This window comes from Nilaparvata lugens, chromosome 4 (genome assembly GCF_014356525.2).
Source record: "Nilaparvata lugens isolate BPH chromosome 4, ASM1435652v1, whole genome shotgun sequence".
Classification (NCBI taxonomy): Eukaryota; Metazoa; Arthropoda; class Insecta; order Hemiptera; family Delphacidae; genus Nilaparvata; species Nilaparvata lugens.
This window is the reverse complement of record NC_052507.1, coordinates 28,871,817-28,975,397: the sequence shown is the minus strand read 5'-3', so window position 1 is coordinate 28,975,397 and position 103,581 is coordinate 28,871,817. Positions and strand designations below refer to the sequence as shown.

Below are 103,581 nucleotides of genomic sequence, written 5' to 3'. Positions count from 1 at the left end.
CATGTTATAATGGCAGTGGAGAAAGATAGGAGAGCAGTGTTGCTGATTCTCTGTTTTGCCATTAGGTACCTTCTATAGTGGATAGAAGGTCTATCAGATAGGTCTACCAGTATATCTGATGTAATATTGTTGATTAAAATAATCACATTTATTTTATTCGTCAATGAAATATATTTTTCAATTATTAAATATTTGTGTTTTATAATATGAGACCCTATCCACTAGACCAAGAATCACTCCGTGGAATGATTCACTTTTTCAGATTCAATTTTATTTTTATCGGCTATATGATCCAGTGGCACCGATTTTGGGCACAATATGCCACCGTCAGAGGGGTGATGGTGGTCACCCTTATTCAGACTCAGTCAAGGGGTAACCTCTAGTCACCGATTAGGTGATCAGCCACAAGGCCCTGAGCATACCACCGATTTTACCAGTGACCAACTCAGTTGGTTAAGAATCTAACATACGTGTTTCCTATCTTTTAGTATTATACTGCTGGTAACTTTCTGGAAGGCGATTATAGTCCTAGAAATGAATCGTATTGTATTTTTGGCCGAGTTGACTGCAATAAATAATCAAGAACCTAATTATCACGTCCCGATATAATTAAAACCCTCCAAAAGATAGCCTTTTTTTTTTTTAAGATTACGTCCTAAAGACTCCAGTCATGGAGTATGAGACAAGTCATGTTATTACATAATAATTCTAACACTAAGTAGTTCAACCTAGTTTAGGTTTGAAAGGAATTCTTGTACACTATAGAAAGCTTTATCAACTAAATATTTTTTTATTTGTTTTTTGAAAATCTTCAAATCATCCTTACTTTTCAAGATTTGAGGTAGCTTGTTATAAAATTTCCTACCAATATAATCTGGTTTTTGTTCAAATAACCTACTATTGTGACCCATTATATGATAATCTGCTCTGTTTCGCGTATTATACTCATGAACATCTGAATTCTGGATCACACCACTCGTTTTCACATGCATTACAACTTCATATACATACAAAGATGGCACAGTTAATAGACCAAGCTTTTTAAATAAAGGCCTACAAGAGTCTAACCTATTCACTTTCTCTATACATCTGAGTGCCTTCTTTTGAATCTTAAACACTCTGTCCATATTTTGTTGAGATGAATTACCCCATACTAAAATAGCATACCTAATATGAGATAGTATAAGTCCATGGTAAGCAGTTAACAGTAGTTTTTTATCATTCAGCCTAGCAAGCTGCCGAAGGACAAATACCCCAGATGATATCTTATTACATATCCTCTCAATGTAAGGATGCCATGTTAATTTCCTGTCCAATAAAATTCCCAAGAATGCTACTTTCTCTTCTTGGTCTAATTCATTTTCCTCTACAAACACATTTATTTCTCTATCCTCTACTGAATTATATTTACTTTTGAATTGTAGGAATTGACATTTCTTACTATTTATTGTTAATTGCCTTTGCTTCAAGAATTGGACAATTGACTGTACTCCAGTAAAAGCATTTATTTCTAGACTACCGTATCTAATAAATAATTGTTAAAGATAAGCGATGTGTCATCAGCAAACAACAGAGCTCTGTGATCTTTTAACTCTTTTGGTAATTGGTTCACATACAACAGAAACAGGAAGGGACCCAGAATTGAGCCTTGAGGTACTCCAGCCTGGACCTCCAGTTTTTGAGATTTAATTTTTACTATTTCATTCCCATCCACCTTGGTAAGCTCAACACACTGGTTTCTGCCTATGAGATAATATGATTCAAACCATTTTAGTTCTATACCATTCACACCTACAGTTTTTAGTATTTCCAATAATATTCTATGGTTCACACAATCAAAAGCTTTGGATAAATCAAGAAATATTGCGGCTGCCTTCTCACCTGAATCTATTATATCTATTAGTCTTTCAACAAGGGATACTATTGCAGTCTTAGTAGATTTCCCTTTCTGGAACCCATGCTGTTCATCACATATGAAATTAATTTCTTCCAGGTGCATCATTAACCTATTTAAAACTACTCTTTCAGAAATTTTACTTATTACATTTAGAATACTAATGGGTCTATAATTTTCAACTCTTTCAGAATCACCGCTCTTGAAAATTGGCAAAATTTTTCCTTGTTTCAGATCATCAGGGAAAATACCCTGCTCTAGTGAAGTATTTAGGAGATGCAATAAAGGGTTCAGTAATTCATTTTCACATTCTTTTAAAATTTTGCTTGAGACCCCATCCAATCCTACTGTTTTTTTTGTTATTCAAATTTTTTATTATTCTTGACAACTCATCTCTTGATAATGGATGAAATTTAAATACCTTTTCAATTGGCTCAGAATTTAATGTTGTTGGAGCCAGCTCTAGTTTTCATTTTTCGTTTTTGAATTGGACGCGCGCTCCTTGTTCAGTTCGTATTTCTTTCACTTGAGTGCGTCGCGCTCACTAGCCGGTAGGCTGTTTCTTTCAGTTCAGTCTCGCTTTGTAATAGCTTGCCTCGAGTCGGGAATTGATATTATTCGTCGATCATTCCCAGAAGAAAATCGTTCTTCAAATTATTATTTTTTCGTTAATGTTAAATCGTACACCATAAACCTACGTTTGGAAGAGTGTTGCCAAACTCCCTTTAGTTGAAAGTTTTAAACTATTATTTTTCGATTGGAAAGTTCACCGATCTATAGTCTTTAAAGACATTGTAAATATCTCGTCAGAAATATATGTGCAACGTTATATGATGGAAGCCGAATTTACCAACAGTAGATGACAATTAAGCTTGCCTTTTCACCATCCTTGATTCATCTCCTACCTCGGGGACACCTGAATACCTTACCTGGGAGTTGTAAGCTCAATAATATAAATATTACATTAGGTACTCTGCAGATTTTCGGTGAGTTGTTCTTTTATATATTCATTGCATGTACTTGTTTCTGTAGAGATATCACTTGTTTCTTTTCTATTCAATACAGTCCACTTTACATCAAAATTATTGATTACCAATTTAAAATCAATATAAATTTCTTAAAGTTGAACCTTAGAGTTTACATTGGTCATCCAGGCCGAATTTTATTGGCTATTTTTTATTCAAATATTTGGCAAGCACTTATCCAATTTTATTGTAAATCGTTTGTGCATGCTAGGGTTCAAACCTGTTTGTACATTATGAATTGAGCCGATCAAGTTGGTTCACTCTTATCTCTATTGTCCGATCGGAACCGTTACTTTGCAATGCTGATAACGTTATCGCTTAGCTTGCTTCGTCTATTGAGCTTTCTCTGTTCAATTTGTACTAACATTATCATTTTGCTTGCTTGAATCATCAATGAAAATCGTTCATTGTTGCATTCGTAATTTTATTCGAAAATTAGTAAATGAAAATCATTAAGACCTTTCCAATATCCAATCATGAGTGAAAAGAAGTTAAAGCTCAAACGAGCTAAACTTGAGCAATATTTCTATCGTATTCAACGTACTTTCGATTTGTCGAAAAAGGCTTTAAAAGAAGAAGCTAGTGCTAAACAATTTCTAATTCTCTATAGTTCCACTCTTAAAACTGTTCAGGATTATGAAGCTGTTGAAATGGAAATACAGGAGCTTGAAATGGAAAAAGACCCGGAATTTGTACCCAAATTTAGTAGTTCACATATGGAAATGTTCGAACATATGGAAGCAATTGCTAGTGAATTGAAAAAACGCAGTCAGGTTGTACCTAGTGTTTCTACCCCGGCTCAACCTGTATCTTCCAATAAGGATTCGTCTAATATTTTACCGAAAATTGAAATTCCTGTGTTCGACGGAGATCAATCAAAATGGGCGGTATTCTACGAAATGTTTAAATGCATGATTCATGACAACAAATCGATTCCAAATCAACAAAAGGTCCAATATCTGGTGTCCAAACTATCTGGAGAAGCGGCTAATATTTCACGTCATCTACCACCTATTGCTAATAATTATGAAATTATTTGGGATGCATTAATTAAGCGGTTCAATGACCCCCGCTCACTCTCAAATGTGTACTTGAAACAAATTTTCGAATTCAATTGTCTAAAATCTGAGTCTCGTGCAGGTTTAGTTTCTATAGTCGATCAGTTCTGTGGTTCAATTACTGCTTTAAAACGCCTACGAGGTGAAGATGTATCTGATGCAATATTTCTGTTCCAAGCGTTGAAAATTTTAGATCCTGTTTCTCGAAAGGCATTTGAAGCTTCAGTTCATACTAAGGATGATCCCACATATACTGATTTTGTTTCATTCATCGAAAGGCAGATTAAATCGTTACCGCATGACGAATCGTCTAAACAATGCAAGCCAGTAGTGAAACCAATACCAAAATCCAAAGTGTTGGTTGTTCAATCGAATTCGCAAGTGACCAAATCACCGGTAAAAATATCAGAATGTCTGAAATGTTCGATGACAAATCATAAATTGATCAATTGTCGTCTTTTTCGTCAGTTATCACCTTGGGACCGTTTTCGTTTTGTTAAGGAGAAGGGTTGCTGTTTGAAATGTTTCTCGCCAGCCCATCGTAGTAAAGATTGTACTTCTTCCAACTGCGAGGAATGTAGTCAGAAGCATAATTCGCTTTTACATTTCGGAAATGCTTCAAATTCGTCATCAAATTCGGATGCGAAAAAGGTAGAAAATAATACTATTACCTGTTGTTCTATCGATTCGAAGTCGGCACCGTATAGTGTTCTACTATCAACTGCTCAAGTCGAGGTACCTGATAAGAGAGGTAGATTGCACAAAATAAGAGTTTTAGTTGATTCAGCTAGTCAAAGTCATTTCATTACTCGTAAACTTTGTCGTAAATTGCAACTATCGATTTCTCCTTTCCAATTAATTGTGAATGGTTTTGGCGGAAATTCGCAATCAGTTTTTGGTCGTACTTTTGTCACGCTTCAATCTCGACTCGATTCTAGTGTTAAATTTTCCATTGAACCATTAGTTGTCGAAAAAATCATGGAACAGCTTCCCACTAGTAAAATTGATAATTCTAAATTATCAAATTTGTTTGGTCTTCGACTTGCTGATGAAAGTTATCACATTCCCAGCGAAATTGACGCTATTATAGGAGCTGAATTAGTGCCCCATATTTTCCGAAATGGTCGTGTGGAAATTGATTCGAATTATTTGATGGCCTTGGAAAGTGTTTTCGGTTATATTTTGATGGGTAGAGCCCCTATTTTAACTCAATCTTCAGAAAATTCAACGTGTTTGATGACTTGTCTAACATCACCGTTGGATAAGTTAGTTCGAAAATTTTGGGAAGTGGAAAGCGTTCCAGATGTAGGAAAACAACTCACTGCTGATGAGTTGGAATGCGAGAAGAATTTTGCATCGTCCGTTCGTCGTGAAAATTCGGGTAGATTCGTTGTCTCATTATCGTTTTCAAAATCCCCTGATTGTCTTGGTGATTCTTATGCTATGTCAGAACGTCGACTCATCAGTTTGGAGAAACGACTGGCACGTGATCCAAACATGCGTTTAGTGTATCACGATGTCCTCTTGGATTATCTCAAACAAGGACACATGGAATTGATAAAAAATCAGAGTGATAAAAGTGGTTATTTTATACCTCATCATGCTGTAATCAAAACTCAGAGTCAATCAACGCCTTTGCGTATTGTCTTTGACGCAGGCGCGAAAACTACTACTGGAGTATCATTGAATGATATACTTCATATCGGCCCCAAGTTGCAAACGGATATTTTCGTTCTGTTAGTCAATTTTCGGTTATTTTCTATCGCTGTAACTGCTGATATAAAGCAGATGTATAGACAGATTCTTGTCGATGAATCGTGTCGCAAATTTCAGCGTTTGTTATGGAGATTTTCGTCCAATGATCCCATACAAATTTTTGAATTAAAAACTGTCGTATTTGGTCTGAGTGAGTCACCGTTTCTAGCTCTCAGAACTGTCCATCAACTTGTTCAAGAAGAAGGTGAAAATTTCCCTGATGCTAAAGCTCGTATTCCGAGTGACATGTTTATGGATGATTTGGTGACAAGTGTGTCTTCTTTAGGTGAAGCAAATCGTCTTTGTAGTCAGGCTAAAGAATTGTTCGAGAGAGGCGGATTCGAACTTACTAAATGGAGTTCCAATTCACCTGAATTGATGAATGATTTCTCGGAAGATGAAAAATCGGCCTTGTCTAAAGATTTCGAGATGGGAAATTTGTTGGCTGTCCTAGGTTTGAAATGGCAACCTGGTAGTGATTCGTTTTGTTTTTCAGTGAATCCTAATCAGTCTGTTCCTACCAAACGTCACATTTTATCGGTAGTAGCACGCATTTTCGATCCTTTGGGACTCTTGTCACCCCTAACTTTGTTTCTTAAATGTTTAATTAAACAATTATGGAATGCTGGTCTTGATTGGGACGATTCAGTACCTCCCTCTATTGCGCTTCAATGGGAGACATGTCAGAAGGAGTTCCCTTTATTGTCCAATCTCTTCATACCACGTCATTTAGGAGTGATGAATGATTCGAAAATTACTGTCATTGGTTTCTGTGATGCATCGACTTTAGGTTATGGTGGTGTGATCTACATAAAATCTCAAATGGATATGCAACCTGCAACTATCACATTGTTGTGCGCTAAATCAAAAGTCGCGCCATCTAAGACTTTATCCATACCTAGGCTTGAATTATGCGCGGCGCTCTTGCTCGCTGAATTAATACAGGTTGTTGTCTCTGTTTTGAGCCTTCGTTGTCACGTGACTCGCGTTGTTGCATTATCGGATTCAACTGTTGTCTTACATTGGATCAGGGGCTGTCCATCTAGATGGCAATCTTTCGTCGCTAATCGAGTTACGAAAATTCAAGACTGTCCTATCAACGACTGGTTACACGTGGCAGGAAATTCAAACCCAGCTGATCCCATTTCGAGAGGTTTATCCCCTTCTGAAATAATTAATCATGATTTGTGGTGGTCTGGCCCCTCTTGGCTAATGTTAGAAGAGAGTGATTGGCCCGTCAAGGTCGATCTGGAACCTATAGAGTGTCTACCTGAGGTCAAGGTTCACTCAATTGTCACTGTAGTACAGTCGGAAAATTCATCTATTAATTCGATTCATCTTTTAATTGCTCGTTGTTCCAACTACCAACGTCTATTGCGTATCATGGTGTTAATATTGAAAGTACTTCGTCTATTGCCTAAACCTCATGAATTAGATTTCGATTTGGCAGAAAAACATTTGTGTAAAGTCGTACAAAAAATTCATTTTTCGAAAGAATTACTGGAATTGAAAGCTGGGAAAGAATGTACTTCTCATCTTCAACAACTGTCACCCTTTCTTGATCATGATATTATTCGTGTGGGTGGACGTTTACAAAATTCTGAGTTGAATTATGACAGCTGTCATCCGATTATATTACCGAAAAATGATCCATTGGTCACGCTTTTGATTGATTATTTTCATGAAAAGCACTGTCACGCTGGACCTCATTTATTGGCGTCTATTTTGAGACAAAAATATTGGATTTTATCAGCCCGTGTCCTTATAAGGAGTCATGTACGAAAATGTAACAAGTGTTTTCACTATCGTCCCACTCTTACACCGCCGAAAATGGGCAATCTGCCAGCCTGTAGAACTCTGTCGTCTAAACCATTCGTCCAATGTGGAGTTGATTATGGTGGACCCATTCGAATCACCATGGCCAGGCGTCGGAATCCTTTCATATTTAAATCGTACATTTGTCTTTTTGTCTGTATGGCAACTAAAGCCGTTCACATTGAATTAGTTTCGGACTTATCGACCCAAATGTTCTTATCAGCTTTTCGCCGTTTCCTTGCTCGACGAGGTCCTTGTAAGGTCATGTATTCCGATAATGGTACCAACTTCGTCGGCGCCTATGATGAGCTAATAAAATTGTCACGGATGCTGAACTCCAAGGAATATCAAAACCTGCTCCAGAATGAACTTGCTGATCATAGCATTGAGTGGAATTTCATCCCGCCAGGTTCACCTCACTTCGGCGGTCTTTGGGAGGCGAATATAAAATCAGTAAAGTCACACCTGTTTCGAGTTATTGGTAACCAGTTGTTGACTTACGAAGAATTGAACACTGTCTTAGTTCAAATTGAGGCTGTACTTAACTCACGCCCGTTATGTCAAATGAGCGCGGATCCGAGTGAACCCCTCGCCCTCACACCGGCTCATTTTCTCACTTTGACACCTCTTAAGTACCTTCCTATGTTAAATGTGGAAGATCGTCCAATGAATCGATTGGATCGGTTTGAATTAGTCAATCAAATGGTTCAGTCTTTCTGGAGTCGTTGGCGCAAAGAATACTTACATGAATTACAAACCCGTGTGAAATGGTGTAAGGATTCCACCCCTCTCACGGTTGGTACAATCGTCCTAGTGGATCAACCAAATGTCGCACCGTTGAAATGGCCTCTGGGGGTGATTGAGGAAGTATTTCCCGGTGCTGACGGTGTCGTTCGAGTGGCTATGGTGCGGTGCGCCAATGGTCGCTTCAAAAGGCCGGCTACAAAGTTGTATCCGTTGCCTACTCAATAATTTTCCTTTTGCATTTTTTGTTTTATTCTCGTTTTGTTTTATTTTTATTTCTTTCGTCGTTTATTCATTGTTTTTTCGTTTCTTTGTTCTCTAGCCTTGTCTGAAAATAGCTTTTCAGCCGGGGGGGGATGTTGGAGCCAGCTCTAGTTTTCATTTTTCGTTTTTGAATTGGACGCGCGCTCCTCGTTCAGTTCGTATTTCTTTCACTTGAGTGCGTCGCGCTCACTAGCCGGTAGGCTGTTTCTTTCAGTTCAGTCTCGCTTTGTAATAGCTTGCCTCGAGTCGGGAATTGATATTATTCGTCGATCATTCCCAGAAGAAAATCGTTCTTCAAATTATTATTTTTTCGTTAATGTTAAATCGTACACCATAAACCTACGTTTGGAAGAGTGTTTGCCAAACTCCCTTTAGTTGAAAGTTTTAAACTATTATTTTTCGATTGGAAAGTTCACCGATCTATAGTCTTTAAAGACATTGTAAATATCTCGTCAGAAATATATGTGCAACGTTATATGATGGAAGCCGAATTTACCAACAGTAGATGACAATTAAGCTTACCTTTTCACCATCCTTGATTCATCTCCTACCTCGGGGACACCTGAATACCTTACCTGGGAGTTGTAAGCTCAATAATATAAATATTACATTAGGTACTCTGCAGATTTTCGGTGAGTTGTTCTTTTATATATTCATTGCATGTACTTGTTTCTGTAGAGATATCACTTGTTTCTTTTCTATTCAATACAGTCCACTTTACATCAAAATTATTGATTACCAATTTAAAATCAATATAAATTTCGTAAAGTTGAACCTTAGAGTTTACAAATGTAGTTGTATTATAAGTATTAGTGTTCAGTGACTTTTGGAGATTATATGCAACCTGTTGATAATATTTATTGAAAAAGTTACAAATGTCTATACTATCATCCATATAATTTCCATGTTCATCGATTATCCTAGGGACATTAGTAACTGTATCTTTTTGAGCTGCTCTCCTATTTCTATTACATTTGTGAAACGAGCGGTTGTAATTTCCAAAAGTGTATAGAGCAGCTCACAAAATTTTTGCCAGTATCCATTTGGTGACCTATAGATACCTAACACTGCTACCTCGAATCGATCATCAATTTTTAACCTTAGTCCTGTCACCTCTAAATCCATCTCAACAGAAAATCTCTTAACAAAATCCAGTTCATAAGTTTGGGTATGTTCAGCATTGCTAGTGAATATACATACACCACCACTTCTATGAGCTATTCTACAAAATTCTGATCTCAGTGAATAGCCTGGAATCCTAACTTGATTTATTTCCTTTATTTTTAAGCCATGCTCTGTGAAAATAACAATGTCAGGATCCTCCTGTTTAAGAAATACTTCTAATCTGTCAATTTTGTTGCGAAGATACTGAATATTTTGATGATAAATACTAAAAACCTTACCATCTTGTGCTACTCTATCTCTAGCATTTGTAGCTATTTCCCTTTCCCTGTTTTGAGCCAATTTACTAAAAAATCGTTATTTGTTTTTTGACTGTTTTTAAACCAGAGGATTGCAAACGGCTTTCAATCAGCTCTGCCAATCTATTACAAAAGATTACTTTGCCAGATCGATTTAGATGCAACCCATGATTAGTGAAGTTATGTCTTTTCAGCCTTTCATTTAGAAAACAAATCCCCAGTTGTTTAGAATTCTTATTTTTTAGGCTGTTGATTGTATTATGGATTGATTTGTTTGTCGAATTGATTGCTTCATTTAATTCTGGCCTATCAAACCTATTAGAAATAGTACTTATTATTAAGTTTGTTTTTTTGCTGAGTGGCACAATTTCCTTGATTTTTTCTGTTACTTGAGGAAGATGATTCAAGTTAGGTTCATTTATATTATTTGAGCCACCCAGTACAATTAGATAGTCATTTTCATCAAAGTCTTTAGTTTGTTCCCTAGCTGACTCTACAACTGCATTAATTGATGCACTTGGCTTGAAAAAACATTGGACATCAAATTTATTTTTTAATCTTTTATCAAGGAGATCACTGCAATCACGTCCATGACTGGACGTCAGTAGCAGAACTCTCCCTTTCCTATCTTTATTTCCCTCAGCTATATTTTTGGTTGCTGTCTTCAAAACCTCACTGTACGTTTTATTTCGACCATTTTCAGAGCATTTCCCATCATTTAGGTTAGATTCTATTTTTTTGCATTTGGACGGAGGTTCTATCATACATTTAGTATTATCAAATTTAGATTTTAGTTTCTTTATTTCCTCCGACATTAGACTACATTGATTTTTTAGATTTAGTATTTCTTTTTTATGGTCTTCATCTTGTAATTTTATAATCAGTTCCAAAGATTTAATTTCTTCTACCATCCCTAACCTTTCTTCCTCAGACGTTTTTAGAGTTACTTCTAATTGGTTTTTTAAATTAGTGTGGCTACTTTGTAGTTGAGCAACTTTTTCGGCTAAAGTAGTTTGAAGAACTGGGGTTTTTGGTTTTGGCGTTTTTGAATTTTGGTTTTGGGAACGCGTAAGTACTCCCGCTATGTTTACATTTCTATTATTAACCTTCGGTGTTCTACTTGAGCTCATCTTCCTATCTAAGAAATTATATTACTTGCAATAATAATAATTGATTTATAAATGATAGGATTTTAATTTGGTTATAATTTTATTCAAGTAAACTATCTATGTTTATTTTTAAATCTCAAAAACCTAACCTCAAACTAACCTCTAAATGGTGTTTGGCTTATTAAAATAGAATTAAGAATTAAAATCTAAAACAAAATGATAAAACGTGATCAAGAAACAATTAATAATGAAATAAACACAAAATTTGTACTTATCCGTGACTATTTATAACACAAAATCTTCCAAAACCCAGGAGCGAAATTATGTAGGACTTTCATTCACAACCTCTCAAGGTCAAATTTTGGATTCGGCCTTGGACAATGGGCGCTCCGAGAACAAATGCTTCGTTGTGAGCCCTGACCTCTCAAACGTTGTAAGAGAGCTCGTTGAAGTCATATTGTAAAAGTATATAGTACAGTTATACAGCGTTAAATATAAAATATCATAGAGTAGGTAATATCGTAAAAGGATTAAATGAAGCGCTGATTGAAAGAAACAGAACAGCCATTTGCTTCCCTCTCCACTAAAGCTATGAAAAAATTATTATAAGTTCAAATATTGGTATTTTTACAGGGTTTTCGGGATTTTTTATTATAACGATACGGTATATTAAATTTTAAAATAATATATTTTTTATTTGAAATGTGTTGTGGTCTTGATAGCTTTATTTTTATTCATATGTATTTTAAATTTTCATTTTGAGTGTAGAGTCATAAGTTTCATTTATAGTGCATTTTAAGAGAAAGAAAATGAATAAAAATTTAATTCAATCATGAAATTTTATTGATTCATCATAAAATGTATGTCTCCCGTAGATTGAATTCAATCAAGCAATTTTACGACTTACTTTCGGGAATCTGATCTATATATCATTCATTATTAAGAGTTTGAAACACATCATTTCAAAGTTCATATTCTTTAAATTTTCTAGAGTTGAATAAAATGTTATCTTATTTTGTAGTGTCTCTTGCATTTTAAGGTCTACAAGGAATACAATTCGCTCAGGCGGATTCATGTATGCACTATTCCATTCATTGTTCTATTAATATAAGTTTACATAATACAAAATTTAATTTAATTTAATTTCACAAATTGAATCTTATCTTTTGACAATACTGACCAAGTATAGCGCAAACAGCACTTGATTTGTAGGCTCTATTAATTCGCAGATATTTCAACTTTTGGACCAAAATTCCATTCTTTAATTATTTCACAGTTCATAGAAATGGAATACGCATTAATTGAACCACATATTTTTATCAAAAGAAGCCATACAATTTTTGATAAATTCTTGTTTTGAAACCAGGATAGATTTATACATTGTTTAATACGCAGCTAAAACTATACTGCGTTATAATTATGATACCTACAATAATATTATTATTCCCCATATTTTACCCATCAGTTGAATATCAAATAATATTGTATAAATAATTATACAGGGTGATTCATAATTATGGTAAAATAATTTAATACGTGATAGTAGAGGTAAAAATAAGAAGAAAAGTTCTTATAAACATATATCCATAAACACTCTTCATTAGCGAGCTATACAGAGTGAAAGATTTCGCCCGGAATTCAGTTCCTCTGGTGAAATACACCGATGCTGAATTGTTTGGGACTAGTTTTTGAAAAACTTATGCTGGAAATGTATGGAAAAATATCTGAAAAATTGAATAAAACTAGTCTGGAAGCTGTAGTGTGAGTAGTTTTTGAGAAAAAAGTTGAAATATGCAAAAAATCTAAGTAGAAAAACACAGACTTCTACGTTTGATGCCCAATAACTTTCTTTAATGACCAGTAAACAAATCATTTTTCGCAATAAAAATTGTAGAGAATTTAATTCTGAAAAGAATGATGCAAGCTGTGTAAAATAAATTTAAATAAAAGTTGAATAAAATGTATTCTTATGTAGTACATTACACCACAAAAATTTGCTGTTTTATAAGGAGAGAACTAATAACTCATAGGTTGTAACTGATTGCAAATGAAACATGGATTTTAATAACAGCTGTTCCAAAACAGCTGATTTATTTTGTTTTAAATAAGAAAATATTTAAAAGAAATTATCAGCTGAAAATTTTTTTCAGAAATATTTTAGCTCACTGTTGAACAAAAAAACAAACTGTAAGTTAGGCCTACTGTAGCTGCGCTGTGTTTTTTGTTTAATCTATTAACCAGTTATTTGTAACCATTTCACTTTGCTTTTGTGTTAAGTGTTAACTTTACAAAAAATGGCAGGTAATTTTAGACATTATTCATACTCTGAATTAGCTGACATGCATTTAATGTATGGAATGGGACACTACTGTAATAGTACTGAAGCAAGACGTTTGTATCAAGAGAACTTTCCTAACCGAGTATGTCCAAGTTCAAGGTTTTTTGCCACTATTCATCAACGTCTGTCTGAAACAGATCCTTTGATATCCAAAGAGCACATTTATGCAGGCAGACCCCGATCTACTATGATTGTTGGGTTAGAAGAACAAGTTCTTAATGAAATTTATGAACATCCAGAGAAGAGCACAAGAGAATTGTCAGTGCAGTTTAATGTCAATTAATCTATTATTTGGAGGATACTAGAAGAGCAACAATTACATCCATACCACCTCCAGAAAGTGAAAGTTCATACTCTATTGCCACAAGACTGTATTCCCCGTGCTGGTATTTGCCGATGGTTTTTAGTAAAACTTGTTTACCCAAACTTTTTAACAACCGTTTTATTTACCGACGAGGCACACTTGACAAGAACAGCAATCGTTAACGTCCACAACTAACATATTTGGGCAGCTGAGAATCCTCATGCCATCAATCCTAATGCTTCCACAACATCAGTTTTCAGTAAACATTTGGGCAGGAATCATAGGATATCATCTACTTCTGTTCGAGCTTCCTCCCAGGCTTAATGGCATAATCTACTAGTCTTTTGGTATAAGTTTAATGTCATTTAGATATGCTACTTTCATATAAAAAAAAACTTTTCATAAAAAACCGAATATTTTATTTGCAATCAGCTACAACTTATGAGTTATTAGTTCTCTCCTCACAAAACAGCAAATTTTTGTGGTGTAATGTACTACATAAGAATACATTTTATTCAACTTTTATTTAAATTTATTTTACACAGCTTACATCATTCTTTTCAGAATTAAATTCTCTACAATTTTTATTGCGAAAAATGATTTGTTTACTGGTCATTAAAGAAAGTTATTGGGCATCAAACATAGAAGTCTGTGTTTTTCTATTTAGATTTTTTGCATATTTCAACTTTTTTCTCAAAAACTACTCACACTACAGCTTCCAGACTAGTTTTATTCAATTTTTCAGATATTTTTACATACATTTCCAGCATAAGTTTTTCAAAAATTAGTCCCCAAACAATTCAGCATCGGTGTATTTCACGAGAGGAACTGAATTCCGGGCAAAATATTTCATCCTGTATAGCTCGCTAATGAAGCATTTATGGATATATGTTTATAAGAACTTTTTTTCTTATTTTTACCTCTACTATCACGTATTGAATTATTTTACCATAATTATGAATCACCCTGTATAGTTATGACTACTGAGGGCAAGAGGGTGGACACTGGAGACCTTGTAATTCAAAGCTAATACCTATCCTACCTGTATATAAGTTGTTTAGGTTTAGCCTACACCTACTACCGTATATACATAAGAATGTTCGATTTTACTACACTATATGTGTACTATGTACTAAATATGTACGTACTACGGTATATACTAGACTGTATTTATGAATACTTAGTTTATAAGTTTATACTTATAGCATGGTACCTATAACATATTTTGCAAAGAATATTGGTCTACGGTACAGTATAGTGACACCAAAAAAGATGGTGGCTCATCCATTCTGATTAGAAACTCAATCAATTTGAAAGAATTATTGAAGTATATTATCAATGTTAGTATCAGAAAACGTTTTTGAATAAATCGGTCATAAAATATGTTTTAATTATTATTTAATGTGTTATTTATTAAATGAATGACTATTGAACAACTTTGGTTACGGTAACTACTTTTTAAATATAAAGACTAAGAAATTTTCAAAAATTACAGATTTTATTGATAGTAAGAAAAACAGGTTTCGGTTGTTACACCATATTGTCAATCTCTGATAAACTATCAACACTAATGTAACAACCGAAACCGGTCTTTCTAACTATTAATAAAATCTGTGGTTTTTGACAATTTTTTAGTCTTTTTATATTTAATATGAATAATTACCACAATATCAACCTCTCAACTACACAAAAAAATAACTACCTACTTTTTCTTATAATCGTCTACTTTGGTCATTCTTCAGAGCTCTATTTTACTTTTTCATGTTATTGCTCTTATTCATTAACTTTCTCTGATTTATTTAGCAAAAACATCAGTTGTATGTGCTGGAGCAATTATAAGTGAACAGTTTGTTCTCACAGTAGCCCACTGCATACCTTAGGCTATGTACACATGGTAGCGTCGCACGCGGTGCGACGCGCGTCCAAAATTCTGCAGTTGTACACATGCAAGCGTTTTATACGCGGCGTCCACCTCCAGTTTAGCAATGGAAGTTGAAGAGGTAACATGTATGTGGCTTGTGTATCGTAGATATAAAGCGAGAGAACGAAGGCAAAGAAACTTTTGCGTTCACCGTATTTTTACCAATAGATTAACGCATGGTGCTTTTGTGACACTTTACCCTAACTTGAGGAAATACAAACCCAAATTTTTCAACTATTTGCGAATGTCGATTTCATCTTTTGACGAGTTGTTGGAGATCGTAAAAGACGACTTGGCATCAAGTTCTTGCTCTGTTCTTGTAATCAGGACTCGCCATATCCCATATGACACGTCGACTTTTTACTTCTTCTATAAACAATTCTGTGTCGAAATTGTTCATTTCCATGGCTGCACACTGAACAGAGTTGCTGTAAAGTCACTACACAAAACAAGTGAACTAGATCAAAACTTGCGTCCGACTGCTCTCATGTGTACAGTCCAACTGACTGTAGTGTACTGGGAACTGCGCTGTCGCCGCGCGGTTCAGGTTGAAAGTCTGGGCGGCGCAGTGCGCGGCGCGTCCAGATTTGAGTGAGCTGTGCATGTGGACGCTGCCATTAGCTCCATTGTATATCGCACCGCGCGGTCGGACGCGCGTCTCAAACCGCGCGGTGCGACGCTACCGTGTGTACATAGCCTTACCTTCAGGACCCATGTAAGTTGAATATTTTCATTGTTTCGTCGTTTAATATTTTCAATAAATTATAAGTTACTTCTCCAACGGCCACAATAATATTATACAAATCATGTTGTGTGTGAAGGGGTGAGTTGAAATACACTAGTGCGGTTCAAATTAAATTCAATACAAGCTGAGGTGTGGTTTAGAGTCTAGCTCTAGATCCTTAACCATACCTCTTTGCTCTAGATATATGTAGGTATGGTACCTAGCCGACAAAATTTCAGGGGGGGGGGGGTAAAACGTTGAAAGAACCGTAAGAAATTCAAGGAAGGACTTGGGATATATTTGACACAAAAATGTCACTTTTGATCTGAACACTTCTAGTTTTGTTATTTCTCAGTTGAGAAAACAGTGGTGTACAGACAGTTAATATCTGTTCTTGTGCGTGATGCATGCAATGTGAGTGTAATCAATAGATATTTTGGTTCTTGATTAAACAGACCAACTCAAGTTTGATTTCATATTTCAATCCCCAAAAATATATTACTGCCCCTAGAAAATATTATTATTGAGGTACTGTGTAGTATCCTCAAGAATAAATATATATAGCCTACTATCCAAAGTATAGGATGAGAATAAACCTTAGAATAAATATGTTATGCATTATATATTTCATACCTGGATATTATACAAGTTGCTTCATTACCATAATTTATTCTATTAAATTATATTAGTTCACTATTGATATAATCCTTATTCGCTCGAATTCTTCTTGTTTAGAATTGCATTCTATTCATTTTATTGTCAAAATAAATAAAAAAATAACATTTCATCTTTATGATACAGTATGATAAAATATATATTCACACAAAATTAAACATATAATGCAAATATTTTTTCTTTAGGACTACTTTTTATTATAAAAATAAAATGGCATTGGTAGCCGAAACATGTCGTGATGAAATAATTTTAAAATGGTACGCAGATTTATATTTTTATTTATAATAAAAATCTTACATGATAACTTATATGAATATACAGTACATATAGGCTATACAATTAAAGACTCCAATAATAATATATATAGTATCCTAATTATCAAGGAATATAAATAAAAAATGGATGTATCTTTTTTTTTTAAATTTTACTCACATGTTGCAGCATTAATGTAATAATTTTCAAGTGAATCACCAAGGTACTTGAATTTTTTATTCCTTGATTATATTATTAAGAGTACCTAGCCCTAACCAAAAAGGTACCTAGCCTAATTATAATAATGTTGCATGCTTGCATCCATCAATGCCTTGAGCCTGATGTTCCTATTTTTCAGTTTTTAGTGTACCGTACAAGAAACGTGTAATTTAATTAAGGAATAGTAATGTGTTGATGGATGGTGTCTCAAGGAGATAAATTAGCCTTCAAGATTCAATATAAAAACGCAGTGCATTGCGATACTGGAACAGTAGACTACATTTCTTATTTCTTGACATTTTAGAAGTTACTATCATTCTCTTTAATATCTTCCATTTTTTTAGAATTTTGGCATGTGACTATACCTCCCCCAAAATATATATTGATATTTTTTATTCTAAAGATACTCTGCACAGATAGCATTATATTATTCCATTGGGAATTTCTATAAATTTTAATTTATTTTTTAGAAGTGGAAGAGTAGAGGCAGGGGATTATAATAAGCGTGCCACCAAAGACTGTAATTCTAACAATTTTTGCGCACCTCCAATCAAAAAATATGTTTGTGAGACATTCATTGTCCATCCAGAATATAAGAGTGGTGTCTCTGGCCGGGATATTGCTCTAGTCAAAATTAAAGATAAATTTCAATTCAGTGGTAAGTACCTACGGTATTCATTGCTGGGTTAAGATGTTATTTGTTATAATTATGCATTATCATTGACTGGACTAATACACGTATAAGCAGGTGAAAATTTGTATATGAGAAGGAATATACAGTAGCCTATCTGTATCATGCATCTAGTAAATTAAGGTGAAAGAAACAATTTATAGATTGGAAAATACGAGAAGAAACCTCACGATGCTTATATATTGTGTAGTACGAGTATGTATATACTGTATATATTCCGGTGGCTATGTCTTCTTCAGCCACCGCCCACCGCTATTTAAGACGTGTGTTTGCTGACAAAAAATAAACAGCCATCTAAATATATTCAAGCATTGTAATAAGGCTTTCATTAGGTACCTGGGATAGACTTTGTTGCTGCTTTTACAGATTCCGTTTCTTACAGACTTAATTTTTGCTCTTGCTTAAACACTAATTTCTTACAGATTTCATTGTTCCTGTTTGCCTTGAGTACAGTATGGATCCCTACTCTCAGAAGATCATACGGACGCTGCTGTTCTGCTCTAATGGCTGGCTGGGGAATCTACAAAGTTGGTATGATTACATGATAACTGGTTTTTTATTAAGTGTACTAAAAGGAACTTTTCGGTAGGCTACTCTTCAGTCGCATAAAAATTATGGTCCGCCATTCTGAATCAAACTTTATTTTTTAAATGGGAAGGTGGTCCTATGATCCAAGGAAACCAGGTGGAAGGAGGCCAGTGGGAAAAACCAAGGCTGAGATGGATGGATGGGGTCTCAAAGGATGCAAGAGATAGGCTATACTTCATGAGAGAAATTGGAGGGCGGAGGCAAGGGATCGAAATGGTTGGAGAGGCAGGATTGAGAAGGCCAGGGCTCGATTTGGGCTGTAGGGCCATCGAAGAAGAAGAAATCCTATGATACTTCATTTCGATACAGAATTTGAAGAAAAAATGAATGGCGAAAACCGCACATCGATATTATTTCATACAGTTTCAAACTTATTCACATTTTTGAAGATTCCATATTGAATCACACAAAAATGAAATAAATGAGTACATTGAAAATCTGACGAATTCAACTTTTCTGTACAAAGTGGGTAGATGTAACTGTAATTGTTATATCTAACACTTGGAAAAGTAAAATTTGATAGTTTGGATTTTTTTAGATTTTCTATATACTTGTCATTATTTTTCAATTTTGTACGATTACGGTTATCAGTATTGTCACGATAGTGACAGAACCGTGTCTCAAAAATAATTTAATTATAATTTTTTTTTAATAAAATACAGTACTTTCAATTATTTTAAATGTTATAAAATATAGTATAATTTAAACAAATTCATTTTCATCTTAAACTGCAGAGCAAGAGAGGAAAACGTTCTATTCAATAAAAATGTCTTAGCAAAGCTTCCACGCCATTGGCTAAGAACTTAATACAAACTCAGCAGTTGCGCTGACAAAATTTTCATTCCTAAAAAAGACCACTCTCGCTTCTCGTTCAACTGCGGTATCGACCACGAGTCCAGGTTTACCCAGGAGAGTCAGTTCCATATTTTCTGTAAGTTTCTTTTTCTTTAATTTTCTTTCAAAATTCATTGTCATCCTTTTAAACAGTAATATCTCAAATAATAAAAATAATAATAATAACAACAATAATAGAACGTTTTCCTCAACATATTTTTTTTAATAAATTTAAATTCTTAAATAAAATCAATTTCATTTTAGATAATTAAATATAAGCCAACGGTTTCATAAGAAAGGGCGTAATTGTTTAAAATAAGATTTGTTTGTTTAATCATCCGTATTACCGATTTTCAACCTTTTGTATCTTTTTAAATATTGTTCAAAATTGATAAGAACTTTGTGTCAATAAAAACTAATTACTTTTCCAATTCTTACTTCTTCTATTTTCATCCTATTTCAAAAATTCAAACACCTTGTGTGAGTCAAAATTTTTATTATCAAAATTTCCAAGTTTTTGTGTTTTTTTCTTTATATAAAAAAAAGACACTGGTGGAGGCGTTCCTGTTCCTGTGAGGTAATTGAATGAATTGATCGAAATCCATACGATTTGGAGGAATCTGGGGATTAATTCATTCAATTATCCACAAATTTAAAGATCCTATAATTTTTGGTAGCGTGCTTTACCAAACATCGAGTAGAGGCACTAACCACTAAGAAGAATACAATCGATCAGTAGGCCTACTAACGAATTGATTATTTGAATAAATCACATTAATGTGAAGAACATAAATAGATGATGAAATAACACATAACAAAACACTTATAGTCTTTTCGTTAGACTGGTCATTTCTCTTTATTCTTTTATTTGTTACATTTGGTGAAGGCGTCGATCGCCCATCATCCAATTTATTTGTTACAGTATTTTTAAATTTTAATAACTTATTTGAAACGGTTTGAGATATCTATGTGCGGTTTTCGCCATTTATTTTCTCTTGAAATCATGTATCATATGACCATCTTCCCATTTGAAAAAATGAACTTGGATTCAAAATGGCGCACCAAAATATGAAAGAAAATTATTATTTTTTTCATTCAAATAGGATCCTTAATCAGACATAGTCAAATTTCCATTGTATAAGAAATATTCAGCTGTTTCCATTCTTTTTACTAATCCTGTATAAGACCTAAATTTTGAATTTGGTCATGCATATATTTATGTTGCCATTAATAGAACTCATTCATGCAATAGCTAGAATGAAAAGGCGTACCCATTTCATTAGACATATTATCTCTCAGGCCTCAACTTGTAAATAACTAGCTACGGTACTTGTGCATTTTCATTGTTATTTTCTGACTCGGCAGCTACTCTATAAATAGGCCGACTTGCTTTTTCTAGCAAACTAACAAAGATCTTTCATTTGAAGCAAAGGTAAAAGTGATAATTATGACAGAACTAATATAAGAATCTTTATTCTGACGATTTATTTCAATTTTCACCCTTTCTACAGATCCAAAAACAAAGCAGAAAACGGCTCCTGCCGTGCTCCAGAAAATCACACTGAAAATACGTGATGAAGATACTTGCAAACATGATCTTTCAAAAGTCACAGGAACACCTATTGATAAGCATCCGATTGAAATATTCCTTTGTGCTGGAGGAGAACCTTATCTACGGTGATTCAGGTGCTTCTCTCGTTTTACTTGAATCAGTTGAAGGTGACATACCTAGGTAAGTAGCATGGCACTGAGTATGCAATATACCGTACGCCTAAACATACAATATAGTAATGGATGTTCATTGTTCAATAATTTTAAAGGTTTGAATAAATTTTTATAATAATTTTGGCTAATTGATTAAATAAATAAAATAATTTAATTATTATTATCTAAATAAGTAGTAGCATCTTAAAAATACTGCTTGGACGAATAACATAGTCGAGAGTAAATGTAAAAACTGCCTACACAATAGAGTGGAACAGTTATTTAAGTCACGTTGCCGGGAGGTGGCCGAGCATGTTTTTAAAATGAGCATGATATTTGAATTTCATGCAAGCCCTGCAAGAGACATTATTCACGGCCAAATACCGTACGATATTTTTCGCTATTCAATCAGCAAATAATATGTAGACAATAAAATTTAGGTACTGAATACGTAAATGCAGTAGCATAGTCCATATATTATTCAAAAGATCAAAAAGTTGAGAATAGAAACAGCTTATCAGACTTCTTTCCAATATTGCCAATGCCATCTTTAGGTAGCGCACGACGAGAAAACTGTTAGGACCTGGGTTTCTCTCTTCGTGCACGATTAATACTTCAATACACGGAAAATAGAAGTGATCGGAAATTGACCACTTTCGGGACGGGTATCGTGAATGACCTTGACTTTTCCGGACTCAAATTGAGATCTGCTGATTTACTTAAACTGTTCGTTGAACGGTTTCTTTCCAAAGTAAAACATGTCCGGCAGTTGTACGTTTTCTGTGCAGTGTAGAGAAAAATGTTTTTCCTTTCAACATTCTAAAAATTTATGATTGCTATGAAAATTTAATTTTATGGAATGCTCGGTTGTCAAATAATTCAATTGGATTATAAAAAATCATACACATATTTGGCATTGTCTGCTGATCCAAAATTAAAATTAATTCTGATTGAGAACGAAAATAGAAATTGTTAATTACTAACATACCTTTAATACCTTCAGCTTTATCCATTACCCAAACTTGTGAGATCATAATTATCATTACACTAGCCGTCAGGCTCGCTTTGCTCGCCATATCCGTCTAACATAACGTCATATCCGTCTAACATTTATATTGGTAGGAAATTTTATAACAAGCTACCTCAAATCTTGAAAAGTAATGATGATTTGAAGATTTTCAAAAAACAAATGAAAAAATATTTAGTTGATAAAGCTTTTTATAGTGTACAAGAATTCCTTTCAAACCTAAACTAGGTTGAACTACTTAGTGTTAGAATTATTATGTAATAACATGACTTGTCTTATACTCCATGACTGGAGTCTTTAGGACGTAATCTAAAAAAAAAAAAAAAAGCCAGGGGGCGGAGCCCCCTGGACCACCGACTGGTTCGTCCAAGAATGAAATCAGCAGGCTCGCTTCGCTCGCCTGCATTTTTCATTTGAGTATTTTTATCATATGTTAGGACGAACCAGTCGGGGGTCCAGACTAAACGGATATGGCGAGCAAAGCGAGCCTAACGGCTAGTAATATTATATTCCCAGGAGTAGCTCTGATTGAAGTAGCAGTGCCCAATCAATTTGTCCGCGATAAGTGCATTTCAATCTTCAACTTGGTGCCAACCTAACAAAGTCAACTCAACGTAATGCCAACCTGACAAAATTTTCAATTTAGTTACCAGTTAACAACTGTTTCGAAGAGGTACTCTCTCTAGATTATAGTTCTATATTAACATATGGTATGGCCTTTTTTCAATTATAATTAAGAGAATAAGAAGAATATACATGCTAAAAGACGAACTTTAAACCCTAAAAAACCACCCTTAGAGTTAAAATATTGCCAAAAGATTTCTTAGTGCGCCTCTAAAGGGGCAACTGAACATACCTACCAAATTTGAACGTTTTTGATTCGGTAGATTTTTAGTTCTGCGAGTGAGTGAGTGCCATTTCGCTTTTATATATATAGATATTTAAAACAGTACCAGGTTTCGTTGCTTAACCAACCACATCTTATGCTGTCTTATCATGGTATTGTTGTAAATATATAATACTGTAATAAAAAGTGGTTGATAATTTCAAATTGTGTTTTCATTATGGAAAAATACCACCTCACGACTAAAACCTAGAGCATAAGCGTTTCATTTAAATTATTTTTGGTTCAATTATTTAAATCATTTACAGGTATTTTACTGTGGGAATAGCCTCAGCATTCTATGCTCGTGAGCTTCCTAGAAAGTCACCTGTTTCAGATATCTATACACTAGTATCTATCTTCCTGGAATGGATCATGGACACCATTGCTGAGAAAAGTAGAATATAACTTTGTATAAAATATTATCGAATTTTTACCCCATTCACAATTATTGGAAAATTATCTTTAGCATCAGAAATGTTGTCAAATTATCAATTTTATATTGATGATAATATATTTGCTCATGTATAAGAATATAAAATCCTTATTTTTTTAACTTAATAAACAATAAAACTTATAATAACTTCCAAAATCTAGATTTTCAAACCTACTGAAACTCATCACTAAGATGTAAATTAGGATATACCGATAACTAGATACATTGATACTAATGAAGTACCTAGAATTCTATAATATTCAATGTATTCTAGGTACCTTGGATGATACTTAGCATTAATACAGAGCTGAGTAACTTATAGAATCACATGATCGGTTGCATAAAAGCATGTTGCATTTCATTTTAATCATGATTAACTGCTACGAGGACTAATCAGAAAAGCCTCATTAAATTGGCTCTCACTGCATTTAATCAAGATAAATATTGAATAGGCTTTTGTGCAACCGGGCCATTGTGTTTTTGCATACTCATGCAATATAAAAATGAATACCGTAGCTTCAGAAACGTTGCAATAGTACCTTCAAAATATGCATACTTTTAGTTGGGCCGCTGTCAGAAGTAGCAACAGCACGCAAGCGAGTTTTTATGGGCAGCAAACATACATATGATATTTTTGGTGTGTTGCTTCTGACAGCGTCCTGACTGTAGGTTTGAAGCCTGAATAGCGTACAAAAATCAAGACTTCTTTGGTAGCAGTTACAATGTGTAACATATTTATACATATTGAACAATACTTGAAAATGTCACAAACACGTGGGCTATTTATCAGAATGACAGAAATTAGGATTTAAGTTATCTGTCATTGATAAGAATATGTTCATTTACTGGAGATTAATATTTGTGACAAATCTAAGTTAGGGTATTCTTATTTTAATGAATTGGTGGCTGTGACATTTACAAGTTTATTTCTCGATTATTGTAATATTGAATTTATTAGGCCTATATTATAGTATATGAATTTTTGTAGATAAAGAATGTTTGATTTTAGGTAAGCTAAAATTTAGAAATGATAACTCGAATTGTTCCAAAAACATAAATTAATCAAAATGTTTAATAAATACACAGTCAAAATCATGGAAAATATGATTTTTAATGTTTATGCAATTTTCAAAAAATTATCAACTTAGAACTTTGGATTTTGCTGTGAAAGCCACATACCAAACCAGAATAGACAAAACTAAAGCCATGAATTCCGAGTTTACCCAGGGTCCTTGATAAGCTCCAGGATGGTTGAGAATGATAGTTACCAAAGGTTTGACAGTTGCAACGTCTTCACCATTTCGAATAGCTTTACGTAGCAGGCCATACCCTTCTTCATCGTAGAGATTGACTTTGTAATCACCACTCCTTGACTTCTTTATATCCTCAACCCAGCTAACCTGGTATTCATTGTCTACTGTAGGTCCACTAAATTTCTGTACCGCTGGAAGAGTTTTTCCATTAACTTCAGCATACAAAGGAATGTTCTTTGCATTGTTTTCACATTTCAGACTAAACTCAGCCACAAATGCTATTTTTGTCAAAACTGTAGCGTCTTGTGTAGTGTAGGAAATAGCACTTACTTCAGGTTTCGTACAAGAGCTGCTTACTACGGATGTAGCACAAAAAGCCAAAATTGATGTCACAAAAATAAGGAAGCCCATGATTATTAGTCAATAGCACAATTCACGATAGTTCAAAAAAAGTCACTTAACACGCTGCAACTCAGTAATTCAGACTTGGAAAGTCAGACTTAAAACACACAACACAAGAGACAAGAAAGTAATAAACGTCGACAAAATTAGAGGTTTCTTTTCGGCAACACGCATCAGCATTTACATTACAACCTACAGCAGACAAAATAGGACAGCTGTTGACGTTGTGACAACAAACTAATTTCAAGTTACGCGTGGCGTTTTCAGGATTACGAGTTCAGTGATTCCGGTAAATAACGACAGAATCAGCATTTTAAAATATGAATATAATCAAAAATAATTTGAATATCAAGTAATAAATATTTTTTTTATTGACAAATCATTTATAATAATTATGATTTTTTTTCAATTCACGTTGGTAGCGATGTTTAACGGAAACTTTGAACAACCCAGCCGGGTACCAATAGCCGTTCTCCTTTTTATAAAAAATAGCCGACATTATACCAAACTGCGCTGCGATTGGCTGACAACCAGCTGTTGGTCAATCGGAGGGAATTCTGGATTTGCTTGCCGTCTGCTTGATTGTTGTGTGTTGATGAGTGAAGAACTGGAGTTGGGTTGCTTTGCTGTACATTCTGTACTGTATCTCTGTAAAAGTAAATTGGAGGGAAAATGAAATGGATGGTATTATAGTGAATTATTATTGATGTTGTGAATGTTTTATTCAACTGAAAAAGAAATCTTCTTGTAAATTTCAAAGTAAGTTTGCTGTGGCAGTAGCTTTACAATTTTTTAATTTCCTATAAACTTAGTTTACGGTGTACGGTACATGTATTGATATAATATAACCTATAAGTACTTTTCAAAATTTAGCTTCAAAAAGTTTATTTGAAGCCAGTTAACTAAAAATATCAAATTAATTTATAGTAAAATTGTAATTTATAATCTTTGTATTAGTTTGATCTATATATATCTGGTAATAATAGTAAAAAACAAATAAAAATAGATACTGTTTAAGTTTTCTTCTAACAGATACCGTAACTTTGTTTAAGAATAAAATTTGATTTACTTAATGCTGCATGTGAAAATGAGACTATTATTTTAAAAATTGAGTTTCTCTTGTTTGCATTCAAGATTGATATTGCAGAGTCTTGTTAACTTTCTTATTTATAATTGGTTTACAGAAGACGCTTTTTGCTGCTCTCTATCAGTTCAATTGAAACATGCTTTGCATGTAATGTAGGGTAATGTAAATGTTAAGTAAATGTTACCCTGCCCAAGTAGCAGGGTAATGTAAATGTTGAAAGAATAGAAAATTTATTACTGGTAACATGACCGGTACGGTATTGACTATCTGACAGTTTTGGATCGTAAAATGTTTCTGTTTGTCTCTAGATTAACTCCTGATACATCTTGCGAGAACCTTGAAGAGTTTTTGTCCAAGCAGGATATAAACGATTCTTTAGTTGAAAAACTCTCATCTAAGCATCGAAGCTCATACTCATCTTTTAAAGTTGGGGTTCCTGCTAGTGTGTTTGAACGTGTTTATAAGCCGGAATTCTGCCCCTCCAATACATATGTTGCAAAATATTTCACAAGGAAGCAGGTTGTTAATGATCATTTAGACTCAAAGGCTTCTCTAAAAATTGCAAATACATAGTTGATAATGTGAATAGCTCTGCTTCTGATGTTCAATCTAGTTTGGTGGTTGTTCATTGGAATACACAGGGGTTGCTTAATAAATTGGATGAACTTGTTAATCTAAACTCTAGTCTTGATCAAGATATACTTTGCATCTGTGAACATTGGCTGGGATCACTTGAACTCGGGGAGATTACAGTCTTTGGATATCAATGCTTCAATGCTTGCACCGAGGGCAGTCATGTGCTGAGGGCTGATCGTCATGTGCACGCTACAAGGAGGAGACTTGACATTGACATACCGCGCTGCAGAACCAACAAGAGAAAAGACTCCTTCCCAATATTTGCACTGCGCCTATACAATGACCTGCCTGTTGGTGTGAAGAACCTGCAGGGTATTGCTTTTAAAAACCGAGTTGAGATCTGGCTGAAGAGGAACTCTACTCAGTCAATGAGTATTTTAATGCTCACAAGGACAATATAGTTTGACCTGTCATCTTACCATTCGACGCCATCCATCCAGTTCCCTGGTCATGGATGTAGAAGGAGGAATTAAGGAATATACTTGTGACAGCGCTTATTGTAGAGCTCAAGGTAAAAGAGGTGGGTCTGCTATATTTTTGAAAAATGATCTGACTGGATTCGAAGTTGATTATTTAATTGAACTGTCAGTACAGCGTGTCTGCGAGATCTCAGCAGTTCAAATAGATGAGCTTAATGCCATCTGTATCGAGGTGTACAGAGTACCTGATGATAGTAATTTTGATAATTTCTTTGAAATTATGTTTAACTTGCTTAATAGGCTTAATAATAGGAATAAATCAAATGCTTCAGTAATCATTTGCGGTGATTTTAATATTGATATTATGACCAATTCTACCTTTAAGATGGTGTTTCAAAATTTGTTACTTAGTTTTAATCTCAAATTATTAATTAATGAAGTTACCAGACCAGCCTCCACCTTGTTTGGTTCAGGCTCATGTATCGACAATGTTCCCACTTCTATTCATGTAGATAGAATAGTTTCAACAGCAGTCAAACCTATGTTAGTGTCTGACCATTTTGCCATAATTTTTAAGTGTTCATTAGATTTTAGCTCCCATAAGACTGTTGTTTCTGCTGATCATAAACCCAATAGAGTTATTCGTCATATATGTAATACTACTGTTATCCATTTTGAATCTTTACTGGCTGTAGTAAATTGGCTGTTTATTTTTACATTTGTTTCCATTGATGATAAATTTGCTCATTTCCATGAGTTTCGTTGGTATTGTGGACTGTTTTTCCATTGAAGAATGTTTCCAGAAGAACTTTTTCACATAAGTTAAAATGGTATAACAACGAATTAAGACAAATGAAAGAATTCTGTTTAATGTTGTATGAATTGTATAGAAGCACTGGTTTGCTCAATTATAGAATACGTTTCAATAACTGTAAAAAACTTTTTAGAAAAATGGTGAAAGAAGCCAAACGTAATTACAATAATAATCGTATCCTTCAGGCTACTGTAAAACCCAAGATATTGTGGTCTATAGTAAGAGAGAATATGAACAAGAATGATGTATCGAAGTGTATTGACAGTGATGGTCACACTCCAGATGGTTTTAATAATTTCTTTTTAGACAATGTTAATCGTATTGTCCAGAGTGTTCCTCCTGCGCATTACAGTGTAGCACAATATCTTGATAAGTTTAAAAATTCTGTACCTGATGCTGTTAATAGTTCTTTTGTTTTCCGCCATACTAGTGTTGAACAGGTTCATAACACCATTTCATCTTTAAAAAATAGCTCCTGTCTTGATGTTTTTAATCTTAATTCTTTTATTGTTAAACTTGCTTCTCCTTTTATTTGTGTAATTTTGTGTTGCTTATTTAATGATTGCATTGATGAGGGGATATTTCCTAAATGTCTCAAATACTCTAAGGTAATTCCCTTGTTTAAAAAGGGCTCTACTTCTGATTATAATAATTTCAGACCCATTTCTATAATTCCTATTTTCTCCAAAATTTTTGAGAATATTTTATATGTACTTTGAGAAAAATAATCTTTTCAGTGATAGTCAATATGGGTTTAGACCTTTTAGAGGAACTGGAATGGCTATCTCTGAATTTATGAAGCACTGCATGTATTCTATTGATGAGAGAAATAGGGTTAAGGGCAGTCTCTTTGATATGTCTAAGGCGTTTGATACTATAAAGCATGATATCTTATTGCAGAAACTGAGGTTTTATGGCTTTGATAATAATGCAGTCAATCTGATTTCCTCTTACTTGAATGATAGATTTCAGGCAGTCTTTTATAACAACTGCTTCTCAAAATTTTGTGAAGTGGGATTTGGTGTCCTTCAAGGTTCTACACTGGGCCCACTTCTTTTTATCATTTATTTTAATGATCTTCCAGCTGCCATAAGCAATGATTTTGTTAAGTCATTCATGTTTGCTGATGACTTGGCTATTCAGATTAAATGTAATAATTTGTTAAATTACTCTCAAAATTGTGTTAATTTAATTGTTGAAGACTGGTCTGCTGCAAATTCATTCTGTCGTGACAATACAAAATTTTTGGGCATCACATTGCAGAATAATCTTAAGTGGGAGACTCATGTAAACTTATTATTTAAGAGAGTATCTAAAGGTTTATTTTTATTGAACCGTTTGAAATTCTTTGTTAACCCAGTTGTACTAATTACTGTCTTTATGCATATGTTCTTAGCCATTTGTCTTATGGTATTGTTGCCTGGGGGAATGACACTAACGTTAAGAGACTGTTTGTTTTGCAGAAGCGTGCAATAAGAGTGATTGCTCATGTCCATGGTCGAACACATTGTAAACCTCTATTCCAACAAATAAAAATATTAACTGTCTCTGCTATCTATCTATGCTTTTGAGTGTTTAATGTATAAAGAAGAATCTGGCATTTATTCCTTTGAATAATACTGTTCATAATCATTTTACTAGGAATGCGTCTGCTCTTAGAGTGAATCAATGTAATTATTCATACACACTAAATGGTTTTATTGAGTATGGCATCAGACTGTTTAATAATTTACCTGATAACATTAAATGTCTAGAGACTAAATGTTTTAAGAATAGAATAAAAACTTTCCTTGTTGAAAAATGTCCATACAATAAAAATGAACTGTTAGATAATATGTGATACATAATCTGTGATCTTATGACTGTTTTAACTTATCTGTTTTATATATGTTTTGACTTTGTTATGCATTTTGAAAAAATGTTACAGCAATAAAATAATTTGATTTGATTTGCTGATCAAATAAGATTCTTCATAGTTTTTGATATATTGCAAAATAGAAGATTGAAAAGTTGTAGGATGTTCTAGCCATCACTTGTTAAGTTTTTAGTCAGTATTGCACTATGACACAGTATAAATTACATAAATTAGTCATTTCCAAACCGCCACCTTTTATCGCACTCCATCTAATATTTTTCAAACAAGTTACTGTAGTATGCAGTTTCTCACAGTCCGAGGAGAAAATACCCTAATTCAAAAGACTATTTTTGAATATTACAGTAACTAAAGCATGTTCCCAAAGCGGAATTCCGTGTATTATGTAGCTATGGAATTAATATAAATTAATTCAGTGTACTTTAGTGTAAAAATATATTTATTTTTGCTAAGGAGCAGTTGGATACCATTGATTTTTATACATGGCTGGTGTCATTGATGTGCTTTTTCCCATTTCAACTTGTAATCAAACCATAACTCCATTATCTCCATTGTCTTAACTTATTGGCGTTATTTCCATCTTAATTTTTCAGATCAATATTTGAGATTTTTCCTCATTAACTTTCAACATAGGAACATGAAATTTTTACATTTCTTTGCCTCCTGGATATGTGATTTATTTTTTTCCTCCACATGATCACTTTACATTACTGTTGCCCGCAAACAGTATGTAGCCTAGTGACGCAAACAGCAAGAGACTCAGGACAGCAGGAGACACCTTACTTGTTACTTGTATTTGTCCTCCTAACAGTTTAATGGCTGGGGAGTCGTCATTATTTTTTTTCACAGCGGGTGATTTCCTCCATGAGCATGTCGTATATGTTGAAATGTATGCTCTTCAACATACTATGATACTGCATAGTAGGGTCGGGCCAATAAGTATGACTTATCAGGCCTCTGGCAAATGCTGCCTCGTCATCCATGTCACCTGTGGTACTCCTTGTGCTCAATGTCTTTAATCTTTAATTTTTTTATTGATACTAGATTATTTAACTCAAGGCATCTTATTTTAGCCACGTCAGAAAAATTAAATTGATTATCAATCCAATGCTATCAATAGAATTGATCGAGTAACTTATGTAATGCTTTATGTTTTAATGAAATTCGAAATACATTCACGTCTGTCTCAAGCCCACTAGTGCGCTCTCATTACAGTTTTTAAAAAGACTGCTAAATATTCATTTCATCCTCCATTTGTTCAATGTTTGAGCTTGATTCATTATTGTAATTTTTCAGATGGCAGAAAATAAAAAGCATAGCGATTGCATCGCTTTACTTTTAGAAAAAGGTGACCTTCCACCATATGCTAAAAATCTGCTAACTGAGAAGGTAATACAAATTTATTTAGTACATTTTTTAAATTAATATTTTGCCAAAATTCCAATGAACGATTTATATGTTCAATTTTTACGAGGATTGTTTCAGAATAAGTTACACTATCTTTTATAATCTTGTACATGGGAGGAAAATGCTGAAATTTCATGGAACTGAAATTTGGGGCACGTGGCGTGGATGGACGGCCGCTTCGTTGTTTGCTGTTATGCTTTCTTAAACAGAGAATTGGCCCAGAAGTAGCAATTGACCTTGACGTAACGTCATCTCTATACACACAACTCGCAGTGAATTTCAGTTGCACTTTATTCTCTCCCGTTTAAAAAGCTAATGACACCATGTATTTTACAATCGGCTGTAGGAGTGAGTGGTAGCTCCCTCCATATTGGATTGCTCCTAACTGACGAATAAATCATGGTAGCCTCATCAAAATTTTACAGCACTGCTACTAAATCTGTAAATTTCAGCAGCCTTTTCCTCCCATGTACAAGATTATAAAAAAATAGTGTAACTTATTCTGAGACAATCCTCGTAAAAACTGAACATAGTTCCCTAAGTTTTATTAGAGTGATTTAATGCTCCGTATGATCTAAGCTGTAGCTTTGTGTTTTGAACGGTAATATTCAATACATTCCTGGAAAATGGTAATTTGCTCAATAATGTATGATAAAATAAATTAAAATATTTATTGTACGCCCAATATATTAAAAATCTATATATCGATTGATTATATTTGTTTTGTTGTTGTTGATGTCACTAAAGATATTTTGTATTATTATTAAATCAATTCAATAAAGTGAGGTCTTAATATTGTGAGGAATTATATAAATATACTACAGTGAGGAATTAAATATCCATCCTTAACAGCGATAGCCAATGTCATTACTTCTAAGTAATCTAAGTTGAGTTGTACTACAGAAATTATGTTATGAAAATAGATCTTTATAATGAAAAATGTGACGTTCATTTCGTTTTTCGTAGGATTCATTGTTATCTTACTGAATGCATATCGTCTTGTTATAACTCTTCTACTCGTTATACAATTTTAATTGATTGATACTGAATATTCTTGTGCTCCAACTAGAATGATTTGTATAAAATTTGTTTATTGTTTCAGAAAGAACAACTGGGAGAGAATGTCAGAGTCAACGACCTATCATTTGAAGTTGATGAAATTTCAAAACTATCATCCTCCATTTACCCCTTGCTGAAAAGTCTCCTGGTGAAAGTTCAGGAGGATGAAGAAGCAACTAGAAAAATCTCTCTAATTCATTTAGATGCGATTATTTCACTAATTGACCTATTGATGATGAAGGTACCCGAAGAGTCAATGCCTCCTGAAACCCTCATGAATAATGTGGGCTTCCTCAATAAATTACTGAGCATGGATCTAAACATCAAGGTAATAAATCAATTGTTTTCAATAATATTATAATATGCATTTTTCTGAAAACGTATATATTCAGCGCTACTTGATTTCTTATTTGTAAAATAACACCATAGAAGCCTTTTTGAGAACTTAATAGCCTATAGTAGCTTGTGTTCTTAATTTGTGTTTTTCAATTTGTAATTATATTAAAAAGTTCTCAAAAAGGGTGCGGTGCGGTACTATGGAGTTATTTTATAAATAAAAAATTGAATTTTTAAGAGAAATAAAGCAAATTTGATAGTTTATAGTTATAAAATATAAGTTTATATGTTTCTGTATTTTTTCTCCATTAAAAAACTATACAATCCTGAATTAAAACCAAGAAATTCATTTGCTAATGATTTAATATTTCTTGTTTGTTCTTCGAATTATTTTGTCTGATCGTATTGCCTAAAATATTACTTTTTAATCACAATAGAAATAAAAAGAACATAAATAAATTATGTAAACTATGTTAGACCGGGGCTACAGAAAAATTAAAAATGTAGAAAAATGCATGATTTTAAAAATGTACTGTTCACGATAATAACGAAAACGTGAAGTTGGAAAAAGAAAATAATCTATTAATAATGCAAAAAGCATTATAATAAGTTAGTAAGTAGCTTCACTGCATGAAATTGCTATCACACTATCACAATAGGGTACATAACAGTCTAGCAAAATTTTAAAATAGCCAAAAATATTAGAAAATAATTAATAATTATTTGTTTTTACAGATCAAGAACAAAATCTCTAGAATATGCGAACTGTGCTGCTACAAGAGATGTCGCCTAAGCACCGATTTCGTTAAGGATACTCTGACGTTTCTTCTGAAATATGCACTTGATACCACTCGACAAGTTCCAGTAAGAATTTATCCATTTATACGGCATCATTCAAAGCCTATTTTTCTATTGAATTCTTGAATGGATGAATTAAACATATAATCCTTTCAGTTTTATTAGTATATGAATGTCTACTTTAGGGTCAGTAGTGCTATTCATTTTCTTCAATTTATGTGTTTGCAGGTTCAAGACGTAAAACGATTGTGGAAAATCCATGAGTCTATAAAAAGTGTGAATTATAAAAGTCCGGATTTTATAAAGCTTCTTTTGCTAACCGTGAGATCGAATGATTTTATCTCATATAAAGAAGGGCAACAGTTCATTGCATTTCTGTTCAACCTGGACTCTGATATGATAAAGGTACGGCTGCAACTTGTTACAAGCAATAATTATGATTATCAGTCTGCAAATAGTATATTTTTGCTTAAAGCTTTAAATAACGGCTTATTCCACATAATCCAATTGTTTTAATTCATGAATATTTAGAAGTAGATGAAAGCGACAAAGTAATTCTCTGTCTAGGTAATTGCCTGAAAATTCAAATTGAGAAAACAAATCTTCTGTCCTACCTTATTTCTTCTATCCTAGCATTGAGGGTCCAGCTGTGAAAGTGGGGCCAGCTGTGCCCTAACTTTGTCCTGTCATGAAAAATGACAACTTTTTAAAAGAATTCCTCTATTTACTTTGCACAATAGCGAGAGCTGTGGTCAATGCTTAGAAATGTACTTATCGCATAAATTATTGCATGTTATAAGTAAATATGCTAGTGTGCCACTATATAACTACCAATATTCATTCTAATATTAGGATGGCCTAACTCACTCTCATTAATTACTTATTAGAGAAAAAATACTGCAGAAAAGTAATTTTTAATGCTCAGTTGAATGATTATTTTTGTTATTAATGTTTATTTTTGTCGAGAATAAAATATATTTTATTAAAGTGAATGATATCAGTTAGTTAATGCAAATGGAAATCTGATTTTCATTAATGATATAGGCTAGGTCATGCAATTGGCTTTGTTTTATATTTATTACTTCACGTTTTCACTTTCTACCTTCTAACAAGTTACCGTTTCTAAGACAGATTAACCAGTGTAGCTATTCATTAGATTTATACCTGCAGGTATACATTTTAAGATTGAGAATGTACTGATTTTCAATAATTTCAGTCAGTGCATGAAGCCATCAAAGAGTACCTTCCATTCGTGAAGAAAACGCAAGCAGCGTCCTTCGGTAAAATATATCACCTCGCTTGGACAAATTCTGAAGATGAACGACAGGTTAGTATCAATTATTAGTGTATTATGATGTATCTAGGTTTGTCAAACTGATAACAGAAGTTTTAGATCAGTTTCAACTTGGGAACTTGAATGTAGATTATTGACACTTTCAGCCGGCCAGGTTGGTCTAGTGGTCGGGGACGTTGCAACCTTCATTTTGCTAGCACCGTCTGGTTGTGGGTTCGAATCCCGCCGGTGGTATGGACGTTTGATTATTTCATCAATCAACCACGCAATTTCGATCACCCACAGGCAAAACGATAATGTGAGCAATAGAAAAAACTCCCTTTTTTGAGAATGAAACATGTATTTACCAATTCCTTATTATCTTCAGGATTTATAAATAGAGTGAGTTTTATGTACAGCTATTTTTCTTTTTAATTTATATTCTACTTGGTCAAGACTTTTTAATTCAGTGTTTTAATTATACTTGTTAGAACTTGTAATCTTTTACATTGTGATATCCTTTTTTATTTATTTTGATCTCCTTTAAATATAGAAAACTGTAATTCCAATGGATTTTTCAATTATTAATAATTATTATGAAAAGCAAATAATAGTAAATGCACTTCCTACACAAGATGAAGTAAATTTAAAAATTACATAATGTTTGTTTTGATTTATTATGTACTGCGATTTGGGCATTTTGCAACCTAATTATTTGGTCATTTTACTATTATGACAATAATATTATGTATAAACAATAATATCACCCAAGAAAGTATTAATTTAGTTTAAATTGTTTAATGTTTATTTCAATGTACTTTGAATTGAACTACTACCTTCAGGCAGTGTATCAATTAAGTGAACGATAAATACTGAACATTGGATCCGTTAGTTGTCAAATGGAAGTAATATTAATAATAGATACTCGATACATAGTATTGAATGTTCCTTTAATTATACGATGAGAAATTAACTCAGTAAGTTACTGAAAATAATAATTATCCAGTGCTTGAAAAATCATTATACTTTTAATTTTTCAATGTACTTTCATTGTATAAGGACATCTAGGCTCTCATTTAAATATCCAAAAGTCTAATTCAAATTTTAAAATGTATTTCCATCTATAGAAAATTACAGTAAAAAGTTATTGTCATGTATGGAAAAGTTACATTCCGCAAAGAAAATGCGAATGCGGGATGTAAGCATACATATTTCAATTTTAATTGGCTTTTCAATTGAGCATTTAGTGTACTTTAATTTAATTATACTCTTCTCTTTATTTCAGTTTTTTGAAAAGTATTGTATTCAAGATTTGATGTCTCGGATATTTGAATTGAATCGTGCCACTAGTTTCATGGAAATGTCAATTCTTGGTAAAAATGTACTAGCCATACTATCGGTTTTGCATTCCAGTAGAAAACTAGTTCATCTTAGCAAAATAATCACTGATCTCTACAAGCCTCTAATCTGGAGACATTTGAGGGTAAGTGAACTTTCATATTTCTCTACTCACTTTACACTTTAAGTAAATGATAGTGACGTTTCAGATGTGTTCCAAGCACCACGTTTATTGCGTTATTCTTATTATAATGGAATATTTTTTGTTAATAGAACGTCTAATGTTAAGTTTTATCAAGCTCGGTCAAGAGATTTGAACATTTTCAAACCGGGCACGCTTTACATGTGTGCACTGGATTTTTATTTGTAGATAGAAGCTGTCGCCATAGAAATCATAGTTATGTTCCAGTGAACTCGTTTAAATCGTAGGCAATTTGACCATGTTCAAATGTCTTGACCGAGTTTGGTGAAATTGGGCATTAGGGATCATTGTCGTACTGATCTCAGAAATTCTCACGTTTTTACTTTTCATCCAGCGCCAAACTTGTTTTCAGATCAGTTTAGCCTAGTTCTTTGCACTGTCGTTTCTATTATGTTCTCTGTCCTTCTTGTACGGCCACCTTCTAATTGGATTGTAGAATAAATTGTCATTGTTGTTATTTTGCAGAGTGGCAACAACATAATCAGATGCAACGCAACTGAAGTGTTCTTGGATGTGTATCCTCTGGAGATGCCGGGTGCATCGAGGTCTGAGCAGAAGGCATTCCTGGAGCGGCAGCACGATGAAATGGCCGATTTGCTCGTTGACAACTGTCACGTTGTGCGCATTCTTGCTGTAAAGGTACAGTACAGTCACCAACTTACAATCAGTAACATTTTCAAAAAAGTTTATTGAATCTTTCAAAATTCATAAAAAAATGTTCTTTTTGCACTTTATGGTCTTTCAATAGAAAAATAACTGTGGTATCATTTTTTATCATCTCAAATTATTCCATTTCCTGGCAGTCATTAGTTTCTTTCTTGATTTAAATTGTTATCATTATTATTTCGAATAAAAAAATAATTTCATTTCCTTTTCTCCATTTCTGTTGATTGTCTATTGGAAATCATAATCAATTATCTATTCATGTAATAATATAAAAATAATGGAAATGATTGGAAAATGAACAACATGCACATCGCAAATTCTTTTCCTTTCCCGAATTGGTGTATGTACGTAAGCTATTATCTATTGATAAAATGATTTAGAATTTTTTAATCCACCCAATAGAAAGTTTACTACTGATGTGAATGGTAGCCTGTCAGTCAAACAAGGTTTCAGGGTTTTCTCAATGTTATTTGAATGAGCAGATTTACATAAACTGACCCTGGAAAGACCCTGCATGCAGACATGAACAAACATAGCAGACAGATGGACGTCTGAAAAAATAGATTCCGTTGTATTTTTATATATTTCCAATCATTTATCCACGCAATCATTGCAAGGATTGGTAAAGGAACTGGTTCATCCAAAAACTTTTCATGTACAGAAAACTTGAATATAATAACACTGTCCAAATAACGTTATTTTTTCCTTTTGGCAGGGTATCTGTAACAGCTTGAGAAATTTCTGGGCAACGTTCGGCGATGAGAGCATACGGAAAATCATGACCATAATAGTGAATGATTTGATCAATGACGGCTCGACTCCAGAAGTGCGCAAAGCTGTCTACAAAGGATTCACCAGAATGCTGACCAATCCGCCCGAGAAAGGCGAGCCCTTTCCTAGTGCCGAATACCTTGCCAAAGTGCTTCCTCGCCTCAAAGCTTACATCCACGATGAGAGTGAAAAAGTGCGCAAAGCGTTTGTTGAAATGCTAATACAAGTCAAAAAGATTGATTTGCCTTCTCTCAAGTACTGGGAAATTGCAACTGCTGAACATCTTTTGGCCAGATTGGAGGTAAACGATTCATTATCTTTGATTGTATTTTATCAGAGATTGACAATCATTCCAATCTCCTTCGGTAATAATGAACTTAGAAGGGCATGAATCATTACCGGCACTTCATCATAGCTTTTAATTATTGTTCTTCCTACGATATTTACTATTCTTTCTCAAGGTGGTGATATGCACCGCTCTTACCGCTGATATCCTATTTTATTTTTTGTTATATTGAATTTAAATATATTCCCCAACATGCTAAATTCGCTACTACGCAACACGTAGTTCATATTTAGTTCAGTTCAAAACACTGAAATTTTCACATTTCACTTTCGAATTTGATCGTGATTGCATAGATAGTTGATTCTAAGTATTAATTTCTTTGGAGAGCTGGACATTAAATGACAATTTCGTGTGCGAAGCTGAGATTAGACCAGAACGAAAGGTCGATTGGATAAAAGCTAGCAGTTGCTGATTTTAAGTCATTTACAAGCAAGTGAGCTTTGCAATTTCGATAAGCTATGTATCTCTCATAATTGAAAACTTGAAATATGGTATTCTTTCTTCATTTTAAATAATTTAATGGTTTGTTGATGAGTTTAAAATTGTTTGGTTGGAGTGTTATCATCCATCACATTCTGTTGTATAATTTGAACTTCATCTTCAAGAGAATCAGCAGAATCATTTTCATCCATTAATAGTCTAATTATTCTTACTGTTTTTTTTTCAATAATGTTGGCACTAATTGATTCTGCTTTAATAATCATGCTCCATTTTGCAGTTGGAGAAGGAAGATGTCAGTAAACCTCTGGTCCATTTGATAATGAGTGAATTCTTTACCAACGACAAACCAATGACTTCAGTTCTGAAGAGAATCTGTAAAATAATTACAATGAATAAATTGGCTGCGAGAAAATTATTCCTGTATTCGAAGAAATATATGGAATTCGATTTGGCAGTGGAACTTATCCTCAGCATCCTCACTGTTTTGAGAAATCGTCTCAAAGAAATAGAAGAGAATCACGCTAAAACTATTGCTTTGAATAAGGAGAGGAAGAAGAGAAGAAGGGTTGGATCAGTTTTAACAGAAAAGAACTCGAATGGTGAGCATAAAACAATATTATTCATCAAATACTGGATACATTAGTTCTTATGTTTGCCATTATTATTATTATTATCTTGAAGGGACGGATTCAAGTATCCAAAGGTTCAAAGAACCCCACACGTCAACCGAACCTTATTGTGTTCTCAGTAGCATGTTAGTTAGGCATACCAATACCTGTGCCCTTTACAAGAACCAGGAGTTTTTCCCTATACTAACATCCTATTCATCACCTGGTTGATGTCGCAATCCAGTGTGATATGCTTGGCAGTCTCTTCAGACTGATTGGTCCTCGTGTCCTACGTGAGTTCCACTCCTGGATTTCTTTGAAGGTCCTTCCGCTGAGGAAGGGGTCGCCAAGTTGCCTCTAGGGCGCCTGGTTACCCTTGACTCAGCCTCTTGACCCACAATTGTGCCTGGAATTTCACCCATCTCTGGTCTCTTGGGTTTTTGTTTGCCATAATCATATTTACCAAAGTCATTAGCGATCTAAAAAAGTAAATAGTTGTTATTTACAAAGTAAAGTTTTCAAAGAAAACAATAGTATTAACTTTTGTAGGAATCCTTTCTGTTTCATATCATTATAATTTGAGATCAACGTCATTATTATTCTGTATTTTGGAGTGAACGGAGTAGGTGATTTTGCGGTGGAAGTGGACTATATTAGTTTTTGTCAAAAACACATTTACAGCCTTTAGGTGAGTGCAGTATATGAGCTACTATCACTGAATTGGAATTGGAAATTTATTTAAAAAACAACTAATTACCTAAAAAGTTCAATTGGTTGACATCATTTCTAATAGAAGCCCACATACTGCACTCTATGGAGGTGCAGTATATTGGGTTTTGTGTTGAACAGTTTATATTCCATACCTAGCTCTTCCAAACGACACCTAATTGGCAGAAGCCTATATAGTGCAGCACAGCCGATTTTTTTCATTTTTTTTCAATACTATAGCCATCTGAAGACTAATTAGCTATTTTTCTTCTATCCTAACATACTACATGGAAAATCAAACAGTAAATCTCTCATTAGAAACTTCTGCTCTGATTTAATAATTAATATGTACATTCTTATTGACTGCACTATAGAAGCTAAATTCACTCAATGACTGCTCTGCTCTTTCACTGGACTCTACTTGAACAAGCACTACACTAGTTCAAACGGTTTCATCCTTTTGGGCCACTGTGCCAATCCTCCAATTTATTTGCAGCTCAAATTATAGTAACTGTAATTATCTTGGTGATTGACATCTTAATTTTTTACTATGTCGTGTGTGAATGAATATGAAAGATTGATTATGGTGTAACTAATGACACTTATGTTGTAATAATTGTGGTAATAATAATATCGAGTGACCTGGCTGGCTCAGGTCTGGTGTCAGAGTTTTCAGGTCGCAACTGATCAATTTCAGGGCCTCTGACATGACCTAACGAATGCTTTTTAGGCAGGCGGGACCGACAGTATACCGTGTCCATCCGAAACACGAGAGTGGCCCGAGATAAATATCTTGCCCGGGCCTCTGAATCATAAACAAAAGCCAGCAGCCAGCATCTGATCCACTCGACTACGACCACAATATTGTGGTGATTGAAGGTCTGAATGAAATGTACAGTATACCGTATATGAAAGTACTTCTATTCAATTTAGCTACCTATTTATATATTTTATATAAGTTATTAGCAAGATACAGGATATGAGAGATCTCTGATACTGTTTATGGGTTAGCTAATTTCATTTTTGCAGACAATAATGCGAGCAGCAACGACTCAATGAGCAGCCTGAGCAGTAAGGACAGCAGTTGCAGCTCGGCAGAGCGCGAGTCAATGGCCCCGCCCCCTCAGCAGCAAACTCCCCACCACCTGGACAACGTGGAGGTAAGCCATGCCTTTATCGACATCGTCACCATCCTGTGGAGCTCCCACGGCGAGGAACTCTCGCAGCCGCAAAACGCCAAACATATGAGCAATATACAGGACATGACTGCTCTCTGTGTACCCCAGTTTATAAAACATTTCAAGGTAAACATTCTTTTATTGGTATAAATATTTAATCAGTTATGTAATGCATAATAGAAGTATAAGATATTATGGATATCATACTTTATGAATCAATTGAAATTGAAGTGTCTCTACTTATTGAATTGTGTTTTCACTTTCCTTGCCCTATTACCATAGGTAAGGAAAGTATTGCTTTCCGAAAAAAATTAAGGTACCCAATTTCTAAATTTTTATACGTTTCAAGGTCCCCTGAGTCCAAAAAAGTGTTTTTTTTTGGGTATTGGTCTGTGTGTGTGTGTGTATGTATGTGTGTCTACAGACACTGAGACACACATACACACACACACACACACACACACACACACACACACACCACACACACACACAATTTAATGCTCTACAATCTCGTAATTAGCACATTCTTTTTACTTTCCTTTCCCTATTACCATAGGTAAGGAAAGTATTGCTTTCCGAAAAAAATTAAGGTACCCCAATTCCCAAATTTCTATACGTTTCCAGGTCCCCTGAGTCCAAAAAAGTGTGTGTGTGTGTGTGTGTGTGTACGATATATCATCTCCCAATTAACGGAATGACTTGAAATTTGGAACTTAAGGTCCTTACAATATAAGGATCCGAAATGAACAATTTTGATCAAATGCAATTCAAGATGGCGGCTAAAATGGCAAAAATGTTGTCAAAAACAGGGTTTTTCGTGATTTTCTCGAAAACGGCTCCAACGATTTCGGTCAAATTTATACTTAAAATAGTCATTGATAAGTTCTATCAACTGCCACAAGTCCCATATCTGTAAAAATTTCAGGATTTCCACCTCATCTATGCAAAGTTTAATTTTAGATTCCAAATTATCAAACTTCAGATACGATTTAAACAAAAAATTCAAGTTGAAAAGATTGTGCATGAAAATCTCTACAATTAATGTTCAGTAACATTTTTACCTAAAATTGAAAATGAGCTCGAAATTCGAGAAAATGTGATAATTCAATTGCAAACTGTTTTAAACTGTTGTAATTGATTAAATTAAATCATTTACTATGAAGAGATAGCAGACCTCGTTCGTCTCCAGCGTTATTGTCCTGTCACCAGCTGGCTCAGATCTTTGAATAGTAGACTTAAGATGCGCGTGAACACTAGGGTCAGGTGATCAGTTTTCATAATGGCAAGGAAAGTTGTGTGAGTGCGCCACACCAGATTTTTAAATACATAATATCATTTTTAAGAGTGATGGATATCATACTTATAAATTATCAATTGGTATCAAGGAACTTATAAATTGGATATCATACATGAAATTAAAGTGCATCTATTGAAGAAGGAAAAAATAGATGAAAATAAATGAGATATTGCATTTAATCAATTGCTAATGTTTTAGCCCGGTCTCTATTCCCGGGATGGCAAATGATTATTGGAACTCTCATCGAATTTCCTTCTAGCTGTTCACCCTGTTGTCGATATCAATTAGCAGTATAGCAGAAGTCGTCGGCGTGGTTGACAGCATTTAATTTGGAATTCCGTTGAAGAATTAAAAAAAGAAATACCTACAGCTATTTTCAAATTATTGTACGAAATGTATGATTTCAATTCTTAAAAAAATAATTTTCGATGTAACATTTAAAGTTACAGTAGCCTATGCATTATTATTTTATTTTCAGTTTTTCTGACGATGATTCGAAACTTTGTGAGATAGGTCACTCACCCTTCACTTTTCTTTTGATAATATTATCAGAATAATATAATTTTTCATATTGGCATTTTTTAAAATTTGAGTTCATGTTAGCAACATACAGGAAATTGCAGTTCCCTGTGTCGGTAGCAAAGTTCCTAAAACTTCAAGGTTAATAAACCGACTTGAAAACGACTACAGTAGCTTCCTTACATAAAAACAATATTTTATTGTGCAAACTCTTTGCATAGGTTATATTCCACTTCAAAGAATATGAGTTAAATTTTTTGTCCAAAAAATATAATAAATTAGAAATTTTGAATTTATAAGGATAAGAAACTTGATGTAATTTGGTGGGTTTGCAGGGCACAGACTCATTCTACGCGACGATCCATCTGGCGAGCAATGTGCCACTGTCCAAGCTGACCGGAGTGACTACCATCTCAAGCATGTGCATGTCACAGCTGAAAAGCATGTCATCTGAGTCGAGGGATGCCGAGATGGAGGTCTACATCAATGCGCTGTGCGCCTGGAACCGAGGACCCGATCTGCTCGAACTGGTCACTGATTGGCTCGACCAGGCCTTCCGGCTGCAGTCGCTCAACCAATCAGCTGCTGTGGTCAGTCTTTCTACAGTGACTGTTTATTATATAGTAAATATAGTCTTTCCAGCATCATAGTTTTCACTATAATTTTGTCCAATGTTTCATAGCTATTGTGTATTCAAACAGGCAATGGATTGATGTGGACAAAGATTTTGTTTTTGTTGGTGAAATTATCAGATTAATAGTAATAATATCCGAAGAATATCTATGTGCTTATAATATCCAATAAATTATACATTATTAGAATAAACTTTGAATAGTTCATTTTTGGGAAAAACTTGAAAATGGCTTGTTAGCCGAAACTTGCTTTGTTTTATGTGTTTATATTAAACCGTTTTAAAAAGGGTACTATGGAATTATTTTTTTTAATTAGAATATTTGTATATTACATTGGTAACATATTATTGAACAATTTATAATTGAATTCCCAGTTCATCAAGCAAAAGACGTAAATGCTCAAGTAGAAAACCATGCTTGAAACACAGAAATTTTATTATTCTCTTACACCTTCCAGTATATATCTAAAATTATAATAATTAATAATTTGATATCTGATAAATTATATCATAATAAGCGTCAATTTCATCTCTACAGCATATTCTTGTTTAGTTTATAATTAAACACTACAAACTAGTGGTAGTTTATGCATCTTAGGGCCGGTTTCCGAGCTCGGGATCTACAAGTTCTGGACTTATTGAGTCCAGGACTAAAATGAGCACTCGGATCTAAACATAGCCATGGTCTATGGTCAAATTAGGCTATGGTCTAAATCACTATGGTTTAAAATCACTTTAGGCTATGGTCTAAATCAACTTTCTGAGTCACGATTTTATCTTCTAAACTCCGGAGTCTATTAAGTTCTCGACTTATTTGATTCCTGGACTTTAACGCAGTAGACATGAGGGAAATTCACAATATTTTGCTGTTGTATTGTTGGCATTATAGCAGAACGAAAACAGCTGATTGCAGCGGGATAGTTTAAATGAGCATGCTCTCCAAATTATTTTGTGAAAATACGTTTTGATTTCTTTGTAGGCCTATTCATAGTATAACCTAAGATGAATGGATAAACATTTCATTTTACGTTATGCTATTATTGATCATTGATCCTAACCAGTGATTTTGGAATTATTGTTATATTATTATTAATATGTTGAATATGACATTGATTAATAACATTCAGATTGAAATATAAATTCCAAGGCAATCCTTGTATTATTTTTCTTGAACATTTCTAGGTTATGTCACAGTTGTCGTAAAATAAGGTTAGTTTTTTACGCATAATTCTAATACAATTTTATTCCAAAATGAACTTGCAAACTATAAATTATGAATTTAGATGAACTAATCCAAATAATTTAGGTATTCCATAACATCTATTTGGCTTTTTATCTACTCCAAAACAACTGAATTGTGTTTGCTCAGTTAAGTCTAGAACTTGATTTAAACCCTACCCCAGTCGAGGGTTTTAAATCACGCTGTTTCAAGTCCTGAACTCAACTATTTTTGATAAATCCTTGACTCGGAAAGAGGCGAGAATCTAATTCAAGTCCTGGACTTATAAGCCCTTCAGTCAGAAAGCAAAATTATAAACTCCAGGGTCTAACGTGATCTCTAAACTCCAGAGTCTATTTAAGTCCTTGACTACGTTAGCGCTCTGACTCGGAAAGCCAATTTTCTGACTCCAGAGTTTAAAGCCAGTTAAAGTCTAGAACTTAGCTAAATCCTGAGCTCCAAAACCGGCCGTTAGTGTTGTAGGCGATAAAATTAAAATGTTTAAATAGGAAAACATACAGGGTGGGTGAAAAGTCCGAGAACGGCTTAATATCTCATACACAAAGGTTATTTGACGGTGGGTGTGATTGGCGATCCTACTCAAATTGAAAATACTACTTTACTATGACTTCAAAAAACTGGTCCGCCATATTGAATGCAACTTCATTTTTTTAAATAGGAAGCTGGTCATGCGATACATGATTTTGATAAGAAATTTCAAGAAAAAATGAATGGCGAAAATCGCATATTGATATCTCAAACCGTTCAGAAGATATTTACATTATTAATCAATATCATGCATTTCAGAAATGAAATACATAAGTGGTATTGATTAATAATGTTTAATATCTTCTGAACGGTTTAAGATATCGATGTGCGGTTTTCACCATTCAATTTTTCTTGAAATTTCGTATCGAAATCATGTATCGCATGACCAGCTTCCTATTTAAAAAAAATAAAGTTGCATTCAATATGGCAGATCCAAGATGGCGGACCAGATTTTTAAGTCATGGTAAATTAGTATTTTCAATTTGAGTAGGATCCCCAATCACACCCACCATCGAATTACCTTTGTGTATGAGATATTAATCCGTTCTCGGACTTTTCACCCACTCTGTATATTATTTTTATTATTAATAGGGCATATTTTTTTCAAATCAACTCTTTCCACGTATTTCCAGCAAGGTTTAGGTTTCATTATGCTAGGAGGTTTTATTATACAAGGGATAATGATCATGCATGTTTGTAGGTTTATAAAGAACTTGAAAAATCAACACCTGCCGTCTTATTCTTGAAAATTTTTGTAAACATTATCAACTCAATTTTTAATATTTGCAGAGGAGTAGTGCGAAGAGGAGGAAGGTGAAGTTTCAGAACGGTGATGCCAATCCACTGCAAGCTTTGAAAGTGCTGGATATGATCTTCTCGTCCCTCACTAACAGCACAAGGATCATGAAAAAGTATGCGGTCGTCCATGAACTGTACATATTCCTGGAAAGGATAAAGGTAAGATGACTGGGAATGTTAGGAGGTTTATTTCGAATTCAAAAAATTGATGTGAGCTATTCTATTCCCTATCCCACTTATTGCAATTTGAAAATTTTACTTATAAGTTAGTGTTCCCATTTGAAAGTAGATCAAAATTTATCCATTGTTCATAATTTACTTTGGATTCAAATTTTTCAATTAAGTTTCAAGATTAATTTTTCTTCACAAGCATTACTTGACATTGTTATGTTCACTCATAATTCTCTATTTACTTCGATCATCAGAATTGATTTGAATAACCACATTTATTGTATATAAAATTTCAGATAATTTTTTAATAGATACCAATGCTGAATTAAGTCGGGGGTCTATCAAAAACATAATAAAAATACAAGTTAGCTATTAAATCTACTGCTGTTTTTTAGCATTCTGTAAACTCCACTTAGCATACTTGGAATTCGCCAACAGGTGGAGGAAACAGAAAACGTTTCAAGTATATCTTCATTGGAAAAAGACTCAAGCAAATTTTTTCTGAAGCTAAATCCATTAAACTGTACGACTATGCTTCTCCAATTGCTGACCTCAGTCGATTCTTGTTAAATTTTACTTGGCTCATTGCTCTCTGAGCAGAACAACTTGTTATTGCTGATGAGACGAATGTAGTATAGACCTACTATACTAGTATTAGTATTCAGCTACAGTACAAAAGCTGTAAAAGTTATTTAGAAATCTGTTTAGTTTTTAAAGTCCTCTAGTGATCCACACATTCTTTATTCGCTCTGGGTCTGGGAAATCGTCTCTTACACGCTCACGTTCACACTTTGATTCAATTCTTGCCTTTCTTGTTCATGCTCATTTTTTATTGAATGGAATTGTATCCTTTTTTGACCAATCGGATCTTCAACTGGGACACTGAGATGAGCAACAGAATACTAAATTGTTATTGAAAGTGATGAGTTCTTCACTTACAATACTGCTGTCCCAGCTGTAGAACTCACAAAGTGACTAAACACTGTTTTTGTGTGCATTCAACTACACTGGCATGAGTAAAGAGACTTGCCATTGAAAGGGGGTGATTTGAAAACCTTTTTTCAAGTTGAAAATGTATTGAATCTTAAAACTTGAAATATACCTCAATTTCAAGTTTGTTTTCATATCAGGTTGGTTCATTCAACTCTAACTCATCAGAAAATTTATCTTTTCCCAGACTACTTTGGCATTGGTTCTGGAACATCATATTTCTTAGTTAATTCTTCTTCTTTCTTAAAAATTCTATTCTACCCTTTATCTTTCCTCAAATCAGCTATTTTACACTTCTAATTATAGCTTGCACACCTCCATAGTAAACCGTGTTCACATAATTCTGTAACAACAGAATTTTCTCGGATATTTAATTAACAATTAACATTAGTTGTGGACACTAAAAATTGTTTTATGTTACTCTATTGATTGTGTCAGGACTATCCTGTCATAACATCTTTCCCATCATCCTCAATATAAAAATCGTTAATGTTTGATAAAATTTATTCCATTGCAGACTTTGATTGAGAAGCGCATCGATCTTCAGAGTCCCTATCCTGACGAAGCCCTGACGGACAACTTCATGGAATTGTGCCTCTACCGATATGCAAAACTGATTCTCTTACTACACAAGGAGAGTCATCCGGACACAACCAGAGATACCGAGAACAGATTCAGCACCGCTAGCAGGGATGCTGATAATCGATTCAGCACCACCAACAGAGATTCCGAAACCGGCGCTAGCATCGAAAATAGACCCAGCACCGACAGTAGGCCTAGCACCGGAACTAGAGCCAGTACCGACATCAGATACAGCTCTCAGATGTCTCTCAATGATCACATCAATCAGGTGGAAGGACCTTGTGCTTTTATTGATCTCATCAAATGGGCAAACAGGTAGTTGAACGTTTCAATTCATTCGTCAGTTTCCAATACGTTTACTTCTAATATTCAGTCTACCGATGTAAATTACCGTACTGAGATATTGCAATTATTCAAATGCTAATGAATTAATAATTATTATTAAACGAAAATCCAAATTAAATGCTGTAAATCACCCCGAAGGCTTCTGCTACTGCAAATATTGATAACAGGGTAAACATTAATAATAATTAATTAATTTTAATATTCTTATACTTTTATTACATTCATTGACAAGTCACCTATCAAATGTGAATATTCTCAAACATTGATGTAATGTGAAGAGAAATTGGAAGAAGATGACAAATTGCTACCGGTGATCTGTAGCAGTCCGGTGGTAAAGTCTGTAAAAACGAAGTCTTTATAAGGTACTTCTAAGCCTACTTGAAACTCTCCATACACAATCCATTCATAGCACAGCGTGCTGTGTGATAAATAGTGAATATGTAAAGTGTAGGCAGCTTTAAGGTGCCTAGCACATTTTCATTCCTGTGTTTTATATTGTTTCCATGAACATTCTTTGTCAATTGCGTCGTCTGTTAATTAAATCCACTGTACGCTAGGATTTAGACAAATATTGAAGGTTATTCACTGGCAAATAAATCTTTAATTTTCATGATTATTATTATTAATTATTCATCTTTGCAATATTATTTTACAACTTTCCAAAGACTTGTTAACTTGAAAACTTTACTAGTTTCCCCTATAAAAATTTCTGTTATCCATTTCTTTTTTAATCTCTAAAACATCAATCTCATTATTTTCAGAGTACTCATCCCAGCAGTACAAGATGCAAATTGCAATGTCAGTCAATTGGCTGTGAAACTAGTGCAAGTCCTGTTGAAAACATGCAATGTTGCGGTGTCTATCAATTATGTAAATACAGATATGCTCCACACTCTCATCAATTTTGCTGACACTGTTCTCAATACAGGTAATTTTGATACGATAGAATTATTGAAGTTTTTGCTTGGAAAGAGGCTGGGAATAGCGTGAAAAATGTTCAACGTGCCTAACAACCAATAAATTTTATTATAGTGTTCAACTCCAAAATATTAAGAACTTAGAATTAATTTTTTCCATTTAATTTGATTCAAGCAAATTGATTAATTAGTTCTTATTGTTTTATAATAATTAATTATTATAGGTTAATAATTTACTGATTATAATATAGTGCTTATCTTGATAACTTTAATATTGTCTTTAACTTTAGCATTATTTAGTCTTTAATTATTATCAACTCAGAATTAATTGTTGTATTCAATTTCTATCAAGTCTAAAATTGAATTTACAGATCTGTTTCATTTATTTCAAAATTGGAATTGATTAATCGTCTCAGGTCTAACGACTATTCTTCTGCAAATTAATCCAATCGAATTATTTTAGTTCATTTTTAATTATTGAATAATTCAACGCTCATCTTGTCTGTCTTTCTTCCTACAATTACTTCACTCCTTTGTTTTGCCTATCAAAATAAGTTGAAAGTTCGTTTATTTCTCTAATAATTCGATACAGTACTTGATTTATCCTTATAATATAGTTATGGTACCCTACTAACGTTTTTTCTAATGATAGATACTTTTTTGTATTTCTATTTTAAAAATTATTTCCCTTTTCAGATCATAAAACAGCTTTCATAAAAATGACTCTGAAACTGTTTCAACTGATGAGCGAAAATTGTTTGGTTCACCGTGAGAAAGACGAGGAAAAGTTTCTTAGAGTATATCTGACAACTCTTTTCGATAAAATAGTGCTGACGATATCAGAGCGGCGGACAGGCGATGAGAACATCTTGGACCACATACCTGTAAGTTCTATCATGTTGTCATTCTATGTAGTTCTATTTGTATAAAACTGAAATTGTTCAGTCTTATAAAACTGGTTGAAGAAATTCTTGACTGCTTTGAAGATAAATCATCTGCCGCTGTCTCTTTCTGTGACCTCAGTCGTGCATTCGATTGTGTGTCACATGATATCCTCCTGGCGAAATTGAAACACCTTCATGTTGAGGGACCTGCTCTTGAGCTATTTTCCTCCTATTTGCGAGGCAGAGTGCAGTACGTCTCCGTGAATGGTGACAACTCTCGCGTTTTGCCTGTGGAGTGTGGTGTGCCTCAGGGGTTTGTATTGGCTCCAGTGCTTTTTCTGATCATGATTGATGATCTTAGCATAAATGTCCCAACAAAAATCTTCATGTATGCCGATGATACCACAGTTCTTAATAAGCATAAAAATGATGCTCAAGCTGTTGCACTGTCGGAGAGGAATCTGGAGTCGGTGCAAACTTGGTTGAATGCCAACGAACTGTTCCTCAACAAAGCCAAAACCACAACAGTAACTTTCAGGCTCAAAAAGGAATCAGCAACAAATGATACTGGTAAGGAGCAGAAATTCCTAGGAATAATTATTGACCCTACTCTAAGTTGGGCACAACACATTGCTGTTCTGAAAAGTAGGTTGAGCAGCGGTGTGTTTGCCCTTAAACGATTATGTGGGGAGCTGGACCAACATGGACTACGTCAGGCTTATTTTGGTATTTTTCATCCACACATTTCATATGGCATTATAGTCTGGGGCTGTTCTTCACAAGCACAAGACATTTTCATAATGCAGAAAAGGGCTGTCAGAGTCATCGCCAGGGCGCGGAATCGGGAACATTGTAGAGATATTTATAAATGTCTTCGAATTCTAACTCTATATTCATTATATATATTGCAATGCTTACTATTCCTGAAAGCAAATCCAGAGAAAATGGAGTTGAGAAATGCAATTCATTCTTATAATACAAGATCCAATCAGACGCTCAATGTAACACGAAGCAGACTACATAAAACTGATCAAAGTCCCTCGAATGTTGCAATTAAATTGATGAATAGGCTTCCTATTGAGGTGAGGCAACTTAATCACAGGAGGTTCAAAAAGATTTTAGAAATATTTCTCTTAAAAAACCCCTTTTACTCAGTTGAAGAGTTTATCGACATGAAAATGAATGTAGAAGATTTCAATATTTAGAATTTATTAATATTACTGTTATATGAATAGGATTAATATACCATATATGTTTTTATTGTAAATGTGACTTTGTATTGTTTTTTATTGACAGTATTTGTATTGACTGAGTGTTTTACTGTTATATTGACTGGCCTATATGTCAAATTGTGACATCCTGTTTTTTAGCTAATAAATTTATTATTATATTTATTAATTACAATTTGTAATGTACACAATTTCTTAAGAAGTTTATAACCATTGGATTTAATAATTAATAATTGAATGAAAATTAGAAAATCTTGTAAGAAAGTCTCTACAATTATCACTTTTAATTTTTTTTAGGATTTCACACATTTTGGATTCGTTTTGCATGGTAGTGATATGTGTTTTATTGAGTTTGTACCTAATAACGACTACAAATGAGATGATCTTCAATGTTTTTCCAATAAATAGTGTAGTTTATTTATTTACTTTATTTAGTACTTTATTTTTCGAAATTATAGTTGTAAAAGATAAAAGAGATGAGTTGAATTGGAAATTTGAAGTTCAAAAGTTGTCTTGAAGATAAACATTGTTCAGGAATTTGGTAGATATTTAATGAATAACTGAGGAGGTTTCAATTGCTTACAATGTTATCTTCAATCCTTCAGAAATGTTGCGGAAATATATTTGTATCTTAAACATAATTTTTTATAAAAACTTAAAATCTTATATGCTTGTGGATCGTTTCAGTCAATTTCCGAGCTGAGAAGATGCCTAATAAGTCTGCCACATTCGCTGATTCTATTGTTTGGTGCGAAATCGCCAACTCTCCAAAACGTTCTGAACTCTCTTATCATGTCAGCTATAGAGGCAATCTCCTATGAAATGGAACAGGTAACACTTCATTTGTTGACTTTCATATTTAAATATATTTATTTAGTTAAATATATTAAATATTTCATATTTAAACTTACCATAATAATATTCTTCTATAATCAATAGGTATATCTATAAATAAATTAATATCATTATTCTCTTTTAAGAGGTCAAGTTATTCATAGAAAGAAGCAATTAATCATTTTTTTTAGTGTGAGCTTCTATACTATCTTCTTATCAAAATATTATAAATTGATGTTATCAAATAAAATTAATCTACGTGAGTTATTTTTATGATTCATGGTTCAGAACTTCAGACATACTAAAGTGCATGAGATATTACTTTTAACATGAAGAGGAAAAACCCATTTCTTCTTCCACAGTTTGTAGCATAGACACAGATGGTCATCCTGCGCACAATTGGATGCACCGTGTCATTTCGCTTCACGCTCTTGTGATGAACACATCTCCGTTCACACAAACCAATATACCTGCTGATCAGTAAACAACTTTGGAACAATGCCAGGCAATAGCTAGCTGGAGGGGAGTGTTGACTTTACAAAACTCTCTCACACACACACACACACACACACACACACCACACACACACGCACATGCAATACTGACACAAAAGTAAGAAGAATGATGTTAGGTAGTGGGAGTGATTAGTGGAGGATAGAGCATCGGACCTCTCCGTCTTCGAGAAAGAGCCATGTTAAAAGTAATATCTCACAGACTTTAGTCTGCGTTATACAAAATTACTTTCGTGCTCTTGAACTATTTGATTATGAATAATTAGGTATGATGGATAATAATATAAAATTACCAATTTTTATCGACCTTTACTGTTCGTTCTAAACATTATTCTTATAAGTTTCTCAATTAACAATGAGTTTCTCGTATTGAAAGTATTCTACAAGAGAATATTCATAATTTTCATTATTCTTTCTGAATTTAATTAATTCAATTATAATTAATTGTTATGTTTATGTTTCTAATTTCCAGATGAACTCATTATGTCCTGTTGAAAAAATCAAGAGCCTGCCGGGAGTGTCATCGTATCTTGTTGATGTTTTGTTATGGAAAGAAAACTTGTTCGCCGTGGCGTTAAATAAACTGTCTCTTATGATCACTACCAAGTTCTATGATGTAAGTATTAGTTCATTACTCAAACATCCTAAACATTTGAAATTTATTGACATTTTTTAATAATTTGATTAATTTAACCAAGTAGAAACATTTACAAAATAAGGAGGATAGTAGTATTCTAGTTCTTCTTAATATTGCTGTCAATGAAAAGCACCTTCACCTTTTAAAATAATTATTCGATGGCATAGAAACTTCTGTTATTTATGTATTTTGTATTACTATTCATCAATAGGTTAACCCACTACTCATTGCAATTTATTAAAAAATAAATTTCAATAGTTGAAACTGAGTCGAAGATGAGTTGAATTATGAGTTGTGTTGCCATATTGCAAATCTGGAGTGCAGAAAAAAATGTTCCTGCACTAGAGCGGAAAGTGATTCTTTGCGTTCTGTAATCAGTGCAGGAATGGCCACTTTTCAAGGTAACTGTAGGAAAAATTAATAATCCATGCCACGTGTAGGCCTATTAGTCCAGTCAAGGAAAGGTTATAGAGGGAAAAGTTGGGAAGACAATTTTTGACCCCGCCGTTCTGTTTAGGGTAGTAAGGAGGTAAACATATCAAAAGTCCCCACCCCTACCCCCTGTGCTAAGGGGGTGGGGGTGGTTTAAAGGTACCAATTTTTGGTTTTTCGCATAAAACTCAAAAACTATGCACCCTAAGGACTTGACTGTCATATAACAAATTGAGCTTACATAATTTCCGACAATATTCATTTTAAAACTTTTTCTATATCGCCTCTTGTTTTCGAGATATCCGCTCTTGAAGGTGTGACATTTTTGAAAAAAAAACCACGTTTGCCACCAATTTTTTTCTATTTTTGCTCTCATAACTTTTTAAGAATCGATGGGAAAAATCCATGTTGATTATGAGCTTATAGAGCATAAATTCTCTTCAATTTGATGTATAATTTCACCCTTTAACGAATTCCCCTACACCTTCTGCAGCAGCTTTAGTGTTGAGTGTGAAATCTCTATTTTTGCAACAAAAGACCAATAGACAAAGGAATTTGGAGGGAATGTTTGAAACATTATTTTTGACTTTGCAGCTTTGTTGAGACTAGTCAGGAGGAGAACATATCAAAAGTCCCCATTCCTAACACATGTGCTAAGGGAATGAGGGTGGTTTAAAAGTTGCATTTTTCAGCGTTTTGCTTCCACGATCATATCTTGAGAACATTGCGTTCAACCGATAACTAACTATTCAAAAATGAAGCTTGATAAATTCTCTACACTTTTTGTTAGGTAAAATTTTGTGATATTTTCAACACTTCTCGAGATATTCGCTCTTGAAGGTGTGTAATTGTTAAAATAACAGGCTTTTATCCAATGTTTTGCTCTTTCAGGGCTTATAACTCTCTAAAAATGCATCATAAAAACTAATGCTTATCGTAGGTATGTAGAGCATTGGATTCTCTTTGAAATGATGTATTATTTCACTATTCCAAGTTTTCCTTTCATTGTTATAGCAGCTTCAATGTAGGGGGTGAAATTTTCATTGCTGCAACAATTGATCGTTTAATAATGACATTTGAAGGGGGTGTCTGTGACATAATATTTGACTTTGCAGCTTGATTTGGACTAGTTAGTAAGTGAACATAGCAAAAGTGCGCATCTTTTTCCCCTCTGTTGAAGGTGTGGAACCGCTGAGTTGACACTTGTTGCAGCAATGAAAATTTCACCCCCTTCATTGAAGCTGCTATAACAATGAAAGGAAATCTTGGAATTGTGAAATAATCCAATATCTCATTGTTTCAGGATTCAAATCATCTTCTGGCAGCAACCAGTCTTCTCTATACGTTGTCATTCATTAATAAACAAAAAATCAGGCAACTTCTCATAAGTCCGACGAAAAGTTGTTATCAGTGCATCAAAAAATTCAAAGCCGATGAGGAAGAGACTGATAAAAAAGAGGAAGCTCCTGTAGCAGAAGACACAATGAACACCTCCAAACTCATCATTTCACTGTAAGATTTTTATTCAATCAACCTACTGAAGCTTTTAAACTGTACGTAGAATCGCTCGTATTGGTACTCGATAATGTTGATCTCTTTGAGTTGACGATTTGATAATTTTATATTATTATTATTGATTGCACTTTTTACCTTTGCTTCTCGTATAATTAGATCGCAGGCTAAGAGATTCTTACAAGAACTCCTAATTCTTGTAAGAATCTCGTGGTACAATTCATGTTAACATAAGCACTTGAAGTTCCTTGCACAAGCGTCTCTATTAGTTACCAATTATTTAATTCTTATCTTTTATTAATTCATCATAAAAACTAATGCTTATCGTAGGTATGTAGAGCATTGGATTCTCTTCGAAATGATGTATTATTTCACTATTCCAAGTTTTCCTTTCATTGTTATAGCAGCTTCAATGTAGGGGGTGAAATTTTCATTGCTGCAACAATAATTGATCGTTTAATAATGACATTTGAAGGGGGTGTCTGTGACATAATATTTGACTTTGCAGCTTGATTTGGACTAGTTAGTAAGTGAACATAGCAAAAGTGCGCATCTTTTTCCCCTCTGTTGAAGCAATGAAAATTTCACCCCCTTCATTGAAGCTGCTATAACAATGAAAGGAAATCTTGGAATTGTGAAATAATCCAATATCTCATTGTTTCAGGATTCAAATCATCTTCTGGCAGCAACCAGTCTTCTCTATACGTTGTCATTCATTAATAAACAAAAAATCAGGCAACTTCTCATAAGTCCGACGAAAAGTTGTTATCAGTGCATCAAAAAATTCAAAGCCGATGAGGAAGAGACTGATAAAAAAGAGGAAGCTCCTGTAGCAGAAGACACAATGAACACCTCCAAACTCATCATTTCACTGTAAGATTTTTATTCAATCAACCTACTGAAGCTTTTAAACTGTACGTAGAATCGCTCGTATTGGTACTCGATAATGTTGATCTCTTTGAGTTGACGATTTGATAATTTTATATTATTATTATTGATTGCACTTTTTACCTTTGCTTCTCGTATAATTAGATCGCAGGCTAAGAGATTCTTACAAGAACTCCTAATTCTTGTAAGAATCTCGTGGTACAATTCATGTTAACATAAGCACTTGAAGTTCCTTGCACAAGCGTCTCTATTAGTTACCAATTATTTAATTCTTATCTTTTATTAATTCATCACTTTAAATAAAACTGTTATTAATGTTTGTGCAAGTGGTATTGTTCAGATTGATTTCTATGGTGATTTATCTATAGGGTATTGAGTAATATCTATTCATTGATTGTTTGTTCATGTATTCTCTTAATTTGAATCGTTTATTATTTTCAGTGATGTGCAAAAAGCCGGTGAATCGCTTCTTAAGGATATTTGCAAACGTCTAGAGTGCACCTTGGAATAGATTGACTATGTCGTCAGCTTCGTCAATGTTAGATCATTAAAAATGAAACTATTTTTAAATCAAGTTGATAGAGAATTCATGAATCATTACTGGAATGTCTATTAACGGGGCTTATTTGAAAGCTTTAACTAGATTCAAATAGATTTTTATTGAAGAACTGATGAACTTTTTCAACTCATTATACCCTGATATTGCATTATAATTATTATTTATGTTGCTTTTATAGTATGTATAAACGTTTTATAGATCTTGTCTATTTCTTGGACATTATACATTCATTTTATGTGTGTTCATGAAACATTTCTATGTAAAGTAAGCTATTTATAGTTCTATGAGACAGTTAAATTCAATTAAATATTATATTTATTTTTAAATTTGCGCTATACTTATTCCTTACATTCCTAATTTCTCCCAGGCCACGAATTTATACTTGCTCGAGATATAATCATTATCATTTTAGATAAATGAACCTGCAAAATAGAATATAATCATTTGTCAACTCTTGGAGTAAAACGGTTTGAAAATCTAACAATAATTTTATTATATCTAGTCTTGATTGGTCTTTAACCTTATACCCTGCTGAAAAGGGTGGAGAAACATTGAAAAAAATTAATTAAAAAAACGTGTAGGCCTAGTACTGATAATTCCTGTTATTGAACAAATTAAATTAATTTATAAAAATGACTGAAATTCTAAATAGTACAATATAGGTTATCTGTTTACTTCTTTACCATAATATACATTTCTATATCTATAAATAATAATCATCTAACAAATGACAATTTATTTTTTTATATTTATAAAGCTGCGTTTGCACCAAAGTTATTAACAAAATGTTAATAACTTAATCCTTTTAGATTCTATTAGATTGAACATAACTTATCATACACATGATGAACATATGTGTTTGTCAAGTTCCGTTCAATCTAATCGAATCTATAAGAAGTAAGTTATAAGCAAAATGTAAACCAGCTTAATACTGTTATTTATACAGTTGTGAATTCTTGTTTTCCCATCGAATATTTTTATTTGAATTCTTATTGCAAGATTCCAGTTGGAACTTGGAAGGCTTAATGGAAGTTAAATATTGTTCAATATTTACAACTTGAAGCAAGTAACCAGAACGAAGCTAATTTTTCAATTGGCGTCGAGGCGTGAACCAGACCTTAAGCTGCGTTTACACCAAAGTTATTATCAAAATGTTAATAACTTAATCCTTATAGATTCTATTAGATTAAACGGAGCATGACAAATACATACGTTCATCATGTGTATGATAAGTTATGTTCAATCGAATAGAATCTATAAGGATTACGTTATTAACATTTTGTTAATAACTTTGCTGTAAACGCAGCTTTACAATTGCTTCTACGGATCTTATTATGTTTTAATTCACTATAGCACATATATCTAAATTCATATAACACAGAAATCTAAAAGTAACAATATTTCAATGTATTCCCCGAGTCATATCTTTTGTATGTCAAGAATCCTCCCTACTTCCTAAATAATGTTCTCAATGTGTAAATACTGTGTTCATTGCTTTAGTAGTATCTTGATGGTTTTGTAATGAAATTGAATAGCTTAGATTCAAAGTCCATTATTTATTGCTAGGCGAAGCTAGGGCACAGCCGATACTGTCTTAGACATAATACTTCAATACAATACAAACTCACTAACTACATAAAAATCACCAAATAATACTAATTAAGAGAGAAACATTCAAGTTAAGCTCCGTGCAAAACAAGGAAGGATATTTGTAAAACTATGGTTATTTATAATTAAAAACTGGAAAACAATGAAAATATGAGGGAAAATCTATGACAAATAAGACTTGATAGAAATAATTTGGCGGAGGCTTTATGTCGTATAATTTAGCGATCGAGATATTCTGTATGCTGTAAGAATTGTTTATGCTTCGGAATAAGAAGGTTTCTTGACATAGAACGGAAGAGATCCAATTCTCTAATCATGAGATCATTTTTTGTTTTTCCCCCAACTGAATATCCTTTCTTTTGGTGTTTTGAATCTGAATAGTACTCAGCCTCAGCTTCATAGCGAGGTGAAACCACCCGTAAGAGTCTCCACTCTAATGAAAGAATGTTATGAATGTTATTGTTACTTATTTTTACCTTCTATTCAAAAAATTGAAAGTAGAAAGAATAATTTAAAATAAGTAAATGTATGACATTTTATTTTCTCCTTCAATTGGATTGATCTATAATGAAGGAAAGAATTGGCTTATACACGTACGGGATAGGAAATTCACGAATGACGCATCATACGTCTGAACTACTCAACTAAAAACCTTGCATATTGATTGGTAATTTACCGAGGACGGTTATAGCTTATAGGCCTATTTTAAATTCTTTCAGAAGGTCAAGTTTTTAATTAGACCCTTGCGGACTCGCGGAGCACGGATTACTTTCTAGTTAGAAATGAATTAGAATCACCCCGCCTCCTATAAGTTATTCAATGAGTCAAAAGTTTCCCTAACTTGGTTTAAATTTACGAATCTATTAGAATTCATGTTCTGGTAATTATAACTTACCATAAGGATAGTAGTAGTAATAGGGGACAGTTTTGAGTGAAGGATAACTTGTGTAGGAGCTGTAGCTGTAGGAGAGAGGGGCCGTGTATACAACTGGGGCGGCCAGCAGCCCTGGATTGGGGCCTGGCACAGGGGCGGGTGCTGGAGCTGGCGAAGCTAGGACAACTCCCATCATTGCTGCTACAATCACCAATGCCTATACAACAAAAAGCAATTCACTTATCAGGCAATACATGCTTTAAATGTAATAAGATTCTACAATTATGTCAAATTAATTTGTTAATAATGTTTATTATATAAGAGGTAACCACTTTGTAAGCATTCCCTTCAAACATAAAATTAGCCCTTTAAATTTGCTAAAAATTTGTTGAACAGTCTTCTGAATCAAATTTCCACGAATTCTACCATTCAAGAGTACCTATCTCCACTGCAGCTTTATTTGAATGTCATGAATATTTTAAACTTGATCGCTAAAATATTTGCAATCAAATTTTGGATGATAAAATATGTCAGCCTCGAGCCTATTGAATTTTATTTACATTTCCCATAACCATTCAACCAGAAATTAAAATTTTAACACACATTGCGTAAAAATTAGTCTATCTACGAACCAGGGGTGCCCAGCCCCCCCAAGGGCAATGGCGCATGCCCCCCCCCCCAATCCAAGTGTAATGCCCCCCCCCCCAAATCACCCCGATTTCCAACCCTTTAGTTTTCAACATTAGTCAGTGTATGACAATAAAATTCACATCTTACATTCTAATCTTCCAAAGGACATTATTTACCTTTGGTCTTGTGAGGAATTCTTTCTGTTTTCATAATATTGCAAAAATATATACCATCGTTTCTTATCTCTTTTAAAATAGAAATGAAGTATCTTTTTGATATTATTTTTGAGACTAGCAGTGCATCCGTTCTTGTTCGGGAGGACTAGAAAGTACTACATTACATCAGGAAAAACTACATGACAAATATTTTAATAGGATATTAAAAGATAAGTAAGGGAGGCTTCGCTTTTTAAATGTTAAGGTTACTTATAAAAAGTTGAATAATAATATCATTGATAATTCTTTATTGCAAAAGAATATTGCATAGCAATTTTGGTACCTAAACATTCATACAAATTTGGAACGATTTTATTCATACAATATATCATGTCGGCAAGTTTAGGTATTCTAAATCCTATACTATTAAACGAGCAATTTCTGTTTAGATGTTTAAATGTTTAGATGTTTCTCTTTCACCGGATCTCGAAAACGGCTCTAACGATTCTCACGAAATTCAGAACATAGTAGATTTATAATATAAAAATTCGATTGCACTAGGTCTCATCCCTGGGGAAACTCGCTGAAGGACATTGCATGTGTGTGAGACAAAATTATGACTCAGCTGTTGAATTTTTGTACCTAATTCAATCAGGTACTTAGTGGCAGTTGTACAAAAGCCGGTTAAATTTTTATCCTGATTAATTCTAGTAGAACCAATCAGATAAGCTATCTGTTTGAGATGGTCTTCTGTGATTTGGTTCACGTGAAATTAATCAGGTTTAAAATTTAACATGCTTTTGTGAGAGAATTTTTTGCATTCCTCTAGGAATTAATCTCAATCCACTGTGATTAGATAGAACCTTTCTGTATGAGCTATGAATATTTATTATAATTTCTTCTTCCGTAATAATTTTATATGCTTTTGTAGGTACTCCAGAGCGGAGCTCGGTGCCCCGATATTTATCATAAATTGGAACAGGTTGTCACTGATGTTGCGTTGTTGGTAGTATTTACTTTTTAACATTACAGAGTAAATAACACAAGTCGAACAAAATGTATCTTCAAATGGTTTGTTTTTTGGAATAAAGATATCATCTGAACAAGTACATTTTGTAAATTCTATCTATTAATACCAAATATCGGGGCACCGAGCTTTGCTCGTTATTTATTCATTGATAAACAGAACTCAATTCTTTAAAATGATTGGGGAAGGACTAACAGGCACAGCCCAAAACTGTTTCTTCCCCGAATTTTGATTTATGCACTATAAAATTTATAGTTGGAATATTTAATATTCCAAAAAGTAGATTATGTTTCATACACTTGAATTCAAGTGAAATTTTCAGTCCAAATATTTGAAAACATGAAACTTCTAATTTAGATTGTTTACATACCAAATTGAATGACAATATAACACTCACTAATCACTTAGAACTGTAAAATAATGATTAACTTTGAATATTATGATATATACCATCTCATGTCAACAAATCAGATTACTGTATTTTGATCGAGTCAATTAAAATTTCTAGATTTCTCGCGAGATACGGTAAGCTAATTGATTACACAGCTGATCTCCCACACAGGCACACGCATCTTCTGTTATCGACAGACGACGAAATCATCATCTGTTTTTCCAAGGATGAATTAATTATCCTTTTCATGTCCTTCAGGGAGTTTTCTCAGGGATGAGACCTAGTGCAATCGAATTTTGATATCATAAACCTACTATATTCCGAATTTCTTGAAAATCGTAAGAGCTGTTTCCGAGACCCGTTGAACATAAATAACCATTTAACAAGATAACCAGATAGCCAGATATAAAAATATAAACAGATATACAGAAATTGCTCGCTTAATATAATAGGATAACAACTTATAGTCCAGTCAATGGTCGTTTTTCAGGAAACAGCCCCGAAAGAATTTTTTTCGATGGTTCTATATGTATTTTGGGGCGCTGAATTCTAATCTGAAATCTGCTGACACGCCAGAGGGCGACTTCACCCCCAAAATTTTGGACTTTTTTTAAGTTTTCCATTTAATCTCGAGAACCTTGAATTTTTCGAGAAAAAGCATTCTCTATATAATATTAAAGATAATAAAATTTCCAATGAATTGAGTGGTCGCGCAGGACTACTTTTTGGATTTTTTATCTGAAGTGTTCCACAAGATACGCAACTTTGCATGTGCGAGAAATTTGTGATATTTCCCCCATTTTCACAGTCTCGCATATGCAACGTTGCGTATCTTGTGGAACACTTCAGATAAAAAATCCAAAAAGTAGTCGAGGTTGTGATGAATTTTCTCCTCTTTTCACTCCCATGAATTATACTCCTGTTTTCAATACCGTTCAAAAGTTACAGCCAATTGAATAATGATCTCCATTTCCTCATTTTTCTTGCGATTTTACTGTTATTAAAGAGTCTCTAAAATGAGTACAATACATGATAGAAACTTGCGATTGGTCTTAAATGAGAGAAAATTCATGCTCTATAAGCTGAGTTGCCTTAAATTGATCTTGCATTACTGTTTATATCGAAAAACTGTCGAGACTGTGAAAATGAAAAAAAATATCGCAAATTTCTTGATTTTTAGAAACAAACGTATCTTACTTCACGATTATATTTTTACAAAAATCATTCACCTCACATAAAAGAGGAGATTCTTTTCTTCAAATCAAGACCAAGTATCATTTTGAGTTACCGAGACACACAGTTTTGAATATAGAAATCGGTCATTTTTCTATGCATTGAAATATGGGCTGAAATACACTAAAGGAGAAATTTCCTATTTTTTAAACAAATTTTAGTGATATGATACATGATTTTCAACCGCCATGACGAGCTGATATGAACGAGCTGTAGTACGAGGAGATGTGATCATTCAGTCAAAAGTTATAAGTGATTAAAGTTTTGATCCTGGACGTATCCCTATGTGTGCCCCCCACTAGGAAATACTGAAATCTAACGAGAGATTCTCATATAATATAACCCTCGTAAGGTGATTTCAGCCGAAATGTTTCTTTTTTGTTAGGAAGGCCATGAAGAGGTATTATAATGAGAATTTGAATTTTGGCTGTAGGACATGAATTTCTATCATGACTAGAAAAAGATCCTAGTTGTATAGGCTAGAATTGGTAGGTTTGCATAATTTTGAAAACCCCTTAAAAAATACCCCTTTTTTGAAAACTCTTAGCTACGGAATCAAAAATCGTAGAGTCCTGCGCGACCACTCAATTTATTGGAAATTTTATTATCTTTAATATTTTAGGGAATGCTTTTTCTCGAAAAGTTAAAGGTTCTCAAGATTAAATGGAAAACTTGAAAAAAGTCCGAAATTTTGGGGTTTTTTGGGAGTTTTGGTGGTGAAGCCGCCTTCTGGCGTGTCAGCGAATTTCAGATTAGAATTCAGTGCCCCAAAATACATATAGAACCGTCGCGAAAAATTCTTTTGGGCTGTTTCCTGAAAAACGACAATTTGACTGTACTATTATACAAAACAGAAAAAAGTAATGAAGCATTACAATAATTACTTGATTACTGTGTGGTAAATAGGGTGTAAATTTGAAAGATTGAAATTGGCTTCATTTGATATTTTTCACAAATTTTTGACAAGAGAAGTTTTTTCTTCTGTCAAATTCACTAGAGTTTGCGATGTTGTTTATAATTGCATTCCCATTCCAGAGACATTAATATCATCATGAAACGCATTCGAAATTAAAATAATTATTAGATTAAAATGTCTTTACAATTTAACTTGTCATTGTGCTTTTAAGAAAATTAGGTTGCAACAGCAAGGAAACTCAAACACAGGACCATTAAAATTGAAATTAAGCAAAGGAAATCAGAATAATAGTGGATGATGAAGTTATAATTTATTTTTGTGAAAGATTTACCTTCAAACTCATAGGCTTAAAATTACTAAAATTCCTGCATACAAAATATTATCAATTGTATTTTTTATGCTTTATATTCCTTAGGAAAATATAACATTGTAAAGGTGGGAAAAAGTATTAAAATTAACTACATTAGGATATCTCTATTTAATACCTTGATTTTTTAGCCATGATTCAAAATGTTGACATAAAATATTAAAAAAATCTTGCCCCCCCCCAAAATTGATGGCGCAAATTGCGCCATGCCCCCTCCCTTGTGGGCACCCCTGCTACGAACAGATTGAATGGAAATTTTTAAATTGATAAAATTCAATGTGAATTAATCGTCTAATGCTTACCGTAGTTCTATTGCATTACACTGTAATCTACAATTTATTTTCAAATAAAAATCGTAATTCATCGGAGGTTGAATATAAATGTGAGTTATATATTCTCTGAAATCGTCTAATGCTTACCGTAGTTCTATTGCATTACACTGTAATCTGTAATGCATTTTATTTGCAAAAATATTATAATTTCATGCTCTTTTACTGTAGGGGTTTCAAGAAATGTATCAACAGTTTGAGTAATTTAGTTATGTACTTAATTACTATGGGATTGAATACTTTCAACAATATTTATCTTACCATAATAATCAAGAGAACTTTAATATAGCAGTTCAGGAAGCATTTGGTAAACAACTCAAGAGAAACCTTAACGTAGTAAATAATTACAAAAATTTGGAACCAATGTTCTAATGTGATACAAAATAAACTGATACTGTAATAATTGCAAATTACTAAAAACCAGCTTACTAAAAGAATAATCAAAATCAGGGTTGCTTTACAATACTCTATTATTATTATTATTATTATTATTCTTTTTTAATATATTGAAATTGTTTTATATAATGAAATAATATTTTATTAATGAATTATCTCATAATAATTTTTCCAGTAAGAAAACATATTTCCTCAAATAATTTGCATGAACTTATAGCAATACTCACGATCTGCATGACGGCAAGTAGTGTGCTATCTAGTGAAGACTGCGGCTGTCCACGAAATCACACTGTCGACTGTCGTCTGCCTCTGAGAATGTGCAAGGCTTTATAGCGCGCCGAATCGGCATACCTCCCCCCCCCCACTACTAACCCTTCCATCAGAACAGCAGTCAATCGGTCATCCTTCTGCTTTGCTGCAGTTTGAAAAGAGGATAAAAACAGCCGAGGAGTCAACAGGTGAGGAGTCAAAAGGAGACAATCCCAGCCGCCCGTACAAAATTAATCATGGGCTTGAAAGGAGCAGCCTATCTAGACTAATTACGCCACTGTATTACCGTGTATGCCTTCTAGGCATTCAACCTAGTAAGCTAGAATAAAAACAATCAATTAAAGTAAAGGATGATCTTATAGATTTATTCTGCCTATTGTTTAGTGATTACCGAATCTGGAAATTATTGATGTGTTATTCAAGTTGTATACCGTATCAGGCTTTTTATTATTTGTTTATTTTTAACCAATAAATAATAACTATTGACTTTCAATTCATTGCTTTCTTCAATGCTTAAAATATTTTATATAATTCATTTTATTTTCTAAACCAACCAATCAGTTTTGAGATTACTGCTTTTTGTAGATAGGTACAGGTTTTCCAAGATAACTTCATTCAATCTCAATCACAGAATGACAAAACATAATAAATTCAATTGAAATGTTCATTATTCTGGAGACAAATCAAACTGATAAGAATGCCGTAGATTGCGTTGAAATTGGTGGTGGGAGGGGGTGGAGGAGTTTCCAGGGGGATAAAGGTAATAAAACTATCTAGTACTCAACATGACTACAGACGACCAATGTTCATTTACCTCAACACATTGAGCTCTAGGGCTTACATACAAAAATATAAATTTATTGAAGGAATACTTTATGTAGACTATTGTAATTTTCTGAATCAATAAATTAACAATAGGCAAAGTACCTATTATACAAAGAAAGGGAGTATAATATGTTTCAACAGCTTCTAATAATATATAGTTTCTATACTACAGATTCTAAATAACAGGTTTTCTGGCTCAATTATATTTATTGGCCAATCATTAAGTACTGTTATCAACTAGAATATCGAAATCTTATAATTAATTAATAGTAATACTTCTACTATATATTTTTATCAATATTCGAATAGTAGTACTTGATGGATTTTTTTATTGATAGCAGGCAATAACGTGCATCGTATGCTCGGTCTGAATTGAAAGAGACACTTCCTCAGACAAGTGACCTTGCCTTTATTAGTCGTTTTGTTAAATACCCACCTACTGAATGGTAAGGTAAATCCCATTATCATTGTGAAGAGTGAATAAAGAACATCAATTTGTTACACTAGACACGAATTCTTCTTTTTCGTTAACTGGACATCCCTCTCTTTGCTTGGTAAATTCAAAAACTAGTCAAGGCTTATTTTTCGCATTAATACCGACAAAAAGTCTTCTATTTGAACGTTTTCTCATACTGTACGCATGTTGGCTCATCAATTCATACCATTGAAAATCACCAGATGAGTGATTCAGCGTCTGAAGAGCAAAAAGAAAAGATGGCCATGACAATTTTCAACTACTTCATTTTCAATCCTATTTATATATAATAATATATAAATATATACCGTATACTTCAAGTAGCCTAGTAACCCATTCTAAGGAAAAATCCAAACTGATTTATGTTTGAGCCATTTTCTAAATTTGAAATACAACACAAAAATTCAATCTACCTGTATTAAGTTGGAAAAATGAAGAATTTATTGCTAATTTGAATACTATATCGATGGAAATGGTCATAGAATGTTCAATACAAATAAATATCCAGTATCAGGTAGGTACCTGACTTCGACCTTTACTTCATCAAATTTTAGAACTTCATTAACTTAAATTAATTTCAAAAATCGTTGAATAAAAATTGAATGTGCCTTTATTGAATTGACTATCTTCTCCAAATTAATTATGATAAAAATTTATTGATGAATTGTAATAATTTATTGTGTATCAATTTCCCCAACTGAGATTCATCTTACATCGTGGAAAAAAGAGAAAATGAAACAATATTATAGAATTTAAAGATTAATCAAAGAATATTGACTCAAGAATAAATCAGTATTCACCAGAATAAAAATAATAATTTGAATATTATTATCTCAACACGATTCAGATTAGGCACTTTAAAAATTATGGAATTCCATATTCATACCCTCCCAAATATAATACATAACTTTATATTATCATGCTTCCTGTTCTTATCAATTAACTGTACACGTTCAGTGTACTCTAGTTTCTACTTGCAGAAATGTCTTTATTATCTTTCCGAGATATTTTGCTTTCAATTGTACAAATTTAAGAAAATATAATCGCTAATAGGCCTATATGTTAATTTTCAAAAATTATTGACTTCAGTAAGTCAAATAAAAATATGCAATTCGTCAACAATTCAATTCGTGTCAGCAAAAGAAGCTGATCTTGCTGATGGTAAGATGCAAGTCTATTATTACAATAGTAGGGGAGCTACCAAGGCCAATCTCACTTTTTCACAGAACCCACAACATGAGAGCGTTGGTTGTATGGTAATTGTATAGGAGGCTCATGCTTGATAGCAGAGCTACAAGAAGCAGATAGGCATCCTTTATAGTTTTCAATGTCTTGCAAAGAACTAGTGATGTGTATTTTTTTGAAACCAAAAAAAGTCCGTGGAATGATGGACAGTTTAATCCTAGTAGTTGAAGAAGCAGCTCCAACAAAAGATGCTCACTTAATGACTTTGGATGCGTTTTTATAGTTGCTGTTAGGATGAAGAGACCTTCTAGTGGGAAAAAGCCCTTGGGATGCTGCATCTTTCGAAGGCTGAGGAATGTTGTTTCTCAATAGTTCAAAATATGCTTTCGGGTGTCATTGAACCGGCCTTGAATGTTCCGGGTGTGTATGTTTAGATCGAGTGCATCATGCATAGTCATCTCCTGCCCTAATTATCGTTACCATTATTATCTGTTATCGTCTTCCTCTAGCGTTTTGAAGTGCCTCGTCTTGATCCGTTCTCTTCAATTCCGACAACTGCTTTTTCTGTAATACTGTTGTTTTTGTGTTAATCATAACGATTTTTCATGCATTGCCAGATCCTATTTTCAAAATTAGATGTAGGTAGGACTACATATTTATTCTCATAAATGTGAAGTCAGTGTGGTATGTTCGTACATATTGAATGAATTGCTCACCTATACTAGCTATTTCAAGATTAAAGCTTTTGTAATTCAGTCAAATAAGAGAAAGCTCTGCCTTGAAAAACCAAAATTATCATAGGAGGCTATTGTTGATTTCCTGTTAGAATTATTTTTAACCATTTCCTGATTATCAAGCAATAATTGCATGATTGTCGGCATGTACAGTTTATAATTATAGAAACCAGAAAAAACAGAGAAAATAATATTGGAAGAGGTTGTTTTTAGACTAGGCATAGGATTTTATTCATTTTTATAGCACACATGTGACATAATTCTTGTATAGCCTTAATATGCGACACCTAGTTCCGGTTAGATTTTAATCGTGATCAATTACAAGAGAACCATTCAGAGTAGGCTTTTCCTAAAAGAAGGCTTCTCTGATTGGTTTTCGTGAAATTAATCACGATTAAAATTTAACGGGCTTTTATGCAACCGGGCCTAGTGTATTATTAGTATTAATATAATCATACAAGAATTCAACAAATACTGTGTCAGAAAAACAACATGTATGCTATGCGGTATTGAAAATGAATAGATGGTTGTCACGAGAAACAGCTTGGCCCCCACAAGGCCACTGCAATTTCAAGCTTTTTCTCCTGACTCAACCAAACTTGTTTATTATTTCAAAGTCGACAAACTTGAGTAGTTTAGTACAGGTTTGTTGATTGTAGATTATGAAAAGAGTGTAATACAACATTTCACCAAAATAAATTGATAAGTCATACAAGTGATTTGAACTGTATCAACTATCAAAATTAGGGAAACAGTTTTGGGGCCATCCTGTTGATTCTCTCCCTATCAATGATTTGATCCTGTGTATTTGTAAATTGATAAAATAAGTGCTTTCACCAGCAATCGTTTTTCAATGCCAATATATTGAGAACAGTTCAATTATATGAATATTGGTTCCAAAATACAATGTTTATAAATGAATATCGTGGTTTTGACTATAATGTTTTTGTTACATTAAACTTACAGTTAAAAAATGTGTTTTTGTTACATTAAACTTACAGTTGAAAATGTGTTTTTGTTACATTAAACTTACAGTTAAAAAATGTGTCAACCGAAGTTTGAGTTCCTATTTCATTAGACATATAACTCATATCTGTAGGTTGAATGTAACAAATATTAAAAATGCCATTAATTTATAAACATTCTACTTATAAAAATAATAATTCCTGTTCATCTTTTAGAGTTTGTTCCATGGTCATGAAATGTAACCAGCACTCTAACAAGAAAATAATAATTTATTGCAATAATATTTTATGAAATTGGATGGGGTTTTTCTACTAGTAATATCCAACTCAAATTGCTGAAATTAATAATGGTCTTGAAACAACCCTTCAGAAATCAATTCAGAAAAAAGGTTTAGAAGTATTTTTGCTATTGAATAACTGTGTCATTATGGAATTGAAAGGAATAAAAAAGAAAGCCATGAGCGTAAATAGAACATATTTAATACAACAAAGTAGGCACTTTAACAAAACTTACAAAAAATATTGAAATACTTCAGAATATTTCTCGAGTTTTCATTTTTCAGTTATGTTATTAGATAAAAATATATTTTACATGGTTTTTTGAAGCAGGTGTTGTTCGACTTCTTGTGCATTTCCTCTGAGACCCTCCAACGATGTATCTGAAATCAAAATATCATACACAAATAGATTAAAACATTAATCCAAGCCTCACTGGTGTCACATGGAAATAAGCATTTTTCTACAAGAATAATAATTTGACAGTAGGTTTTATTGGGGATCCTATTTGAAATGAAAAATTACTCGCTTCAACATCTTTGACCCTCATACGAATCCAAATTCATTTTCTTTTTATGAGAAGGTGGTATATATATATATATATATATATGCATATGCATACATAGGCCAAAATTATAAAAAAAAAAAACATAATTTTAAACTTAATATTTCAAATACTAATAGAATTTAGAACGTTCTGGAGCCACTGACACGCATCTTCTCCAGCATCATGGAGGGCCGACAGCCCTCCATGATAGGAGTATTGTGGACACTCAGATATAAGGTGGTTCATTGATTGGATTTGTCCACATTGGCACAGAGGATCAGATGTGTATCCCCATGCTGTCATCAGCTCAGCACACCTTCCCACCTGCGTCCTGAACCGGTTAAGGCCACACCACTCTCTACGTCTCAGCTGGGTGCCAGGAACAATGTCATTTGGGTCATCCACAAGGCCTTTGTTCCTGACCTCTCCCTGCAACCATCTCAGTCTCCATAACTCCCTTGCACTTCTAATTTCCTCTTGCTCGTCAAGTCTCAAGTATCTTCTTGACTTGAGGCGCCTTGGTGGAGGGTTAGCCAAATCTCTTGAGACTGGGAGATCCTCATGAATGTGTTGTAACTGGGAAATGAATTTGTTCTTCTTCTCCAACCTTCTGAGATCTGGAGGCATGATGTTACTGAGCACAGGCAACCACTCAGTCTCTGTTGGTCTCAATGTCCCACTAATCTTCCTCATAGTTTCATTGAAAACTGTATCAATTTTCTCAACATGTCTGCTGCGAGCCCAGACAGAAGAGCAGTACTCCCCTGTGCTGTACAGAAGTGCAAGACTTGATGTTCGAAGGGCATTCATGTCACAACCCCAGGTTGTTCCCGCATGAGAAGGTGGTCATGTGATACATGATTTCGATACAGAGTACAAAAGCAAAATAAAAAAAAACCGCACATATCTGGTAGTTTATTATATTTCTGCATTGTCTTCAAGCAATTTCAAATCAAGTCAAATAATTTTTTATTGTTTACATTACTTGTAACATCAAAATCATCAGTAAAAGAAGAGCACTTCTCTTCAGTAGTAAAATTTGACATAAAATACAGATGACTTCACCACGAAAAACTTGACCTGTAAAAAGGTTCTAAGAATACGTGTTCAAAATTTGAAGCTGATTGATCATTTCTTTCTTAAGTTACTGTCGAACATACAAACAGACGGACAACGACTTCAGTAAGTCAAAAGTGAGAACTCGCTAACGCTTGTTCAATTATTCTTTCTGTGGGTAGATGACAAAAGCTGATAAGTCACATTTTTGACCAAATTGAGTTATGCATATAATATGGTTGTGTTCAAAAAAATCAGATCTATAAGATGATATAACTAGATATGTTGTATCTCTGTAAATAGCTGAGATATAGGCCTTGTCCAAGCCTGATAGAACATTTTCTTCCAATCCTTAAGTTAAGATGACAAATATTGATAAGTACATAATTATACAGGGTGATTCTTAATTATGGTAAAATAATTTAATACGTGATAGTAGAGGTAAAAATAAGAAAAAAAGTTCTTATAAACATATATCCATAAACGCTTCATTAGCGAGCTATACAGGGTGAAAGATTTCGCCCGGAATTCAGTTCCTCTGGTGAAATACACCGATGCTGAATTGTTTGGGGACTAGATCTTGGAAAACTTATGCTGGATTCATATGGAAAAATATCTGAAAAATTGTATAAAACTAGTCTGGAAGCTGTGGTGTTAGTAGTTTTTGAGAAAAAAGTTGAAATATGCAAAAAATATAAGTAGAAAAACACACACTTGTACGTTTGATGCCTAATAACTTTCTTTAATGACCAGTAAATAAATAATTTTTCGCAATAAAAATTGTAGAGAATTTAATTCTGAAAAGAATCATGTAAGTTGTGTAAACTAAATTTGAATAAAAGTTGAATAAAATGTATTATTATGTGGTACATTACACCACAAAAATTTGCTGTTTTATGAGGAGAGAACTAATAACTCATAGGTTGTAGCTGATTGCAAATAAAATATTCGTTTTTTTGTGAAAATTTTGATTCTTATATGAAAGTAACATAATTATCTAAATAACATTTAACTTATACCATAAGACTTAAGATGATGTTCAAAGTGACCTCCGTTGTTCTGAATGCATATATTCAGACGTCTTCTCATCGATTGTCGGACCCGTTCAAATATTCCAGGAGTCTGCTTTATTATTTCTTATTCCGTTCAAAATCCTTAATCGGAGTTCTTTAATGGTATCAATCGGAGTATTGTATACCAAGGTTTTCAAGTGTTCCCAAAGATAAAAATCCAAAGGATTTAAGTCTAGTGACCTAGCTGGCCATGGTACTGGCCCACCTCGGCCTATATCCATTGATTTGGAAAGCTGTGATTCAGGTGTTCACGAACAGCAACACTGAAGTGTGCTGGAGCTCCATCATGCATAAACCAAATGTTTTGGCGCAACTGAAGAGGTACATCTTCAAGTAAGATAAGTAGCTCCTCTCTCAAAAAGTTGAAGTAGATTATGCCATTAAGCCTGGGAGGAAGTTCGAACAGAAGTAGATGATCTCCTATGATTCCTGCCCAAATGTTTACTGAAAACTTATGTTGTGGACGATTAGGATTGATGGCATGAGGATTCTCATCAGCCCAAATATGTTGGTTGTGGACGTTAACGATGGCTGTTCTTGTAAAGTGTGCCTTGTCGGTAAATAAAACGGTTGTTAAAAAGTTTGGGTTAACAAGTGTTTCTAAAAACTATCGGCAAATACAAGCACGGGGAATACAGTCTCGTGGCAATAGAGTATGAACTTTCTGGAGGTGGTATGGATGTAATTGTCGCTCTTTTAGTATCCTCCAAATAATAGATTGATTGACATTAAACTGCACTGACAAAAAACAAAAAACACAGCGCGGTTACAGTAGGCATAACTTACAGTTTGTTGTTTTGTTAAACAGTATGAGGTAAAATATTTCTGAAAATAACATTCAGCTGATAATTTCTTTTGAATATTTTCTTATTTAAAACAAAATAAATCAGCTGTTTTCGAACAGCTGTTATTTAAATCCATGTTTTATTTGCAATCAGCTACAACCTATGAGTTATTAGTTCTCTCCTAATAAAACAGCAAATTTTTGTGGTGTAACGTACTACATAATAATACATTTTATTCAACTTTTATTCAAATTTAGTTTACACAGCTTACATGATTCTTTTAAGAATTAAATTCTCTACAATTTTTATTGCGAAAAATTATTTGTTTACTGGTCATTAAAGAAAGTTATTAGGCATCAAACGTAGAAGTGTGTGTTTTTCTACTTATATTTTTTGCATATTTCAACTTTTTTCTCAAAAACTACTAACACCACAGCTTCCAGACTAGTTTTATTCAATTTTTCAGATATTTTTCCATATGAATCCAGCATAAGTTTTCCAAGAACTAGTCCCCAAACAATTCAGCATCGGTGTATTTCACCAGAGGAACTGAATTCCGGGCGAAATCTTTCACCCTGTATAGCTCGCTAATGAAGCGTTTATGGATATATGTTTATAAGAAATTTTTTCTTATTTTTACCTCTACTACTATCACGTATTAAATTATTTTACCATAATTAAGAATCACCCTGTATATCAACACTAACGGTTTGTATAATAATCCAATTATCAAAAGATGACAAAATTTGATAAGTGTTTGTAGTGGTGAGCTATTATAAAATCTGAAAATTAATAACCCAAATTGAGAACTACATAACCCATACCACTTGGCAAACAGTTCAAATTTATCAATAAATATTATACTTCCACATAATATAAATTCATAAAAAATATATTCAAATATTTAAAAAATCGATTTTTAACATATTTCCTATACTGTTACATTGTAACTTGAAACATTTGACAGATGGCAAAACATGATTTCTCTGACATCACTTGCAAAAATTCTCAATAGTTAATTTAAATAAATGTATTATACCTTGATATTATTTCATATTCAAATAGTCAAAGATCAGCTGATTTTATTGGTGTAAAATAGGTAAGAAAAATATGATAGCTGATTTTTGCAGCTATGCCAAACTTTCAAATTGCTCTCCTGAAAAGTTTACTAATCACGACTTATCAGCTTGTGTCATCTAACAACAGCTTTGCAATGCATTGGACATTTTTTTTGAAAAATTAAGCGAAAATGTTTTCTGAAAATATCCTGAATTGAAATTGAAATGTTCAATATGCAACTGGCTGACTGCTATGCAATGCAATGAGATCAAACATCAGTTTAAAAGTGATTGTTCTCGCAGTCAGAGGCGCAGAGCGTGGACTTCAAATCAGTTTGATGATTCAATATCCACCTACACAGGTCAATTCATGTCTCATTATCACCCTACCTAATGGCCACGTACATGTGAACTAGGGTGTATGTGGTTAACTAATTAAAATCAGACATCTATTGAACGATTCTAACTCTTGATACAATGGTCTAACAGCTTCAACAGTCTTGGATTTGTCTAAATACAACAAATTTCTTAATTCAAGAAAGCCATAAAATACTAAATTCCAAGCCTGATTAATATCAACTCTCTAGAAGTAAAGGAGTAATGGAAGCGGTTGGCTCCCTTACTAGCCCTGATAATCTATCGCCCAGATAAATTAAGATTAATGCACCTGATACGCACTCCAGTTGAGAACTCTGAGAAGCCGGCTCAGCTAAATATAATTTCATAATTTGGGAGTTAATTTTAGTCCACTCATCTATCATCATCATTCACAAGTGAAAGTCGTCCTCAGCAAAGAACAAAAGAGATAAAATTTCCTTCTAAAGCTGCGTAGATTTTTGCGCCACGAATAAGCACATTTCGCTTTTCTCAGCCGATTATATCTGTATGTGTACAGAAACAGTAAGATACAGATAATATAATAGTCTTAGCATCAGCTGATGAAAATTAAAATGCGTGTGTTCGTGGTGCTCAAGTCTGCACCTTAAGATTTAAAATGAATGCTGCTTCATGCAACAATATAATGTATAATAATTACTCTTTTCTCAGGTAGCATGAGATCAATCAATTCCATCACCCGAAGATCACCGATTGGTCGTCATCTCATCTCATTTTGAGGCGTCCAAGGAGAATACCATTTCATCCTTCGCCAATCGTATATTTCAGTTTCAACTGTAATTGAGAAAAAACTATTATCAAATTTAAAAAAAGAGAATTACATGTAAATGAACATTATTAGAACAGGTTTCATAAAAATAAGATGCTATTAAGACAATTAACGCAATTTTCAACATAGAACAAGAGATAAACTCACTCTAGAAATTAGTTCTGATTTGAAAATGAGTTCATTGCCAATCTCCAGACAAATTTCAACTAATTTAATTTAATTAGTGAAAAATCAAAGGATAAAACAATCATCAATTTGAGCAAATTATAAATACAGAGCACTTGTCACACGCAACGATTTTATCAGCTTACTAGGTCAGAGCACATATCTCATATGCTAACGAAAAAATAATGTGGTTCATAATGCATCATATTATAGTTTTAGTAGAATCCAGTAAATTTTTGGAGGAATATCTACCATAACTCAATCACCAAATCCAACTTGAAATGTACGTAAAATAATAATAATACATTTTATTTCCTTTAAAATATAAATAAGCAATTTAAATTTCATCAAATGAACAAAATATTTATTAAATTTACACAATCACATATAAATGATCAACAGGATGGAGAGAATCAACAGGATAAACACAAAATTGTACATAATATTAATAATACAATGTAAAATTTGCTGCAGATTCTATAAAGAATTTATTTTAGGGAATTTTAGGATCTACTGAACTATGAGAAACCTATTTAATGAGCAGTCATTATTATTGAATTCATGGAGTAATCAACTCACCTTTTTTAGTCAAGTTCATCCACGTTGATAACTAGTAACAGACCTGAAACAAATTTATACAACGAATAATAACAGAGCTCGTCAAAATTAAAATATTTCATGTCATTAATTAAATCATTGTAGCTATCCAATTAGTTGTAGAAATATTTTTCATGAACTCTATGTGAATCCTTGATTCAGAGAAATGATTAAAAGTATATTTAATTCAGTGAGCAAAAAATACTTCAGTTATGAAAGCCAAGAACACTAACTGACGGACTGAAATGCGTCAAGACTCATATCGGTAAAAATATGATAAAGATTCAGCAAATATTCTCCCTCCCATTTATGATCAGATTAAATTGCAAGTCAACATTATAAATTCATTCATACATATTCTTAAACACGATTTTCAAGACTTTTGGAATTTAAAATTGCTGATTAAAAAATGTTTCCTGTCTATAGGAAAATCAACTCATGATGTTCAAGAAACTACTACTGCAAGAAAAGCTGATGCTGATAAGTATCAATTCAATACTACTTTGAGATTAATGTCAAGTTTTTATTTAAAAATATATCCAATAAATACATCTAACCTACTGATAAATAGCATAATATTGTTTTTGACACCTACCTACCTATACCAGAACAACCAACCATCCTTGGACTATCTGTATAACTTCTATCTGTTAAGCTCTCTTCTGATTTTACCTTTCTCGAGTCAGAAACTATATCCCTACAAAAACTTCAACAACCAGTAATCATCAAATACAAACAATAATACAAAACTGTTAACATTACTATTTGATATAATCTATCTATACTAATAAGGATCAATTAAGATGGTAGAATCTTCTGGAAGTCTCTTTAAAAACTGGAAAAAATAAAAAATTCTGAGCAGAACGATACACAAGTTAAAAATTATATATTTTATAATCCGAAAATGACTTGAATTGTCATTATTTGAATAACTTTCAATAAAATGGTTAATTCCATCCAACAATTTGTGAAATTGCATGAATTATATGAGCTTCTCTAGTAACTAAAAATTCAAGCACAAAATCCTGATTCGTCTAATCTCGAATTCTTCAACTCAAATATAATAAACATTTTTTATTGAATATATAATGTAGGCTAGATCACATCCTACTGATTCTTGTAACTATAAAAGCGAAATACAAGATATAATCTTCATGATGCAGTAGAACAATTATTGATAAACATTTTCCAATTTCAATGCATTACTGATTTTAGAATGAGTGTGATTTCAAGAGTTAAATTTTTTAATTAAATATCAGGAACAAAATAAATTAATTATTTGGATAATGATTCAAATTGATTTGGTGATTGAGAGTAAGTGGGAGAGCTGTTCACAACTCACCACTGAAATGCAATCCACCACTAACGAACAGTAAAATCGTTCAAATAAACACTTTTATCAGATTAGTTATCAATAAATACAAATATGATCAAGCTCCAAATTCTATTTCAATAATTGAAATAGAAAATATTTATTAAAACATTGTATTTCTCATGAAATTTCGATAATTTGCGACATATGAATGTTTTATTCCTTGGTGAAAAAATTGAGATTGAAAGACGAAAGGAGAAATATTTGGATAGGTGATTCTGTACCGTGATATCTACTTCCTGTACAAATACAAACTACGACTAGCTGAAATTCAGTGAGCTAACAGAACTAAACTCACAGACTAGTACGACAAAACATCAGCAAGACAATAAATCCCTCTGAACACGACCAAACCATCAAGACGCATCTAAATCCAAATATCAATGTAATTTGGAAGATAAGTAAGGGAATATACTAAAAAATGTTCAGAACGATCTCTACCAGCGATGATGTCATTTCGTTCAAGTTTGCAAGTTGTTTTAACCTATTATTTAATAACCATCAGGTAACTCACCCTAAATCTCCAAAAAATAAGTCTGACTAAATTTTCAAAGTCCTGACTTCCAGATTAGGAATGCAGCCAAATGCATATAGATTTTGTTGAAGTATCCTATATTAGAAGTAGTTTATATTGATAGTAGCAGTTTATTAGAAATGGTTAGAAAATTGATGATAGTTTGCGAATGAAATCTTTCACTTTCAACTGATCAATGCCTACAAATAGTGAACGCCTACTCTCAGCCACAGGCCGAGAGTCTAGATGTCATCTAATAAAAAAAGAAAATGCTAAAAAATGCCACTACGGTACGTTTTACAATGAATCCAACTCATATCAATAATTTCAAATAGAACAATCCTTACACTATGATGCAATGCATAGTTATGTAGAGGGCACATTCTATATAGTGAATCTATCAAATAAAAATCTAAGGGAAGAATGAAATAAAAAGGGTTGTTTTTTATTAAGACAAAAAATACTATTTATTCCTGAAAAACGATTCAAATATAATTGACTTGTCAATGGATAATATAACTCAAATGGTTATTTCATAATTGAATAGTTGAACAGAAAATAATCATGTTATATTGTTTATCAAGGGAACATACAATACAAATAATCCTATAATCACTTTTCAATTCAGTCACAAATAAAATCAAACCTAAAGAGTCCACCATTGTCAAATACATGAGATTTTTCTTCATATCGATATCATAAAAAAGGCCCAATAAAATATTCTAGCTCAAGGCGCTCTATAGATAAGTACAAATAACCTAGGCGAGAAAATATTATAACATGAAGTATAAAAATTTGATTGAAATTCAAACATTGCTGTAATACGGTGATATCAGACTGTTCAGTCAAACTGTGATTGCATGTTACTAACACTGTAACATTGTGTGGCTTCAAAACGATGATACTGATTCACTTGTGAGAAAACAAAAACTCAATCAACTATCTGGAGATGGATGGTCTATACATGAGAAATTACTAGTAATGCGTTTATAGTCCTTATACAGTTACGACACCTATTCGATTAGCATTGTTTAACAGGCCAAATGTTTCAAACCGGCAGGATTATCTGAATTCAGGAACACTGAGTCATGAACTGAGTTTCACTAGGAGCCTTTCCGACGCCTAAACCTGAGTGCCTGGGGTTCTGGGTCCCTGCCTGCCTGCCTGCCTTTCACTTCACTTCACTTGCTGATTGCTCGACCTGAATAGCAGTAAACAAACAATTAGTCATCTGCAAACTAAAGAACGCTAAAAACTATATATGATTGATATTTAGTATGGAATAAGTGTTCAACTCAAGACATGTAGAGTTGTTAGCGAGGTGGTCCTAGAGAAGCCTAACGACCTAGTGGTGTGAATGTGTAAGGAGTGTGAGGTGTGATGGGTGACCTCCCTCATCAGGCAGCAGTGCCACCTTTCTTACCTAATAGCGCCTTGCGTAGCCACCACCACCTCCAGAGCCGCCTCCGTAACCACCTCCTCCACCACTACCACCTGAAACAATCATTTAATCATTCTTAAAGAATCATGTAAACAAGGTCTAATTCAACTTTATTGTTTTATTATTGATTCAATGATACAAAATTCATTAGAATGATTGGGGAAGGGCCAATAGGCACGACCCAAAACTGTTCCTCTCCCGATTTTCATCCATATACAGGTCCAAAAATAAAAAACCCGACACCTGATCTGCCCTTGAAGGGTAAAGATTTTGGGAATCAACTCATCAATATGTAGTTGAACTGTATTTCAATATATTAAATTACATAAACTGTACTACTGTAGAGAATTCTGTAAAATTTAGGTTTCTGATAAAAATTCAATTTTCCGGAACGGCCAGTGGTCAAACTATTCTAATAGGACTAGAGAAGGTAATGAATGAATAAATCAGGTTTGATAGTGCATCCCAAAAGTCTGTATACTGTAATCACTTGAAAAATCAATACAACAGAAACTAAGTGATAAGGAAGTTATCAGTCCTCTATGGCGCTGTGAGTTTAGCCTAGTTCTTATTAACTTATACTCAATTTATACAGGGATTTCAGATCATTCAAAATTGACTTTATTTCATACGCAAATATGATACAAAAATAGATAGATGAAGTTTATTTTCATAAATAAATGAATATTTTCATATTTCAAGTTTAGGTAATTATATTAAAACGAGAGACCCCTCATCTACTTGACCCACCCAATAATAAAATTAGTAATGAAATTAATTTGCTAGTTCTTTCCATTAGATGTGTAGGCCTACTGTATAGATTTGTGAAAGACATCGATTGTTGTATAGTTACCGTAGGGTGTGCTTCGTGAGTTTCCACCATAGCTACTCCTCATTGGGCCACCGCCGCCGCCTCCGTACCCTTGCTGATAGTCGTTACCACCTCCTCCATATCCACCACCGCCACCTCCGTAGCCACCGCCTCCATATCCACCACCGCCGCCTCCGTAGCCACCACCAGAGTTGCCGCCCCATCCGCCGCCTCCGGTGGCCTGGGTGTCCCAAGGACTGCCTCCGTAGCCATTACCGCCTCCACTGCGTCCAACCCACGAGTCACCGCCGCCGCCTCTGTCCCAGTTGCGGCCGCCTCCGCCGCCGCCCCCACGGCCACCTCCTCGACCGCCTCCTGGACCCATGTCACTCTTGCTCACCGCCTTCTTCACATCCACCGACTTGCCGCCCACGTTGTGATGTTTCTTCACTGCAATACATACCAATTTGTTCAGCTTCAAAGTGTAATGCTCCATATAGTTGACTACTGTATTTAATAATAAATTAGTTGTCGCTCAAGTCCTGAGGTAGAAAGGTTGATGAGGAAGTATTCAACAGTCAATCCTTGAGATTGAAAACATAGTAAATTGGTAATATTATTATTAATGTTTGCATGATGTACACTATGCTTCTCCTCTTCTTTTAGCAGGAAATGTGTAATCTTGGGATGTAATGAATGATTGTACTATGTGAAATGATTTGGTACATTTGAAGAAAATTCAATTTGAAAGTAAATATTGATACATAGAAACTTCGGCTGAGACATTTCCAGTCTTCTTTATGATTTAAGAAGCTTGGGAAAATCAATAGCGCCAAATTTCATTATTGGCCAAAATTGGAGATGAAAGATCAACTCTAGTTCAACTAGGCTATTACTTTTCGATGCAATCTTCTATAGAATGCCCGTAAAGAATATGATTTGTATGTAGCTAGCCCGAAGGCTAGATGGAAGGTTGAATGGCTAAGAGATCGGATGTATTGGAATAGTACATGTACAGAGTAGGCTACTCTTGAGGTACTAGAAGGTAATGTAGCTAGGATCATAGAATAAAACAATCTGGTTTAATAAGATATGTAATCTAGAGAAAAGAATTTTATCGGAGGTATGATTTATTCGGAGATAAAAACTCTTTTATATTATACTTTTTAAATAGTAATTTAGCAATATTATATTTTATTTCAGTGTGATTTTTCACCAGGATGATTGATTATACTATTATATGTATAAGTTATACTTAAAACTGTGTAATATATTGCTTCAATGACTATCACGTTTTCGATTTCTCAAAGATAAACTAATAATGATTTCTATAATTTTGGTGGATTATCAGAGCAATAGAAATCATGTTGTAATATTATTAGTTTGAAATTCTCAACAAATACGGCAGAAATATTCATTTCATCAAAGCTCAATCGTAGTAAGATTGTTTGAATAGATGCAATATCAATACTTGAAACAAATATGTATGGTTGATAGAAGTACACTTTTATGTGACAGTTGGTAATTATTTACCAACTAATTATAATAGACCTAAGAAAGCCAATTTAGAACTAGGCTAATGAAAAATCAGAATGCATGACTTACAAACAGCCTTGTCGACAGCGTCGTGATCGTCAAACTCGATGAATGCAAAACCGCGCTTAGTATTCGTCTCCTTGTTCACCACAATATTCACATTCACAATGTTGCCAAATTGACTGAAGTAGTCCCTCAGGTCAGACTCTTCTTGCTCTTTCAAGCCACCAACAAACATTTTCTTCACCGTTAATCCGGCTTCTGGCCTTCCAATCTCCTGAAAAATTAAACGTCTCCATTAATCAAAATTCATAAAAACCAAAACTAAAACCCATCAAAATTGAGATATGTATCTGATTCCAAATTTGGAATCACACACAATATTTATCTCCATTTCTAAGCGTTCAAGGCCCGGTTGCACAACAGCCGGTTAAATTTTAACCGTGATTAATTTCACGAGAACCAAACAGAGAAGGCCTTCTTGATAAGACGGCTTCTCTGATTGGCTCTCGTGGAATTGATCACGATTAAAATTTAACCAGCTGTTGTGCAACCGGCACTTAGTTCTCATATATTACACTTATATATGGGTTAAAGGCGAACGATAATTTCAAACGTCTGGACCGGCATTAAAACAAAATACAATATGTTAAACTACTTGATACATTATTTCTAACATAACACATAGATCAGTGCTGAAACTAAGGTAGCCATCAAATCGTAGTTGGAATGTTGCTGTTGCTGAAAAGCATTTACCTTTTAATAAGTCATGTAGACATGAAATTAGTAGATACGATTATATACTAGCTGGGCCCTGTTGCATGATAAAATACAAGCTAATATAGTAAGGTCAACGTTATAATGACAGTGAAGAAAGATAGGAAAAAAACGTTGCCAAGTCCCTCCATTTTGCCACTGAGTGTACACAACTGTTACTCAATTCATCCCAATAAATTTAATCTAATATTAATCATCATTTCCTTGATAAAATAATCAATTAAATGTCAAATTAATCAAGAAAATATTTTTTTTCATAATTTGATTCGAAAATTTGCTTTCATAACTGAGATCAGATTTTTATTTTTATACAAATTTGAAATGGCGGCTAATTTAAAAAGCTGTGATTTTTTTTTTTTTTTTTTTTAAAGATTACGTCCTAAAGACTCCAGTCATGGAGTATAAGACAAGTCATGTTATTACATAATAATTCTAACACTAAGTAGTTCTCAACCTAGTTTAGGTTTGAAAGGAATTCTTGTACACTATAAAAAGCTTTATCAACTAAATATTTTTTAATTTGTTTTTTGAAAATCTTCAAATCATCATTACTTTTCAAGATTTGAGGTAGCTTGTTATAAAATTTCCTACCAATATAATCTGGTTTTTGTTCAAATAACCTACTATTGTGACCCATTATATGATAATCTGCTCTGTTTCGCGTATTATACTCATGAACATCTGAATTCTGGATCACACCACTCGTTTTCACATGCATTACAACTTCATATACATACAAAGATGGCACAGTTAATAGACCAAGCTTTTTAAATAAAGGCCTACAAGAGTCTAACCTATTCACTTTCTCTATACATCTGAGTGCCTTCTTTTGAATCTTAAACACTCTGTCCATATTTTGTTGAGATGAATTACCCCATACTAAAATAGCATACCTAATATGAGATAGTATAAGTCCATGGTAAGCAGTTAACAGTAGTTTTTTATCATTCAGCCTAGCAAGCTGCCGCAGGACAAATACCCCAGATGATATCTTATTACATATCCTCTCAATGTAAGGATGCCATGTTAATTTCCTGTCCAATAAAATTCCCAAGAATGCTACTTTCACTTCTTGGTCTAATTCATTTTCCTCTACAAACACATTTATTTCTCTATCCTCTACTGAATTATATTTACTTTTGAATTGTAGGAATTGACATTTCTTACTATTCATTGTTAATTGCCTTTGCTTCAAGAATTGGACAATTGACTGTACTCCAGTAAAAGCATTTATTTCTAGACTATCTAATAAATAATTGTTAAAGATAAGCGATGTGTCATCAGCAAACAACAGAGCTCTGTGATCTTTTAACTCTTTTGGTAATTGGTTCACATACAACAGAAACAGTAAGGGACCCAGAATTGAGCCTTGAGGTACTCCAGCCTGGACCTCCAGTTTTTGAGATTTAATTTTTACTATTTCATTCCCATCCACCTTGGTAAGTTCAACACACTGGTTTCTACCTATGAGATATGATTCAAACCATTTTAGTTCTATACCATTCACACCTACAGTTTTTAGTATTTCCAATAATATTCTATGGTTCACACAATCAAAAGCTTTCGATAAATCAAGAAATATTGCGGCTGCCTTCTCACCTGAATCTATTATATCTATTAGTCTTTCAACAAGGGATACTATTGCAGTCTTAGTAGATTCCCTTTCTGGAACCCATGCTGTTCATCACATATGAAATTAATTTCTTCCAGGTGCATCAATAACCTATTTAAAACTACTCTTTCAAAAATTTTACTTATTACATTTAGAATACTAATGGGTCTATAATTTTCAACTCTTTCAGAATCACCGCTCTTGAAAATTGGCAAAATTTTTCCTTGTTTCAGATCATCAGGGAAAATACCCTGCTCTAGTGAAGTATTAAGGAGATGCAATAAAGGGTCCAGTAATTCATTTTCACATTCTTTTAAAATTTTGCTTGAGACCCCATCCAATCCTACTGTTTTTTTGTTATTCAAATTTTTTATTATTCTTGACAACTCATCTCTTGATAATGGATGAAATTTAAATACCTTTTCAATTGGCTCAGCATTTAATGTAGTTGTATTATAAGTATTAGTGTTCAGTGACTTTTGGAGATTATATGCAACCTGTTGATAATATTTATTGAAAAAGTTACAAATGTCTATACTATCATCCATATAATTTCCATGTTCATCGATTATCCTAGGGACATTAGTAACTGTATCTTTTTGAGCTGCTCTCCTATTTCTATTAATTACCTCCCAAACAGCAGAGTTAAATTGGTACTAGTTGTTAATATTTCAGCTGTTTTCTTACACTTAGCTTTCCTCACTTCTTTTGCATAGTTTTTCTTTAGACATTTGTATTTGACCTCACTCGGAACATCCCTCACTAATTTAAATTCCTCATAAGCTTCCCTAACAATATTTCTTTGAGTAAGAATATCTTCAGTTATCCATTCATCTACTTTGTTTAATTTACTTTTTACTTTGACTTTTTTTATCGGACAGCATACACTAATGTGAAATCTTAGAGTATCAATGAATTGCTTATATTTGTAATTTAGGTTACAACTGTTATAAACACTACTCCAATTTTCTTGAAGCAGTTCCTGCTTCAAACAATTTATATTTCCTAGCTCATATTGCTGAATTTCTTTCACAAAAGTTTTTTTTTGCTTGGATTCTGGCCCTGCAACTTAACATCTAAAATTTGATAGTTATGATCTGATAGATCTGAGCTACCTAACCTGACATTACAACCTTCTATATTTGTGAGGATATTATCAATAATTGTCTGTGAAGTTCGAGTTACTCTTGTATATTCGTGGACCTTAATTTCTAAATTATTCATATTAATAATATCTCCAATATCCTCTGTCATTTTATCCTGCCTGGCAAAATCAGTATTGAAATCTCCTACCACTATAACATTTGTGATACAACAATCTGAATTTAAAAACAACAGAAATTAAGTTATTTGGTAAGTATTCTATTCCAATTTCTTTTAAAAATAATAGAAAAATAGAAATCCTATTTAAAATAAGTAATTTCAATGGAAATAATTCTGAAATAACCTTTCAATATTATTTATACCGGTACGAGTAGGTCTAACCTATACGTGTAGGCTAACTGAAGCATGGATGAAGTCTAGGATGGTTAGTATCAACTTTTAAAATGTCATTTCAGGTATTTTAATTTGTGTTTCTCATACGGTATTGTCTAAAAATTATTTCATTGTTTCAAAAATACATTTTAAATTTATACGACTTGTGTACTCAAATATTTTGATAGAATGAAGAAATAAAATGGCGGCTGAGAATTGTCTACTTTTGTACAGTCACTGTCAAAAGTAAAAATAAAATATTCTGGAAAACGGACATTACAAAGCGAGAGAGAGATAGCGCTATCTGTTTTGTTGTATGATAGAAAAGGACAGCAACAGTATTGTCAATAGTACACTGCCATTATAACGTGGACCTCACTATAGTTAAATACTTTCCTTTTCTAATAACAAGCTGACTAAACTGGTATTATCACAGGGCCTGGTGGAAGATACTAGAGTGAGTCTGTGGATAGTTATCTATTTTACCTGAATAAGAAGTGAGAAACAAGATTCACAAACTGAGCAATAAAAAATAATCAAGTCAACATTAGGGTGATCACGTATGTGAAAGTGCACCTGAGATTATGCATGACCAAGCGCACAGATGAGAAACACAAACTGGAAAGAGAAATAGAAACACGTTGTGACTTGCCTGTAGCTGCCCGCACTGAACGCCACCAGCAAGTGCACGCGTTCAGTGTCAGTGTTCACACTCTTTCATGCATGATCTCAAGTGCATCCAATGTGAAATGTGATCATAGCCTAAGAATGACTTGATTATTATATTATTGCTCAGTTTGTGAATCTTGTTCCTCACTTCTTATTCAGTTAAAATAGATAAATAACCTCAGACTCTCTTTTCTCTAATATCTTTCACAAGGGCCCTGTTATATGATAAAATACAAACTGATAAAACCAGTAGTCAGATTGTTATTAGGAAAGTAGCCTATTCAACTATTAGCTTGTATTTATAATGCAAGAAGCAACAGGCCCCAGCTAGTGTATAAACGTATCTATTAATCATATTTTAATTTCATATCCACATTACAGACATGATTTATTATTGAAAGGTAAATGCTTTTCATGAACATCATATCTTCGATTTGATGGCTACCCTAGTTTCAGCACTGATTTCATATTATATATGTTTGTATCCTTTTCATAAGAGAGCTGCAAGTATCCTTCAATTAAGATCAGTAAAGGAACACAGTACAGAACTTATCCTAATTAATTTGTTCCAGAAGAGAATTCAACTCATATTTCCATCTAAGTTCAGTTATCTACATTTAATTATAGTTATTAATCATACGAAATATTTTCAATTTAGAATGTTAAGATAGCGAATATCAACAACTATCAACTGGAAATCAACTGAAATAGATCTTAGACTAAGCTTGCAAAATGAAATTCAACTGACATCACGAGGCACAGCTCTCTTAGACTCAACTTCTCTTCCATCAACCTTATGTGGCCTGTTCTTCATAGCATCATCCACCATCTGCGACTTGGCGTAGGTGATGAAGCCGAATCCTCGCGACCTGAAACGTAATCATATGTTAGAACCTTGTGTTGAAGTGAGAAAAGTTCTTTCGATTCTATTGGAATGCAATAAAATTGCAGTTGATGTAAAAAAGCTAGAAATCATCTGTCAAGATACGGAGTATTTGGTTTGTGTTTTTTCTTTCAAATTTGTTTTTTTTCAGAACATGGAGTCTTAGAATTAAAACAGATTCCTGAACAATAAATCGAGCACCAATAGAAATTTACAGCACTTGACTATAATATGCCACCAAGTTGATCATTTCCACGGTAACATTATAAGGAGAATAAATTTGCATTCTCAATAGCCTTGATACCTTATTTGAAACCTATTACATTAAGCCAATATATTTTAATAATGAAGAGAATACGTGCCTTCAATATTCAGACTTATCAATATTATGATTATTTCTATTATAAAAATAACTAGTACACTACACATCAACACTACTCTCTAATACATTGGACATTTGAACTGTTGTAGCTATGGTGAAAGTGATATTTTCGAACTCAAAATTTAAGTGATTTTATTCTATATTTTGTGAATATTTGAAGTTTGGTTTTTGTTTTAAAGGAAGTTTTATTATCAATCCATCTAAATTTGAAATTCTTTGTTTTATTCTGATTCATAGTTTCAGATTGAAGATTTGGTGTTGAAATTGAAGTAACATAACCTACATAATATTTGGACGATTTGTGATAAAATCAGGAAATTGAAGAAGTTTTGGGCAATAGCCAGTTTTTTCTTTTCCGACTATTGTATTGTTCGCTCTATCTAATAAATAAATAAATACTCGATACGGTTTGACAAAGAGAAAGGATTAGGCTATACGAATTCCAACACAAAATGGTTTAATGAGAGAATGAAGAGTAGGTTACAAGGAAACCTTGCTCTAATGTCTAATCCAATAATATTGTAATTGTATGAGAGATCGATAAGATTTATGATTTTACCTCTTGGTGTGAGGATCCTTCATAACGACGACGTCCACAATCTCGCCCCATTGCTCAAAGAATGCCTTGAGTGAGTCGTCAGTGGTCCTGTAGTCCAGTCCACCAATGAACAACTTTCTGAGTTGCTCAGGCTCGTGCTTTCCATCCTGATAAAAGTTATTTCATAGAAACATCAATATAACCAAAATATTGTTATCACTCAATAATGGAATGACACAACTCAAAGTCAAAGCTCGTAGCCTACGAGAATGTCTTTAAAAACTAAAAACTTTACAGAGTCTAACCTGAAGTTGCCATTAAATATAAAATTAAGCAAATTAAACTACGCGTTTTATAAATTTTCAAGTTGTTCCAAAGTTATTTTACAATCAGAAATATCTTATTGTAAAGAGGGACATTGTAAAGAGACAATTAGAAATATCTTAGTTCAAAACTTTATTTCATAGAGAAAAAACTGTTTCTTCAATTCCTTGCAGACTGATCCAAGAATGACTGCAGAAAAGAATTGCCATTAGCGTTAGTAAGTTAAAACAACAAAAAGTAGATAGCTTTTTACATTAAATGTAGCTTAAATAAATTTAATATCAGTAAAATTTTATATGTAGGTGATGGATGCAATTTTGATACCATATGTTAGTGATGTAAAATTCCAGGGAATTTAAAATCGAGGAAATATTCCCATGGAATTTAAGGAAATTTATGATTTCTTTCATAAAAAATGACCGAAAAAGACGTTTTTTTGTTACACAAGGTCTCAATCACCTGTTATACAACAGATTTATGTAAGAAATATAAGAAATGATTAACTTATAAATTTTGGTAAGTTCAAATAAAACAGTAATTTGAAGTTTATATACTGATCATAGACTGAAAGGAGAAATGAGCACTCAATAAATCATTCAATTGGACCACTATTATCATGTTACTTTCATGTCTTACAAGATGAATAAGATTTTTTTACTTACTAATAAATGCCTGTAAATCAGGTAATCAAAGTCAACAAAGTATTGAGTGAAATTTAACTTTCATTGCATGATTTTATTCAATTTCTCCGCACAAAAATAATTGACCCCCTAAATAAAGATAAGAGTAGAATATAAATCCAAAAATTAGAAATTATAAAGTAAAGCAAAATAGGCTAAGCTAAAACAAGTAGCATAGTCGAGTTTAATTCAAAAAAGAAAATAATCCCACAGCTCACAACCTTTCAAGATTCATTGAGGCTCAATTAACTTGTAATAAGATACTAGTCCAGGCAATGAATGCTCAAAAAGATATAGAGGGAAATGTTTGGAACCCAATTTTTGACCTCACAGTCCTTTTAAGGATAGTGAGGGGGTAATCATATGAAAAGTCCTCACTCCTACCACACTCAGCACTAAAACTGCTATAAAAATTGATGGAAAGCATAAAATGATGAAATAATACATTAAATTGAAGAGAATTGAATGCTCTACTCAACACTAAAACTGCTATAAAAATTGATGGAAAGCATAAAATGATGAAATAATACATTAAATTGAAGAGAATTGAATGCTCTACTCAACACTAAAACTGCTATAAAAATTGATGGAAAGCATAAAATGATGAAATAATTAAATTGAAGAGAATTGAATGCTCTACAGCTCACTGTATTTCAAATACTCGTATAGTCATCAAACAAACCACAATCAAACAGCCCCCACCAGCTTAGCACAGGGGGTAGGAGTGAGGACTTTTGATATATGTTTATCCCCTTACTAGCCTTAAAAGAGCTAAGGGGTCAAAAATTGTGTTCCAAAATAAATTTTTCCACTATAATCTTTCATTGACTGAACTGAACGAATATTTAAAAGACAGTGAGTAATTGAGCAAAAACAGGCTCAAAGAATTATAATTTATTGATAACCTATATCAATGTAAAATGTGGCTGAGCCTGATCAATATCAAATAGAATAATGATTTATTGATGTAAAATATCAGTGGAATTGATAAATTTCAATCTTTTTCAGAACAATTTTATAAATTCCCTTAAGTTCCCAAAATTTCTTGGCCTCGGAAATATTGCCAAATCATAAGTTCCTTCCCACTGGGAATATTCCCGATGCACATCACTCTATAATATGATATAAATGTCAATAAACATGTGAATATTTGTGTTGAATATCAAATAATATTTCTGTGGGTAGATGACACAAGCTGATAAGTCATGATTTGTAAACTTTTCAGGAGAGCAATTTGAAAGTTTGACATAGCTGCAAACATTATCTATAATATTTTTTCTTACCCATTTTACACTAATATAATCAGCTGATCCTCGACTATTTAAATAGAAAATATCAAGGGATAAAACAAGTTATTTAAATTAACTATTGAGAATTTTTGCAAATGATGTCAGAGATATCATGTTTTGCCATCTGCCAAATGTTTCAAATCACAATGTAACAGTATAGGGAATATCTTAAAAATCGATTTTATAGAAATTTGAATATATTTTTTAACAATTAATTGATATTATTTACAAGTATTGATCAAGTTAACCAAACTTGAACTGTTTGCAAAGTTGTATGGGTTATGTAGTTCTCAATATGGGTTATTGATTTTCAGATTTTATAATAGCCTACCAGTACATACACTTATCAAATTTTGTCATCTTTTGATAATTGGGTTATAGTACAAACCGGCAGAAGAGTGTTGAGATATATGTACTTATCAATATTTGTCAACTTGGGGTTTGGAAGAAAATGCACTATCAGGCTTAAGCAAGGCCTATATCTCAGCTATTTAAAAAGATACAACATATTTAGTTATACCATCTTATAGATCTAATTTTTCTGAACACAACCATATGCATAACTCAATATGGTCAAAAATGTGACTTATCAACTTGTGTCATCTACCCACAGATTTATCTTATAAATAATAAAATTTTGAATTTATTTACAACATTTACACAGAGAAAGTTTGTAGAATCCATCAAGTTAACATATAAATTAGAGTAATCACCACACAGAAGAGGTTAAGTTTAACTTCAAGATAATAATATTTTTAGCCACTCAAGTTATAGGCTATAGCCTAAAAATCAAATGTTGATATAAAACCTACAAACAGTCTACTACAGAATCTAGTATTTTAACAGCCATGATTTTCTGAGACTAAACATTAATATTGCTACTCAAGCAATACGCAGTTTCCAAAGAAATGGTCGTTCTATTTCTATAGGCTAACTAGCCTTATTTCCACTTTTCCAGTAATTTATAGTTAGTTCAAATAACAATTTACTTAAGTTTAACAAATTTATATAAATTTGAAATTAATCTTCCAACTTTACTTATCTACAAAAAAATTATATTCAATAAACTGCAAATGTTAGGTTTGGTAGTGTTGTCACAAATTGAGTTACGATACTGTATGCCTAATCAATAAATTATTTTTATGCAAAAGTTGAAAAAACAAAAATATGATTAAGCTAATGCAAATATATAAAATAATAAAACATAAGAAACATGGAGAAGTCAAGAATTTAATCAAAATTCGGCTAAAGTGTACGTCCAGTGCCAAAATACCTGTCATCAAATTTTTGGTTGGGATTAATTTAGTAGCCTATGTTATTTTGAACACAAAAATTAATTGGCGGTCACTATTGTTTTTAAAATAAACTAATTTCGAAGTAGCACAATTTTACATGCATTCAACCTATAGGTAGCAGCCATAAGTAGCTAAGGTTAGGAAAAGCTTTTGAGGAAAGCTTAGGGTGAGGAAAACTTAGATTAAAATCATAATTTGATGATTTCGATAATCAAAATGGCTGCTACTTATACTATTTACTATATGCATGTAAAACTATGCTACTTTGAACTTAGTTCATTTTAAAAACAATAGTGACCGCCGTTTAATTTTTATGCTCAAAATAACATACTAAATCGATCCCAACAAAAAATTGGTGACAGGTATTTTGGCACTTGATGTACACTTACACCCAAAATTCAATCAATCGCCACATTTATTTTGTAAATTGCCTAGTCACAAAATGGATCACAGAAGCCTTGTAATTAAGTTAGTTTTAATTGGCGATTAGAATTTTAATTTTGGTTTTTCAGCAAATGTATTTTAAAAGTTAGAAACTATCATACATTATAATAAATTCACTATCTGCATGTCTGTTGTAACGGGCCATTTGTTGGGTAGGCAAAACATCGCATCCCCAAAAATATATGGTGACGTATTTTGCCCAACTATATACGCAAAACTTCCTGAGATAAAAAATAATCAATACATTTTGAATGATGTCAGCACATAAAAAAAGCTAATCCTATAATCTACCTCTTCCTTTTCAAACCTAATAAATTTTAGTATCTTTTAACTCTGGTTACATCAGCATATGATTTTCTTGGATGAGATTTTGATATGCCTGACCGTAGGCTGTATCATGGGCTAGCAACTAATAAAAATTCTATTCTCATTTGATCCGCAATAGACTCATCAAAATAATAAACTAAAATGAAGAATAACTCATAAAATTTATTAAATTACTCGAAAGAATTAAATATATTCAATACTTACATCGGTAGCACCCATTTCGAAGCTATAAGGACGCGAAAGAAACCGACTATTCTTCTTACAAAATGGCGGAAGAAAGAATGAACGATGGTCGATGAAGTGCCCGACGAGACGAGTGTCTCTTTGTTCAGCGTCCACAGAAGGCTGTGAACGATGTAATTTTGTATGAATTAAAATTCTAATACATTTTAATCAGTAGAAAAATGATTAAATGTTTGCAGAAAATGTTCAAATTGAAAATAATTATTCGAATATAATTTATTATCATCAATACTCTTCTTAAGAATATTCAAAAGTTTCAAGTACTATCTTATTGATTAAGCAGGCACTGAGTTTTTCCGTGAGCCAATAGGATTCCACCATTCCAAATTGATTGGGTTTGCCGCTACATTCAAAACTAAAAATCTGGTGTGGTACACTCACAACCCTTTCCTTGCTCATTGAACTGTTAGTCTCATTCTTGAACGAGAATAATTTAGGGGAATAACATAATGACGATTGGCGGCAGCATTTTTGAAACTACGACTCAAGACAGCTGTTCTACAGATAATAATAATATCGAGTGACCTGGCTGGCTCAGGTCTGGTGTCAGAGTTTTCAGGTCGCAACTGATCAATTACAGGGCCTCTGACATGATCTAACGACTGCTTTTTAGGCAGCCGGGACCGACAGTATAACGTGTCCATCCGAAACACGGGAGTGGCCCGAGATAAATATCTTGCCCGGGCCGGGATTTGAAACCGGGCCTCTAAATCATAAAGCCAGCATCTGATCCACTCGACTACGGCCACTAGTTCTACAGATGAAATATCGACTACCTATGTGTTCTTTTTATAAACTACTCTACCAACCTACTAAACTGCTCTAGTACCTCATGCAAGAGAAGGAGGTTACAAGGTCCATTTCTCAAATGATGTGGTGGACCCCCCATTTCTTCCCCAGGAAAAAGACTTATGCCAGTTGTTAGAGCTGATAAATAACTATACATGGTATGACTTTGAAAAAAATCGGTCATCATTTTAGAGAAAATCGTGAGAAGCATGGTTTTTTAGTAATTATCTGCCATTTTTCTCAAGAATAATACGGAGCTTTGCAATTTTCCCAGAAATGAGACTCAAGTCAGTTGATAGAGCCTATAAATAGCTATCCATGGTATAAATTTGAAGAAAATCGTAGAGCCGTTTTCGAGAAAAACATGGTTTTTTTAGTAATCATCCTTAATTTTTTCCGGCATCTTGAATTGAATTTTATTGAATTTCTCACTGTCGGATCCTCATGGTATAAGGACATAAGTTTAAAATTTCAAATTAATCAGTTAATTGGGAATGGAGTAATCGTGTTCACAGACATACACACACACAAACACACAGACCAACACCCAAAAATCATGTTTTTGGACTCGGGGGACCTTGAAACGTATAGAAAACTTGAAATAAGGGTACCTTAATTTTTTTTGGAAAGCAATACTTTCCTTACCTATGGTAATAGGGCAAGGAAAGTAAAAAAACAATTCATGATATAGTTGAAATTGATTAAGAATCATCAAGCACCTTTTTTATATTCAATTCAAAACATCTTCTTAAAATGTATGGATTCAGGGCTACTCATTTTTATTTATAAAATTAAATTATACTACCCTTTCTTTGAAATTAATAAAATAATAGTTTAAAAATACAAACTATAACAACTAGTTTTTGTGATCCACACCATCTTCAGGTTTAAAAAAATCTGGTGTGGCGCACTCACACACTTTCCTTGCCGTTATGAAAATTGATCACCTGACGCTAGTGTAAACGCACATCTCAAGTCAAAGATCTGAGCCAGCTGGTGACAGGTCAATAACGCTGGATACACACGAGATCTGCTATCTCTTCATATCATAGTGAATGATTTAATAGAATCAACAGTTGCCAACAGTTTGCAATTGAATAATTACATTTTCTCGAATTTCAAGCTTATTTTCAATTTTAGGTGGAAATGTTACTGGACATTAATTGAAGAATTGTCCATGCTTAATCGTTTCCACTAGAAATTTTTTGTTTAAATTATATCTGAGACCTGATAATTGGAAATCTAAAATCAAAATTTGCATAGACGAGGTGGAGCTCGTGAAATTTTCACAGATATGTGAAAAATATAAATAAAAAAATATAATTTTCACATATATGTGAAAAATACGTCTATGACTTGTGGCAGTTGATATAGCTTATCAATGACTATTTTAGGTATAAATTTGATCAAAATCGTTGGAGCCATTTTCTAGAAAATCGCGAAAACCCTGTTTTTGACAACATTTTCGCCATTTTAGCCGCCATCTTGAATCGAATTTGATCGAAATTGTTCGTGTCAGATCCTTATAGTGTAAGGACCTTGAGTTCCAAATTTCAAGTCATTCCGTTAATTGGGAGATAGGATATCGTATACACAGATGCACATACACACACACACATACAGACCCAAAAACCACTTTTTTGGACTCAGGGGACCTTAAAACGTATAGAAATTCAGAAATTGAGATACCTTAATTTTTTTCGGAAAGCAATACTTTCCTTACCTATGGTAATAGGGCAAGGAAAGTAAAAATCATGATTCGAAACATATTTCGAATGTTTGAACCTTTTTGACTGTGTATAATTATTAGTCAAAAATGTTGTGTATTTATTAAAAATTGATAGATTAAGTACTGACTTACCGTACTTGATGGAAATGAATTAAATTGTATTAAAAATAAATTGAATCACTAACTGCAAAAGGGAAACATGTCCAATTTTCCTAATTTTACAGGAGAAGCAAAAAACTACTTTATAGGAAAACTAACAAGTTGAATTATTTAATATTTCATGTGAATATGTATAGTTATATTATTATGAAATTACTGACCTAGATTTCATTCTACAGAAGTTTTAAAAAAATATTTTTTCAATTATACATGTTACCTTTTTGCAGTAAACAGCAAAGAACAAGTTTATTTTACACAATTATATGTGAGTGGTTACATATTCGGGATTAGATAAGAATTTAATTTATTTGTATGGTAATTGAACATGCTCTTCAGTTTCATTCCCTTTTTCTGTTGAAAACTTTAAAATTTCATCTTATCATCCGGAACGTACGTTAGACATTTTTTTATGTCTTTCATTTCTAGAAAATTGATGGGTAGATTGTCCTTGTGTTCCTTCGGAAGTTGTAGATTCAACTGGGTATTTCTTAAACGAAATTTATAAGCACACAGACTTATAGTTCAGTTTAAATGATAGTTACTTGGTTAAGCGGCTAGAATGACATCATGAAAAAATCATAGCTCCAGAACAAGAGATGATTAAGACTTGAAACAAACGGGAATAAATGATAAATTCCATTCCAAAAACTTTTGTTTGACAGTATATATCTAAAAATCATTATTGAAAGTAGTTATTCAGAAAACAAACTCTTGGAAAATGAAATGTTTTTGAAAAAGTGCATTTTTGTTGGTTAAAATCAAGTTTTTGGTGGAAATGTATAAAGACAAACTTTGTAGGATAGTTTATTGTGATTTGATTCGCGTTTACGAGAGATCTCTATCATCAATGGTAACCATTCTATGACCATTTTAATGAATGCTGAATCCCCCATTTTGAATCAGCCATTATGCAGCCCAGTCGCGACCCCTATATGCACATCAATTGGTTTGGATAAAACAGGGGCCTGTTTCATAAAAGTTACAAGTCCTGTAATACAGGAGAATCACCATTCCAATAATTGGAATTACTTACTTTACTTTATCCGGCTCTACAGTCCTGGGTGGACTTTGGCCTCCTCAACATAGCGCCTCCATTTGTCTCTATCCTGAGCACTCCGTTGCCAGTTTACCACGCCAAGCACATGGAGGTCTCCAATCATGTCGTTCAGCCATCTTGTCCATGGTCGACCTCTCTTTCTCGTCCCAAGCATTCTTTCTTCCAGGAGTCTTGATGGTACCCTCTCGTCACTCATTCTGGCTAAATGTCCAAGCCATTCAATCCTCCTGGCCTTTATGAAATGCACCATATTTCCTGCTCCAATGGCCTGGTCTATCTCAATATTGAATCTGGCTCTCCACACTCCTCCGTCACATATTGGTCCCCAGATTCTTCTGTACATTTTTCTTTCAAATGACCTTAATGCTTTTTCATCTTTGTTCAAGATAGTCCATGTTTCGGCCCCATAGGTTACAACTGGTCTCACTAGCATCATGAACATTTTCACCTTTGTTTTTCTGGATATGAGCCTGCTTTCAAATATTTTTTGATTAGCAAAGTATGCTCTGTTGCCCATCATTATCCGATTGTGTATTTCTTGACTGGTCTTATTGTCTGCTGTCAGGGTTACCCCAAGGTATTTGAACTCTCTGATGCCTTCTATAACACAGTCATCGGCTATTTCCAGATTACATACTTGCCTTCTTCCTTGATTTGCAGACATTCTCATATATTTAGTTTTATTTATGTTAACTTCAAGACCCACCTCTCTTGCCTATTCCCTCATTTTGCTAAAAATTTCTTTGAGGCTGTAATACAGGAGAATCACCATTCCAATTACATGCTCAATATAGCCGATAAAATCAGCTATACACAGGCTCCTGTTTCATAAAAACTTAGAAGTCCTGTAATACAGGAACAGCTGATTTTATCGGCTATGTTGAGCATGTAATTGGAATTGTGATTCTCCTGTATTACAGGAAGGACTTGTAACTTTTATGAAACAGGCACCAGGGGCCAGGACATGTTCCCTATCTGCAGTAAGTGGTCAATATCACATGTTGTTATTAAGGCTTTATTGACTGTATAGAAAGTTCCAAACTTTTATGAAACAGGCACCAGGGGCCAGGACATGTTCCCTATCTGCAGTAAGTGGTCAATATCACATGTTGTTATTAAGGCTTTATTGACTGTATAGAAAGTTCCATTTATACTTAATTGGAGATCAAGATGACAGCAGATGAAGTGAACGAATCGAATTGTGGTGTGTGCTCAAAAGTTGTAAAAAATTGTAATAATGCTATTATTTGTGATGGGTTTTGCGCCAATTGGTACCATATAAAATGTGTAAAGATATCTTCAATCGATTACCGAAAGATACAGGATCTTGGCAGCAAGATTAAGTGGTACTGCGATACATGTAATTTGAAGTCTAGGTATGCAATCTTGAACTTGAACTGTACGAGTGATTCTATTACTATAGCAGACAATGGTGAACCTGTACGACTTAATGTAATTCTTGATGAGCTCAACAAGATAAGTGAGAACTATCTCCATTTATGTAAAAGAGTGGAAATTGTAGAAAATTTCCAAATTGTGACACAGAAGCCCATACCAACAGGGCTACAGGTTGTGACTCAAATCGACAAGCCACTGCAGGACAAGCATAAATTTTCAGTAGCTAACAATTGTGATGGTGTTCAATTCAAACTCAATAGCTCAGTTTCTTGTAATAAAGAAAAGTCTGACATGATAACTTGTGACAATTCATCAAAAATTTTACCAAGTGACAAACCAACTGCTGAGCAAGGTTTGACTCCTACTACTTGCGTACCAGTAGGCTATCTACTGAAAAGATTCATCACAGCTACTTTCTAGTCAAGTTGCTGCGATTGCAACTAGTGGAGTGGCAAGGGTCAATAAGCAGCCAACGCAACCTGTTAAAAGGAATGTGCTCAGAATGGTGGATAAATGGGAGTCACTATTTATATCTTGACTGCATCTGGAGATCTGGAGGTGAAGGAAGAGTATCTGATTACATATTTGAAAGCATCAGGAATTGTGAATTCTGACTCAGTTGGGTCGTAAATCCAACCGAAAAGTTGAGTGGACTGTATTGTGATTGAAATAAAGAAAAATAAAACGAGTGTCCTAACTAGACATTCTAGATCGAGACACTGCCAGTATTCACACAATGTTACACTATAAAAATTATACCTCTGGTGAATAATGTAATGTAAGTTTGTAAAAGAAAGATAAAAGATTGAAATTGAAAGTGTATTGTTTATTGATGTAAACCTTGTCCTCTTCAATATGATGTAAGGAACTAAGTATACTAATGAAAGATTTGGATTAGGCACACGTTATTTATTGCACTAACTTTTTCTAGCGCGCTTATGCTAACATTACAAAAGTGCATGAGTTACTGCAGTTGAATGTGCACCAAAACAATTTGACAAATAATAGTTCATGAAGGAACAAACTTGGACAAATAAGAATTGATGAACAAATGGATGATAAGAAGATTTGTATCAAAGTTAGGTATTGAAATAAATGACTATTAAACATGATTTGAACAGACAGTGAATAAATTGAATAAGTGATAATTAAATTGAATAAGTAATATTTAAATCGAATGAATAGAATTTGAATAAAAATATTTGATAATTAAGTAAATTTTGTAGGGGTATAGGGAAGAGAATGCAGATGGAGCAGACATTATAAGATGGGCAGAAATGTGCAACTGTACATTGATATTTGATGCTAAACAGAGCCCTTCATTCCACTCTGCCCGATGGGGAATAACATCTTCCCCTGACCTCAGTATGTTTTGTCTCCAGTGAAACTGAAACTGAGTGGTTGCCTGTCCTATGCAACATTGTTCCACCAGCATTGAGAAGAAAAGAAAGAACTTATCAGTTGATGAACCGCTTATCCTCCAGACAAGAGCTGCCACTGATGAAGGATATGCTGAATCTACCCCTTAAAAGATTGAGGTCTAGGCATTATCTCCGACTGGCAGAAGTTGAGAGACAAGATATTATAGAATTGTGGCGGCAGGAATGGTTTCAGGTCAACATTAAGAATAAGACGTTGGTGGAAGACCCATCTGTGCCTTTGCCTGGGATGGATTTGAAGAGAAAACTTTGGTGCAGGTTGAATCGCTTTCGTACATCTACAGGCAGGTGTGCTCAAGACTACTTGGGGCATATCCACTGACCCCCACTGCACCTGTGGAGATGTGCAGATGATGCAGCACTTAGTTGAAGACTGTCCACTGTATTCCTATGAAGGGGGACTCAGGGGTATTCACCTGGCGGATGAGCGTGCCATGTCATGGCTGGAGGGGACTGTGGGAGAGCTTGGCATTTGACCTACAAAAAATGAAGAAAGCCCAACGAGACATTTTTATGTTGAATATTATAGACCCTATATGTACGTTTGATTGATTAGTTTGTCTATATGTTGTTGTTTGTGTGTTTTATTAATGAACTGGGCCTGAAAAAAGCATAAGCATATATATATAAGTAAATTTTCTGAAACTACAGTTCACTAACTGTCAATATGTTTGAATAATGTCATAAGTAAAATTGATTTCAAAGATAACAAATTCTAAATAACTAATATTGCTTGAAAAGACAACCTAAGCTTGATTATCTGCTTGGTAACACAAAAGAGTAGAAATGTAAGTTGATATTGAAAAGACAGTTGGTCTCAAGATGAGATAAAAGAGATTGAGATTGCCAAATCAAAATGACAATAATTAAGATCTCAAGACATACGAAATATTATCATAGCTGACATAAACACAGACAATAACTGTGATTGCCGTGTATGCTGTAGAAGGACAGATTAATCTGACTTATTGAAAAATATAAGAATATGTAAATGTTGAAATGTCAATATGCAATCCAATGCTGAAAACCAGTGAGTTCAAAGATTGCATTAATCTAAGTGGACTTGAGATGCAGGTAAGTGAAAACTTAACCTAGTTAAATTGTGAAATGCTAAGAATGCTGTCATAGCATTGAAGACATTCAAAGGATGATATGCATAAGAAAATAAATGGAGTGAAACAAAGTGACAAATTACGTTAACAAATGCCTTTGAAAAAAAGGAATCACAAATACGTGAAATTGAAAAAGAATGTGACTCATCTTTAGGACCATGAAAAATGCCGACCAAGAACATCTCCCTGACTTCAGTGAATCCAAGAGATAGGTTAGCTCTCCTGAGCCATCCTGTATCCAAGAAAGGATCGTTGTGTTGGACCTTAACTGCACTGCAAGGCCATTGTACAGTTGGGCCTTAGCACCTTCACAAGACCGTAAAGTTGGATCTTAGCTGGTTACAAGATCAAAATGTTGAATGATGAAGTATAGAAAAATATGATGTCATACCAGTGACCAGGTAGCGGCGTGAAACTGTTGCTGGCTCGATTTGAGACTGAGCGCTCATGTAGGTTAGGTGTGACCAAAACAATAACACATATTGAAAGTGGATACAAAAGTTCAAAGATTACCGCAAATCAACATGATTATCTAGAATTTGGAACTGTTCATAAATTATGAATGATGAAGGTCACTATAGTTGGTGAACACAGTGCCGTTGAAATACATTAACTCCATGTTAATGCCATGAGAGAATTTACCTATTCTCTGTCAGGAGCAGGCCCGGCCCCAGGGGTGGGCGGACCGGGCGGCCGCACAGGGCGGCAGATTTTTGGGGGCGGCAAATTTTAAGGAACGGAAAATTTTAAAAAGCAAATAAATAATAAATTCAATGTGAATAGTAAAATTTTATAAGAAGCTTTTCCATACTCAAGCTAATGAAGTCATATATCTAAGATCAACAATGTCCCAGGAACGTCTGAGTGGTCTAGCGAACATAAAATATCTCAGTCCCTAGATCTTGAAGAACTGGAGAAGGAATTTTTCTATGCAAAGGTCAGACGAGTTCTACTAATTAAACAAGTGTGTTGAACAAACTCGTGTTGTAGCAATTGTAGTTTTGATTACTTAGCAAGTTAAATAGGCCCAATAATCTGTTGCAGTCTCTTGATTTAGAACTACCGTCTTAATTATGTTTTCTTATTGTGTACCGTATCTGTTCCGAACATAAAAATAGTTTAATCAGTTATTTTGTGTTACTGTTCTAGTCCAGTCAATTAAAGATTATAGAATGAAAAGTTTGGAACACAATTTTCAACTCCACAGCTCTTTCAAGGATAGTAAGAGGATTAACATATCAAAAGTCCTCACCCCTACGTCATGTGCTAAAGGAGTGGAGGTGGTTTGAAAGTACCATTTTTTCATTTTTCTCATATATATCGGAAACTATGCATCTTATAAACATTTGTACACTATGAAAAATTTAAGCTCACAAAATTACCAACAAGTTTTGTTCTCTACATTTTCTTCATATCTCTTATAGTTTCTGAGATATCCGCTCTTGAAGGTGAGACATTTTTTGAGAAAACACTTCTGCCTCCAATTTTTTCATCTTTTCGGCCTTATAATTTTTGAACGATTGATAAAAAAATCCGTGCTTATTATAAGCTGACGGAGCATCAAATTATCTTCAATTTGATGTATATTTTCACTATTTTACGCATTTCCCTACGACTGTTGCAGCAGTTTTAGTGTTGAGAGTGAAATTTTCTGTTCAGCAACAATAGATCAGTTGACCATGAAATTTGAAGGGAATGTTTGGAACTCAATTTTAGACTTTGCAGCTTTGTTGACACTAGTTTGGAGGTGAGCATATCAAAAATCCCAACCCCTACATCATGTGCTAAAGGGATGAGGGTGATTTGAAAGTTGCATTTTCCACTTTCACTTACATGCTTATATCTTGGAAACAATGAGTTCTATTGACATAATCATCCACATAAAAATTAAGCTCAATGAATTTCCTACAAGTTTTGTTTTGTAGAGGTTTTCAATAAATATGATAGGTACTAACTTTTCGAGATATATATGTTCGAAAGTAATTCATTCTCAAAAACTCAGTTTTTCTTCCATTTTTCGCTCTTTCAAGTATTTTAACTTTTCAACAATTGATGAAAAAAGTATGGGCTAATTGTTTGGTAGGAAGTTTAGAAACACCCCCTGTGCTCAGTTCCGCAGAGGTTCCAATAGGTACTCAATATGGATGTTAATACTGAAGCACACTCCAATATTTATGATTACAGAAAAGTGTGATATTCGAAAAAAGTCAATTGTTGCAAATCTTGATATTTGACTCTCAAACCTAAAACTGCTGCAACAGTCATTATTATGGGAATGCGTGAAATAGTCGAATTATACATGAAATGAATGATAATTTAATGATCTACAATCTCGTAGTAAGCACATTCTCTTTCCGTCAATTGTTGGAAAGTTAAAAAATTGATAAGTTGATAAAAAATGGAGCGATTCCAGAGATTGATGTCTCGTTATGATGAAGATGACCGATGAAACCATTTTGACACAAAATAAAAACTTGAATAGGTGGAAATTGAAATAAAACTTTAAATTGGATGAGAAGACATGATGGACCAAACTCAATGCTTTGGTGACGATGAGAAAAGACAAGGAAGTAGGTTAAGTTACCACAATTTCAGGTATAGCCACATGATGACTAAGTAGAAAAATAAATGCTAGCAGCAAATTCAATAATCCAATTCAAATATTAAATTGATAAAAGCAATGAATAATAATCAACAATATCCAAAAGCAAATAATAAATTGAAAAGATACTAAAGATCAATGAGGCTGTTGACTGTGTCAACGTAAGTCAACGACAATAAATCGATATTTAGATCGATATGTCACAAAATGACAAACTGTGACCAACAAGAGGTGAACTGACAACAACATCCGAATGATGATGCCAAAGTGTGGACATGAGATCTAACAGGAATAGAGAGCTCAGAGTTTGAGTGTGTGAAGCTGAAATCAAGGTATGAAACTTATTCCTTTTTCAAAGTCACAATAGCTGAACGATTTTTTGCATGTGTTTCAAATTCTGATTTCTGGTCTGAGGGTGTGTTGGTGAAAAACTTTGTTCCTGACAGATGTAATAACAACACTAGTGAAAAAACAAAGCTCAAAGGCCTTTTTTAGGCAAGCCGAAACGGTCAGCACTGTAGAATGTGAAAGCATGACTACAAACCGGAGTAGGCATCTTGAAATGCTTTTCTGCAACATTCAGTGTCCCAGCATTAAGATTTGTGAAATAGAAGCTACCTATATCTCAGACAGATGGTTACAATATCTTATGTCTCTCAGAGCACTGGCTGAGAAAAGGAGACTTTATATGATAAGAATACATGGATTTCATCTTGTGGCAGATTTCTCTCGAGCTGTGCTTAAGAATGGAGGGGTAGCAATTTTTATTGATGAGGGCAT

At 33.5% G+C, this 103,581-nt stretch overlaps 4 protein-coding genes across 5 annotated transcripts; 1 reads left to right on the top strand and 3 right to left on the bottom strand.

Moving 5' to 3' along the window:
* Window positions 1-24,721: 24,721 nt before the first annotated feature.
* On the bottom strand, window positions 24,722-25,785 carry LOC111046517 (translocon-associated protein subunit delta). The gene has a single exon (XM_022332080.2). It carries the CDS (start codon window positions 25,343-25,345, stop codon window positions 24,821-24,823), a length of 525 nt encoding a protein of 174 aa, XP_022187772.1. The 5' UTR covers window positions 25,346-25,785; the 3' UTR covers window positions 24,722-24,820.
* A 134-nt stretch (window positions 25,786-25,919) lies between these two features.
* Window positions 25,920-57,131, top strand: LOC111046514 (condensin-2 complex subunit G2). The gene is made up of 20 exons (XM_039427285.1): window positions 25,920-26,095; window positions 31,462-31,554; window positions 32,675-32,959; window positions 33,703-33,831; window positions 33,994-34,170; window positions 34,982-35,092; window positions 36,324-36,521; window positions 37,044-37,217; window positions 37,960-38,316; window positions 39,080-39,401; window positions 41,148-41,422; window positions 43,448-43,702; window positions 46,301-46,468; window positions 47,988-48,367; window positions 49,159-49,325; window positions 50,011-50,198; window positions 52,115-52,258; window positions 53,246-53,389; window positions 55,146-55,354; window positions 56,684-57,131. Exons 2-20 carry the CDS (start codon window positions 31,462-31,464, stop codon window positions 56,751-56,753), a joined length of 3,846 nt encoding a protein of 1,281 aa, XP_039283219.1. The 5' UTR covers window positions 25,920-26,095; the 3' UTR covers window positions 56,754-57,131.
* Window positions 57,132-57,220: 89 nt separating this feature from the next.
* Window positions 57,221-65,131, bottom strand: LOC111046511. Its single transcript, XM_039427284.1, has 2 exons — window positions 64,955-65,131; window positions 57,221-59,500 (listed from the first exon to the last, which is right to left on the bottom strand). Exons 1-2 carry the CDS (start codon window positions 64,961-64,963, stop codon window positions 59,294-59,296), a joined length of 216 nt encoding a protein of 71 aa, XP_039283218.1. The 5' UTR covers window positions 64,964-65,131; the 3' UTR covers window positions 57,221-59,293.
* A 4,513-nt stretch (window positions 65,132-69,644) lies between these two features.
* Window positions 69,645-92,633, bottom strand: LOC111046516 (heterogeneous nuclear ribonucleoprotein 87F). Of its 2 annotated transcripts, XR_002605779.2 has the most exons (9): window positions 92,478-92,633; window positions 87,936-88,081; window positions 86,860-86,980; window positions 81,647-81,854; window positions 80,084-80,491; window positions 79,213-79,283; window positions 75,886-75,928; window positions 75,013-75,146; window positions 69,645-69,840 (listed from the first exon to the last, which is right to left on the bottom strand). XR_002605779.2 is itself a non-coding variant. In XM_022332079.2 (7 exons), the coding sequence occupies exons 1-6, from the start codon at window positions 92,490-92,492 to the stop codon at window positions 79,213-79,215; spliced, it is 969 nt and encodes a 322-aa protein (XP_022187771.2). In that variant the 5' UTR covers window positions 92,493-92,633; the 3' UTR covers window positions 78,231-78,990. The 2 variants fall into 2 exon arrangements, 1 of the variants encoding a protein (XP_022187771.2); XM_022332079.2 differs by lacking the exons at window positions 69,645-69,840; window positions 75,013-75,146; window positions 75,886-75,928 and adding an exon at window positions 78,231-78,990.
* Between the last annotated feature and the right edge of the window lie 10,948 nt (window positions 92,634-103,581).

Coding starts and splice junctions, on each gene's coding strand:
- LOC111046514 (XM_039427285.1), top strand. CDS start 31,462: ATGGCAGAAAATAAAAAGCATAGCGATTGCATCGCTTTACTTTTAGAA. Junction 38,317..39,079: donor ATCTTTTGGCCAGATTGGAG/GTAAACGATTCA, acceptor TCCATTTTGCAG/TTGGAGAAGGAAGATGTCAG. Junction 46,469..47,987: donor TATTCCTGGAAAGGATAAAG/GTAAGATGACTG, acceptor ATTCCATTGCAG/ACTTTGATTGAGAAGCGCAT.
- LOC111046516 (XM_022332079.2), bottom strand. Junction 81,855..86,859: donor AGAGAGCTGTGCCTCGTGAT/GTCAGTTGAATT, acceptor TTAATTTTTCAG/GAGATTGGAAGGCCAGAAGC. Junction 80,492..81,646: donor CGCTGTCGACAAGGCTGTTT/GTAAGTCATGCA, acceptor TATGTATTGCAG/TGAAGAAACATCACAACGTG.
- LOC111046517 (XM_022332080.2), bottom strand. CDS start 25,345: ATGGGCTTCCTTATTTTTGTGACATCAATTTTGGCTTTTTGTGCTACA.